Here is a 141,833-nt window from a genome sequence, read left to right as displayed (position 1 = left end):
AAGTTTATACACACCTATTCCTTGAACAAGCTTCTGAAACATCGCCTTTGGTAGTGATTTGGTGAAGAGGTCGGCCAAATTGTCTTGTGAACGGATTTGCGTGACTTCAAACTTCTAATGCTCTTGTTGTTGATGTGAGAAGAAGAACTTCGGCACAATGTGATTGGTGTTGTCTCATTTAATGTAACCTTCTTGAGATGTTCGATGCATGCATAGATCATCGTCAGGATGTCAATAATGGGGTAAAGATTGCAGGAGCTTCGAATATGGTGCACAACTGCTCTAAGCCAAAAGCATTCTTGAGTTGCTTCGTGTAAGGTGAGAATTTCAGCATGATTAGATGAAGTGACAACTAAAGTATGTTTAGTTGACCTCCCAAGAAATTGCAATACAAAGTTTATAACAATAAATAAATATTCCGAACCTTTTTTATTGTCATTTATACTTTTGTTTATTTTTTGTTTGAATTAAATTCAAATGTCGCCAATTAATGCATGAAAAAAGTAGTGTAAACTTTCCCTATGTGAAATAGCAAGAGTTAAAATGGTAACAAAAGTTACTTTAGCTTAGGAGACTGTGAATGGGGTTTAAAAAGTACAAAGAAAGGCCCAATGCATCCATAACCCACACAGCCTGTTCAAAGCTTCCAATACACATCAAAGGCCCGACTCATCCATGCAAGAGTTGTTGTTCACAAACAAGTCATCAATATATACACAAATAAATAATAATAATAATAATAATAAATCTTTTTCTATTTTCTTGGAACTATAAGTATTTCCCCATAGTCTCTCCGGATCTGAAAGGGGTGGATAATCGTGACTTGCCACTAGTTGTCATCCTTTTCACCAAAAAAAAGAAAAATAAAAAAAGAACCATAAGTATTTTATTTTAGAGGATATTTGTGCGAAGCCACGAAATTGATTAGTCATAAAATTTTATTACTAAACTCGTAATTTATAAGAGTCAAACTTTAAACTTCTAACTTATAGGTATAAAGAACCATTGTTACACTCCTAGTGACATACCATCAAGATGTTTTTCAAAACTAAAACTACGACAAATTAAAATTGTCAATTAAAAGTGTAAGAGGCTTGTAATTCAAGTGGTTAGAGAATTATCTTCGAGTCTCTTGTAATTCAAGTGATGTTTTCCAGCATTGCTTGTATTAGCAATTTAAAAAACTACCAATTGATGGTATATTTACTTGTATCGTATATTTATCGTTAAATAGTGTTACCCGATTCCGTTTGATGTTTATAACTCAAATTGCTATACAGAAGCCCAAACCAAAAGGCCCAATAAGAAGGAGGGCAAAAACGTCATTTCACAAGGGCGCCAAAAACAACGCAGCTCAACGATCTCTCCTCCAACCTCATTCGGCATTTACGAAGTTCCGCAACACTCAACGGTCAGCAACACCAACCATCCAACAAACCAGACACCTCGATTTCATCGAAACCCCCGGCACAAAAGCAGACAGACGCTCACATTTCATGTAAACGCTCCAACGAAACCTCGCTCTTCTGTCCCCAACACACCTCAGCGCAAGTCGGAGGTGAGTCTTCGAATCTTTCTATGAAATGGGTTCAGTGTTCATGCATCTCCACCGACTCCTGATCAGTTCAAACTTAGGATTCGATCACGTTGTTAGCATTTTAGGAGGGTTTAATCTGGGTTGACTGAATGTTTTGTATATGTTTTTGTTTCCAAATTTGTTGTTTTATTTGAGTTTGAGATGAATTTGTTGAGAAATTGGTTCAGATTGTGCTAGCGAAGTGAAAAGAACTAATCTTTATGTGATGTTGTTATTTTAATCTTACTTATCAATACCACTTAATTCAAGTATTTACCCAATAATTTCTGATAAAATGGTTTGCCAAGTTAGCTGTTCATCCCTGTTAAGATTTGATCATATAATTTGATTGTATTTTTTTGTATCAGAGGACACCGTTTACTGTTTCTTGTTTTGTTTTTATTTTTTACGAAGAAAAGATGTTTAATTACTGCCTGTGTTAGTAGTTAAGACTCGGCATCGGAGATATACTAATAGTTGCTGATAACATGTGTCAAGTGTGAACTTACTAATGTGTATGCTTCTTGATCTTGCAGAGTTTTGTGTCGGTTTCTGGTGATTTGTATCTGAAATGGCCACGACTGTAGCACCCGGATCACACATGGCAGCGGTGAAGCCTTGCATGTCGTCCTCTCAAGGAATTTATATGTCATGCCTTGCAAAGTTTGGTAAAAACAGCGAGTTGGGGGTTTGGAGAAGGCTTAAGAGTTCTTCTCACATCTCAGCAACACGGTCATTCTCCCAGAGCTTGAAATCAGGGCCTGTGAAATCCATAGAGGTTGTCACAAGAGCAATGTCAGGAGTAGCTGAGAACACTCCACTGCCAGGATTGCCTATTGATTTGAGAGGTCAAACATCTTTCTTCCAGAAATTGTGCTTGAGTACTCAAATTTGTAACTTGTTTAATGAGCTGCTGTGTTTTTCTTTGTTGTGACAAACTTGCATGCTAATGATGCACAATTAAAATCGAGCAAAAAAAGTTATTAGGGTAGAATATTTCTGATGAAGCTTCTCGAGAGGGTCTTTGTCATTTTCGTCAATGATAATTTAAATTATGATCCCAAAAACAGGGTGACAAAAGTTTTGGACAAAAAAGTAACTATCGAAGTATTAGCTTTCTAAGATAGATTACGTTTGATGATAAATGTTCACACAAGAAGAACATAGAATATACTGCATCTAACACTGTGACAGCTATTTGCAGGAAAGAGAGCATTCATAGCTGGTGTGGCTGATGACCATGGATATGGATGGGCAATATCAAAAGCTCTTGCTGCTGCGGGAGCTGAAATTCTAGTTGGTACATGGGTGCCGGTATGTAAATTTATACAACTGAATTCGCTAGTGATATTGGAGCCTTAACTTTTGACAAAACTATTTTTTTAACGAAGTTTTCTTTGGTATAGGCACTTAACATTTTTGAATCCAGTTTAAGGCGTGGAAAGTTTGATGAGTCACGCACGTAAGAACAGATTTTTCATTTCCTGCATTTCATGCAAATCTGTTGATGTTATCTATATTCTATCTTTGTCTAATTCAGGCTTTCCTTCTGTTTCTTTTTCCCCTTGCAGACTGCCAGATGGCTCTTTGATGGAAATTACCAAGGTTTACCCATTGGATGCAGTTTTTGACAGTCCCGAGGATGTTCCTGAAGATGTATGAATCTCCTGATTTTAGTTTCTGGAATATAAAATTTGAGCTAAATTATATTCGTAGTGATGCTCGTATCGTGTTTTCTGCAGATAAAAACCAATAAACGCTACTTGGGGTCCTCAAATTGGACTGTTAAGGTACCATTTTTGTTCACCAGATTACAGTGCAATTGAAGTTATTAAATTAATATTACCAGCTCGCAGATAATGACTATTCTTTCGGCCTTTAAGTGACACACAGAGCCAAAAGGAAGGGGGGGGGACCAGTCAGGGCCTTGACTCCTCCCTTTCCCTCCTAAAACATAAAAGCTTGGATATAAGTTTGGCCTATCTAGTGTAATTTCCCATAGCTTAAACCCGACAAAAAAATACTGAAAGTTATTATCATATAACCCTGGCATAAGGAGACAGAAACCTCCATACCCCTAGTAATGTGCCATGAGATTGGTCGCTCAGTATATGCGATCTTCAAGATGAAAAATAGATTGTGTTAGAGGTATGATGTTTCCAGATGTTTTTGGTCGCTGAACTTCATGGTCAATTAGATGCTTGAAATGTCTCAAGCTCATTTGCAAACATATAGGTTATGATTGAATTTGGTCGAGCTCAAATTCTTCTATATTATAGGTGTTGTTTCCAGATGTTGGGTTAAGAAATTGGCCCGGCCAGCTGGGTTGTCTGATTCTGTTTAAATGCTTTGCAGGAGGTGGTTGAATCTGTAAAGCAGGATTTTGGCAGCATTGACATCCTTGTCCACTCACTTGCCAATGGACCAGAGGTGAATCTCTTTTCAACTTTTGGTTTTGCAACGTGGTTTAAGATCTTCGTGTTACTTAGGAAGTCAATGTATCATGTACAGGTTACCAAACCTCTTTTGGAGACGTCAAGACATGGATATCTTGCAGCCATCTCTGCATCAAGTTACTCATATGTTTCTTTACTCAAGCATTTTGCTCCAATAATGAACCCAGGCACGGCTCTAACTTTAGTTATTTATTTTTCCTCCCCGCTTTCTCCCCTCTTCTTTTTTTAAGAATCCTGTGATGTTCTAGCGAATGTTTCTAGACAAAGAAAAGAATCTAAGGGTAAATGTTATCATGACAGGTGGTGCTTCACTCTCTCTAACATACATTGCTTCAGAAAGGATCATTCCAGGGTACTTGTCTTCTTGGATTACAACTACTCGTCAATACTTATTCTCAGAACAGATTTTTATTTTATGTATTCTACTTGCAGATATGGTGGAGGCATGAGTTCAGCGAAGGCTGCTCTAGAGAGTGACACACGTGTGAGTCTTTGGATTGTTTTGTTTTAAAAATATTTTCGGATTTAACATATCGAGATTTCTCCCAATTTTTTGTAATGAAACATATATGTATCGTATTTCCATGCTTGATTCAGGTGCTGGCCTTTGAAGCTGGAAGAAAGCACAACATTAGAGTCAACACAATATCTGCAGGTACGACAGTTATTTTCTGTTGACAGAATCTGTCTTCCACTCTTAATGGTAACATAACTTGACCACCTTGTGGTAAAAAATGTTACGCTCTGAAACTGAAACATCTATGTTACATGTATGCTTTTGACGATAAAGCTAATTAGTTACTTAGGAATTGAGAGCAGTTGTTAGGCCTTCGTTGTTAAAGTCAACCCTCAACAGTTGATGTATGGTGTTGATAAGCGATAATGGTATCTAAATGGAAGATGTTTCACGAAATAGCTAGTTGGGGCTCCAAACTTATCTAGACATCATACTTTTGTCAAACCCTATATGCTGCACAGTTCTATGTTCTCCCAATTTTCTTATTTGTGTTTTCTTTTTCTCCCTTACGCAGGACCATTAAGAAGTCGTGCGGCAAAGGCAATTGGATTCATTGATATGATGATTGATTACTCGTCGGAAAATGCACCCTTGCAGAAGGAATTATCTGCAGGTGAGTGATTATGTACACAACCAAATACGAGCACGAATTTCATATTTTCCATTCTTCATTAGACAAGATTTTACCTCGCCATCTTAAATAAAGTTTAAACCTTCGTGTAAACAGAGGAGGTGGGGAACGCTGCTGCCTTCCTAGCATCGCCATTGGCATCAGCCATCACCGGGACTGTCCTATACGTCGACAATGGCCTGAATGCGATGGGAGTTGGAGTCGACAGCCCAGTTTTTGAAAAGCTTGATATTCCAAAGGCCGCAAAGTAGCTCCTGTGCTAGCGCTATAGAGGTCAAAAATAACAAGGGTGTTTTCCTTCGAGAACTGAGGGTAGTAGGGTCTTTTTAGTTGGAATCCATTTTTGGTGTTGACATTGTTCTGCTGTATGCTGAATCAAAAATAACATTGTTGGTGTAATTGTTATTCAGAACCAAAATGAAGGGTGCAATGAAATTTCCACCATTCCTGATGGGATTTTATTATTTTTCATATTTTAAAGTTATTTTCAACTGTTTTTATTTAGCCAAAATGGTATATGAGATTGGCATAACTCCTTATTTTAGTCATTCCGATAAAAATTTATCAATACCCTTGTAAAATTGTCACATGAACGACCACATGACGATTTTTGTTAAATCAATCATTCCACTCATTAATATTGAAAGGTTTTTCATGGAAGGACAAAAATGATTTGTGTTGGACAAACTCAAAGACTACTTCTATCAATTTTTATTGTTTGACCAAAATAAAGAGTTATAACAATCGTAAAAATCAGTTTGACTGAAAAGCCTTTTAATAATCTAACAAAAATGAAGTTGTTACCAACACTAAAAAAACTATCATAATTATTCTTTCCTACCTAGTGAAATAAATAAGGGAGGGAGGAGTAGAATTTTTTTTTAGTGCTAATAACAATTTGTGAAATTGAGTAAGCATATACGATTTAGTCAAGTTGGCCAAAATATTGTGAATTTTCTTTTACATAATAGCGTAAACTAAAGGAAGTGAAAGAGAAAAGGACCAAAGAGATGATGGTGAAGTCCTAGTCCTAATGCATCTGCCTATACAAGCCGGTTTAAACTTATAGACCAACAATCCTATTTGTCAGCAAAATAAGTATACTTCATGATCTTCATCCCTTGATACAGCTTCACATCATTTTACGCTTCCCTTTTCGGATGGCATTGGCGCTTTCTTGAGCGTAATCGCGCACAGGCGAGTCTTCCACAATCGATTGATTAGTATCAGGCTCAGCCATGCCTTCCCCAACTGGCTGCTCCTGCATAACCAAGCCTCTGTTTCTGGAGAGCTTCCTAATTGGCGTTGTTTGAGATTCTTTGCATTGCAAATCGCCTTGATGATCACTTGATTTGTTTACTTCATAGGTCCTGTGTGGCATCAGCTGCTCGCCATCCCCAACAATCTCTTTCATGAACTGAGAATTTCGCAAATGCACCATTTTATTAGAGGAAAATCTTCCATTAAATCAGCTATAATAAAACATATAATCGATGAAGGCGTCAACTTTAACTACCTTCCAGTCCTGGAAATCAAATCGGAAGACAAAGTGTCTGTAAGTAACCTCCCCAGAAGCAATTTTTTCAGCAGAAGGAGCATTCCTTGGCACTGAAGTAACAAACACAAAACCAAATAAATGACCAAATAAGAAATGGAAGAGAATAAGCCACCAGACACATGAAGGTGAGCATTTGTAGAGGAACTTACAAACTAGATGATGGCCTTCCTCATTCAATTTTAGTTCCGCCCGCCCATCTTTAACTAGAAACGAGAGGGCAAATATATTTTCCACCGTCTGCGCAAAAGAATTCCCATTCAAGACTAGATTTTCAAACCTAACTCTTCTCTTCTTCCTCAAGATATTGAACATAGCTGACACATTTTTAACAGTCTCCGGTTGCTCTTCTTCAACAGCATCATGAAGCTGCACAAAGTTACAGTGAATTTTGGTAACCGCTCAAAGTTTCAGGAGGCTTCCAAGTAAGCACTTAATGATTAGAAGCAGTACACGATTAAATAGGGAAGAGAAAGGGGTGCAAATTATATGTTCTTGAAGAAATTACCAATGAGATAAACCACTCTTACCTCTTCAGGGGTATCATTTTCTGTAGGCTTCACGCGTTTTGCACGAACATAACTCTTCCGTTGCTTTACTTCAAGACTCATAGGTCCAATCCTGAAGGAAGAGCAAACTGTATAATTCCTCAGAGAGTTTGAAACAGAAGGAATCACATATAAAGAACATAAAAAATCAAATACTATTATTACATAGTGCAGCATTGGGGAGGTTTCTGGTAAACATGCGAGACTGCCCTTCCAATATCCTTCCATGAGACTGAGCTGCTTCCACTTTGACTTCGTTTCTCGAACTGTTTGAGAATACACTTGACGAAACCTGTAGTTGTGATTCCTTCCTTGTTATGTGCCTTGACGGAGCTCATCAAGTGGGTTGTAATGTCCAAAAGCGCTTCTGCGTCAGCAACTTGTTCTCTCGGATTTTGAACTGAAATTCGTAGCAAATCATTGATTAAGCCTAAATTAGATACAAATATTGTAATTTGATCGAGAAAATCTATGACAGAAAAGGGAATTTACCAAGCTCATGCAAGCTCTCCACTTCATTGATGATCAAATTGAACTTCTCCGAATCCACTTTCGTAATGTCCTCTCTTTTATCTTCATATCCGTATCAGTTACACAAGAAGGGGAAGCTAATTAGAACAAAAGAACTCAAATTTAAACCATAAGATTTCCCATAATTTCATTCCTTTGAACCCCAAAAACAATTACACTTCCTTTATGCAAGCCGACACGATTATTCATCCTTCGTAAAGTACTTAATTCTTGTTCTAACTCATATATGGAAACAATATAATGGGAGAAAAAAAAAATATGATGATCTTTCGTTAGGGAAATTCTTGAGCGTGACCGCCACATGATGTTATTAACCCGCATATTATAAAGCGGTGGACGACAAAGTTTATATTTTACGGACATAAGGTATAGTTTCAACAAACAGATACAACTCCTATAACTAAAGTAGATTGATAACACCACTTGGTGATGTGACACTCAGTCTCCACAAAAAAATCTCTTTTCTCAGCAACCAAACACAGAATAACAACAAATAATTCTATACGAGGGCAAAAAAATCACACAATACGATTAACTTTCTCAGCAACCAAACAGAGAATAACAAATTTTCAAAACTCAAAACTATACATAGTTGCAAACAAACCCCGAAATCATATATCAAACACATAATTAAGAAACAAAAAGTACAAGATTGATAAGTAGATACCGTGGATAATGCTCTTCACATTAAAATAGCGTGATCGGAGAGCTCTCCGGTCCGGCACCGCTTGCGGTCGTTCAATTTCATCTCTTCCACCGCTGCCGCTACTGACGAATTCACGCTTCACCATCTCTGCAAGGCAACTTTCTCTCCGAGCTTTCCCGGCAAAACTTACAAACCAAGAAAATTAATAGAAAAATATTTTGTCAGTAACTTTCCCGGTTAAATATAATTAGGGTTGTCGTTTACAGAAGCTTCGGGGCTCGAAATTATTTTTCGAGAATTTAAATTAAAAAAGTGAAAAATAAAACCCTAATATTCATAGGAATTTGAAGAGTTGGTTTCCCTCTTCATCTCTGTTTTACGCGGCCGTTGGATTCTACACCTCCCTTTTGATTGCTCCTCGCGAAGTGGACTCATGGTACAAGGGCACTGGTTAGTCAACACGATGGACGGTTGAGATGTCTCCGACTCTTTGGGTTGCTGTGTAAGCTTTGCTGTATCTTCTTTGGCAAGCTACATAAGGGCAACGTAAAAGGCTTTTTTTAATTTTTATTTTTTGAACAACTATATAAGCTATATTAAGTGAAATTGTGGACTGAGCCTTATAGTGGACTAATAATAATATGGTTTAAATTCGTTTTTAGTGAAAATTAAATATCAGATCTCTCACTTACAAGCAAAGAGGACTACCACTAGACCGTAGTTCTACATGGCAAGAACAACGTAATAGTTTGACAAGTGAATAAGACAAAAATAAAACAATGAAATAGCATTTACTTATGCATAGAAGGTCTGGGTTCGATTTTTCTCTTCCGCAATCAAAGTATAGCCTTTTTTCAAAGGCAATGCTACTAAATCGTAATGTCGTGTTTTTATTTCGATAGTTAAAATATATAATTGACTACTTTTAGGAATAATTAATACATTTTATCTCACCCTAAAAGGACATTCATTATAGAAAAACAAATGGACAAACATGTTTGCATCTAATGTGTTATCCTCGAATATAAGTTTTAAGACATGAGTCTTTGCATTAGAGAAGAAAACTAAAATGCATAATTCCACCACATTTTGGGGCTCCAAATATAAGAAATAAGAATATAGGTTTAGAATTTAAATTTTTTCATTTCTTAAAGTCTTTTAAAATCTTCTTTTAAAATCATAGTTAACTACACCATAATTTTAAAATCTTTTAAATCCTTACAAATTTTATGGTTTGTTTCGCAAGTGCTTTTAAATGATTGAAAACACTTTTAGAAACAAATGTTTTGGGTTTCAAAAGCATTTGAAGTACTTCCTATTAAAATGCATAATGCCACCACATTTTGGGCCTCCAAATATAAGAAATAAGAATATAGGTTTAGAATTTAAGTCTTTTCACTTCTCAAAGTCTTTTAAAATCTTGTTTTAAAATCCTAGTTGACTACATCATAATTTTAAAATCTTTTAAATCCTTACAAATTTTATGGCTTGTTTCGCAAGTGCTTTTAAATGATTAAAAACACTTTTAGAAACAAATGTTTTGGGTTTCAAAAGCACTTGAAGTACTTCCTGCTAAAAGCACAAGTGTGTGCTTCTTGCTAAAAGACCTCTCACTTATAAGTGAAGATGAATACTACTAAACCTCCATAATACCAAATTATGCCCCTCATTCGTACAATTTTTTTAAGAGGAAGTATGATATTCATTGATAGTAGTTGAAAACATACAAAGTTGAAGAAGGGTGCATAACATGGGCCTCAATAAAAACCTTATCAGGATCAAACCGGTCTAAAGAAAAAAGAGTGTCCCGCACCAATATAAACATAAATTAAATTTTATTTCCTACATGGACATCTAAAATGATATCTGGAAGGTCTTCAAAACCAAGCCACGTCAAGAACGGAGGTGAGGCTAAACCTTGCAAGACGGTGAGCCACTTTATTAGCCTCCCGTTTGCAAAAGTTAACCTTGCGCTGGGAAACATTGCACAATAAACGTCGGGTATCGTCAAGGATATGGCCAAATTGAGTGAAATTGGCGCTAGCATCCTTTTGAATACTCCCCACCACCATTAAGGCATCTCCTTCTAGTTGCAGCTGGGCATCCCCCCCACTTCTGCGCAAACTCTGCTGCTGCACGAGCAGCCAAGCTCTCGGCCAACAACGGTGAGCATACATCCTCAAATCGTTGCACTTTAGCAGCCACGAACTCCCCCCTCATGTCCCTTACCGCCACTCCGCAGCCACCCATTTGACGATACTCATCCCATGCCCCGTCAAAATTAATTTTCAGCCACCCTTGATCCGGTTTACACCACCTCTGAGGCTCTTTCACCTTGCAGCCATGTTCGCTACTCTTTCTTACAATTTTTTAAAAGACAGTTTAATTAAATAAATTACAACAATCAAAACAAAACACCCTCACGTTCAAAAGTAGTCGGACTTTATTTTTTGTAAAAAAAAAAATCCTTTTTTAAATTACAATTACGTGTGGTAAGCGGCTAGTACCTATCTTATAAGTTATATAACATAACTGGTTTAATTTGCAGTGTGCCAGTGTCCTTATTTTGCAGGTTACATGGTCTTAGTATTTTCTGGGTCTTGCAAAAGTTACGTGTCTATTTTCCAGACCCTGCAAAATTATGCTTCAACTTGACGTTCCAATGTTGCCTATCGCCTGACTTTCTGCTACGCATCTCCTTTTCATCGCTGGTAAAAAATATCCTTCCCTCTGAAAACTTGGCGGATTGGTGATTCCGCTCTCGATTGATTTATATGGAGCCCTCTGTTTATCGCTTATTAATTGTGTGTCCTTCTCCGTATATTTATTCCACATCGCTCTCATCATTCTAATCTTTTAACACTTCTAAATCTCGATTTTAACCTGCCGCCATGGAGCGTCAGGCTGGCTGCCACAGATGGACTAAGCCCCTGCCGGGCAAATTCAAAGTTAATGTGGACGGTGCCTGGGATGGATATTTTTCTGTTGGTGGGGCGGGCTTCGTTACCAGAGATTGCAATGGTAACTTTATTGGCGCTGCTTCGTTTGTTTTCCAGGAGGTTTTCTCTCCGGTGCAGATTGAAGCTCTAGCAGTTAGAGCAGGGCTTGAGATGGTGATAGGAAGGGGCTTACAAAATATAGTTTTTGAGAGTGATTCGCTTTAGATCATCTCCGCTTTGACTGCTTCCTCTATGGATTTGTCTACGCTTGGACCTATTATAGGGGATGCCAAATTTCTTTCATGAATGATCGCTGAAGTTTCTTTCACCCATGTTCGCCGACAAGCTAACTCCATTGCTCATAGAATTGCCAGGTTTGCTCTCCATTCAGGAGGCAATTGTATTTGCTTCGATAAATCTCCTTTTGTTTCTCCATTCCATGTACTTCTTAGCTTAATTTGGCTTTATCAATGAAATATGTTGCTTTTTATCTAAAAAAAACACACGATTTTACAGATCAGTTTCAAATTCAAATCTAATTGAAAAAATTTGCGTTTTGTCAAAAATAACTTGAGAATTTTTCCTTGTGGTTTTGAAACAATGCAATTAGTATTGCTAAATCATCTATACAGCCGTTTCAGTTCGGTACCCTAGCAGCCAGCAAGCATTCAGCAATCAATTCTGCGCCTAAACGTTACTCAGCTCAATTATTTCCAATATTTTTAAAATTCCAAAATTTAAATTTCAGGGCCTCCCAAATGTTTTTGTAAAATTTAAACTCCTTCCACGTGTCCCCAAACCAATCTCTTGCTCCGGCTACTAGCCTATATATACCCCTAGCATTTGTAAATATTACACCACTCAGATAACAAAATCCAGACACTCCCCAGTTTCGTAAATCATTCAAACTCGAGGGCTAATCCTAATGCATCCATCCAGATGACAACTCCCACTTGAAACTCCAAATCCAGCCAAAAACTCAGTTCACTGTCAAATCCAACGCAAAAGGGACTATAAATTTTTGCCCCCCTTTCATCCAAAATTCAGAATTAGGGTTTTTCTGCAACGACAGAAAAATGAAAGCGTCGGTCAAATTCCGGGAGGATCAGAAGCCGTTGCTGAGGGCCAAGGTGCCCCTCAGCATCCTGGGCCTGCCCTTCCAGTCCGGAATCGTTGCCGGTGAGTCCAAGGAGCTCACTCTCAACCTCGCCACCTTCTTCGAATCCGGGCCGTCCATCAAGATCGCGTATCGTCCCAACGACGCGTGGAACCCCTTCTCCCTCGTCGTCAAGACCGGGACGGGATCCTTCGGATCGCCGATTTCGAGCGCCATGCTGATGAGCGCCGAGTTCAATCTCCTTGACCGCGGGAGAAACCCTAGCTTCATGCTCCACTTTAAGCCCCAGTTCGGCGATTTCTCGATCAAGAAGACGCAGTCCTCGGTCTTCGAGAAGATCGTGGGTTCTGAGAAAGACGCCGTTGCGGCGGAGACGCCGGTAGTGGAGGCGGAGTTTTCGGGGAAGAAAATTACGGTTTTGCCATCGGAGGGTCCGGCGTCTGGACTTCTTGCCGGTTTGTTCACCGGGATGGAGGTGGCGGCGAGGACGTCGATGCCGGTGAGGAACCGGGCCGTGGTGAACTTGAGGTGGGGGGTTAAGGTTCCGGCGGAGATAAAGAGTGCTGGGGTGAATCCAACGGCGGGAATTGCGTTTCAGAAAATCCCGTACCTGGTGATGAACAAGATCGGGATCGAACACGTGGACGGTGGCGATTCGAAGGCCAAAACCACAAAGGCGGCGGCGGATAATGCGTTGACATTTCCGGGAAGTGCTGAGGTTGCGGAGGCTTGTTTTAGGGCGAAGCATCAGCTGGAGGCTCTGCGGACGGAGAACGGGTTGCTGAGAAAAGCCGTGGAGGATCTGCGCCACGAAATCGCCGGCGCCGCGAAGTCGATTTCGATTTCGAATGCGTTTCCTGAGAGTGAGATAAATGGGGGAAGTAGGAATTCGAGCGGGAAAGTGGATTGGCGATCAAACGGGAAGAATAAGTCGCCGGAGGGCGATGTGGCGGAGGAACTGAAGAAGGCCCTCAGTCACTGATCGGTGGTGCCACCTTGTCGACGCTGAATTTGTCAAAATTCAAAAATTGTGCTAGTCTTTGTAATTTTGATTTTGGGAGTTAGATATTTTGATTATGTACATTGATGAATAATAAGATATTTTGATTAATAGTTTGGTGATGAAGTTCCATGACCCAAGTTTGGCTTGGTTTGGGTTGCTTTACTTCTAAACCGAGAGGGGCATTGAACAATATTAATTTGTTCGGTCCAGTTAAGGTTCGGTCCATCAGTTTGGAGAAGAAAACAGATTCAATAAATAAATTTAAAAAACAAGTTATTATTAAGAAAGGAAAAAAATGTATTTTAATGAAACATTTTTAGAACGATTTACTTTTAACAAAAATAACATATTTACTTTAAAAAATCACTTCTGATACTATTTATTTACAATATTTTTTTAACTTTTTGATTCAAATTTAAAATTTTCAAATTCTTTTTATTAACTTTTTTAAGAAAAAAATCCCTCGGTTTTGGATTAGTTTGGTCCATCAATTTGGTTTGCGTAGACTGTCCATTCGGCGATGAAGTGCACATTGGGTCAATTGAAGTTTCCAGGCATATGGTGCCCAAAGCCCAATTACCAATAACCAGTTACACACGCAACATATCCATTTATTTGATTTTTTTTTTTTTGAAGAATTTTAGTGGTTCTACACTCTCAAAAACCACTACCTATCTGAAAATATGTGTAAGAAAGAAAATAGAGCGTACTAAAATAAGTTATTTGCAATTTTGTACATATTTTTCCTCTTAAGAAGAAAATTAAAAAAATTATTCGAAATTGAGATCGTTTTGTCATTTATATGTAAATACATAGATGGTTCATTATGAATATGTTATGAAGTAAGGTTCTAAAAAGTGTTAGGCGTTAGTCAGACGACGAACACGAGCCTATCCTAGGCGTCTAGACGTGGCCTAGAATGTTTTTTTTTGCAAAAAATAAATTTCAAATAAAATTTTAAAGCTTAGATTATAGAATTTTATGTTATTCGCAAAATATATAACATGTGCCTTGAAAAGTAAGTATTATTTTAAGCAAACGATATATTTACATAAGGAATAGGAGAGTGGAGCCACAATGGGTTAGTCATAATAATGGGATTCAAATTCATTTTTGACGAGAATCGAACCTAAAATCTTTCGTTTACAAGAAAAGAAAAATACAATTAGACTATAATCGTAATTGACAAACGTAAATATTATTTAAAATTAATATTATATTTGTCAAGATGAAAAAAGGTAAATTTACTTAAATGCTACAAAACTAGGAAACAAAATAGTAATTTTGGCCGACAAAAGCAAAGCCAGTAAGGTGCGAAGCGTATAAGGACTTATTTGAATGTATTTTTAAAATAACTGAAAGCGTTTTTAGAAAAAATATTTTTGGAAGAAACACTAGTTATGTGCTTCTTCAAATAAACACTTCAACTTTTTTTAGGATTTACTAGCATTTTTTCTAAGAATTGCTTCTATAAATATTTTCACCAAAAGTAAAAGCATATCCAAACAAGCTATAACATACTCAAGATAAGTGCCTATATCATGGAAAGAGATTCTCTCTGGATCTCTCCCTCAAAAGCCTAAGAATTAAGTAATTCGAACCTTTAAAATTTGATCAAATAGTTAAAAACAGTTAGTAAAAATTTTTAAAAATTATAATAATTTTTAACCGTTAGATTAAATTTTAAAAATCTAAATTATTTAATCCTTGACTTTGGAAGAGAGATCCAGAGGGGATCTCTTTTCCTATGTCACAATACAAACAAATAAAACAAGGGAATTAAAATCACACATTATCCATGGAATTTGCAGAGGCCAAAACCAGAAGAACCGAAACTTATTTAGAGACAATGGACTAACTAAATGATTTTCCTTATGGATAACAAGCCCCCTAATTTTCCCCAGAAACAAACACCGACATGGGGGACGTGGGAGGAGCTCCTCCTCGCCGGCGCCGTCCACCGCTTCGGCACCCAGAGCTGGAACTCCGTCGCCACCGAACTCCGGAAGCGCAGTTCCAACCTTCACCTCCTCACCCCGCACGCCTGCAAGCGCAAGTTCCACGACCTCCACCGCCGCTTTAACCACTCCGATAACATGTCCGCCGCCAGCGACGACGATAAATCCCCCATCCCCTGGCTCGACCAGTTGCGGCAGCGGCGGCTCGACGAACTTCGACGCGAACTGCAACGCTACGACCGCTCCATCGTGTAAAAATCTCAACCCGACGCGACGGCGTTTTGATTTTTTCAATTATCGGATCAAAATTAATTAATTTATTATTTTTTTGTGATTAAAATTAATCGTCTAGGTGTTTGCAATCGAAGGTGAAGAGGTTGAAAGAAGTGCGCGAACATAGTCTGTGGGAGACCGAAAAACCGGTAGAAAAATCGGATCTAGAGAAAACCGGAGAGGAAGAGATTAAACCGGATGACGTCTTGCCGGAGAAAAAAGATATCTCCGGCGATTTATTGGTGCACGACGGCCAGTCGTTTGACGAGTCGAACACGACAGATCGGAAACCCGAGGAACCCGGCACCGGATATGCCGGTACGGGTAATGGTTCGGATCCGAATAAACCGGTTGAACCAGCAGGTAAGGATATCGGGTCGGCCGAGAAGTCGAGTAATCCGGCGGTGGAGGATTCGTGCAACGGAAGTTCCGATTCGGTGGCGAAAGAACCGGCGGGTATGGAATCGGAGAAGGGGAACTCGGGCGAGTTGAGGGAATCGATGGCTGAGTCAAAGGGAGGGGAAGAAGGGACGAAGGAGAGTCGTCAAAGTAGCAGTGAAGTGAAGAGCTCGGTGAGATTGTCGAGAAAAGCGGGGAATGATCCGGAACCGGTCGGACCGGGTGAGCCAAGTGAACCGGAGCAGGAGGATCGATCTCCCGCCACGAAGAGGGTTCCAGTTGAATCTCAGCCGTTGGTGGATTTCCTCGCGATCCTTCGCTGTCATAAGTTTGCCTCTTTATTCGAGTGCCGGCTCCATTCCCAGGTTTGCTTATTTTTCCTTTAAAAATAAAAAATAAAAAATATTTTATCACCTTAAGTTTAGTTTAGGTTACATAACAAATTCGTACTTTATCATTTTAACATTATATTGTCATACATCAATTTACGTTTCATTGCAAGGTCAGATTTTTAATTATTTTTTTATTGATTGAACTATTTAGACCAACTCTAATGATGGACTAAAAGTCAAATTACTCTTTAAAATTTCATCCCTAACCCACTCCAACCCAAGAAGAAAATTTGGGCTAAATATTAAATGCTAAACCAAGACCAAATTCCTTCCCAAAACTTTGGCCCAGAAATCGAAGTGGACTCCACCCAATATTTATCAGAATTTAAATTTTTTTAGATTAAAATGTTCATAAAATTAATTTATGATAGTTCATATATTTATTTATTTTTTAAATTTAATTTAACAAAAAAAATAGTCTAAGTTTATTCGTTAATAATTCCGGACTAAAATTTTAAGCTAGAATGGTTGGAACAAGAAAACTATTTCTGGGTTAAAAGCTAAATTTTCCGAACTAAAATATTTAGTTTTTAGCCAAATCATTGGAGATGGTCTTAATGATGAAGTGACAGGCACGAAGCTCACTCTTCTTTCTAAATTTTAAAAAATATAAAAAATGACAAATACATTTTATAACCTTAACTTTGAATTACATAACAAATTCACAACTCATTTTTTGAACATGACAATGTCATATATTAACTTGCAAATTTGTTGTAATGACTTCTTGTCCGTCAATTTATCTATTAACTATTGACGGACAAAGAAACGAGATATGACACTATAACAAATTCGTAAGTTGATATATAACATTAAATATTAAAAAAAAGGTATGAATTTATTATGTCTCTTAAAATTGAGATGATAAGATGTAATTTGTTTTTTATTTATTTTTTGTATCACGTCATCATTTAACGATAAATTGATAGAAAATTTATCAGAGTTTCGACTTTGCAATGAACCGTAATTTGATGCAGCATTGCAATGTTGAAACAAAAATGATTTAAGTGGTAAAATGCCATACGTCCAAATAAATTCTAGTTTTGAATATTAAATCATCGAACGGCAACGTATTTGGGTCAACGTCACTATCCAAGGAGATGGCGACATGTCAACGCGGGTTTAATGGCTGTCACGTTTATTGTTCTTTTCCATATTTTGTGTTCAGTTATAAAAATTCTCATCTAGCTCTGCCTAGGCCCGTTTTAAGTGTTAGGTGGTTGGTCACAATCTTGATTACGTTTGAAAATGAAGGAATGGCACCAAGACCTATTGAGGCGCTTGCTTAAACCGCCTAGACACCCGCCTAGCCTGTCTATACCTGCTTAGGTCGCAACTCACTGAGACAGAGAATAGATAACTTTCAGTGTATTTCATTTTTTTTAATAAATTGTAAAAAACTTGTTACATACTTAAATGAACACACTTTATATCCTTGTTCCTCATGCTTTCATATGTTCTAATACTTCATAATACATATGTCATTCTACTTTGTGGTTTATGATGAAATTATGTATATTTTAAGTATAATTTGACACTTATTTACACATAATGTAATAGATTTACTTAAATTCGTCTAGTCTGTTTAGGTGCATGCCTAGTCGCCCATGCACTAGGCTCCAGCTTGTCGCTCGACTAGCACCTAGCGTATTTTAAAACCTTGATTTTGTGCGGTTATATTCTAGGTGATGGTGCATATTAGGAAGACTGAGAAGGATCCACTAGTAACCACAAGAAGTGGCCCAGTGATAAGGGCGTTGACTGCGGCTCTTCAATAAACAAAAAATGTGGGAAGTTTGGGTTTAATGCTCTAAATTGTTTCAATTGGTGAGTCTATTTGACTTGGTATGGGGATGGTAAATTTTTTCATAGCCTCCCCAAGTCTAGAGGGGATAACTATGGTCACTAATTGTCTCTCTTTTTTTTTTGAAAGAAAAAAAAAAAAAAATAGGGATCCACCCACCTGCTGCCTTTTTGGGTGTGCATGTGAAAAATGGGGTGGATGGGTCTTTACGTCCAACCCAAATTTGTCTAGTTGTTGTTCAAATTCCAATTATGCGTACCTGATTTCTGGTGGGAATCTCTTTTTTAAAGTCATTGCGTCAAGGGTTCACACTCTCTCATGTTCCAGTAGAATACTACTTCCCAAAAAAGAAGAAAAAAAAATTATGTCTACTCTCGATTTGATCTTCAACTATAGACAGAATAAAAAAAATAAAGGCAAAAATTGTAGTGTGATATAGGTGTACCACATCACGTCATGGTATCCACTTTTTTCATTTTCCTAATATAAGAATGATTCGAACTTCAAACATCTTCTAATCAAGTGGAGATAAATATAACAATGGCTGGGATGGATGTGTGCCTGAATTCACATTCCACTTTGTTCAGTTTTAGTTTAAAATAAACCAATCTCTTGTAATAAAGGGGCAATTGAAAAAGGGTGAAGCGGACCTGTCTGAACCAATGAGATAAGTTAAAAGATATTTTAAACTAGTCTAATTGACGGGGAAGAGATTCAAACTTGGGTGCTAGGGCCCTGGCCTACATTTTTTAGTCCGAGAATCAAATTCTTGTATTGCGACGACCTTATATTTCTCTGTGTAACAGCATCATCATATCTGTAATTCTTTGGGTACTTGGGCATATGAAATAACAATATCGCTTATGCTTCTCAAATGTTGCAGGATAACCCAATTTATACAAAAATGATCCGGCAACATGTAGATTTCGAAATGGTGCAAACCAGACTTGAAGGAGGTTGGTACTCGCATTGCAGCAGAATGTTATTCTTTCGAGATCTGTTGATTATTTACAACAATGCCATAGTCTTCTTTGGGAAAATGTCTCCAGAATACAAGGCTGCGTGTGAGCTTCGGTCCCTTGTGTCAAAGGAAATGGCTCGTCTGGCTCCTAAACAAGATGCACCATCCGAAGAAGAAATTCTGACACAACCAGCTCCACCTCTGAATCCCGATCCTGAAACTTCAGATTCGTTGCTAGCAAAATCAAAACTCTCACTTCCATTGAATGCTTGTTGCAAGCGCAGTTCCATTGCTGCAAGAGCATCCACATCTTCTTTGGGACCAGACACAAGAAAAAAGCAGGCCACTTGTGATGTCAAACCAGCTGTAAATTGGAAACAAAAAGAAGAGTCCTCGGATGAAATTGAGAAATTCCGTGTCACTAAGAAGAGAAGAAAAGAAGGACTTGGGAGCAGTACAAGAAACAACACGAGCAAAAATGTCAGGACCCGTAGTTATACTAACAACAACAGAAGTTCAGATGCCAATGAGAATTCAGAGTCCAAAGCTGAGACGGAAAAGAAGAGAGTGGTATCTAGCAATGAGAACTTAGAATCCAAAGCAGAGACGGAAAAGAAGAGAAACAATAACGCAAGTGGGAAAAAGCGAAGTGCCGCAAATTTCTTGATGAAGAGCTCCTCGTCCAAAACCGGATCATTGCTAGAGACATCAAAGAACCCTGAGAATAACAGCAAAGGGAGAAGAGCAGAGCAGAGGAAAAATGGAAATGGCAAAGGAAACACGCAGAAAGATCAAGGTTCGCGCAGAAGTTCTGGTGGGAGACAAGCGACAAAAGAGCAAGAAAGCCCATCGAAAAGGAGTGCGGGACGGCCCTCAAAGAGGGCGGCAGCAGCGGCACCAACAACAGCTGGTCCAACTAAACGAGCTAGAGGCCGAGGAAGCTGAAATGCACCTGTCATCAACCATATAAACTGGTCAAATTTTTAGATCCTTTTTGAAGCATCATCCTGGCAAACAAATCAGTTAAACAGCAAACGATATAGATCGAAATTGATATTTCTCAATGACATATGTTGATAATCGAATGCGTAAATTATGAGAATTGTTATTGGCATTCCAAGGAAGAATTTGCAAGCCAAGAAGTTGAGGATGGCCTTTTGGAGAGGTAGCTTAAGCAGATGACTCTCTGCCGAAAGGTCTAAATGTGACGTTTTAGGTTTGAGAACCGTTATCTTTTTTATGACAAGCAGTTTCAAATTTCAATGATGTAAGTGTGATGTAAAATTACTTCAAACATGCTCATGTGAGTTATCTATTCTTTCTTATGTGTAATAAATCATTTATTCTTTTTTACATGATGACATGTCACCATTTTATCATATAATTGTTACGATTGGAACATTTCATTTTCTTTTATCATAACCATCGGTTTATCCATCACATATCAATGATTTTTTTTAATTTTTAGAACAACTGATATTATCTACACTAAGAGGATGTGAGAGTGAGTTAAGTCTGGTAATGAGTTAGGAATAATGTGGTTCAAATTCTCTTTTGACGAGAACCAAATTTAAGATCTCTTACTTATAAGTTAAATGGAACAAGTGAAGTGAAATATCACTAGATTGGAGTAATATTAGCCCATATTTTCCTTTATTTCTTAACAAAAAAAAAATATTAAAAAAAGCCAGAGTCTAATGGAGGACCTGCTTCCTTTGAATTTCCTTTCCTCGAGGGGTACCCCTTTATTCCAGGTTTTCTTCTCAAAATGTCACACGCAATGATGCAAATTCAACACAAAAATCCTTGTTGTGGATATCATTTCCTTCAAAACAAAGTCATCCTCTTTCTCTCTCTCTCTCTCTCTCTCTCTCCTTCTCTCTCTCTCTCTCTCTCTCTCTAACATCATTTGCCAGTTACAATCACACTCTTTTCATGACAGAGGAGGGGAGGAGGAAATCCACATGATCTTCAAAAACCAACCCAAATAATCCCAAAACCAGATAGCCAACTTTCTGCTCAAATGGGGCTTCAAAGCCGTCGCCTTTGATATCAGATACGCCGGTAGATTCGCAGCAATGCCTTCAGGCTTCACGGTGTAGTTGCTGACTCAAAGGGTCCCTTCCAATTCATCTGCAGAATCGGATTTCGTTATCGTTGTTCTTCTGCGGGTGTGTTTTTTTTTTGTTTTTTTGTTTTTTTTTTTCTCTCTGTTAATATTTCTCTCCTGTTTTTCTTTGTCTTTGAGTTTGGTGGATGATCGGTTTGTTTACAAATTACAAGTGCAATTGGGGTGTGACAGATTCTCTTAATTATTCAGTTTATGACTGCATTTGGTGCTTTAGATTTCGAAATTATTGATCAAGTGTTGATTTTTAACTGGAGCTGCTTGAATTTTAGAGATGTTTATGATCTTGTTAAGGTTGCGATTAAGATGCTAATGAGGTAGATTATGGATTTTAATCATTTTCTGGTGATGGGTTTATCCTTGTAAGTCCCTGAGTCCCGAAAGAACAAGATCTATTGCGCTACCTTATAGGATATGTAGTATGCTGATGTATGTTGATTTATTTCAAAGACATTTACACAATAAGGAATGAGACACCAGTAATCCGCAACGTTTGGTTGAGTTATGTTATTTGGGATTGTTTTCATGGTAGAAGAATTTACACTAGGAGGATTGTTTCTGTTGTAGAGTGCATTCTGAGATCGATTTGATTCATAGAAACTTCATGTGATTAGTGTAAGAACATGTCTATTCGTCCAACGGATCAGTTTTGGGAATATGTAGACGAAGCCCAATCGTTGTGTTGATCGTTTTATTCTTTTGGTATGAAGTAAAAGATTCAAAAACATTGTGCGCACTGGACATTCTGTTGTTATACAGGACCTTTGATAGTTAGCTAAAACATTTTATTATAATCTGGTTGCACGTCGGAGACAAGTTTAGCTGCTTAATGCAGAACTGATTTGGTATTTCAACTTTCTGCTAGCTGCCTCTTCCATCTTGTACCTTTGGAATCCAGTCTGCTGGTGGTGTATGATTCGCTTTGGACATTTGTATTTCACTGTCATTACACTTTAGAATACTTTGTTTACGTAAGATATACATGGAACCGTACTTGGTTCACCGGCATTGCTTCCACGGTATTAGAGCAATCTTTTCTTTTATAATCGGTTTAGTCGACCTATTGTCTTTGTTATCTGAATTTTCCTTTGCTTTTGTGAGTAGAAGGGCCATGTTTGTATATGGATGAACTAATATCATTGTGGTCAACATGGCACAAGAACATCGTTCTTGCATCAAGATCCATATGCCGAGTATATGGAACTATGTTAAGCTTTGTAAGGGTATAGTTCCTACATTTGAATGTCGATGTAATCACGAAGTATGTTGCGTTTTGTATTTTCTTTTGATGTTCGTCGATGAATGAAAAACCTCAGCCTGGATTTCGACAGTAATTAGAGCCCATCCTTTCCTAAACGATGAACTGAAATCCTTCATTCTTTGATATTCGTTTGTGTAGGGTGCTCTCATCTCCGGCTCTACCGGCACCCAGGGCAGGATGGATGCACCAATTTCATGAGGGCAAGCCCCGGGTATCTACCTGGTGTAGTAAAGTCCACTAATCGAATTCATACAGCTCGAATTACTGCAATTCAGTCCAACATTCGCTTCGTGTTCAGGTATTTATCAATTTAATCATCACCATTTTAAGGTAAAACCAGATGGAATGTTTACTCTCAATGATCTGAGTTTAACCGCAGTAATGATATTTTTCCAGGAATACGAATTTGTTTGCGTTCTTCGCAGGATTTATGTAAGCGGTTTAAACGCGACGTGAGATCAACACTGTAAGCTATAAATCTCCAGCTTCATACAGGAATCAGGACAAGTTCATAACATGAAATAAGACGATGAAATCAACAAAATTGTACATTTCTAGATGTCATCTGCTATATGCAACTTTACATTTGAGCAACAATCTATCAGGTTCAGACTATTAACTGCTGAAACAAAGAGTCTTCTCAAACCGTATCTGGAACACTAAATCGAGATCTTTTTACATGTGGATGTGCCTAAAGTTACGCATGAAAAATCCTAAAATTCGATCAAACAGAAAGCCTATGCAGTCGACATCATCACCGCATGTGTTCCTGCTGCCTTCAAAGCCGACCAGCCAAAGATCATGCCATTGTGGACTCAAAGTCAGTACCGTGACGCTTTCAACAACGCTACTTGTTCCCGTTGCTATCCATCCATTGACCGACTGTGCAGAAATGTGTGCTCTCCATCTGCTTTGAAGAAAAAATACAAAGAAATAAGCAGAATTCAAACAGCTTAATCACAAATCATGGTCATAACGTTTGTTCATCTTCCCTTATTGCAAGTATGTATAAACAAATGTATTGGGGGGAGGGGGGTTGGGAACCGGCAGACAGAATTTGGATCTAGAGTGATGATCGTATAATTATTAGCGAGTAATCCATCCATCTTGAAGGATCCATTCCATTTACGAGTCTTCATTAATATAACAAGGTCTCAGTCATTTCGTACACACTATTATGTGATGGGTTATTTTCCTTTAAATCAACTAAAAGATAAATATGGACTAACAAAGGCACAAGTATTGCAAATACTGCTAAGGAGAAAGAATTCCAACGTGCTGATCCATAACGGAAACTCTATGGATGGTACAACAATTGGCTATTTAACTTATTTTGAGCTCAAAACAGGAGAAAAAGAAATGTAAAACCGAGTTATCAGGGATAATTATGTACACATATATCTATTACCACTTTCACCATCCGATGCATATGCCAGCCTTTGAATGGCGTCAACCAGGGCCTGTTCGTGATCCTGCATGCGATACATATAAATGGCAAATTGGAATGTTAACTTAGACTATGAGGAACGGGATAGAAAGGGTGAAGGATGCATATTAATCTCACTTTCAGCATTTTCCTTGCTTTTTCAAGCTCAAAAGGATCTGGCTCACTTGCATTGAAAACTCTCTCCACCTAGTAAAATTTTGAAGGAAAAAAAAAAGAGAAATGACTATAACGAACATAATTTCAGGTAGGGTAGGCTCAAGTTGATCATACATACCTCCTTTACCAGGGTATCAGTATTTAATAATTCCAAATCATCTGGCACCTTCCCTATACCATTTTGTGATGGAAGTTCTTTCTTTGATTGAGACTTTGTGGGTCCTCGCCTTCTTGTGGTCTGGCTAGTAGATTTCTTAGCCCTGCGTCCTGATGGGCCAGGATCTTCCCAACAGATATCCTCAGGAGAGATCTGTAATCAGTAACGAGTCAATGGAGTCCTTGTCCCCTTTTTAAAATAAAACATAAAATTCTTGATTTCTTGAGATAGAACTTGGTCGGTTACCAAAAACAAGATGGATGAATATGATTAAAACCAGCAATGTGAAAAATGTATATACGTCAAGAATAAATGGTCAATAAAAGCCAGTGATTTTAGTTATATTGGAGGGCTTTAATTATATAGGTTGTTATGTAATCAAGGACTAAGATGCTGGTATCTGCTTATTATTAATAAGGCTAGCAGAAGAAAAAAAAGCTCTAAATCTGTATCCCTTATGCTTTTCCTTGTGGATCCTACTTTTCGGTTAATGATTTGGTTCAACAAATAGCTACAGGAACATTAGCACGTTAATGTCGTAGTGGAATACATGCACACATCACATAGAACCTATAGACTTACCTCTTTGAGATCAACCCATTCCCATGTCTCATTTGGTGTATGTATGTCATAGACCAAAGCATGTCGACCCTGTAAACATGGGTTATTTGAATGTCAGCTAAAAGTGGCAAAACATGTCAAAACGGATGTATCTTTAACATTAAACTTATTCCGGCGTCATGTACCGATGACAACCACTTTGGTTCAATTATTCAAAATACCTTGTAAGAATGTTGGGTGTTATTTATTAGAAGAGGCAAAACAATCTTAAGAACTGACACTGACGAGGAGATTCAGACTAGAAGTCATCAACTTTTAATCAAAAAGAATGTCTATGCTATTCATTTTTAATTAAAGTCAACTGAACGTAGAATATACGAACAAGCCTCCCCCTAGTGGTATTACATGGTACAGTGTTCACTTATGCAATCTAAGAGAATTTCTAGCTTCCATCCTATCAAATCTGGTAAGAGCACAACCCTATCAAACATAAATTAAATAATAAAACAACAAACCGGAAGTTGCCACTAATAATACAAATTAACTCGGCAAAATTTCATCTATGCTTCTTTCACTCTGACACGTGCACGTTACCAGAAAACTTACATATTCAAAACAACTAATGTTGTAACAGGACTGAATCAGAAACACCTCACAGAGACTTCAAAACCTACCTCAGCCGGGTTGTAGTAAGTGATAACGGCTTCATAGAAGCTGTTGTCTTCAGGCCACCTTGTCCACACTTTCCTTCCAACTAATGAATCAGATGCTTCTGCAACAGCCGCTTCGACAAAGGGACCAGAAGAACTGCGGGTGAATTGTCTACTTCCAGCAGGTCCTGTTGAAGGGTATTTCATGGACTTCATTGAGGATAAACCAGGGAATGGCTGACCATGCTACGAACAACAAACAAAACAAAGGTCAACTAACAGTTTTTCTTCACACGACCATACTGAGTACTTTTTAAGTTTATAATTGCCTTTTCTCATGGCTCAAATGAGCTCCTTAAATTACTTTTAAACACAAAGGCTGCCAAAGAAGTGCTAAATTAAAGCAAGCAATGGGAGACAGAATGCTAGAGAAGTTACCGATTGTGATGTTTTTTGTTTCTTTCGGGACGCTGAAATAGTAGGACTAGGTAAAAGTTCATATGCATTCTGAGATGAAGTAAGCCTGGCAGCTTGATGACCACCTTTGTCTCTCCACACTCTGATATGTTCACCACCATGCGGCAATTAAAAAGTATAATACTAAATCCCCAGCCAATTTATGAGTCACTCTGTTACATATTTTTCAACTTTCAAGAGGCTTACCTTATCTTATCGATGATGTCCTCAGAATTAACCCTGGTCAGAAGCTCTCTGTGTTCATCATCTGATACTCTTAGTTCTTTCCTAAGTTCAGTAATCAAACCTTCCTTCTCCTGATATTCACACCCATGATAAATATTAAAGGCTGATTGACAGACAATATCAAGGATTCAAGATAACAAGCACACAGACATGCAACCATAAATACCCAAGTAATCGCATTTGACTGCGCTTTAAATGCCCGTAGGACCGCACAGTACGCTTCTTGCTCAAGGTGATGAATTTGGGCCTCCATGTCTGTATACATCCTAGAAAATGAGATAGAACCTACTGCAGATCTTTTATTTCCTGAGACTTAATCCCCTCGAGGAATTCTGTTTTGATGACATGGAGGAAGGTCATCATCATCAGTGCCTGCAGTTATTCCATATAAAGGTATACATGATAGTACAAGAATTGTGTCAACTGTAACTTTACCTCAGACGAAAGGATAACTATTACTGTTTAGATACAACTAACAGAGCAGAGCATTTAGATGAAAGTTTGCACCATATGCAGTTAGTGGTCTTCCAAAGCTATTGATTGCGAAGTATATTTACCCTGAATATAAGTAAAAAGAAAAATAGTGATAATTTAGAATCTGTATATTTATCAAATTAAGGATTACACATTCTGTTGAGAAAGTTAACAATTTGCAAAGAAAATCAGTGACTACTTGGGTTGAATCTGTTATGAAGTACAAACTCGAGAGGAACAAAATTGTCTAAAGGTCACAAGAATTCACCCTTAGTTGGCAACAAGCGGTCTCATCCAATGCTATTAATACAAAATTACAGCAGAACTGCTGGGAACTTGTTTGGTACATAGTTCTCGTACATTTACTTATATGATAAAGGCAACAAACAACTGTTTTAAGTAAATAAATGCAGTATGGGAATTTAAATAACACTCGCATCATTACGGTTTTTATTTTATCAATCTGTGAATCGTAAAATTCATTGAAAAAAAATTCATGCCTTATCCAATCTTTGGTTTCTTCCACTCTATCCAGTATCCGTAATGATCATTATAATAGGGCAAAAATGAAAAGAGCCGAAAATGCGAAATTAGAGAGTCACTTTAAGTTGGCAAACCCAAGTAATTTGTAACCCCTTTACAAACAGAGCAGAAAATGTTTCACAGTAATTTTTTCTTTTCTCTTTATTCACTATTAGCACAACAAGTAAGAAATCCAAACCCTTAGCATTTCAGGCATAGAGAGCAAAATAAACCTGTCAAATACCCTAATTCCATGCATTGCCAAAACCCAAATTCCCAAAAACAAAACCCACAGACGAACACCAAAAAATCACACAATTATAACCTCAATCTCCCTTATTCGAACAAAACCCAAGAACCCCCAAAACCCTAATTTGCAGAAAACCCACTCCGCAGGGATCGAACGAAACCCAATTATACAAATTAACCAAATTAAACACTATCCCACCACCCAAAATCCCTTAGGAACACGACCCAGATCCGAGAAAACGGTAAAGGTTCAAACTTTTCTCACCACTGCTTTAGGAGACATCATAGTCCATGTGCAAAAATGGGCAAGAATATAAGAACCCTAGAAGAAAAAAAAAAAAAGAAAAAAAAAAAGCAAAGTGCAGGGGCTAACGTTTGTGAAGAATGTCCGAAAGTCACGAGCTTTGCCCTTCGTGGACCCTTCTGGGACTTCGAAACAAAACCCAAGTCGTAGATCTTGAAATTTGAAATCAAGAGAGCGGGATGAGAGAGAGAGGGGGGTCGAGGAGGGAAGCGAATAGGGAGAGTTACATAAGCAGAAGAAAGAAAGAGAGCTTACAGTTTTTAATTCAAACTAGTGCTTTGTTGAGGAGAGTTTGTTGTTGTTAATGTTGTCGTTGCGGTTTTGAGTTGGTCGTATATATAGCAAAACTTTTGTGGGCTTTGTTTTGTATTTTACCGACAATCCTTACTTTTCGTGGCGGAACTCAATTTCGTATTTTCCATTACAGCCTTCAGGCCCAAAAGTTTTGTGGATCTCGTCGGGTGGGATGAACTCAATTCCTACTATTTTTTTAAAGTATTCGATTTTCAAGTTTTGATGATTTGGATGCATGGGTTTTGAAACTGATTCTAAAAAAATGCTGAAATTTTGAAAATATTCTTCTAGAAGTGCAAGAGTTTTGAAATTGACGTTTCAAAAATGCTAAAATTTTGAAGAGGATTTTGCAGAATTGTTGAAATTTTGAAACTAATTTTGTAAAAAATGTAGGAATTCTAAGGTTGATCTTGCACACGCACAAAAAGTTTTGAAATTGATCTAGTAGAAGTACATAAATTGTGAAATTGATCTTGCAGAAGCGTTGAAATTTATTAAACTAATCTTGCTGAGTGCATGAATTATGACACTAATTTTCATAAATTAGTTTTTTATAGATATAAAATTAATTTTGAAATTTTTATAAATAGTGCAGTTTTGGACAAATCTATTTGTTAGTAGGATCCTTGCTGGATCCTCTTTGCGAGGCATGGTTGAAATTTTTAAATTTTGGTTTGCTTGTTTATGGGTTAGGTTTATTGGGGTTTGGGTTTTTGTCTGTCCTTGATCAAACTAGTGGAGTTCTATGAAATGTATTTTGTGTTTTTGTCTCTATAGGTGAAGCTCTCTTTTGAAAGTTCATCTAAATAAAACATAAATAAATTGAAAATGGGACAGATTAGGACCATTAGGGACATGTTTAAAATGATTTTCGTTTTTCAAATACAGAAATAGACCTTCAAAAGGATCGAATCAACATTTTTTTTTCTTGTTAAAAAGAAGACCAGCTGGTGGTTTAGCCACGACAGTCCGCTTTTTTGGGACCGAAAAGACTCACAGAGGCTATCAAGATCCATTGTTTTTGAATAATAAGCGCATTCAAATTATTGGATCTATCATTGAATTTAATAGGCATCAGATTTAATGGTTTATGCCCAAATGCGCAAGAGTTTCTCCCATGTTCATTTTGATGCAATATTTAAGGTATACTTATCATCTTAATTTTTTTTAATTTAATTTAAGGATAAAGTTTATTGTTTCTCACTATTCTTTTATTTCTGTGACAACGCACTATAGAGTCCAATAAATATATATAACTTACGTAATCTAAAGAATTTAGGTTGATGAGACTATTCTCCAATATCTACTCATAAAGTTTTACTTCAGTTAGCTTTTACGGCTACTACTACTAACATATTCTAGATGCCAGTAGCGGAGGGAAGGTGGAGATGGGGTTAAGGATTCAGATTCTCTTCCGTCTTATCTCTCTCCTTGACTGCCCTGCTTTCATTTTGGTCGTTGAAAATTTTTAATTCCCTTTAGGAAACAAGAATTCTACCACCTGTTTAAAGCACAAAATGACGTTAGTTATATGTCGATTTTCTCTTTGATCCTGTATGGAGTTGCTGGTTTTCCTCTGAATTTTAATTTTAGCTGATTACCTTTGCACTTTTATATTTGGCCAATTTTCCTTTTATGTTGGATTTTGGTAATTTTCATCCAATTTTTCATTCATCTTGGTCACCTGCATGACACATGACAATTGTCTGAGGACAAAAAGGTTTTTATCCTAATGTGGAAAACATATTATTATTTTTTTGGCTTAAATGGTAAAATGGTCCTTGTGTTTTAGCCATGGATCAATTTAGTCCCTGTGTTTTCAATTTGGCCAATTTGATCATTGTGTTTATCTTTGTTAATCAATTAAGGACACTTTCATCTAATTTCTATAAAAAAATATAAATTATTATACAATTATTAATTTGATTTAAAATGTTTAAAAATGAAATAAAATTGAAAATTAAAAGAAAAATTATTCTCCTCCCAACTCTTTGACCTCCTCTCTAACATTACCCCCTCTCTTTTGTATGTCACAACCTTAACCATTTTTTAGATTGGAAGCTTTATCTCTTATATGTGTTATTTCTCATTGATTTGCATTTTTTTGTAAAGAAAAAGGGTAATTATATCTCATATAATTTTTCTTATGAATTTTTAAAAATAGATTGAATTAAATGTCCTTAATTGGCTAACAGTGCCAAACACGATGACTAAATAAGCTAAATCGAAAACTCATGGATTAAATTGGCCATATGGCTATAACACATGAACCATTTTGAAATTTGAGCCTATTTTTTGCTTTGTCTCTTCCGCTAGTCCACTCCATACACTAGTTATTTGAATTAGCCATAAAAATCTAACTACCAACTACAAAGTATTGGCTCTGCGCCTAAATTACCAAAACAAAATCGACGATTCTTGCGATGATCAGTTTTGCACTTCGGGTGCCTTAATAAAGTTAACAAAATACACAAAGATAAGCAACAGTCTTATACCTAGAGTGCCAAAATCAAAGAAACCTATCAATTCATGGTTCTGCAGCATAATCCTATTAAAAAACTACTTAATCTCAACACCAAAGCCCTTCATTAACAGCAAGCAAGAAAGCCCTCCAACACATCATAGTTAAACTCTCCATGATCTTGCATTTTTTAGCAACATGTCGGTATTGTGATGCCATTTCAGTAGTCTTCCTTGTGACTTGATTCACATAACCGCCCCGATTCACAAATTCAAATAAGAAAAGTACGTAATTACTCATCTCAACAAATTCATCACTAGAACTACATTCATATTTCAGCACACTCAAGCATAACTAACTATTCAAAATAAGTGATTGATTTTTTTTTCTTTCCAAATTCAGTCACAATAGCATGATAAAAAAAATCCCATACACATAATTAGCCCAATAAAGGACACATAGGAGCTCACTCAAATGCCAGCAAACCCAAAGCAACAAATATTAACCTAAATACCAGATTTTTTTTTTTAAGACTGATTCTTGTTATTACGTATAGTTTAGAATTTCTTTGTTGCCTAGTTCGAGATGGAGCAGCTCCAGAGTGGTGAGGCATACCAGTTTTCTACACCAAAATCATTTACACCCAATTATTAATTTCATACAAGTGCGAGTCAAACAATATATAAGTATTTTATACAAAGTCCAATTCACAGTTACCCTTGCATTTGAACTCGAACCTCTTGCTGTTGAGCTAGACCCTCTAGATGTTCTTGTACCAACTGTTTGTCCATGACCCTGCATTATTTATGTTTACTTAGCAACTATATATGATAGGTGGAAGAAATATAAGAAGACAGGATCGTTTTGTTTTTGGTTCACGGTCATCATTGTTATTGGTTTAAAGAAGTTTGGGGGTTGTTTTTGCTAACGTGGCATAATCTTTATCTTCGAATCGGTTTGGAAATATTTTGAACGACTATGGATGAAAGTAGGGCAATGGAAATGAAGAGAATAGGAGGAAAGAGAATCTGAATCTGGGGTTAATGGGATCACTTGGTCTCAATAATTCTATACTGCATGTAATTTTTATTACTGACCCAATTTCCAATAAGAACTTCAATCAGTTTGGTTCGATTTAGGGTTTTTGTCTTCATGCGTTGCTTTTCTTCTTTAATTTCCATATTTTTCACACACTATTTTGAAATTAGTGTGTTGTGTTGCTGAATCTAGATGGATGCGAACTACTACTTATTTCTCTAGCCTTTGACATGGATAAATTAGTTACACTTAATTACCCGTTACAATTATGGAAAGAGTCTCATGTTGTGATTTGTGAACATCAATGTATAGTTAAAAGGATAATTTGATTGTGTACATTTAGAAAACTAATCTAAATACATTATTGATAAAGATGTTATATTTTCAAATAAGAACTCATTGTAGACAATTATAATGAAATCTATATCTTTATAACAAGCTCATTGTGGTTAAGTCTTGACTCCGGCACTACTTTTTCTACTGTTGAATTCGATCCATCTATGTGTTTCTTACTTGACCTCTATTTTTCAACCTATGTAGAGAAGAACCGAGTTAATTGATTAGTCGAGAATAAATTAATTATGAAGAATCGTATGAAATCAAAAGAATTTCAAATCTTCCTGACAATCCAGCTAAGGAAAAGCTAGCTAGCCAAAAAAAAAGAAGAAAAAAAAAAAAAAAAAAAAAAAAAGAGACATGCATTTTTATAATTAGGCTTATAGGGTTGGCACTAGGCACTAGTCACTAGGCAGATGATATTCTTAGCCAAATCTAGGATTTCTTCAGGTTCTCACTAGAGGGAGTTGGTTTATATAAGAGAATTCAGCAATATGGCTTAATTAATTGCCCAGTACTTATAATGTTAATTAGTTAACAAGAACAAAAAGATCATGAAAGAAATCACAAACTACTGATTTTGTCACTGATTAATGATTGATTTGGAATCATTGTGTGGAATCATTGTGTTGAGTCACATGAGAGTCTAGTTTAATCTTTCTTGCTCTGCAACAATGTCAGAAAGTAGTCATAGTCAATTCACCATCACATGCTTAGCGGCTTCTAAGTTCCAACGAAATTTGGAGAAGTTTTTAATGACTATATGTTTAAGGGTGTGGCAATGTTAAGTTAGAAACATTAGTGCTACGTGTGTTTTAGTTATTATTAGATTAACAATATATTTAATGTTATGTGAGATTTTTAATCTCAGTTATTTATTTTTCGTGTACTATTCGATAATAAGTATTAAAAAATTGTCTATTTTAATGTATTTTTGAATTATCTGTAAGTTTATAACTATTAGAGGTCTCAAGTTCGAAATCTGTCTCTACTATGAAAAAAAATTCTTTAACTGAAAAAATTGTGGGGGGTCACACTAGCCACAAGTCCCATACTAACTAGAAATTAATATATTTACAGGAATCTTGACCGAAAATTCAAGGTCTAAAATATCCAGCTATATATGTCTCTCCCCTTCAACTTTGGGGTCATATGACCATGTGAGATGTACGTAATTCCATTTGCCTATCTTTAATTTAATCTGGCTCCGGCAGAAAGTGCCATCAACTAAGAGTTAACCCAAAAGACACTACCACCCATTTACATTAGCTCATTTTTCTTTCATCCATACGTTACCAAAGGAGAAAAAAAGGCAGAAAAGCTTTTACGTATTTAAGCCCCTTTATTTTTGGAGAGAGAGCTTTTAAGCTTTGAAAATTCGTAAACGCACTCTCAGTTTAATTTCTTTTTCTGGGCAAAAAATAGCTTTTACAATCATGGAGAGATTGTTTACTTGGTCAATGTAGCTTTCGGTCATACGCAGGCAATGGATTGTAGGCAGAAAGTTTAAATAAATTAAGCAAAAAGTTTTGGCAAACCACGTGAAGTAGGCATGTTGCATGCCCTTTTCATATAAACCTACTCCCACACGTTCACTACTTTTAACAAGTACCAGTGTATATATGTAGTTTCCACATCTCTACTTCACTTGAACAAATAACTCAATTATGAAGATCGCTTCTCTCTTTGCTTTGATACTCATTGAAATCTTGCTGTGCTCCTCTTTTTGTCTCTGCCATGAAGTACAGATCTTTCCCAGAAGAGAAAAAGAAACCCTATCAAGAAAGCTGCTGTTAATTCCAATGGCTTCTGTTTCTACAAGACCTACTGCTACTCTAAACAATTTGAGTAGCAGTGGAGCCATGAAAGAGACCAAGAAAGCTGTGGAGTCTAGTATGAGGAGGAAGCCACCAAGTGGCTCAAATCCCATCCAGAACAGGTAGCAAAGCATCAGATGCAAATCCAAACAGAGATCTCAAGATGTACAAGAAAAATGGAGAAGTCCATTTTTGTTTTGTTTCATATCATTTATATAATATGTTGAAATTAGTTTGTTAATTTCACGGTACTATTTTTGAAAAATTATGTTTTGTACTGTGTGGTTATGAAGTTTCATTTTAGTATTTAGCTAGCTAGGAGAATTAGAGCAAGAGAGGACAATGTAAGGACTTGTATTGTACATAAACACCTCAGTTAATTAATAGTTTTTGTGTTTGGAACTTACTTCAGGAAGATAATATCATTAAAGCCTAAAATTCAGTTTTTCTTTGCTTAATTGATTATCCATGATGAACTTTTATTGTGTGCTCGTTTCCTATTACATTTTACAGGAAAATAAAAGTTTCTTTATGTTCTAATATTGCAATTTTCCTCCATGATACGTATCATTGAGTGGTCCGAAAAATAAATGCTTAAATCTTGCATATAAGGATATGATGAATCTTTATTGCAATAGTTAGATCTTGAATAAAACCCGACTGAGTGGGACATAGTATTGTTGTTAAGTGCCTAATATTGACCCATAAACAGCAACAAGCATAAACAATAAGAAATTTACCTATTTATTGAATTATGACGCGTTTGAAATTCTACAAAAGTGAAGAGATCTCGAAAACCCTATAGAAAGCCAAAACCACAAATGCCCCTCCCCTCTCATGTTTTCCGATATTCGTCTTAGTGAAAGAAAAATCTTGTGTGACTCAGTCTGAATCATGCTCAGATGAAGGCACTTTGTCACTTCTTTGCTCATCTCACATATCAACCCTTCAATACTCTCCCTCTAGAACCATTTATTTCGACACGAATCCATTGAAATGGAGAGATGATGAACCACATGAACCCTTATTTTCTTGCGGCCCGTTTGAACTATTGAATTTTTGGGATTAAACGCGGTGTTGCCTTGTGGCTTGAAGGCAATGGCAATGCCAATCATTCATTTTGTTATAAGACAACCAGAAAGTGAAAAGTAGTGCACGTTGCATTGTCAACTAGCACAATGTTTTTGTGAGCTTGTGCTTGGTCCTTCTAGCCTTTTAGCTACATGCACGTCTTTACAACCCAAAAGTTTTATGTGCACACATGATGTATGGTAAACCATCCATCATCTTTCTAAAATACTTATTGTCTTTACTTAAAAAAAAAAAAAAAAAAAACACTTGTCGACCACTAGCTAGAAAGATGAAATGTCTATTACTAGATCCGTTTAGAACTTTTTTTTTCCTTTTGATACAACAATCATGCTAGGCCACATAATGAACCCATTACAGGATTATCAGAGAGATGAGCAAAATACATACTTCCAACGACACCGATACTATTCTTCACTTGATAATTATTATCTGCACAATCCGTCAGATGTGTGGTTTTATCACAAAAGACATCAATATTAGTTGAAGTGAGATTATGATATTTAAATGAATAACTACGTGACCCACCAATTATAGAAGTAGGATCTTTGGCAATTCTTTTCTTTCTTTCTCTTGCGGACGTGGGATTTCAACACCCACCATAATAAGATATCAAATTTAACACCAATATATTATGAGAAATTATGGAAGTTCTCTCAATTCAGCTCCTAATAAATCTCACTTATGCGAGTCCCTATTTTGGACTTTGGGGGCGTGGTTGATTTCGTTTATGATTTTACTTTTCTACTAATGTATTTGAGAGATTGTTGACAATATTCATGTATCAACGACATGGAGATAGCTTAGAGCCGACACAACTGCAGGTAACGGGTGACATTGCAGATTATTCCAGGATTTCATGTTGCATGGAAATTAATATTGATTATGGAGAGAGAGAGAGAGAGAGAGAGAGAGAGAGTTTTTAGGGCACATGTGTAAATTAGAAAAATTCTATCTACGTCCAATTCAGACACTCATGTTTTTTCGGACACCCTCTTTTTTTTCACCTTTTTTTAACACCTAAAATAACTTGTTAATTTCTCAATTTCTCAAGAATGTCGTTTTACTTAATCAAATTGTTTTCTCTGTACCCCCCATTTTCTGTATTTTACATTTCATCTCTTTTTTATCCTAAACTTAATCATTTAAAGACTTACATAAGATTTTATGATAGACTCCAATTTATTGCGCCATCATCAGTATGTATGGTGTGCGATTGGTTAGAAGAAATTTACTTCGAATGCAAACAAATTCATTACTCAATGGCATCAGATGCACCTCAATCAGGTCTTCAAGGAAAAGAATAAAAAACTCCAAACCAAAAATACTAACATGTTAATTTACAGTTCATGAGAAAAAGTGACCTGAAAACTCACATACCAGGAACTTTAAATTAACAAAACACATAAATTTTAAGGAGTTTTAACGAAACACTTCCGGTACTGTTCATTTTTAACGAAAATGACATTTTTGCTCTAAAAAGTCAATCCTGGTACTATTCACTTACAACACATTTTTGTCATTTTGATTAAAACTCAAAGTTTTCAAACCTTTTTAATTAGTTTTCCTTAAATTTTATACAAGTGCTTGTCATGGGTAATAAAGAACCTCTTATATATGTATGTATAACATGTGTTAAAAATTGTGTAAAAAAATGAATCACGGATCTCCATCTATTACTTAATGGGTGCAAGTGTTATTTAACCTTGAGCAAAATTCATGGGTGTCCACATATAAAAGCTGGGTGACAACTTTTCCGTCAATTGTGATTGATGCTAAATTAATGAATCACATATAGGCCCATTAGGGGAGAAGAAAATGATTTTTTTTTTAATTCAGGCCCATTAAGGGCAGCAAGAAAAAGAGGTTTTTGTTGTGGGCCATTAGAGTTTTGTTGTATATGTTAAGGAAGTGTTAGTTTTGCCAATTTATACTACGATCTAATGGTATTATTATTCACTTATAAGTGTGAGGTTTTAGGTTCAATTCTCGCCAAAGACGAATTTGAACTACATTATTATAGCTAGCCATTGGGAGGCTTAGCCCACTTCCTCACTCCCATAGTGTATGTAACAACATCGCAACCCCTCATACAAGGGTTTTCGGAGCATCTGACTAAAGATTACAAATCACAAGAGTTAAGTCTAAATGAACCAGCCACTCATAACTATGGTTTGGTGGTATTTTTCTTCACTTGAAAGTAAGAGGTTTTAGGTTCGAATCTCATGAATGGCAAATTCGATACCAAATTGGATTACCCATTGTGTGGCTTAGCCAAACTCCTCAATTATGTGATTTGTGGTTGGCAGCTTTTGTTTAACCTTTGTGGTACATTTGGTACTTGAGAAACCAAGCTCGGCATGAAAGAGTTAGAAGTTAGAAGTAATGTCGATTATGCTTTTAAGCTTATTGTTGATCAAACCCATTTTCTATCAGAATTGGGGTCTGGTGGTATGAATAATGAAGTTTGAGATTTGTCTGTGTTGAAGATGTTTGGTGCTACATGTAGGCCTCGTAGAGCTCACATTATTTTGGAGGTGTGGTGGCTTCCTCCTATCATGGTTGGTTATTTTGGAGGGGCGTTGGCATCCTTCTATCATGGTTGGGTAAAATATTGATGATGCTTGGAAGCAGAGTTCTGTCGTGTCGGTTATGGTGGTGAGTTTCGAGATTTCAAAGGCCAGTTCCTTGACGCTTTTTCCCAAATCCATTTCGGTCTTCTCATCTCACAATTAAAGGGAAGGGAATCAAGTAGCTGATACTCTTGCGAACCATCGATCCTCTTCTACTGATTTTTGTTTGGTGGGACTCTCCTTCTACTTTAATTTTACCGTATTTTCATCGAGATTATGTGGGTCTTCCAAGCTACCCCTTTCGATACATTTTCTTCCATTGTTTGTTATTTTATACTGGTTGTTGAGGTTGGTGTTTTCTTTCTCTCATAGTTTTCAATCCCCTTGTGGGTTTGTACGTTTTCTTTTGACATGAATGTTTACATCTTGCATTTTATATAAAATTGTTTGTTGACCAGATTTCGTTTAATTCTAAAACACGCATCTATTAAATATTTTATGTATGTAAATTATATAACATTCAAACTGACACAGATTTGTAGAAGATAACACTATGTATTCTATTTATATTGTTGGGACATATATATTATTTACAACTTGCTAGGGGAGACTAATTAATCATTTCTTTTGGACAAATATATTTAGATTACTGGTTTGAATCTTCTTGCTAGCCACAGATCTTCTACTCAAATAATATTAATTATTTGTGAGCAGACTGTGTATCTCGTTCACACTCTCAAAATATCTAAAGCATGCATGTATGGGACCTTACTCTCATTCACAAATGTTTTCTTCCAACAATATGATAGAATGTTGTGTTGTTAAATGGTCAATCAATTTTTTTTTTCTAACCGCGTCTAAATAATAACCAAAAATTAAATTTCAAACACAGGAAATGGTGTTTAAATTAATTTATCCCGTTCAAAGCCTAACTATATGGTTCATTAGGTTACACATGTTTTTTGTCTGTAATTTACTACTACTAGTTGAACACTATATACTCTAATTATACCTTAAAATCGAGCCATTTGTTAAGGATGCTTACTCTGTACAAATTTACATTAGAAAGGGGAGACAGACCTTTTTTATCACACCCTAATTAAAATTTTACTGTTGATCACTTGGACCGCATCAAAATAATTCTAGGAGATAAATGAATATACATGCAAACTGCAAGGAGACTTCCGAAGGTTTTTATATTGAATTCCATGACTGATATAAGAATGGATGGAAGCACACAACACAAGAACCAACTCATCTTTGATCTCTCATCTACAACTGTTCTTCAGTGCTCTGCCAGTTTATCAAAAGCAGTATAGAGATAAGCGAACAACGCATGTGATCTTGAGTCTCCCTTTGAATTAAGTTCCACATTTTCTTCGTACTCTTATCATGTATCTTAAATGTTTCTTTATTCATCATATTCTTGATGGGAATTTTTTTTTTTTTTTATTCTCATAAATCTAATTTGATGTACCTCAAATACATATTGTTGTAAAAATCATTTCATTTTCGTTTTAGGCCTCAATTTTCATTGGAACGACTATGCGATTTGTATATATATTATATTCTTAACCTCTTTTTATTCTCATAAATCTAATTTGATGTACCTCAAATGAATATTGTTGTAAAAATTAATCATTTCATTTTCATTTTAGGCCTCAATTTTCATTGGAACGACTTTGCAGTTTGTATATATATTCTTAACCTCTTTCTGTTGTTGATCATTATTAGAAAATAGAGTCTAAGTGACATATTTTCAAAATTCATGAAGTTCACATAATTTTCACACAAGTAGCATAACTAAAGCAAATTAATTCTTTTTAAATTTATTTTCTTACAACAGGAGTAGATCATACTACAGGGCATTTGTTAGATGACGAGGAAGACTTCCCAAACTTGATTCCAGGTTCTCTTTTGATTCTTTGTGTGTTGACTTCATTCTTATGTCTAAAACCCTAAACCCTAAACCCTAAATACAATGACTCTCAAATACGTGTAATCATCCGCAAACCACTACAAAAAATATGGGCACTGCACACAATAAATTATATGTGCCCTTTGAGGCCAAAGAGCACCAAGACATGTGCCCATAGACCAATAGCAACAGTGCAGCTACTAAGTTTGTATCTGTGCCCTCTATGGGCGTCACCATTGCTAAAAGGACACAATACACTGTTTGGTGCTCAAAGAGGCAGGCACAAATGGACCATTATTTGTGCCTGTTTCTGACAACTTTATCAGAAGACCTTTTCCAGCCATATTGACACTTATATTATAATTGTGCCAACAAGAATTAAATATTAAAAAAAAATCAAAATTGAAAAATTGAAACTGAATTGAGGTAATTATTATTATTTTTTTTTAATTTTCATAAAATGTAGAAAGCCTACAACACATTCTCAATCTCAGAAACATATATTGTAATGTTACATATTTCATCTCTAATGCAAAAGAACTTGAAAGCAGACATTTTTGGACAAATGCATCTTCCCCAGCAAGCCTTGCACCTCATCAGAAGCCAAAACAAATATAGTCGACTTCAAAACAAAATAAGTCCAAAATTACACCTAAAAAGGAGTTGGTTAAAATCAATACGTAAAAGTTCCAGATCTGCCATATCAAAGATTCACCTCTTTTTCCAACTTGGTGGATGGTGCAATCATCCTCCTGAAATCCAAATGAAAGTGAAAATGAAATTAAAAAAATAAAAAAAGAAAGGACCTATTTCTAGTCATGTTCAGGACCAAAACTTTCAATCGGCATTAAGAACTCAATAGCAGTGATGCATTGCTACTTTGTTATACCAAATTACAGCGAACAAAATATGCAACTAAATTAAGCAGCTAAACCATCATTACCAGCAAACCAGATGTACAAAACAATAAAAGTTTGGACAATCATTGTTATGACATTAATTTCTAAGAAAGATAGAAACTGCTAAGAACCTTATAGGCTCTACAACGCACAAGCTAATAAATAAGTATTTTCAAATCTAATTTTTAGCTTTAGTGAAGTCTTCCATGTTTCCATACGGAAAGATAAGATTCATGGAGCTGTTTAGTTTCTTACGACTGCACGTTCCCTCACTGTTCAGTCTCTCCTAAGAGCAACCTAAACACTTAACTACAACTAAAAACTTGCAACAAAGCCCTCAAGTGGGTACTTGTAGGCTGTACCAATGTAATATATAGTTCATCCCTCTAAAATCCTTCCCCACTATTAGTTGTGTATAAACAGTTAAGAAGCTATAACATAACAATAGCATATGTTCATTTCTAACAATAAAATCATCCAGTAAGAAACGTACTCCTTATTAGACATCGTAGTATTTTAGGGAGTGAAAACTCAAATCCGATCCTCACCTTTTATTATCAACATAATGTGATCATCAAGAAGTTAAATGAAGATAACAAATTAAATTTATGTTCATTTGCTAATAATGAAACAAGTAACAAACATACTTCATAAGTGACGTTTATTTGCCCTAATTGTCAAAACCACAGCTCTCCTGCAAGGCATCAAACAAGAAACCTCTTTTCCATGAAAGTGAAAATAGTTGGGAATAAAAAGGAAAAATTGACGGGCATGGTAACAATACAAGAAATCAATACAATGCAATGAGACAAATCCGACAAAATTCACACCGAATGCCACATGAATTTTAGTTATGGAGATTTTGAGAAAGACCGAAAATTCATCATAATGAAAATCTGCATATCAATGAGAGTGCACAACATTGTAACATTAGATTCAGAAAATGGTTTTGATTGGTTTTGATAGGAAGCATTGTAAGTTAATCCCAAACATTTAATTCATGCTTCCAAAATTAACAAATTCTACAATTGCAAGAGAAACCCTACTTAAATATCTTAAATGCCAAAACCAAAAACTGCCCTTATCTGCTGGAAGATAAGATCCTACCATCTTCTCTATATTCTCCACCACAGTTACATTCTCGTATCTGCATTACCAAACACATAAAAACAGGGCAATCAACTCTCCATCCAAGAAAACAATACAACATTGTTATGACATTATCTTTCCATTTGCTCCACAGACGAACTAATCTGGATGATATATGCAACATTTGGACCTCTCATTGCCAAAGTCATGACTAGTATTAAAAAATTAAAACCATCGATCTAATTCATTAAATTTGATCAACAAACAGAACACACAATTGTAGAACTACAAAAATTGATAGAACAAGATAGACAGGGAGGTACATGAAAATTGTGTACGATAGAAGCGAGTCTCCAAGTGAGTAAACTGTGACGTGCATACAGAAAATAAACAATAATAAATAACTCATATCTGAAAATATATAAACTCAAGCCGCAAAAAGAACACTAATTCAGATCTGGTGCGGCTTGAAAAAACCCAGATCTGGTACACATACAATCTCTTCTAACCAATTCCTCCATACAATTGTACCTACTTAAATTCCAGGCAAAAAGTTCAGATTTTCATATATAAAATCACCACCCTTCAAATAATTCACATAAAAATACACAAAAAACAAGCCAAGCTCTTAGAAATCGAAAGAAGGCTACGTTTAGGGTTAGAGTTTCTCGGGTTCTTACCTAAATCCAAGAATTTGAACCACTTTCTTACAGTTCAGCTTGAATTCAATCTCCCAAACAAAACCACTAACCAAATCTTCAACATGCCAAGTTAAAACCGAATTAGTCCTGAATCTCAAAGAATTTTTCATATCTAAAAGTTAAAATTGAAGAAACCCACTTACATGGATAGGAAGCTCACCATGAGAGGATCAGTTTTCTCTATTGGGTCGAGACCTAGTTTTGGCCGAAACTTGGCCGGCGAGTCCGGCTTGGTCGTTTTAGAGAGAGCAGAGAGGGAAGAGCCAGAACTAAAAATAAGGAAATATCAAAGAGATAAATATGAAGGATGTGTGTGGGTTAAGGGGAGAGGGAGAGAGAGAGAGAGAGAGAGAGAGTCGGATGGATGTGGGTGGGTTGAGGGGAGTACGATCTATGAAGGGTATGGTGGGTTAGGGGAAGAGAGAGATAGAGTTGGATGGATGAGGGTGGGCTAAGGGGGAGTGATAGTGGGGATAATTATGAAGGGTGTCAGTGGGTTTTGGGGTGGGGGGGGGGGGGTGGGACCACAAATTTTTGAAAAAAAATAATAAAGAACAAAGAATTGTGTCTTTAGAAGTAAACTATGGGCACAAATAATATATTAGAGTCCATTTTTTTCAATAAAGCTGTCAGATAATGTATTTGTGCCTATTTTTTTTTACAATAGGCACAATCAATGGTGCCCTCTATGAAATGGGAACTGTTTCAGTGTTTTGATGGTCAAATAGGCACAAAATTCTCAATTGTGTCCTTTATTTTGTACCCATAGCTCATTTTTCTTGTAGTGAACCCTCGAGTACTAGGTAACATGCATATACTCTCTAAAATATTTCAGGTGCACCAACTTTGTATTAGTAAATTTTAAATGTACTTATAAAAAAATGTGTAAACACTTGCTCCGAATTATACACATAGCAAGAGTACTTAACTCTTCAGTGGGTAAGGCATGCTTGCATGTGCGTGGTCCATAAGAAAGGAAACACACTATTTACAAGTACACACATATCTTATCCTAGGTAAGGGACTAAAATCCCCAAGAAGTTCCAGGCATTCACTTTTATGTAAAGGCTAAAAGGACCAATTCAATGGTCCTCCCAGAGTTTATTTTCTCTCTCTCTCTCTCTAGATCTTTTCAAATAAAGAACAACAAAGGGGGGGTTTTGGAATAAAGAAACAACGAATATATAGACTAAAGAGGCATCAATATTGATGCCTTATAAAAACGAATGTCTATGCCAAAAAAAAGCGCATCCAAGTTTGACTGTCTAATCTCACATGGCTTATATCTTCGTCTACTATTCCGTTAGTACGTAGTTAACAGTAATGCATGTCAACTAATTCATATTAATCTGTGATTCTCCAATGTAGTGTGCATCTCTCTCTCTCAGTATATAAGATAAGATTCAAACTGATTAGGTCATGTACCTATTAATTAATTATTTTATATAACTGATCAAGCAAGACAAACCTAAATAATGTTACACTCAATCCATGTGCCATGAACATATGTAGAACCTAACATATCACCGAAATTCAGATTCGTCATCAGGTTTTAAAATAATACGTGTGCCCTTCTGGAATTTGTTCAACCTAACTAATTTTTCGTTGTCTGATTCAAGGGCTTGATGAAAAAAACCAAGCGAAGTTATGACCCGGCCATTGGGTAACAATATCAGTGATTTGTTTTTAGTTTTCATATATTTTTAATGAAAATCTAGCTAAAATTTGAAAACTCTCAAAAGTTACTTTCATTTGAATGAAAATTGAAAACATTCAGCAAAACTAGCTTCCAACTTTCAGTATTTTTAAAAAAATTGAAAAGTGACAACAAAATAGTAACTAAATGGCCCTTAATTACTAAGTTTGACAACATTCTTTTGGTCCCCAATTTACTCTTTGGTGGGTGACTAGCTTTGGACAAAGAAAGGATCTAAGAATTACATAGGTAATTAACTTTCTAAGAATTGTAGCAAACATAGTCGACTGTATTGAACTATCAGACTATATGGAACCCAAAAACTAATTAAATGATTGTGTGAAGAGACCCATATGTATATTGATAGTGATTGGCTGGTATATGGTATCAATCTATGACGATTGCTATATTCTCGATATTTGATTGATAGTTTATAAATCTGAAAATATGACTTTAGCCCCTAAAACTTAATTTTCTCTACATAAAACCCGACATAAGTTTTTTTCTTGAATAAAACTCATTGATTAGATTCCACATCAGCAAATTAATTAATTGTGTTTGACTTCACACATTAAAAAAATTTTGGATGCCTAAAATGCCCATATTTGAATTTTTTTTTTAATTTTTTTATAAACCCTATTTGAATGTTTGATGTACATAATTAATGCCATGAGGATGGATGGTAAGGGAAAATTAATGATTTTACAAAAAAAAAAACAATAATGTTATAAATTCATTGCCTAATATATAATAACATAAAACATGTCTAATATATGTTATTATACATGCTTAATTAAGTCAATAAAATTATATTTTACATATTAATGTAAGTAAATGATTTCACACACACACATATATATGCCTGATATATCTAAAATTCATGCAAAATAACTTACCTACAAAAAAAACATTTGATTCAAATAGTGCACCTACTTAAAAAAAGAAAAATAATATACCCAGTATATGTAAAATACATGAAAAATAATTTACCTGGGTAATAACAAACCCATATATGCAAAATACATAAAAACTAATTTACCTTATAAATTCATTGTTTAATTTTTAAAAGAAACAATGTTTCTACTAGTTTTTTTTCCCCAAAAATAAGGTACCTATTATTTAATTTTTATGAAAATTGTGTACCTATTGTGTAATTTAAAAAAAAAAAATTACATATTGTTTATTTTTTTATGAAAATAATGTAACTATTGTTTAGTTTTTACAAGAAACAATGTATCTACTAGTTTATTTTTACCTTTATTTTTATTTTTTATTTTTAATTTTCACAAGTTAATGTATCTACTTTTTCAATAGAATGTATATTGAACTAATTAGATTTGGATTAGGCGATTTCACATAAAAGAAGAAAATAACTTTAAAAAAAAAAATTAAAAGCAAAAAAAACTTAAACCAATTGAATGTTGTTGACAAACAAAAGACAATAAATTAAAAATCTACCAAAAAACCTGTAATAGCCATATTAATGTTGGTGGCATAGTGTTGTAAATAAATTTAAATGTATGGACATCCTTTATCTTACATAGCACCAAATTCAAAATTTGAATTTTATTTAGATGTTTTAATATAGGTGGGTTTATGTCTAGAGTTCAACAGTTGTAAGGGGCTCTAAAGCACCCTTTATAAATATTACAAGTTGACACAATAACATGTATCACGTGTTGTAGATTGATACTTAATGGCAAACACCTTAATTTCCTTAGGTGTCTCTAGCCTTTTGGTCTTTCACGTGATTTGCTACCTACCTATTATCTTTTCATCCAACCAAATATTGGACTTTTTTAAACACTCCTGTTTATGCGAAATTATTTTCTAGATACATATGATGTGAATAAATAGTTCCTCTTTTGAATGACTAGAAATTTGTAAGTGTGTTTCGCTAAAGCGGGTTAAACTTAACGACTCTGATACAATGATCAATTGTCTAATCCAAAAACTTTCAACTCTATAACCTAAAAATTTATCTGGTTAGTGGAGATTGTTAGTATTAACAATTAGTTATTATAGGATAGTGTTATTCACACACTTAATTTTACTTCCCACACACCCTTGTTATTTTTTTTGCTATTGATCTTCTTCAATTCATTCGATCTGACAACTGGAAATTGAGAAGGATGTGTGAGAAGTAAAATAAGTGTGTGGAAAGCACAACTCTTAATATATTCATGAGAATCGTTGTCACTTTTACAAATGCATATATGTCAGTTAAGAAATGACTTAGAGAATCTCTAATGGTGTAGGCAAACATAACATGCACAAATATAGTATAATGGCTGACGTGCCAAGTTACCTACTCAATTACCTCACGGAAAAAATGTGTCACACTAATGGAATAGGCAAACCATGCAGGCAAAATTTTAGCCCCTAAAATTGATTTATTTTATTTTATTTTAATTTTTAATAAAACCCAACAAAGTTTTTTACTTGATTAAAATTCAATTACTAGGCTCCACATAAACAAATCTATTAATTATTTTTGACTTAAAGTATCTTATAATTTTTGGATGCCATAAATTACCCCGTTTACATTTTTGGCGTATATTAATATGTCATAAAATTCTTTAATGTTATATAAGTTCAACGCATAATAATAACAAGGAAAAATTACACACAAAGTACAATTTTAATACTTTATTTTATATTGAGACAATATTTTTTAAACATTTGAAAAAGATACAAAAGTTAATATATGTTGAATATGACAACATTCCTTTTTTTTTTTTTTTTTTTTTTGAGTTTAAGTTACAAAAATACCCTTTATAACGGTAAAGTCTTTTCGCACGTCTACCTCATCCGTCTTTTATTCCCTTTCTCTTCCATAGGCCCGATTTTTCCTTCTCTCTCCTTTCTCTACTCATCTGATACCCTACTTCTACGTTTTAGCACCAGAAAATATTTTCAACAAATTTATATTAGAATACCAAGAAAGAAGAAAAGAAAGAGCTTTGTTAGCATTGAGAAGAAGAACGCACAAGAAGAGTTATTGAAGCAAGTTGATTACTGGGTTATTAATGTTGGGAAACTACAAGGAAGGAAGAAAATTCCCTTCCCTTCCCTTCCCTTACTGTTGTTGCTGTTGAACAATTTTATCTCTCATTGCCCCTACTTCCTTCTTACATAGCCTTTTCGTTTTTCTTTCTCTTAAAAAAAATAATAAAATTCAAACAAAGGAAGGTGGTGGAACACCCCAGAGAGCAGGAAGCAACAACTCTAAGGACCTCCGGATTTTCCTTAGAGGTTGAATTGATTGAATTTTAAATTTGATGTGTAGGTTTTTCACATCTTCATTCTGTAATAGAGAAACTGTTATCTTTTATGTGGAATGAATGATATATGTATATACAAGTTGAAGTTATTTCCATCTTTATAAAGCACCTTAAGTAGTTAAAGAGTCTTAGTAGAAAAAAAAAAACTTTAACCACTTGCTCTAATAACAGGTAAAATGATACTAGTCACATGAGTTTATAGTTATTTTCAAGAAAAAGGACCCAATTTACCTTAGGTTTGATAGAATCACAACGGGAGGCAATAAACCCTCTCCTTGACATTTTCCCTCTCCAAATCATATGGTATTATGTTGTTATAAATTGATTCTACGAAAAAAAAAAAAAAGTATATACAAAACTGATTCTACATGTATTTGAAACTGATTCTGCAAAAATGATCAAAGATGGGTTGAATTGATTTTACAAAAATGGTTGATGAATGATTGAACTGATTCTGCAAAATTGTCGAATATGGGTTGAACGGATTCTGCAAAAATGGTTGATCACAGATTGAACTAATTCTGCAAAAATAGTCGAGGACTGATTGAACTGATTTTGCAAAAATAGTCGAAAGACGATTGAACCAATTCAAACATGATCGATGACGGGTTAAACGATTCGATAAAAATGGTCAATGACTGATTGAATTGATTATGTAAAAATGGTTGAGGACGGGTTGAGCTGATTCTAGTAATAAATGATACAAACTAATTCTACATATAGTTTCAAAACTGATTCTACAAGAATAATCAAGGATGGGTTGAGCTTGTGGTACATATTAATTTTGTTGGAGTTATGAAGGCTAGGTTCTATTAATAGCCCTAAAAGCCTTAAGGGTATGACTGGTATTTTAAAATATTATTTCCATATTTTTGGGTTGGGTTTTATTTTTTTTGTTCAAGGCTTTAGTTGTTTTTATCTTTTATTGACATGTTTAACTAGTGAAGTCCCTTAAAATATAGTGAAAGTTTTTGTCTCTATATGTAAAACTTCCAATATTCAAAAGGTAGGACCACGTATCATGTTTTTTACGTACATTATATATAAAATAGTTTACCACACATCGTTTAATTTTAAAACACGCTAAATATTTTTGTGTACATAAATTATATAACATCTATTTGACAAAAAAAAAAAAAATTATATAACATATAAACTGACACAGATTTGTTGAACATTTATAGCACTATGTGTTCTATATGTATAACACTAATTAATCATTTGTTTTGGACATATATATTGAGATTTCTTGTTTGAGTCTTCTTGCCAGCTACAAGATAAGATCTACTCAAATAATATTATTTACCAACTATCTCATTCACACTCTCAAAGTGATCTAGTGCATGCATGGGACCTATAATATTATTTACCAACTATCTCATTCACATTCTCAAAGTGATCTAATGCATGCATGGGACCTTACTCTCATCCACAAAGGTTTTTCTCCCAACAATACGATATATATGTTGTGTTGTTCAACCATCAATCTCCAATTTTTTTTTTTATCCCAACCACGTCTAAATTAATAACCAAAAATCAAATTTCAAATACCTGAAATTGTGTTTAAATTAATTTATCCTGTTTCAAAGCCTAATATATCGTTATTTAGGTTACATCACATGTTTTTTTGCCTGTTAATTACTAATACTAGTTGAACACTATTAACTTTAATTATACCTTAAAATCGAACCACTTGCAAGGGATGCATACTCTGTACATATTTACATTAGAAAGGGGAGACAAATCTTTTATATTTTGAAAACTAAAACTAACGGTATTAGTTTTCATTTTAATGAAAATATAAACATTCACCAAAATTAGTTTTTAATTGTTATAAAAAATGAAAACTGACAACAAAATGATAATTAAACGGCCCTAGGGTTTGATAACATCCTTTTGGTTCCCAATTTACTCTTTAGTGGGTGATTAGCTTTGGACAAACAAAGGATCTAAGAACATTAACATAGGTAATTAACTTTGTGACAATTGTAGCAAACATAGTTGACTGTGTATTGAACTATCAAGACTATAAGTAACCTAAAACCTAATTAAATGATTCTGTGAAGAGACCCATGCAGTGCATATTGGTAGTGATTGGTTGATATATGATATCAATCTATGAGAGCTGATATATTCTGGGTATTTGATTGACATTTTATAGATATTACAAAATGAAACAATAGCAACAAAATCTTAAGCAAATATATCGCAGCGTGTCGTATGTTGTAGATTGATACTTAATGGCAAGCATTCCATAATTAATTTCCTTAGGTGTCTCTAGCTTTTTTTGTCTTTCAAGTGATTTGCTACCCACTCATTAGGTTTTTTATTTAATTGAACCAAATATTGAGCTCTTCTTAACACTCTTGTTTATGTGAAATCATTTCCAGATACATGTATGTGAATAAATAGATATCTTTTGCATGATTTGAAATTTTGAAATATGCTTTATTAAGGCGAGCTGAACTTACTGACTCTGATACCATGATAACTTTCTAAGCCAAAAATTTCAACTCTACTACTTAAAACTTTATTTGGTTGGCGGAGATTATCAATACGTTACAATTACTATATTCATGAGAATCTTTATCACATTTACCAATGCATACATATCAGTTAAGAAATGACTTAGAAGCCAAATTTCATCTGCTTTTGAATGTTCGAAGGCGTGGTTTCAGGCGGCCGCGGAGCTCACAAATCACATGCTGTTGTGCAGTGCGCGGAAGGTTCTTGATCGTATATTGGTGCATTGGCTGTTGCATTAGTATTTAATTTCATTTCTTTTGGTATTTAATTAATTTCTTTTGTAAATTGTCATATGATTATTATTTATTTGTTGAAGGTTGCCATCTGCCTATGACCTCATTGACTCTATAGATGACTCTTGTCGTCATGTGCAAATGCTCGATGGTTGCATGAGATTATTAAGATTCCCCTTTTTGATGAAATAGGGAAAGATAGCTTGCAACCGATGGGAGTGTCTTGATGTAACTTTGTGCAATTCAACTTTAAAACACTTACAAGAATAAGAATTGATTCATATAGCAACGATCAGCGAAAGCTGAGTTAGTCACAATGACATTGGCAACTACTAGTTGCAGCAATTTATTACGAATTATCGTATATGTTGATACAGTGTGAAGTCAGAATTTAGTCACAAAAGAAGAGGAATTTCTTCTATTTACTTTATTTTTTTCACTCTCAACGCACCGATTAAAGTGAAAACGTTCTTGATTGAAGTTTCCATATTTTAGTGAATTTGCTGTCTTTGCACAAGTTTTTTGTTGGTTAAAATTTTGATTCTACGATAGTATGTATCACTTATTGGTATAAGTTTTATGCAAGATTTAATAGTTGCAGAGATTCATATTCCTATACAAAATCTAACTATTGCAAAAAATTCATATTTCTATTTACAAAATTTAACCATCAATTTTTCAAATCACATAAGTAGTACTGTACGCATCATGAAACAAAACTTTTGTCTTTTACTACAGGTTCTTACTAGAAAACTATTCTATATGAAAATATAATAAGACATGACACTGAATCAAAAGATGAAACAAGAAGTTGGGATCCAACAACCGCGCGCTTATGTCTGTTGACAGGGATGGGGAGAGAGAACAACAAAGACAGGAAACAGACAGGTAATTTAGCAGTGAGGCTGTTGACCCAGTCCAGTCTTAATTTCAAGAAAATCATAATTACTAAAATCACCAACTGATGTTATTTTTAAACAAATAAGCCTTATCTCCGTATTTATATATGTGCTTGTAAAGAGTGGGTAGAAATTTTGGTTAATTAGGGAGGAAATTAATTCAGATATCTGGAAAAGGGACAGTTAAATTTTTAATGAAGTGGGTAATTAGCATAAAAACAAAGATATCGGCAGGGCACGTATTTCTGTTTTGGTTCATGCTAGGTCTTTCACAAAAAGAGAACCATCTAAGCACATTTTCCCCCGGGATCTAGGATAAGCTGTCCCCAAATTTTAAACAAGATAAGGATACTAGAAGAAAGAAATAATTCAAAAGATTTGGGGACTTGGAGGTTTGTGTAAATAGCTTCGCATCTACAGAACCTTTTCACATAAAATTATACAAATTAGATACAGGAAGCCTTTCAAAATGACCCTTAATTAACTACTCTGGCCCTTTATTCAAAGAGATTTCCATTTTATGGCAGAAATGGAGACTAATTAATTGAGGACCTATTCTACATTGGACTATAATGAGCCAAATTGTCTATTTTTTAAGTTGCAATTTATAGATCATGTTTGCAAAATGTTAGTCAAATCCGAAATATTTGACGAATCTAATTGAGTTCAAAGGAATTAACGAACACTATGTTTTAAGAAACATTAAAATTTCATCATGACAATCAAATGTATAAATGCTTTCAGATTGAATTGATTTTTTTTTCTTTTCAAATATGATCTATGAATGAAGATTTAAAAAATAAACGGTTTGGATCGTTGAAGTTCGATGTAAATGTGCCCCTCAACTAGTCCTCTTTTTACTAAAAAATCGGAATCCTTTTGGATAAGGGCTCTGATTAACTACTTATGTTTGGTCATAAATGAAAATAAGGCTTGTTATGGGCCTATCTATTTCTATTTATGCAAAAGTCGCACATCTCCGCCCCACTAATTTCCAAGCTTAAAATTGGAGCTCGGACGACCATCTCATTTCACTCTAACTTGTTCGACAGCTTGGACAAGTTACTCTCGGAAGCACGTACAGCCATAGAGGCGACTAGAGCCTGAGAATATCTTGCCCCCTTAAATGCCTAAGCACGCGTCATTCAACATACTAATGTCATTGTGCTAACCACCTCAAGACATAACTGAAAGTCACTTATTAGGAATTACAGTCACTATCAGTGCCAAATGACCAATCTCCCCCTACTCTAGCTCGATATGATCGAGGTTGCTCCTTCTCCCCTGCCTATAAATAGAGTTAGAGGCCTTCAAGTTCGGGACCTTCATCAAATTCAATCTCTACGATTAAACAAACCTTGAGTGATCCCTTAATCAACCTAACTGCTTTCAACACAAACTCAATTGCTCTTCAGCAAAAACTCTTTTAGCTCTTAGATCATCTCCATTGGAGATGTCAAATTACATTTTATAGCTGAAGTGGCATAATAGCATTTGTAAAGTCTCATATTCCAATCGAGATGTCAAATTAAAATGGTTTTTGGAGAAAATGATCAAAAAGTGAAGAAAATAAAGAACTATGTGCGCCCAACATTAAATAAAAAGAAAATTTGACATTTCCTTCAAAACAGTCCGCGTAGGATTTTTGACATCTCATTTGGAGATGATTTTAAGCTACAATCTTAAAGCCTTCCTTCAAAGCAAATATTGTCTACGATCATTAAGATCCAAAACTTTTATAGCTTTTCTACCCCATTGTATGATTTAGTTGATGTGCAAACACTGCCTACAATTCCCAAACTTTTTACTAAGTCCAATCCGACACCAGTGTTCTCGATGGCCTCCTCTAGTATTATCTTGCCTTCAAGGCCTAAATATTGCTAGAGTTTTACTGCTTTTATTTACTTATTATTATATATATTTTCAATCAATTTACATTTCAAGTTATGTAGCTTGACCCATCGGCATAGACTTTGCTGTTGTGAACGTTTGTAATCTTGACTCCATCATGAAATGATTACATTCTCTTTCTCATTTTAGTTTATGTTTCGCTTTTATTTACTTAATTTTTAGGCAAGCATACACGAAGTTATATTGAATTTTAAGTCCTTGTTCGCTTGAGGCACATAAAAAAACTTAACTGAACCAACGTCCAACTTGGTGCACAATCATTTGATTAACAAGTCAGATTAATGCACAACTTTCACACGTGCAACACAAACACTATTTGTTGGCAGCCTCCAACAGTTGCGCGTCTATTCTCTCTTCCTATCGAGCCATCTCGTGGCACTCAAACCAAAAACAACACTTGAGAGAAATACGTGTTGAACCCAGTTCAGACTCCCTCTGAATTTTGACACCAACTTAGCTAGTAAAAAATAAAAGGACAAAAAGCATAGAATATTCATACATCATTAATTTTTGAGAATTATCAGATGGCTTCCCATGATTAGTAAGTCGATCGTGCAATTTGCGTAAAAAGAGCGCACGCACACACACGCTACAAAATAATGTGAAAAAAAGAAGAAGAAAGGATTTAATAAGCACACAATTCTATCGCTTTATACTTGCAAATTAAGTACTAATTAACAATTAACCACAATCAGGATCTTCAACTCTATCACCATTTCAAGAAAAGAATTGCACAAATACCTACAACCATCATGTACAATTCTCTATTTCCCACCCCACCATTATCAAAAGACATAAGCTAATCAAGTAACTAAATTTAAAGAAAAAAAAGAAGAGAAAAAGGAAAAAAAAAAGAAAAAACTCAATCCATCCTAACTACTACACTTTCCTCACTCCGAAGATGTTACATTGAGGAATGACAAAGGTAAAAAAAAAGCAATTCACACACCTTAACCACTTAACAATATCTCACATGCTTCTGGCAAGCATTTCTTGAAATCTCCTGTAGGACTCCTGCTTCTCCAATATGAACTGCTCATGGCTTTTAGCAATGAACAAATCAGCTAGCTTATCGATCTCATTAGCATCAGTCTGATCATCGGACATGGAATTATTATTATTATTATTATTATCACGGACCTTCTTCTCCTCAAGCCATTGGAGGTACCCAGAGAGCTGTGATTCAGCACCATGATTATCCTCACATTGCTGACCATCAGTTGAAAGTACTGAATTCCATGTAGAATCATAGTACAAATGTGTTGCTGTTAATCCATCGTAGACATGCGCAGGCACGGGCAACACATGCGTAGACCAGTTGTAGTGCAGTCTAAACGAGCCGAAGAATATCTTCTTGGTCTTGTTCTTGTTCTTGGTTTCTTTGGTAGGGTAGATGAGCTGCATGGGTTGGCTATTTCTGAGAACCTGAATGAGAATTGATAAGGCTTTGGACCTGGCTTTGTTGAGGCACCGAATTACGCGCCACATGCGTGAGAAAATGAGGGTGTGGACCAGGGTTTTGATCTTCATGGTAGAGCTTAAGGCAGAAGATGGTGGTGGTGGTAAGGTGGATAAAACTTGAAGAGGGTGGCGGGTTTTTAGATTGGAGGAGGGTCCAACTCTAACCTTTCATGTATGTGCAAAGTGTGTGCCTAAGTGGCTGTGGGGTTAATTGGCTGAAGGGCCTAATGGAAAGAGATTTATAAAGAATCTTCGTTCCATGTTTGCCCCTTGACCTTTTTGTTATTTAAAAGATGTGCCATTCAACTTTGTGACCTAGAAGATATGGCCTTTGAACCTTTAAGGATTTGCTAATTTTCAGAAGACCTCAAATTTGAAAGCTGGAAAAAAAGGTTCCAAACTTGGAGCCCTGCTGATATAAGTCGCGGTTAGATTGTTTGACATGGTGGCAACCTTAGTAATTTGACGTTATGTTGGGGTTGTTTGGGAAGAAGGTTTGGATAGGTAAAGTGACAACGTTGTGACGTTTATTGCTGGCGCTAGGATCCCATAGAGAATACATTTAAAAATGTAGTAAGCAGCTCGAGAACAACAATTGAGGCTCAAGCTTTGCAGAAATTACGAGCACAAGAAATATTATAATGTATTTGGCACTTTGAAAAAAAGTTAAACTTCTACCATAAATTCAATTGGTTATAATTCGGAGGAGCTCAATGTCCTTCTTGCCATTTGTATAAGATTCATTTTGAACATACAGTACTATAATTTCCAGCCTACGATTGATACAAGCAATTAAGTTCAAGTTGTGTGCCTGCGTGAAACACTTCAATATATTTAGTTAATATGAATAGAGGTTCTTTGTAGTGTTTCAGTAGAGCACTTTTAGTGTTTGAATAATTCATGAGCAATATTCTTGCAGTACATTTTATAGGAAAATGCTAGAAATAACATATTTTGTAAACCACATAATATGATCGCGATGGTTGAATTCCTTTTTTTTTTTTTTTAAGAATTTAAAAAAAGAACTCAACTATCAACCTCTACATTATGTGGTCTACAAAATATGGTTCAAGTAGATAATCTCTCTAGCATTCTTTTTTTACAAAATTGAGTTTAATAAATTCTTATGACTTTTGAAGTCGCTCATCCAAACAGAGTAAGAAACAAACCGCCTTAAGTACCACTCTTCATTATACTAAAAAATGACACTTCTCTGTTTGACCAATGGATTCCATACATTTGCAGCTCATAAAGAATATTGTTGAATTATGTATTCTTGCTTATTTTGTTGCATTATTGCTGATTATATTGCAACTTGTGATGACTTGTGAGAGATGTGAATAGTATATGGTAACTATATAACCATTCTGACTAAAAAAAAAAGGGAGATAAATATGATGCAAATAACATAATCCCTATGAAGAAAACAAATCACCATGAAATATAAGATCTATTATTCAAGATATTTAGCATATATTAGAGCAGATATTGCAATTTTCGGTTAAGCATATTTTTCGTGAACTGTATATGGTGGTTGATATGCTAGACAATCGAATTTTGTACAATACAGGCTCTAGAATAATCGATTTTTATCTTTTTATTTTTATTTTTAGATCAACAATAATGTCAAATCCACTTTAATATTACTATGATGGAAAAACAATGTTGTGAATTATAGATTTATTGAATAGAGAAATACAAACAAATAGCGGAAGGGCAAGAATCTTACCCCCTCATAGAAAAATAGAGCTCATTGAGCCACTACACTCTACGAGACCATACAATAAAATACATGTAGAAAAGAAATTGACAAGCAGAAGCTAAAGTCAATGAAGGAGAAAAACCATACCTTTTCGCTCCACACAAAGAAAACAAAACATCATGGAACAAACTAGCAAAACATAAAATTAGGTTGTGAAGAAAGGTTATGAATGTACGTAGAAGTTGCACAAGGAGGACAAGAATCCGAATATAAGCTTGCATAATGATCTATACTGAAATTAGTTAAACAATCAGTAACTACATTACCCTCTCGAAAAATATGAGTAACACAAATGTTATGGGAGAATAATCAATTTTATCATGATGTAACATAATTAATTTAACTCTGCCCTAATAAGTCGCAAAATATAAAACCAATCTTAATGTGGTGTTTGTTATAGGGTTTAGAAAGTAGCATGGACTTACTGTGCAGAGAAGAAAACATCTCATTAGGGGATGAAACTTTCTATATTATCTTGATCGACAAATGTTTTGTTTGAGACAAAGGAAGTGATAACAATAATACAGAGTTTTAAAGGAAAGAGATTCCTATTTTTATAAAAAAATGGAATTTAGTTGTGCGAGTCACACCACATCGAATTTTAATGATCCAAATTGTCTATTTTTCAAGTTAAACCTCACAGATCATTCTTGCAAAATATAAGCTAAATAAAAAATATTTGAGACATTTAATTGAATTCAAAGAAATTGACAAATACTATGTTCTAAGAAACATTGAAATTTCATCGTGACAATTAAATGAACAAATGGTTTCAGATAAAATTGAACTTTTGCATAGATGATCTATGAATCAAGACTTACAAAATAGACAGTTCAGATTGTTGAAGTTCGATGTGGAACGAGTCCTACTGTAACATCCCACATTGCCCAGGGGAGTGATCCTTAAATGTATATTCCCATTCCTACTTAGCACGAGGCCTTTTGGGAGCTCACTGGCTTTGGGTTCCGTAGGAACTCCGAAGTTAAGCGAGAAGAGGGCTAGAGCAATCCCATGATGGGTGACCCACTGGGAAGTTGCTCGTGAGTTCCCAAAAACAAAACCGTGAGGGTGTGGTCGGGGCCCAAAGCGGACAATATCGTGCTACGGTGGTGGAGCGGGCCCGGGAAGTCGTCCCGCTCGGGCGGGGATGTGACAATTTGGTATCAGAGCCTAACCATGGCCGCGTGTGTGCCGACGAGGACGTCGGGCCCCTAAGGGAGGTGGATTGTAACATCCCACACCGCCCAGAGGAGTGATCCTTAAATGTATATTCCCATTCCTACTTAGCACAAGGCATTTTGAGAGCTCACTGGCTTCGGGTTCCGTAGGAACTCCGAAGTTAAGCGAGAAGAGGGCTAGAGCAATCCCGTGATGGGTGACCCACTGGGAAGTTGCTCGTGAGTTCCCAAAAACAAAACCGTGAAGGTGTGGTCGGGGCCCAAAGCGGACAATATCGTGCTACGGTGGTAGAGCGGGCCCGGGAAGTCGTCCCGCCCGGGCCGGGATGTGACACCTACCACTAATCCCTATTTTTTTTTTCAAAAAATGAGGATCCCTTCCTTTAAAGGGTCTGAACAATAATAATCAGACATGGTCCCCTAATCCTAGGGTTTAAAAAAAAATTGGTCATCCACCGTTCAATCTAAATCCAATGTAGGTGGTCATCTAATTTTTGGTTATACATTTTTCTTTACCTTTGTATTAAGATCGAATGTGGTGGGAGAAGGGAGAGCAGGTGACTGCATTTTTCTTGGACCTGAAGTCTAGGAAAACAATGCTGTAATAATATAGAGGATTTCTTGTGGTTTTGGATGCATGTAATTAAACATTGACTTTGCACATAAGAGACAAAAAAAAGATGATGCATGGCAATCAAATATGAGAAATTGCCAACATGTTCAAGTAAAGAACCTTGGGCTGAACAATTGTCATTTTTGTCAAGAGCAGATTTAATTAGTTCCTAATAATCTCTTGGTCAGATCTCGTGTCATACTATCTTAATGATGCTCAATTTTCAGTAAGTTGCAGTGAAATGATACATCTTAAGTCACTTGCAATTCTTAAATGGAATTCAAATGAGACACTGACACTGACCGGCTTTGCTGGTCATGAGAAAGACAACTTTCTACAATTTCTTTGAAATTGCAGGGTTTTGAATCTGGTCTTCGTGTTTGGTAGTGACCCATAATATTTTTGCAAGAAATAATAATTATTTTATTTCATGTTAATCCTAAGGTATATATGGCGTGGAAGCTAACCATGGTATTTAACCACTTGAACAAAGACAAATTTCTACAGTTTCTTTGAAATTGCAGGGTTTTGAATCTGGTATTCGTGTTTGGTAGTGACCCATAATATTTTTGCAAGAAATAATAATTATTTTATTTCATGTTAATCCTAAGGTATATATGGCGTGGAAGCTAACCATGGTATTTAACCACTTGAACAATTTTCCAAATTACAATTAGTCTTTGGATTGCATCAGTTAATATTAAGTCTGTTATCTTCTTTTGGATTGATTGATCCCCGTAATCTGTATATTCTATTATTTTCTGGGTAGGTAAAAAGTTCATGCCAAACATTATCATGTAAAACAGTTGGTTCCAGCTTCAGATATCTTCCCCCTTTCTAATGTGGGAATTAATATTTAATAATTCTGATTTTGCATGACAATAGTTACACGTTGGACTTGAGAATGCAATGACTTCAAGTTTGCCATTGTCATTACCTTTAATTACATAGTGCAGGGAACACATGGATTAGAAATATCGGTATATTGATTCACAATAAATTAATAATAATTAGATATAATTACAAAAACATACAAAAGTTGTTTCAAATATGATCATATTATAGCAAGAAAACATATGAAAGTTTGTTTGATAACCATTTCTTTTGTCAATTAACTTTTTCGTCTTTTGATTTTATTCTCTCTGCATCATTAGACATTATTTCTATATTGCTCCCACCATCCTACATCCAAAATTTTCATCTCTCTTATTCACATGTATCTTCTTCAATTTGCCTAATAAATAAATAAATAAAGTAAAAATTTAAAACAAAGATAAACTGACCTTTAAATATGACCTGAATGAACACATAACATATTTCTATGTAAATACACAGCTCATGCTAATAGAACACAAATTTAAGGAAGAAAGCACGAAACTTTTCAGATGGTATAAGATTTGTATGTGAGAGTTTGACATTAACCTTTTCATTGGATTAAAGGCATAAGAATACCAACCGATCATGTCCAATAGTGAATACTATATATGCTCTAAAAGCAGGATTAAATAATTCAATCAGTTGTTGGTTATAAATCAAATCCTTCCAATGAATCACGAAGAAGTACATGGTAAGATTGTTGTGTGTTTCTCATGACAATAGCAGGTGCATTGAGAATCTGTGGAACATCAACAAAAGAGAAGGGAAAAAGCAGAGGAAGTAGTTGCAGTAATGGAGGAAATGTTAGGCCCCCTAACGACTTTAGTCTGTACCAAAAGATACATTCAGTCACATTGAAGATTGGTATGCATCACCTTTCCTTTAATATATTCCCTCAGAATCACTTGTCACCATCAAAGAAAGTCCAATGCAATTCAACATTTCAACTTTATATGTTCTGAGCAATTTCTAAGTTCTTTTTCATTTGGTTTATCTTATCTGTTTTTAGTACATATATAAAAAAAACAACTCTTTCATCAGACTCTACTTCACTTGGTACAATTTATAAAGATGATCCACAATCAACATCTAGCTAGGTCTAGGGTTAGATATTATACTTGATAAACAATTAATTTGTTTCAATTTTCACTGCTAATTAGGTCTATTACCCCAGAATTCTTCTGGAGATCCACGAAAGTCCAAAAGGAGCAAAATGAAAAGTAAACTATTAATCATTTGCATTTTAAAAACAAAACCTGTCAATCCCTTTCACCTTCAATCAATACGTACAATCTAAGTTGTCTGATAAATTAAAGTTTGGAGAAATATATGGTATAAGATTGTTGTTTGTTTGTTTGTTTGTTTGTAATTTGGAGAAATACTTCACTAACATGCATAGATTTTTTTCTTTTTTCTGCAGGAGGTGGTCCAATGAGCTTGGTGACAACTTGAGCTTTTGAATGTTTTGGTATTCCTAATTGCTTTTTTTTTTTTTTAAGAGTTAACTCATTTCAAATGATACAGTATTTACAGTTTTTTTTATGTTTTATTCTACCCTAAATTATTCTAAAACACGCACATTGGGGAGTGATTATTCGAACTTGAGTGCAAAAAGGGAGCATATTGTTATAACCAACGTAGCTAATCCTAGATATGCATTGCTTTCATCCCCCTCCTAGATTCCTTAAATTCTTGAATCTTGATCACCTGATAATTAAGTTGGATAAGAATCAAGTTTCCCCATTGGTTCAAATAAATTCACACTCATTCTTCAAATCCAGTTACTGAAGGACAAATTTAGAGGAATTACGTTTTTTGACTTTGGACATAAAAATCATAATAGTAATTAAGCACGCAATAATAGAACAAATCAAATGAGTTTGTTCTGAGATCACTCACAGCAATAACTTGCATACCAAGACAAGATCTTGGGGTAAAGAGCCTGGATCCTCAAACAGCTTTCCTTCTCCGATATTCGAAATTCGGCACACACGTAAGTAGCTGTATGATGATCAAAAGGCACTTATACTAGTCTCCCATGCAATACATTAGGAAATTTAGCCGCAGACGGTAAGTTTTCAAATCAATGTGCCAATGACTTCACCTTCAACAATGATTTGCACATGGGAAGGTTAAAGGCAAAGCTTGCATGATACCATCAAAATCCCACATCATTTTCAGCCATTGATTTGATTGGTTCATGCACACATGAATGTGTTATTAGTGTGGTCAGGTATGTGCATCAGCAACTCACCACATTATTTTTGCCTTGGAGAAGCAGCTAAAACATTTCAAATTTCAAGCAATAATTGATTAGTCGTCACAGATGTAGCGACTTTTTATTCAATTGGTCATTACTGAAGCTTAAAGGCATATATGTAATTTCGAACCAAAAGCAAAAGATTATGACAAATTTCTACTTTAAACTTCAACCATGCCCTCACCAATTCCGAACGGGGATACAATGAACAAACCATGCATTACTGAAGTTTATTGAATCAAATCCAGTTGTGGCTCTTATAACAAACAAACGTGTTCATGCCTTACTATGCTTATCTTCAGCTCCAAGAAATTAAACCGAAGCAGGAATCTTCAGTTAGAAGGCCAAACTCGTTATTATGAAAATCTATAATTATGAAAAAGGAATTAAATCTGTTAGAGGTTTTCTAAAACTCAAAGGTTTACACGAAATCCCATTTATCATATAAGTTATATTCAAATGCTTAAGAAACATTTAAGATAACCCTGTTGAGAGTGAATCCCAAGTCGAGGAAATGAGGGACCTTCCATGTGCTTATAAGAGAATGGATTACTCCATATTACTAATTGATTTTATAATAGAACTCCAACTTTCTTCAAAACACCAACCCTAAAATTGTGATTGCTCATGGCTGTTCAAAAGAGTTTTCCAAGTTCTGGTAATTAATGTTTCATAATAAAAAACCTCAAAAGCTATAAATATCAAACATTGGATCATCCCAACTCAAGAGTGCTAAAAGCCCAAATTTTGTAACCCCAAAATCAAATTTTATTTCTTCCCAATTAAATTTACAACCCAACTACGTTAATTGTCGAACAATTGTTTAGACTCAATATTTTTTTTTTTATACTTAAACAATTAAAATTTTGGACTAAGCATTCGTGTGTTTAGTTCGTAAGCTCCCATGGCCAAAATAATGTCTATGTAACCATCAAATGAATTCTCTTTAAAAAAAAAAAAAAATCATAATCTACCACCCATATGCATGTTACTACCAGTCTTTGAGTCTTAGGGGAGATGCATGATTTGTTAAAGCCCATAATGCTCTATGAAATTCCTCCAAATTGATTAAAATCCCATTTTAAAATTCTTTAATATCAAACCGTTATTGAATATACCTGTCCTTTATAGACTTCTTTCAATTTATGATTTAATACCTCTGAATATTCATAAATTCATTTAAAATTCGGATTTAACACCCTTAATTTTTAACCTTTTTAAAATCATTTAAAATCTTATTTGAGTATAATTGTCAGTTTACTGATCAAATTTTCAATTGTAAAATTAGAAATCTAAGTCACTCAATACTATGGTCTGGTGGTATTCATCTTCACTTGTAAGTGAGAGGTCTTAGGTTCGAATCTCGTAGATGGTGAATTCGATACCAAATTAGGTTGTCATTGTGTGTTTAGCCAAACTCCCCCCTCCCATTAGTGTAAAATATATTGTTGTACCAAAAAAATAAAAATAAATTAGAAATCCAAATGTTTGTGGTGCATTCAAAAGTTAACTACCTTGGTCATATCTGAATTTTCGATGAAGCTGTTTTAAGGTGGGGTGAGGTAGGAACACATCTATTTAAGTTGAGGGTTGGAATGAGATTGGGCTTAGGGTTGTTCACTTAATTGAGATTACTCAAACCTTAAACAAGGCTTAGCCTCTGAGAGAAGTGTAATTCTAGGTCCAACCCAACCAGCCATACTTAACTGGATCAAACGAATTTCATTTTCTGCTGAAAATGGAGTGACTTTTTCCATTCAGGCTTAACGCAAATGGATTTGAGGCTTCACTATTTCTCTAAGGGAATAATGGCAAAAGAATTTTTTATGAATTCGAATATATACTTATAGAGCACCTTGGATGGATGGTATTTTATAAACGGCATTTCCATGCTTCATGGAAGAACAATTCCTTAAAAAGAAAGGTTGATAATCACCTTTGTAGGTTCTTCGTTGATTTGTAAATGTGCGTTGAATGTTATATTAACAAACACTATTATATGATGGAATTGATGGAATATTTTAATAGAAATACATATATACGACGGAATTGTCTTTGATAAAAATTAAATTTAAAAAAAAAATGGAATTGTTTGCTTTCTAGTTTGCCAATTTGCAGCCATACCTTAAGAAATATAGCTGAACGTAAATTTAATATATACATAGGGACGGATCCATGTCGTCACATTTTTTACACACGTTTTTGTGGGGCTCAATTCGTAATGTATTTTTAACGATCCGAACTATTTATTTTTTAAGTCTTCCTTTAAAGATCATATCTACTAAAAATCACCCAAATAAATCGATTAGGAGTGAATTTGTACATATACACAAATTGTGTAAAATCCCTATTTGACAACCAAAAGCAAAACCGTACAATCTGCAGTAGTACAAATTATGTCACAAATGGAAGACGCAACAAACTATATTAGCACACATATTGATCATCGTTGAATAGCGAGGCCACATAAAGTCATCGTTAAAAGACGAGACCACATAACTCATTGCTCACAAGCAAAGGCCACATACAATCACCAGAAAAGCACGACCACAACTGTGGAGCCAAAAATAATCCAAAAAATTATGGAGGTGACACATAGACTTTTGGGTAAAAAGACAAGATTATCCTTGAGACACATCGAGATTCCTCTCATCACTCCTCATCAATCCCTTATTGATTTTATTCAAAAGGTAACTCCCAAAACTTCCTATTTAAATTAGGAATAATTGCCATGTTAATTGCAATATATTATTTCACATAATATCTTGCAATTATTCTCCAATTACCACCAGATATGGCCGGCCACATACCACCCAAAGAGTCGGACACCCTCCTATAAATAACTCACTTATCCTACTAAAATGCTAAGCCATTTATTACTCATAAACTCCTAAATACATTCTTTTCAGAATTCTAATTTTGGCATCGAAGATTTTTCGGCCACAGCCCCCAATTCATCATGGGCTCGTGGGGCTTTTGACCATAATCAAAGATGCTATTATTTTGCAAGTGCATTTTTCGTCAAAAGAAGAGACTGCAGAAATTTGCATCCACAACACCATTCTCTAAGCAAGATAAAAAAAAAACTACATTAATCTGAGAACGGAATCGCCGGTTGGCTAATCACTGTGGATGACACTCTATCCAACACCATCCTACAACAACATTGCTCTAATGACATCCACAGCTTCCACGGGTCAAGGTAAAGCTGCCAGTTCTAGGCAGTGGAAATGGAAGAACTTGGCGCATAAGGCAGCAGAGTTGTCAGATCTAGGCATATCAGTCGGAGCAGCCACAAAATTGGTGGAGGAAAATATTACCACCATGGATTCAAGTTCACGGAGATGGATCTGACCCACCAACAACTATGAATTCCAACGACAACCACAAATCTAACCTTAAATCAAGAGAAAGACCTTGAGATGAGGCATGGCTCAAGTCTAGTAGAAGGCACCAAAGCCAAGGGATAGGTTGCTCACAAAAATGGTGGGAGAGAAGCCATGAAAGGATGTGAGGATAAATGGGTGCAGCCATGCAAGCCGAGAGAGGGGCGGCGGCGGCGTAGAGGGGGTGTGTTGTGGGAAGAAAAGAACGAGAAGGACGTGGTGGGGGAGGGAAGGGGAGGAAGCCGGACCATAAGGGAGAGGGAGAGGAGAAGGCTACTGGTTTAAAAATCGGAATCGTATTTAGTTTAGGTCTTCTTCAAGTTAGTTCAACAAAAAATCATCCAAATCAAAATTGTTTGGTCTCTAAATTGTGAAAATAAAAATAAAATAAAATAAAATTGAAACAAAAATGTAGATAATAAAAAAGTTAAACTATTTAATAACCTTTTCATATTTTACTAGTAAAATGATTACACTCAAAAATATGAAATGTCATCGTTAGTTCTTAGCAAAATGGAATCTATGATGGGCTTACTTTCTTGTGAAAGAATGTTCGGTAATCCCACTTACTACTTTCTAGTATTGTCAAAATCGCACTTTATTACACTTACCTTCTTCTCATTTTCATATTTAAATTTTTTATTTTTCTACCACTTTGATATTTTCGTTAGCCTAACCGTTAACTAATGATGTGGTAGGATCATGTCCCTCTAATTTTCACTTTACTACTCTCAAATATTATGAAATTCGTACTATACTACGCTTAGTTTTTTTGTCTTTCATACATAATGTTACATTTTACTCCTATTTCATACTTCTGTTAGCTTGAGCATTGAGGGCTCCGTTAAAGTGTAACGTGACGCTTGACTAGACGATAACTGTGTAAAAATGTGGTACTGTGTGCCAAGTGTCATGTCATACTTTGATTGGACGATGATTGTGCAGAAACGTAGTATTGTGGGCTCTGCAAGTTGTACAAATGATTCAAGCAGAGATTTTGAAATAAGTTCCTGCCAAATTAAAAAATTTCAAAAACTTAAGCAGCATGTGCTGCTACGTGGAAAAAATCCTTATTCCCATAAAAAAATTTGACATTTTAAATCTTTTTATTTTGCCAATATTTTTTTTTTAATTTTTTTAATTGTTTCATATGTCCACATGGAGCCACCATGCTCACACATTCACAGAGCTTCTCATGCCTAGGCTAACAGAAATATGAATTTGGGAGCAAAATATCATTTTAGGTATGAAAGAGATGAAAAAAACTAAGGGTAACAAAATACGACTTTCACAATACTTGAGAATAGTAAAGTGAGAATTAGTGAGCCAAAATTCTACCACGTCGTTAATTAATAACTAGGCTAATGGAGTATCAAAGTGGCAGAAAAATTAAAATTTTAAGTATGAAAATAGGAAAAAAAAAAGGGATAAAAAAAAGTATATATTCTAAATGTTTTACCTTTGAATCTCCAATATGCCTATATGGGCAAAGGAAATTGTCCAAAACATATATCGCTATAGCCTGTAGCTGTAGGAACATTCCCTTTTTTCTTCTTTCGCGATAGCCCGTAGCTGTAGGAACATTCCTTTTTTATTTTTTTTTCTTCCTAACGGATGAGCCATAGGGATTCTTTTGACGAAAATTGATATTTTACATATTTTCATCAGGATAATACTTGCATCTTATTTTACAAATAATGTATCTTCACTGTATAAATTTTATAATCATAACTTTTTATTCTTTTAATTTCATTTTAAGATCATCTTTACCAAAAATCATTTGATTTGTATCGTTTAATCATATAGTTAAATTCCTAGTTTGTGGTTTTCCAAGCTGTATTAACAATCCAAACTTTCGATTTGATCGAGGTAACCTTCAATGTTGAAATATTCTAAATTGATTGTATCTCTGAGAAAATAAGAGTTTAAATATCTCAACCCTACTCTAACTAATACTGAAGCCTTTTGTGATAAAACCCCACACCTATTGTACTGTGCATGTGGTAATTACCAAGTTGGGGACAATGTCGGTGTTGTTGGAAGTGGGCCTTTGGCCCTTCTTTCTGTAATTTCGACATGGTATCAGAGTTAAGGAGCAAGCTCGTAATATACTGTTACGTGATGGGTAGGTCCCCTCGGCCCTGCACCATGATGGTGGGTCCTTTGGCCAGTGTGTAGGGTGAGTCTCCTTGGCTCCACGTGGTTGTCGATATTTGAATCTTTCACGTGTAACTCGCTAATTGGGTCCCACATGAGGGGGCATGTTTAAATATCTCACATGGGCCGTATTTATGAGAAAATAAGAGTTGAAATATTCTAACTCCATTTCAATTAATATCGAGGTATTTTATAATAAAATCACATGCCTGTTGTACTGTGCAGGTTGTAATTATCAAATTATGAACAATATTAATGTTATTGGAATGGACATTTGGCCCGCCTTTCTATTAATTTCGACATCAATTGCACCAAACTTATCCCGCCCTTTCCAAATTCAGTTAAGACGATTGGGCGTATAACATCGAGCCTTAGAGCTTGCCAGGGTTGCGTTCTTTTGTGTAATGGATGCATGAGACAGCAGTATACTGTGCATTTGGAAAAAAACAACTACATGAGACAGTTTCGTGAGTTGTATGTGTCTAATGTACGATGATAAATGAGATAGCCTCATAAAATATTTTTAGGATCGTCAAGTACAAAAAGTTTTCAGCACGTATAGATTCACAGAGGAACGTAGAGGAATGTGCAAGTTAGCAACCAGTGAAGCCATTGGGAGGTCGTCCCTTCAGATTTTGAAGAGTCACTTTGTACATTGCTAATGCATCCAACTGTCTTAAGAAGGAATTGAGTGTTTGTTTTTTATTCAACTCAAACACTATGCATTACTGTCCTTTTATTATAACAAATACGCGTTACCTTCTTGGTTGGTGTACTTATCTTTTATTTGTTTTCTCTTTAATATAGTTTAATGGTTATCTAGTTGTAATTTCTTGTTAATTAATCAAACATTTGACTCTTTAATCTTTTCTTTTTGCAGGCCTAATGGGACGCGAAGAATCGTGAGCCAGCTGCTGCATTTATTGTATTCAGCTTGTTCAATAGAAAGCCTACACAGACACAGATTGTTTAAGAATTTCTTCTTCTATTTTTTTTTTGGTAAAAAAATTGTTAAGAAATAAACATTTTAATCCATGTCACTTAGAAAAACATTTCAAATCTGGTTATGCTTTTTTAAGTGCATCGTACCTAGTAATTTTATTGTTCCTTCAACCAAAAAGAACTGACGTATTGTTGTTAAGTACTTCCCAGGTAAACGTTTTTTATTTTCTTTTAAGACTAAATTATAGGAATGGTTTATGAATTATATCACGAGTTTAGTTTTGATCTCTGAACAGTAATAATAATTGCTTAAATTTCTCGAAATATGTCAATTGCACTAATAGTCCATTTCGTTAATTCTGTCTGTTTTACTATTAAATTGACGGGTAAAGTAGACATTGCAAAAAAATAAATATGAAAAAAGCAGAAAGTATACATATCGTTTAAAATAAAGTTTTAAGTTTATCTATAATTATTTTTCTCTGGGATAGTGAATTTCATTCTTTATATTTACATTACATATTAAGGGGATATTTCACAATAAACTATTCATTCTTATGATTATGAAGTGAGGTTTCAATTGAGATTTTAAATGATTTCAAAAGAGTTATGAATCGTTTGAATTATATTAAGCTCATTTTCAAAGATCATCCTACATAAAAAAGAATGTGAAAATGGGAACCGATTAAACATGAAGCTATTCATAACCAAAGGAATGAACACATTATTTCAAATATAAAATTGAAATTATCACCGTAATCAAATGACTAATCTATTTTTATTTAGCTTTTTTTTTTTTAGGAAAACTAATAAAGGGCTTGAAAACTTTGAGTTTTAACGAAAATGACAAAATAGTGTAAAAATGTGATTTTTAGCAACAGTACTGGAAGCTTTTCGTTAAAGTTTCTTTTTTTTTTTTGCATTATATTTTTGAAGACAAACCTATATAATGGAAATGGATGAATTGTATCGTAAAATCAAATTGTAGAGTGGATTCAACAATATGGTTTGAACATTTCTTTTCATATTGGTGAAAAAATATCTTAATTGTACAATTCTTTACTCTTCCAGATCCACTTTTATCTCACATCATCAAATGTTTTTTTTCTTTTTTTTTTTGGAGAGACATACATCAGCTGATCATCATCTTTGTTTTTGTTAACAGCAGTTCAACCTAAAAATAAAACTTAATGTTTGTCCATAAATTTATTGGTGATCACGGCATTGTCATACCTAGTCATTTAACGTATAAAATATTTTGATGGCATGCAACATTCGATGATCACACCTAGTCATCTAACTAGCTCCTGATCTACAGCTATCACTGACCCATAAACTAAATAAAATGTCTCAAAGGCAACAGGGCAGGATTTTGTCTCAAGTCTCGAATGTTATTCAAGCATATTCCCATGAACTTCTACTAGATTCGCTAGGGACGCTCTTTATATCCACCACTAAGGATAACCATTTCGGGTTTTTTTTTTTTTTTTTTTTTTTTTTTCGGGTTTTCATCTTGAGAGAGGTTATTGACATTGTAAAGTTGTTATTTTATACCCTAAAGTTTCTACATTTAAAAATAAAAATACACTTACTAAAAGTGCAAAATGACTTTTTGAGGGTGCCAATAACATCTCCCCTGATTTTTTTTTTTTGTGTTATTATTATTAATAGAGGAAAAATAGTGGAAGAAGAATGATGTAAGCCTGTAGAAGAAATATACAAGGAAAGACACAAAGTAAATCCAAAAAATTATTAAGTTGTTTTCATTTTTCCTTATTATTCCTTTTGTTGTCTCCCGTCACCATTCCTTTCCCTCACAAACTTTCCTCTTATTTCAAACATAAAAAATAAAAATAAAAAATGAAATAGTTATTAAACGATTCTAAATTAAAATCGAAATTGGACGGAAGGGAATAATTATCCCAAGATTGGCATGAGTACCTATATTTATAGATATAGATCCTGCACCTTCAGAAAGTGCTTCCGCTTTCCACTAACCTTGAATTCTGTTCTGATTAAGACAGAGAACAAGGTTCTAGGTTCTCAACACTCAAGTGGGTTTGGTCTATTTCTAGCTAGTTTGCCAAACATTTGGAGTTCGGCCGCCTATATTATACATATAGGTTCACACTCACTCGAATTAAGTTGAGTGCTGTCTCTCTAAGAAATTAATTCGTAAAAACTCTAGGTGCTCTGGAGTATATTTTGAGAATTTATTGTTGAATTTTAGTTTTTTGGATTTTTAACTAAAAATTTAATTTGAAGCATCCGATATTCCGAAGCATCACAAGAAACTGCAAAAATTAGATAGTTGATCACTTTTCTTTTAAGCAAATTATAAAATGCTTTTTAAGTTTTGACTGATCGAGCAGGGGCAGATTAATGTGCGCCTCAGAGTCATTTGTCATAATCAATATGCTTAACCACTCGGCGAGGAATCCTGCTTTCCGACTTGTAACAATATCAATAATCATCACTAATACGCATTTGATTCTCCTTAAGTGTGTTTCTGTCGACGATAATGACACATGCAATTGTACAGAAATATTTCAAAAATTCTGTCAACAATAAAAAATCACTCATCTTGATGGTGAAAGAGGCCAGTCGGAGAGTCCTAAGCATAAATCGATTGGCAAAATTTATGACCTTGTCAATATGCACGTTTACTACAATGGATATCTTGCTTGCATCTGTTGAAAATTTTGACTGCAAGTGAGAAATTCTATTTTCAATTAATAGAGTATTGAGAGGGAGAAGTCAAACCTTAAAATCTCGTGTTATGGTTAAATGCTTTGAACTACTTGTATTCTAGTTATAAATTCCTTACAAATGAGAAATTTCTTACAATTATAGATGAGAGATTAAATAATATGAGAGAGAGATATATAATTGTTAATTGGTCATTTTTCCATATATATGTAACTTTGATATAAATTCAATTTTGTAAGTCATTCTTGAGTTTAGTCCAATTTGTTGGATTAGGTACACTTATTAATTATCCACACCATCTTATTTCTATTAAATTGTGGCCAATATTATTCTTTACTTATATGATTATATTAGCCATTTCCGGCTCTAGTCGGGGTAGGTAGTTAGTATTGAGATATGTAATTGCGTTCAAATCAGGCTACATGCTGACCAAAAAGGAAGAGGAATTCTTGTAGAAGGGACTCGACTAGAAGGAAGAGGGAATCGACAGAAGGGAGAGAGATCTTTTTCTAGTTAGACTTCTATTAGTGCAATGAAAGAACCATCCCTTCCTATTTGTTTGTCCTGTCAAATATCCTAAAACCCCTTAACGATTAGACTTTTAGTCTTTTAGCCAACTCACTTAACAATCTCTCTTTGAGATGACACGCACAAAAAGTCCCATGTTTTTCTTAGTTGGACCATTTTTTGAGAGAGAGCAAATGAATCTTATCCCCTATATCGAACACTAAATCTTGTCTATTGGTAGAAAGATCTTCATCAAATAACTTATTTTAGGAATTTCTCATATCCAAGACAACTTACCAAGTTAAGAGCACACTCACGAATGAGCAGGTCAACATGCCAATCAGTTCTTCAGGGGAGATCCTACTCTGCTAATGCTATAATCCAATCTAGGCGAATGGATGTACTAAAGGTACGCCCACCACTTCACTTTCACCTAGGCCCGGGCCAAGTCAGTGGGGGGACCTTGTTGGGCTCCCCTCCTCCCCCTCCCCACCCCAAAAATAAAAAAACTTAGTTATTTCACAGCATTCCAATCAATACCAGTAAAAGGATCCCTAATCGAATAAAAAATTGTAGAGTTAGGGAGACTTCCTCACTTAGCTCGTGAAACAATAGCGAAGCTTAAGTGGTGATGCAAGTGCATGGTGAGCGTAGTAGCCCCCTCGGGCATGTTCCTTGTATAACCAAGAGAAAAGATAGTGAGAGCATGTATTATTAGCTTCTGAAGGACACTAAAAAGTAGAAGTAGTATGGATTTTGAAATGGTAGTCATAAACTTCTTCCAATAATTTTGTTTTCCTCTTCATTTTCCATGTTAAGGGCTTAGAAGAAGGCTCATGTTGGAAAGCAAGCATGTGCAAGAACCAATCAGGATACAAATTTGGAAGAGAGAGAGAGAAGCATGTCAATCCCAATCCTTGAAGCTTGCAAAAAAGAACAAGCGAAGGCAAAATATTTTAGGGTTTAAAATCCGTTCTACGATTCAGGTAGCTCGATTAATTGTCCTCATGGTCCCACCCAATAGGCCGAAAAATGTTGCAATAAATTGCCTTCTTGTAGCATTCAGAAGCTTAATCTTATGGGCACAGTGTGTCTTCTTGGATATAGAAGCTGTAGTAAATAATTAAATTCCTTTTCTTCTACCTCTATGACAAATTAATTGTCTTAACTAATGCCCCATCGCTACCGACACGTTGCTTCCCACCCGAACAACCGTAGCAGCTTCCTACCACCATATGGTGTAGGTACTAAACCACTAAAACAACCTTAGCAGCTGCTTACCACCATCGCTACCGAAACGTCGCTTCCCACCCGTCTGAAACCAATGCCCCCAACAAAACTTTTAAAATCAAGCCATACGACGAGTACGACGAGCACGACATAGATTGCCATTGCACATCGAAAGAAGCCAGCGGGAATAAACTCATTAGCAACATTGCCATCAAAGGCAAATAGAAGAAAGGAAATGGTGTGAACACTCGAATTGGAGGTCTACACACCTTCCAAAGCAGGAGGTTTTGGAGGAAAAGGACAAACGGCCAAAGGGCAGGGGAAAACAGAGGTTAAGGTATAAGTAAAGAAAAAGAAAGAAAAAAAAAAAAGAGAAAGGAGGAGAAAATGACTGCAAACCGATCTTAGCCATGGCTAGGGCCGGTGGCTACGAGAAAAAGTAAGCGAAGGAAAGTCACTCACAATCCGATGAGAAAAACTCTCACACCGAACAGGAGAGAAAGTTGACCGATAACTTTAATAGTTTAGTCAATAAAATTGATATCTTTTGATAAATTATAAAAAATCTAATTTACTTTTACTGCAAACCAACATTGATTTTTTTTTTTGTAATTATAATTTGTCATTTTATTCATGCAGGGGGTTAAGAACACGTATTGGGAATCTTTATTGTAAAAAAAGTTTATTGTACTTCTAGCTTTAGATTAATATACCGGTTACATAAAGTTTTCAAGTAATTTATGAAGTAAATTGTAGCAATGACCCCTCAACTTTAATCAAATTGGAGCAATGATTCCTCAACTAAAAATTCATTACTATTGATCCCTCGACTCATCAACATGTGTAACTATAGTCATTTTCATCAACTTTGTAAGAATTTTGTCAAAATAAATTATGTGGGAATGACCATTACTACAATTGAGATCCCTCAATTTATCAAAATGTGTATCTATGGTTATTTTCATCAACTTCGTTAGAATTTTTTCAAAATGAGTTATGTTGGAAGGACTATTGCTACAATTGGGGTTAAAATTGATGGACCATTAAAAGTTAAGGGATCATTTCTCCAGTTGGATTAAAGTTGAGGGACCAATGGTAAATGAATTTTTAGTTGAGAGACCATAGATGCATGTTTTGATGAGTTGAGGGACCAATGGTAATGAATTTTTAGTTGAGGGATCATTGCTCCAATTGAGTTAAAATTAATTGACCATTGTTACAGTTTACTCTAATTTATGGGATCCTAATTTTTTTTTTTTTTAACATACGATATTATTTACACTAGTCACTTAGTACTACGGTGTAGTGATATTCTTCTTTGCTTGTAAGTGGGAGGTCTTAGGTTTAATTCTCGCCAAAAGCGAATTTGAACCACATTATTGCAAGCCTACTGTGAGGCTTAGACCATCGTCCCATTTAGTGTAAATAATATCCTTTTCTTTTTAACAAACGTATTATCTACACTAAGAGGGTGGAGAAGAGGGTTAAGCCTCATAATAGGTTACCAATAACATGGTTCAAGTTTGCCTTTGGCGAGAATTAAACCTATACCTGTCACTTATAAATAAAAAGAAATACCAGAAGACCATAGTACTAAGTGATTTCTGAGATCATAATATTAGATACCCACAATTACATGATGCATTTTCCCTTGGAATCATTTTAGCTTGACCAGAACATTGGATTATTAACTTACATTTCTTTTGAGATAAAATATGGGCACATTTTATTTAATTTCGTCTTTCAGGGGTGGCTGAAAAGTGATTTTCAATTTTCATTCGTATCCATGGCAAGAACAATAACCATAGATTTGATTTGTGAATTTATGCCAGTATCTCATATAGTTAAGAGCAGACAGAGATGCCGTCTTAAAATTATTCTCCAATTCCAAATCTTAACGACAAAATAGTAACATATACATTGGGAATCATTACCTTTGTCTTCCAAGACCCTTTATCCAGTTGGTTTTTTTTGAGGTTTTCTGTTTTATTCTTCTGGTGATTGATTGAGACACAGCAAGCATGATAATTTGACGTGTCCAAAAGAAAAAAAATGATAATTGTAAGCTCCCCCCTATTAGGACATATAGTTTATCCACACATTTATTTATGATGGGAAGAGTTTTTTTTTTTTCCTGAATGTTTTCCTACCTTGATTATATCAATTAGCATTGGTCGTACCTATCCTTTTTAGAATAATTCAAAGGACTCAAATTCTACTGTGTGTGTATATATTTATATTCAAATCTTACACTTGAAGCCTTGTGGAATAAATGTTGTTATTTGTATTCCATAAATCTGCATTTAACATTGCTCTTTTTTTTTTCCTGAAAAAAATTGTATTTTGATAGGGTTTCTGATGTTGGGCAAGAACACTGAGCACAAGTAGTAGTATTTCTAGTTCTTGTTCTTGCAAACGGTGTTTCGAAATCCAGAGATTTCAGTTTCTTTTCTTTTGTAAATGAATGGGAAGAAGATTGATTGCCAAGAAAGAAATCAACAAAGCCATGAATTAATCGGTGAGTGCGGTTTTGAACTTGGTAATCAGTCTTGTCAAATTTTTGGTCAGCAGCAACAGCAGGCTTGGAACAATATGGGAATTTGGGTTCAGCAACCCACCATGGATCATGAAGTGTCACTGCTTCAAAATCTTGGGCCTCCTAAAACTCCCAGCAGCATTATCAGCCGCTTCGAATCGCCGGTTTCAGCTTTCTACGCAACTGAACTCTATATGGGGGGGTTTCCACAGTATGACTTTCAAGCTGGTCAGAATCCTCAGTTCCCTTCAGGCCAATCTAATAATGAAAGCTATAGCTCCATGAATTCATCTGAGCAAGATCCGAATTTCGACATCAGAAACACCCTGCAATCAATTGTGAAATCTCAACCCAGCAGCTATCAATACCATAAATCCTCAGAGAAGTGTAATCGAATCCCAGCAAGCGATTTGTCAGGCAGTAAGCTGTTTGCACATCAATCAAATAAGTTGCATGGAGATCATAATACTACTACAGTTAGAAGACCCTCCTTTTCCCTTCCTTCTAAAGAAAATCAGGATCAAGTAGTATGTATATTCTATCTAAGAAATTCATCTTTTTTTGTTGTTTCTTTTTTGTGCATTGATTTTTCAAATGCCCCACCACGCCATCAAGATATGAATACGGGCTAGTTTCTTGTTCACAGGGTTATTGTAATTCGTTCACTACTTCTCCGGTTACACAACTGAGCGTCTTTTCTGGGCAAGGAAAGCAGCCTCCAAGAATTTCCTCCAGACAAGTTTCCGATTGTTATGGCAATTCTCCTTCATCCAGCCCTGTACTCTCAAGTAAAACACGAATTCGTTGGAATCAAGATCTTCATGAGAAGTTCGTTGAGTGTGTAAATCGTCTTGGGGGTGCTGACAGTAAGTAACATGTCTAATTTACTATGTAAAAACAGTTGATGTCTGTATGTTGACTTATCTGTTGGTTTTGTAGAAGCAACACCAAAGGCAATTTTGAAGATGATGGGTTTGGACGGATTAACCATCTTTCATGTCAAAAGTCATCTGCAGGTATAAAGGAATCCATTAGAAAAATTACTTCTCCTTGGCTTTTTTCCTTTCCAAAAGCATGATTTGTTTTCCTCCCTCTCCTTTTTATTCTTCTTGTAGAAATATCGAATTGCGAAATACCTACCAGACCCAGCAGAAGGTAAATATTGAATCGTTAATATCATACACTCGTTCCTTGTGAATAAGTCTTTTCCTTCATGTTACAAACTACAAGTGTCTATAAAATTTAATGGTCAATTGGCTTAGCTTGTTTTACCAATAGTTCTGATCTGAGTACTTTTCTTGTGTTACAGGAAAATCTGAGAAAAGAACTACTTTGAATGTTGAACCCCAGCTCAATGTGAAAACGTAACCTATCTTATTACCCTGATTGTTGTTTTGGTTTTTAGTTTACCGTTACGATTCTAAATGAACATGTTTTCCTGTTTACTGCTTTGTCCACCAGCCTCTTACAAACCTATGATGTGAATATTTATCGCAGTTGCTTGCAAATTAAAGAGGCACTCCAACTGCAATTAGATGTCCAGCGACGTCTTCACGAACAATTGGAGGTACATTCATGCGATCCAATTTAGTGATGTCTCAAGTTATATATACGATTGTCAAATAGTTTTCTTAGTAGTATATCATATTAATACTCCAATTTTCATTACAAAATTTATTCAACTATTTCTATATGCAGACTCAACGAAAGTTACAGTTACGAATTGAAGAACAAGGGAAGCGGCTCAGGAAGATGTTTGATCTGCAACAACAAACAAGTAGTAACCCGTTGAAGGCTCAGAACTCGGATGTCACATGCCATGAAGCTTCCCCAGCAAATAGTCTCGACGATACTGATCAGCTTTCAACTCCTGAAGGTTCTAGTTTTCCCTCCAAGATAAGTTAGCCCTGAAAAGATAATTAGTCTGTCATTCTTCACACAACGGAACTCATACGGTTTCTTCGTCCTCAAAAAGTTCAGTCCTTTAGCAGAATCAAGAACTTTAAATAATACTACTGGTAAAGTAAGAAGGAAAGCAAAAATTGGAAGATGATAGTGAAGACTACAATCAATTGACTGGCAGTCATACATTCATCATATGCCATTTTGAGGATATGATCCTATAGAACGACTCTTTTTTATTGTTTCATAAAGTTTGTGTGGCAGTACTGTAACAATGTCTTAGTGTGAAAATTTTTATTTTATTTTATTTTATTTTATTATTTTTATTTTTATTTTTTATTATTATTTTTTTTTGTGTGTGTGGAATCGATGGGGACATATTTAGACACAGCGTCCGTCAAGCTTTTGGTCCAATGGAAGAGTCAACAGGATAATGTTTTACCAGTTCCGTTATCCTCCCGCTCCTCCTAATAATAATAATAGTTTTGTAATTTGGTAAAGACTCAATAAGATTATTGCATGCTATTTTATTAAACGAAAACTAATGAAAAAAGTTTGAAAATTTTGAGTCTTAACGATAAGGACAAAATAAAGGGTAAAGTGAATAGTACTAAGTTTAACTTTTTAGTGTAAAAATGTGATTTTTCATTAAAATGAACAGTACCACGAGCTTTTCGTTAAAACTCTCATTTATTAATCCTGCTTCAACTACGTTCGTGAAATTTGCAATCTATACTTTTCCTTTTCGCACTTCACCGGCAGTTCCAAGAAACAAAACACAAATTTATAATGTTTTGTAGTGTCGGGGTAATGGATACTAACTATTGCAAATTTGATGGAATTATATTTCTCTCTTTTCCATCGTCATATCTGGAGTTCCCAAGGTTGCATGTGTAGTTTGGGAAATAGACAAAGCCATATTACATTTTAATCCTTGTAGTTTACTGCAATTTTCACTTTCGTCCTAGTAGTTTTCTTATTACATTTTCTTCCTTGTAGTCATTTTTCTTTTACTTTAGTCTAATCCGTCAACAAAGTTGGTAACTCTACCCATGTTTGTGCACGTCTACTCATTGAATCTCCAAATTAGAAATTGTTTTTTGCCTCATTTGAAATGTTTGAGTAATGATGCTAACAAAATAATGAAAGGACAAAATATAACAAAAGGCTTTTTAGCCAAAATGGTCTCTGAGATTTGCATTATACCTTACTTTGGTCCCTAAGATTGAAAATCAATAGAAATGGTCCCTGAGATTGTCTACCATCCATTATTTTGGTCATTCCATTAAAAATTCCGTTAAGTGTCCCGGAACTCTTGGCCTGAAGTTTGGGCAATTTTTAAAGCTTCGTAATTCAATCGTTTCTTAACCAAATTTGACCCATATATATCAAAATGAAGACAGGAAAGTGTAGAACAAGATTATTCCTATTTGAAGGATCAATGGTTGACGGAGATGGCTAGAAAATAGCCTGAAAAGTGACTGGTCCAAGGAGAATACTGAAAAACTCACTGGAAACTGGGTAAATTTTAAACGTTCTTAAGAAATTGGGTGATTCAAAAACAAAAATCATACTTCTCGATGAGATGAAAAGAATGGTACCTTTTTGAAGACTAAATCTCCGTCGTTTGGTCAGAAAACGGCTCGAAAGTGGCTGTCTTGGTCTCAAGTTAGCCACTTCCGATCCATTTTTCGGCCAAACCATGAAGAATTAACCAAGGAAAAACGTACCATTTTCTTCGTCTCATTGAGAAGTATGATTTTAGTTTTTGAATCACTTGATTTCGTTAAGTATTGAAGAAGTTATGAACATTTAAAGTTTACCCAGTTTTCAGCGAGTTTTCAAGTTTTCCTGTGGACTAGTCACCTTTTAGGCTATTTTCCGGCTATCTTTGGCAACCATTGGGTTACAAATAGATATAATCTTGTTCTACACTTTCCTATCTTCATTTTGATAAATTATGGATCGAATTTGGTTAAAAAACGATTGCGTTACGAAGCTTTGAAAATTGTCCAAACTTCAGGCTAAGAGCTCCTCGACATTAACAGAATTTTTAACGGAATGACCAAAATAATGAATGGTGGACAATCTTAGAGACCATTTCTATTGATTTTCAATCTCAGGGACCAAAGTGATATGTTATGCAAATCTCAGGAAGATAACAACTTTTCATTTAAAGGGAGTATTAAATATTTCTTTTTGGTGGGATTGATTTCAAAAGACTCGAAAAGAAGAAGGAAAAAAATATTATTCAATCTTAACATAGATGAACAAAGTTATTGTCAGTGACTGTATGAGTTTCCATTTGAATATGATTTGTATCTCTTAAGAACAGAAAACATTATTATTAAAGAAAAAAAAGTGAAGAAAAAATTACTTGATGATCCGGTATGCCGAGAAAAGATAGAGGAATATATTGAAGAAAATGAATCGTTATACCTATTGAAAGTCCTACTTTGATTGGTGTAAATGTTCTGAAAGCAGAAGCTTTACAAGTTGTTGCAATTGGGAACCCAAAAGAAGATGAATTACAAACGACCAAGGAAGAGGCATCTCAAATAAAAGAGAAGTCGAGGTCAAGTTTTTCTTAAGTGGTAGAGAATATGAGAAAAGAGAATAATGATGAGAAAGAAATTTTGCAAGCGATTTCCTATGAGCTCCAAAAGGTTGAAGACCCACTTATGAGCAACAAAATTCAAAGTATCGATTCTTTTGAAACCTCTATTGACATGGTTGTAGGTGACAAAGCCAATTTGAAAAATTTACAATCAACCAAGGTGAAGTTAAAAGACAAAGTTGACCGTTCAGGCGAGTTTGTAATGCAAAAAGAAAATTATGCCGTTTGAACTGTGAGTATCAAGATGCTAGTACTAAACTCATTTAAGGTATATAGTTCATGATCATTCAGTCAAGGTATAATGTGTTGGAGTATGCCTGAAAAGAAATTAATGTGGCAACGTGTAACTAGTTATTTGTGGCAACCCAATGTCGGATTATCAACAATAAAAGGTAAGTGATAACATCCATCAATCGAGCACATGATCCAATAACGGATAAGGAAGGTTCGTTATTGAATGGGACGAGTCCAAGGAATAACCTAAGTAGTAGGGACATGATTGCAAAGTCGTTTCAATCATGAGATACGTATCCTACAGATTTTAAGTCCTAAATTATCTTCCTGGCCATAGGATAATCAAAAGGACTATCGTACATTCGCAAAGACTGGTTTATGTTGTATTCAGTAGTACGTCTCAGACTATGCATGTAGTGACATGCAATTGACATAAAGGTGCTCTTCTATGAAATCGAGTTCATTGAACAATGACTAACTATAGAAGTGTATGAATAGAAGATTACCTACTTATCAGTCGTACAACACTTCTAAGTTATGGATGTAAATAGTTCTTAAACCTGAGGCATCACTGGTTATCTTATGTTATGAATGTGATCTTTAATCTGGCATCAAAACTCTCAAACAATGGTGGAGCACTATAATGTGAGGTTCGAGATCATGTGCATCAATATGGAGATACATGAATGCACAATAAGGAATCTGTGACCTTCTAGGTAATCATGAAGGTTTATATTCCAGAAGCCCCTTGACAATCTATCTCTAGAAGTCTTTAGTCAAAGCAACATATAAGAGATACATCATGGCGATCATATTCATGCTTAATTAGAGTTTGAAAAATGTTCCATGATCTAAAATATATGAGCAGAATATAGTAGACAAAGGTACCGAATTGCATTGCAACCATAACTAAGGTTCTCAATGAATTGCATTGCAACCATAACTAAGGTTCTCAATATATGTTGTATGAATTCAAACATATTCTGATTAATTTGGATAGTTGAAAGTCATTACTAGATGTTACTATTCGGTTTGTGGATAATCCTACAAGGTTGAATTAGAATGGTTTCTAATTATGTAAACTTAAAATTAATTTGATTAATCGAATTATCCACTGCCAGCTTTAGTTAGAACCAACAAGGTCACACACAATAGAATGATATCGAAGGATAAAATTGGTGAATGTTGATTTTGATATAAATGGTTTATATTAAATGTTTAATTTTTTATTAATTAGTTTGGGCCTTCTATTTATTGTTGGTTAATGAACTAAAATAAAATAAGAAAGCCTAGTATTAAAGGAAAAATCGAATTAATTAAACAAATAAAATAAGGAGTGAAACGGTGTCACATCCGGCCCGGGCCCCCACTATATTCCGGGCTCGACTCCACCGTAGCATGATACTGTCTGCTTTGGGCCCCGACCACTCCCTCATGGTTTTGTTTTTGGGAACTCACACAAGAACTTCTCAGTGGGCCACCCATCCTGGGATTGTTCTCGCGTGAACTCGCTTAACTTCGGAGTTCCATTGGAACCCGAAGCCAATGAGTTCCCAAAAGGCCTCATGCTAGGTAAAGATGGGAATATACATATAAGGTTTACAGGATTCACTCCCCTGGACGATGTGGGATGCTACAATCCACCCCCCTTAAGGGCCTGATGTCCTCGTCAGCACATGACAGCCAGCACGTCTTGATTTCGGTCTGGGTGTGTCAACCTGGCCCAAGTCCAATTGCAAAGGGGGTGTGCGGCAAGCCCAAATGAAATGTCTCCTATGGCATGGGGCACACATGTGAAAAAGAAGGATTAAATTATAATTGTATTGGCTTATGGAATTGTTCTATATATAAGCCTAAAGGGTCTTTAGACCTAAGGGGTGGGTTTTACATATTGCGAAATCAAATTCAGAGGGAAGGGAATTAGGTTTTTTTCAATTTAGAGAAATTGAAAAACAAAACACCACACAAACACTTATTGGAAGAGAAGAACCTAACGGTTCGTCGTCTTCTTGCTTCACCAGAGTTTTGGAGATGGGTGCAAAGCATGCATGGTCCGTGTGTGTGTGTGTGTGTGTGTAAAGACAAAAGAAAGAGAAATAGAAAATAAGATGTTGCCCCATGTATATGGTTAATCACCTATTCGATTAATCATTTTGCTAAATTATTTGAAGACATGCTTCAAAGAAACTAAGATTTTGGTTACAAACATATATCATATTGGATATAAAACTAAAAGTAATGAAGCCTTTGTATACATATAACTACCAAGCATTGTTTCTTGAAAGCATGTGCGGATTGACGATGCCATGTTAATATTCCAATACTTGTACATACAAGTGTCGACAATTGTCAAATTAGGATTCGGACTAACATGTTATAATCTTTGTGGACAAATGCCACTACTGTATTGAGTATGACACGTAAATTTACAACAAATTATTAGTCGAATATTTGTATTTAGCTACTTTGTTGGGTTAGGTCATTATTCGCTTTAGTCCATTTTGTTGGGTTAGGTTCCTACATTGATCATTCACATTAGCTTATTTTTATTATCCTTTTATTTAATTGTGATAAATGTTCTCTCTTATTTAGAGAACTATTTTTTAGTTATTTTCATATATTCTACCTCCATCACATGTTGAATGTATTCAATCAACTTATGGTATAGGTATTATGTTTAATGACATGTAAATTTTCTTTTAACTATTTTTCCAAAAAGTGGTTAGATTTTCATATTTAAATATTCAAAATAAAAATGTGAATAAAGATGCATAAATCAAGAAGTTTAATTAAAATAGAAAAGTAGGACACTGGACAAAGGGCCAGTTTGGGATTGCTGTGTTTTTTTAATAAATTACTTCTCATGTGCTTTAAGAATAATCAGCTACAAAATAAAGTAGTTGAATGTTTGATAAACTGTATTTTTAAAAGTGTTGTGAGTATAAAAAACAGTGTAAAAGCAATGTCTAGGAGGATAAATAATGTAATTGTTTAAAATTAATGATCTTATATGATTTAAAAAGTATTCTAAAGGCTCAACTCCGCTTTTTATTAAAGTGGTTTTTAAAAGCAACCTATAGGCTGCTTTAAAAGCTGATGTCTGGAGACCATTGCTTTTAAAATAAGCAGTATATTTTATTTTTACCAAATATTTTTTTACTGTTTAACTTTAAAATGAAGCAGTTTTGAGTGAAAAAAAGAAATACCAAACTGAGCCTAAATCCAATAACACTCGAATTTTTGAGCCTACATCAAAGTACCCCCTTTTTTTATTAGATAAAACTATTACTCAGTTTACAAGAAAAATATATGAACTATTCTGGCTTTAGATTAATACAATCTTACATGAACCTTTCTGGTAATTTCAAGGATCTTAATTTCTAATTTTTCTTTAATAGTTTGGAATACTAAGTTTTTCGAAAAATGAACAATGAAAAACATGATGATTCTAAACTTTGTTATTGCGACAATACCAAAGTTGAAAAACATCATGATTCTAAATTCTTCTTATTCGCACATTTGTTTATAATGGGAAAAGTTGTTATTTTCTCAATTTTTTTCAACTTTGGTTATATCAATAGGCATTGGTCGTATCTATATATTCTCTTAAGAATAATCAAATGGACTACAATACAACTATGTATATTTATATTCAAATCTTACACTTGGAGTCTTGTGGAATAAACGGTGGTTTTGTATTCTGAAAAAAATTGGATATTTATAGGGTTTTCTGTTGTTGGGCAAGAACATGAAGTACAAGGACTCCGATTTCTACTTGTTATTTTTATTAAGGTGTTTGAATCTTCTGATTTCAACTTCTTTCCTTTGAAAATGAATGAGCAGAAGATTGATTGCCAAGAAAGAATTCAACAAAGCCATGACTATATCAGTGAATTTGTTTCCACTACTTATGGTTATTCCCCTTCAGGTAGACATGTACTCTCGAGTAAAACACGAATTCGATGGACTCAAGATCTTCACCAAAAATTCGTTGAGTGTGTGAATTGTCTTGGGGGTGCTTACAGTAAGTAACTTGGTATGGTCTTGTGTAATTTACTATGAAATGACAATTGATGTATAAATGTTGAATTATCTGTTGATTCATTGTAGAAGCACCACCCAAGTCAATACTAAAGTTGATGAATGTAGATGGATTAACCATCTTTCATGTCAAAAGTCATTTGCAGGTATTAAGCAATTCCTAATATCTTTTATTTCTTGTTCTTATTTTAAGCTCTCCAAAAGTGTGATTCATCTTTCTCTTTTCCTTTTGATTCATCTTGTAGAAATTCCGAAATGCAGCATTCCCACACGGCTCTGCAAAAGGTAAATATCAGATCGTTAAAATTTAGGTTTAGTGTTTGTTTTACCATTAGTTAGGGTTTAGGTTGTTTTACCATTAGTTATGATCTATGTGACACTTTTTGTATATTGCAGGAAAATCTGAGAAAAGAACTACTTCGAATGTTGAATCCCAACTCGATGTTGAAACGTAATGCTAAACCTGATTGTTATTTTGTTCTTCAATTCACGTTGTTATGTTCACTAGCTTCTTATAAACCTGTACATGATGTGAACTGTTTTGATAGTGGCTTGCATATCAAAAAGGCAATCCAACTTGAATTAGATGTCCAACAACATCTTCACGAACAGTTAGAGGTACATTCATGTGATCTTTTTTTGTGTCTTCTCAAATTATATATATATATATATATGTATGTATGTATGTATGTATGTATGTATGTATGATTCTGAAATCAAATTGTTAATTGTATAACAATCTAACATTTTAATCTTCGTAAAAAATTTATTTAATTAACTTTTTCTGTATGTAGATTCAACGAAATTTACAATTGCGAATTGAAGAACAAGGGAAACAACTCAAGAATATAAGTGAGCTGCAAATTGACCTGCAACTCAAGAACTCGGACACCACCTTCTACGAAGGTGCCCCATTAAGTAGTCTTGATGACGAGTTTATTGGTTTGTCTATTAATACATAATTGGGAATAAGCTAAGTCTTCAGACGTGAATGGATTCTATTGTGATATTATTTATAGCACATGTGTGATTATGTAAATCACTAGTAAATTGTATTTAAGATACTAGAAGATCCTATCCCTTTATGATTGTATACTTGCAAGAAAAGTGCAAGACAAGGAATCATATCCTGTTTATTATAAATAAAGGCACAAGGCATAAGAGATAACATACAAAATTCCTTAAACCCTTCTCCATCTCCCTCTCCCGTGCCATCTCTCATTTCGTAAAATAGGCCACAACAGATTCATGTATCTTACTTAATATTTTAGTCTGTTCATACTTAGTATTTTAGTCTTTAAATAAAGTTTGTGTGACAATAATATTGCAACAATGACTTATTTGTACTGTAATTTTTTTTTTTTGGTGTGAAATCGATTAAGACTATTTGACACAAATTCGAGCTTTTGATGCGATAAAAGACTCATTAAGATGATTCAACTTTTATGAGACTGACACTTGCGATCTTGTGCACACATTACACATTGCCATCTTTTTAATCCCTTTCAATCAAATTCACTTCCTTGCAAATTAGACTATCTTTGTATAAAAATAAAAAAAATTAAGCAGTGACCAACTAATTATAGTAATGCATCATATGTTTACAATCACAACTAGTTCTCAAACCACTTGAAGTGCTGCTCATAATATTATAAGAGCTCATGCCGCAAGCAGAAATGAGAGAGAAGCAAACGAAATTGGCAGTTCTTACAACTTTCATAGGATGAGGAATAATGTTGTTATGTTGCTATTTACATGCTAAGTAAACATACATTTGCTTGAAGCTTTAAATTATGTCCAGATTCCACATCACTTCAGGTCGGATTTTTCCCTTTGATCAGTAGTACGTTACGTTTTTACTCTACCTTTATAGATTTAGAAAATAATAATTGAATAAATGAAGAAAATAATCTTTTTTTTAATTAATAAATATTCATTTATCGATATACTAAAAATATCTTAAATTTTTTTTAGTGGTGCCATGCCCACCCATTGTTTTATTTACCCATCACTTGAATGCGATTTTTTTTTTTTTTGGATAAATTTAATCTCATGCAAAATGACCTGCAAGATCTATACAAAACAAGATCCTAAAAATTAGTAAGTGATATAAGAGAATTCTTAACGTCACTAGCCAGTACTCACTCAACCATTTTTGTTGGCAAAGCGACCAAAGAACACTCAATGACACCAAGAAATATCCAATCGCCCAAGTAAACTGCAATCGTGCACCAGATTCCTCCTTCCCACTATTCCAGACTTGAACTTTTCGAGCAAATCTCCTTGATTTCGACGACACAGTCATCACAGAGCAACCGGGGGAAGGAGACCTCGTGAGGACAAAGACGAGGCACCGTCTATGTGCGATTGTTCTTGGTAAAAATCATTATGCAGGCACGAGAGAAGAGGGGAAGGCAATAGAGAGAGAGTAGAAAGAGAATTTGAATCCCCCTCATCCGGAACTTAGGAGAAAAGAGGGTGTTTGTCATCGCCGTGCAAGGTACACTACAAGAAAACTGAGCTTTGGGTACAAAACAAAGGGTACCATTGAGAATTTTATGTCAGTTTAACCACCAAAAAGCTTAAATAGTTCCTATTCCATAGAGGGCACCATTTATGGTGCCCAATGTTAAAAAAAGATGACACAAAACACTAATGGCCACGGAAACCGTGCCGAGTAGGGTCAGATGACATCTTTTATTATTGAAGATAGGCACAAAAACATTTTGTGTCTATAAAAATTATTTGTCAGAAGCATTGTATGTGTTTTATCCTTTGTATTTACCTCCTCTAGCACACCAAGAATTAAAATTTATAAAATTGTGGTAAATAATGGTATGGAGCTGTTTATTACTATGCAATATTTTAGCCTCAAAATAAGTTAGTAATAATGCTGTTCAAATTCGTTTTTCGCGAGAGCCGAACCTTAGATCTCTCACTTACAAGTAAAGAATAATACCACTACATTATAGTACTAAGTGGCATGTTTTAGATTTACAATGAATCATTTCCAGCTGCAATGAATGTTTGTTAGATTCGTATATTTTTGAACTGCTTTTTAGATTGTTATCTTCTTACAAATTTGTGTTTTTTTATACTTGTGATATGGTTTTTGGTTTCATAGTAAGTGTTTATTTTTTTTTACGGTATTAAAAGCCTTCGTGCAAAAGTTACACTACAAATGAGTTAAGAATTATTACGGTATTTTTTTTACAAATGATAATAAGTGTTTAAGCCTTCATGCAGTGACACATAACCAACAATTGTGCCCTTAGGGTACGTGCAAAAGTTACACTACAAATGAGTTAAGAATTATAAATTCCTTTATATGACACAAATGTTAGAAATTGTGTCTAGTAAATATTAATAAATAATAAATCACTCTATAGCAAAATAATATGTTGGCACAATTATGGATTTGTGCCTGTATTCTAATATAAAACATCCACACTCCTTCACTAATTTGTGTATAGAAAATAGAAGGTTGCTTCATACACTTGTGTTTTTTTAAATTTCATCAAGTTCTACATCATTGATAGGCGACGTTGCGGAGTTAGAATTGGAGATGTTTGTTAGATTCTTATCTTTTTCAACTGTTTTATAGATTGTTATCTTCCTGTAGTTTTGTTTTGGCTACTTGATGATATGGTTTTGGCTTTATCGTAAGTGTTTATTTTCTTATTGTATAAAAAGTCCTTCATGCAGTGACACAAAACCAACAATTGTGCCCTTAGGGTCATCATTCTCCATACAAGTGTTAGTGGGTCTTTAGGCAAATGAGTTAAAAATTATAAATTCTTTTTTATGACACGACTGTTATAAATTGTGTCCAATAAATATTAATAAATAATAACAAAATAATATGTTGGCACAATTATGGATTTGTGCTTGTATTCTAGTATAAAACGTTCATACTCCTTAACTAAGTTGTCTATGGAAAATAGAAGGTTGCTTCATACACTTGCGTTTCTTTTGAATCTAATCAAGTTGTACATCATTGAGAATGGTGGACAGGCGACGTCGTGGAGTTAGAATAAGAACTGAACCTCCAACATCACATTCGTCTATTGCTTCAAACATTACAACAGCAAATTCCACAACCAATCATCCAGCTCAATGTCCACGAAGAGTGTACTAGTTATGTTGTTATTGTTGAAGAACCACACACTTATCAAGCACAAAGTCGTCCTACAAGCCTGTCTCTCCCACATATGAACTCACGAAATATGCAGAATGTTACCATTGAGATTTTAAGCAATGGGGATGAAGACAAATGATCTATTTTGTATTATGTTATATTTCACTGGTGTGTGAAAATATAATTATCTTATGCTATGCTGAACTCCACTTCGATCCTTTTATCAACTTATGTCGTATTCCAATATAATAATGTTTTCTTTCTAATTAGCCCTTGTAGATTTACTCCTAGTATATATTTTTTTGGGTTATAATTATGTTTCTCGTCCGCTTCATACCGCAGAATTCAGTGAATTCACAGCGGGAGACATTACCGGTAAACTAAGAGATAGAAGAAATGAAAAAAGAAAATAAAAAAGGAAAAAAAATGCTTGCTTTCATACTTCCCCAACGCCCATTACTAGTAAACTAAAAGAAAAAAGAAACGAGAAACCAAAAGGAAAAAAAAAAAAAAAAAACTTGCTTTCATACTTCCCCAACGTAAGGCTTCATACTTCTGCTTCACCAAATCACACACCTGGGCAAAGGAATCATAACTATAAACACAAAAATATCTTTATCCAAATCCTCGTTTTCCTCCAAATCGCACATCTGGTGTGCCTTTCTTCAGGTAATTTCTGAACGGCCGGTGCCGGAATCGCATTGAACTCTTCGTTTTCCTCCAAATCGCACATCTGGTGTGGTGTTCTTCAAGTTATTTCTGAACGGCCGGTGCCTAAATCGTACTCAAGTCCTCGTTTTCCTCCAATTTGCCCAGCTGGTGTGGCTTTTTTCAGGTATTTGATTTTTATATATGTTTTTTTTTTTGTGTTCTTATTTGGTGGCTCGCTTGGATAATCGAAAACCATGCGAGACAGATTGAATCATTTTCTGGTACTCAATTGTTTTTTGTGTTCTTAATTGTTTCTACGATTTACTGGTACTTAATTGTTTGGTGGATTTTTCTGTGGGGTCTGATATATAATAGGAATGAAACAAGAAGTAATTGAAAAATATGGGAGAGAGATTGAACCGTTTTGTTTCTACGATTTGGTTGGTACTCAATTTGTTTGGTGAAATTTTATTTATGGTCTTGAGGTAACGTCAGGGACAATGTTTAGGCCTGCGACCCTTCCCTTAGGCTGCTTATTGATTGGAAGTTCACAAAAGAAACTGTTTTGAAGCTCCCTTCCCTTAGGCTGCTTATTGATTGGAAGTTCACAAAAGAAACTGTTTTGAAGCTAACAGACTTGCATGTTAAGAGGGGTGTAATGCATAAGTGTAAGTCATGAATGTCAGCTTATCATCTTTCCAATGTTGTATTAACTGTAATGGAGCCAGCATGAAAAAAGTAAATTAGTCACCAATATGTGCTCTTTTTTTTTCACAGAACTGTGTAATTAGGAAATCTGAGATTGTAACAGAGAAACATGGAGTTTTTAGTTGCCCTTCCTACTAGATTTCTTTCGTAATTTATGTATACTCTGAATCAATTTGTTTGGTGCAATGAATACTTTGTAGTCTGATATATATATTATGAATAAAAGAACAAGTATAAGTCTTTGGCATCATATATTTGTAGGATTTCAATAGCATGATCAATTAATTCCAAGCACTCCAGCTGTTCCTCTTTCTCTTCCTTTGCTGTAACCGACGAAAGCTTAGCACCAACTTATTCTCAGTCTTGGGCCTCTTCAGTTTACTCACTACGGTATGTCAATGGCTTCTTTCCTGGTCTTTGGGAGACAAAGGCATGACTAATATTTGTATTAGCTGCACTGGAAAGAATGGGGTTGTCATTCTCATTTTCTTATAAATAGTCACATGACTAATGGGAGGATAAGGGCAAAGCTCTTATGAATGCAATTCCTCTGTCTTTTATCATCTTGCATAAAATTCAAACGATAGAAATGCACTACATAATCCAATTGCACATGTAACAACTCTCAATATGCCACCAAATAAATGATTTAATAATTAGAGCAAGAGATCAATGACAATCAAAACATTCTCCAAATTCACTTGACTAGCAATTATAGAATTTTAATACAATTTTTTCCATCTCATTAATCTAGCCACAAAACACAACGAACATGCAATTCCTTTCATTTAAATCAAACATATCACAAGAAAACGTCGTTGTCGGGGTAAAATAGGTAGAATAATTTTACGCTTATCATAGCAAACTTCAAATGGAGTTCATTCAAATGAAACAATATTCTATTCAAAGTAGCCGTTAATGAATAAGGCACTTTAATGTAGACCACATCTGCTTTTAGTTGGTTTGTGATATTTGGGATATTAAGTTGGATCTTTATGAAAGTTTTTGTTTCATTGTCTCAATTCACTAATCTTATTGTGTAATCAAATGTCTTATAATTTCATACATGGTTGTAGGTAAAGATGAACAAAGAATGGGTGCATCTGAATAGGACGACCAATGAATACTTGATTGGCAAGCGTGCATTCATCAGTAATGTTTTAGATGTTGCTGCCCTTCAAGGAAAAATTAAATGCCCCTGTCGGCGCTGTTGCAATATGTTTTATCATGATCCATTTGAGGTCGATCAACACCTCTACGTCGAGGGTGTGGATCCCCATTACATAGATACACCTTGGGTTGAACATGGTGAATAAGTGTATACGTCTGATAATATATCAAGTCCAACTACTGAAGCTTATAATGAAAGAAGCCCTGAAAATTTCATGGCAACGATGCTTCACGATGTTTTCGGTAACCACGTGCATATGGATGAGTCAGATCATGTTGGTGAATCTTCTTTTGCTTGTGACGAAACAATTGATGTGCACCAATTTGACAACATTCTACGAGAAGCAGACGGAGAATTATATCCAGGTAGTAGGAAGAAAAAGTTGGATTTTCTGGTGAAATTATATCAGTCAAAATTGTTATATGGAATGAGTGATGCTGCATTTGGTTCAGTGCTGGCAATAATAAGAAAGCATTTTCCTATGTGCGAGACTCTTCCTCCAAATTTGTACTATACAAAGAAGATTATCCGGGCTTTGGGTTTGGATTACCAGAACATAGATGCGTGTCGAAATAATTGCATGCTATTCTGGAAAGAGCATGTAAATGACATCGTTTGTGCAAAGTGTGGCGCTAGTAGATATAAGCAAAGGAAGGCAAATTCAGGAACGATCGAATGTACTAAGGTACCAAAAAAGGTTTTACGCTACTTTCCCATAGGTCCTAGACTACAACGGTTGTACATGTCTCGTTACACAGCTGAGTCAATGATATAGCATTCAGAGATTAGAACTGACGATGGTGTTTTGAGGCACCCTGCTGATTCTTTGGCTTGGAAGCATTTGGATAATACATATCCGGATTTTGCAAGGGAGTGTCGCAATGTCCGTCTTGGGCTTGCAAGCGACGGATTCAATCCGTTTGGAATGCATGGCAAACCCCACAGCACATGGCCTGTTTTAGTTGTAGTTTATAATCTTCCACCTTGGATGTGCATGAAACAACCTTATATCATGATGTCTCTTCTAATTCCAGGGAAAAAAAGTCCCGGTGATGCAATTGATGTTTTCCTGCAGCCGTTCATTGATGACTTGCGGCATTTGTGGACGACAGGTTTGCAAACATATGATACTCACCGTCAAGAAACCTTCATCATACGTGCTGCCTTGTTGTGGACTATCAATGACTTTCCTGCTTATGCCATGCTCTCAGGGTGGAGCACTAGTGGTGAGAAAGTTTGTCCGACTTGCGGTGATGACACTAATTCTTTACGGCTTAAGCATGGGAAAAAGTTTGCATTCATGGGACATAGACGATGGCTCCCGATGTCACACAGGTACCGAAGACATAAAAAAACTTTTAATGGATCTCAAGAATTTCGAAACCCCCCTAAACCAAGAACTGCCATAGATTGTTTATTGGAAGTGACGGGATTGACCTTTAGATTTGGCAAGGGTGCAAAGGCAAGTGGTCGTAAGCGGGGGTGGAATGATGATGGACACGTTGTCGGTCAGTGGACAAAAAAGACTATATTCTTTGATTTGCCTTACTGGAAGGATCTTCTACTGCGGCATAACTTGGATGTCATGCATATAGAGAGAAATGTAGCTGAAAATGTTATTGGCACTCTTTTGGAAATTGAAGGGAAGAATAAAGATGGTATTAGGGTAAGGGTTGATCTCGTAGAGTTGGGCATTAGGCATGATCTCCATCCACGGGCAGATGGTGGCCGTACAAAGCTGCCCGCGACAGAATACAATATGAAACCTGAGGAGAAAAGAATGTTGTGCCAGGTTTTGGAATCAATTAGGGTACCAGACAACTACTCTTCTAATATTAGCAACTATGTTAATATTCAAGAAAAGAAGTTTATTGGCTTGAAAAGCCACGATTATCATATGCTCCTGCAGGTATTCCTCTCTATTGCAATACGAAAAATGTTACCGAAATCGGTTGTTATAGTGTTGTTAGAGTTGAGCAGATTTTTTCGCCACCTTTGTTCAAAAACTGGAACTGAAGAATTATTCAATGGCTTGTCAAAAAGCATTGCCTTAACTCTATGCCATCTGGAGAAGTTATTTCCGCCATCATTCTTTACCGTTATGGTACACTTGATAATTCACCTTGCGGATGAAGCTACTGTTGCTGGTCCAGTCCCATACCGATGGATGTACCCCATTGAAAGGTGTCAGTTTCGTAAAACATCTACTCAGTTTAGTTTCTAAATTTAGTATTTGTTTTTCATCATTACCTTTTGCTTAAAGATTTTTTTTTTTTAACAATCAGGTATCTACATCTTCTAAAATCGTATGTGCGCAACAAGAGTCAGCCAGAAGGATGTATTGCAGTGGCTGTTAATTTAGATGAGTGTATCATTCTACTCCATGTACATGGATGACTCTGTTATTACCCGTCGCAATAGGATGGACGTAACTATGATGTTCAGCAATGTGATACACGACAAGGACTTCCTCTATTTAGTAGCCAAGGCAAACCAGCAAGCGCTATTGACACTGTTCTGCTAGAACGTCCGAGGTTTGAAATGGCTCATCGGTATGTCCTAGTAAATTGTCCTCAAATGGCAGAATACTCAAGGTACAGTTATAACAATGACATTACCTTAGTATATGTTTGATGGACTAGCTTGGATCCTGAATTGATTTATGTGTTGGTCTTGTAGGAGACATATGTCACATGTAATTTCTACTCGTGGCAGAAGAACTACTATATATGATGCAGAAAGAAAGGCTTTAGATAGTTTCCCTCAATGGTGTCGGGATAATGTACCTTATATATATTCCTATTAAGTTTCAGTATTAAATGTAGCACTCATAATGGTGTAATTCTGTAACTGCGTTTTAATTCAACGTAGGTACATATCATAGGGGCAAATGATGAGGGAGTTATTAAAGACGATATATGTGCATTGGCTGTTGGACCGATGCAGTGGGTAAACCGTTATACCGCATACATCATGAATGGAAATCGATTTAAGGTTGCTTCTGCTGATCGACATGCACAAACCCAAAACAGTGGTGTTTTTTTAGCATCTGAAGTTAGTAGTTTTGCTACTACGGTCGATAGGAATCCAAGGTATGGAGATGTGGATTATTATGGTGTTGTGACAGATATCATTGGGTTAGATTATCACAATGGTTGGAAGGTTATACTGTTTGATTGTGATTGGTTTGAGGTCAAGAGCAAAAGGTTTCGTACTAAGAAGGATGAGTTTGGGTTCACTTTGGTTAATTGTGAACATCATTTACCATCGGATGACTCATTCATACTGGGGTCACAAGCAACGCAAGTGTTTTATGTTCAAGATCCTATTGACACTGAGTGGTTTGTTGCTACAAAGACAAAGCCACGAGACGTTTACAACATGCTCGATACAGATGTAGAAGACCCCAACACAGCTCAAGATATAGAAAATACATTAGGGGATGATGATATAGTGCAAACAAGGCTAGATGTTGCAGAAATTGTTATTGCAGAACGATTATCAGACTTGTAATGATCAAGAACTTATATCTACTATGTAGCTTGTTCATGTATGAAAGATTAAATAGTGCAGGGAAATAACATGAAGACCACGCACAAGTTTTTGGTAGAATTTTTTGGCTGATCTTCATTCATCTCGGTATATTGTATTTATATAGTTTTACAGAGGGTTTACAAGCTTTGACAATTTGCATAAGGACAAATTCTACAAATCAATATTTACATAAAATCAGGGAGCTTAATAAGGCAAATGAATATGATCACGAAATCATCTATTGCACAGATGATGCCTGATGAGCATGATTGTCTCCATCTTGTCTATCAATGTATCCAATCATCTATTGGACATGAATATGTAAATACTATCTAATTAAACTATATATATGGTAGAGAATGCAACTAATCTGTGATGCAAGTAGGCAATGCAATAAATTTGTGATGCCTGTGGTTAATTTACAAACAAGAAAACAAATGATACATATGCAATTAATCTCTAATATAGGTAGAGTGTTATAATATATATATATATATGTTTATATAAACAAAAACAAAAAAAAAAAACTCTATGGTATAGGTAGATAAACACAATTAATCTTCGATACAACTTCAAAAAAAAAAAAAAACAATGGAAAGGAGAAAGAAACCCAAAAAATAAAAAATAAAAAATAAAAAAGAGGAAGAACCCAAAACACAAGATTGAGTAATGCAAAATAACACATCAAGATAAAGATATTGACAGGGAGAAACAAGATAAGAGAACTGAAACAAGAAAAGAGAAATGAACGGTTTGGGTAACGAGAAGAAAAACGGAGATTTAAATCCCTAATCCTATAATTCAGGATAAGATTAACATTAATCACAAATGAAAAAATAAACAGCAATTACTTAATTAATCAATTTAAGGGTAAATTTGGCAATCTAATACAAATAAGCTTATGTGGATAATTAATCACTGGACCTTACCCGAAAAATAAAACAAATTAAGTTGGACTATAACTAATAATGACTTATTGAACTTATATTAAGTTTCCCCTTCTCCCAATTGGATTCTCCCTCTATTTTTTAAAATTGGACTTCTCCCTCTATTATATTAAGTTCCCACCACCAAATTCAAAAACTTGGTTTGCCACAATCTGATTTAAACCCACCTCATCCCAAAATTGTGCCCACTCACTCTTAAAATATTAATTAAAAAATAGTAGCTATATTAAAGGGTTAGAAACTGGAAAGCTTCCATTCCACCATTTCTCATTCCGTCTCACCTTTACTCTCCCAAAATTATAATGATGCTCATTCCAGCTCCTCCATCCAGTCGAACCCACTCATCCATGGAGTCTATCCACCTCAAGGCTACTCCTCTGTCCAGTTCAAAGGCGCTCCTCTGTCCTCTGGCAACACACACCGACACACAAGAGGCCCAAGATACAGGTAAGGTTTCTGAATTTCAATTTTTCAATGGGTTTCTATTCTTTAGGGTTTAAGGTCAAGTAGGTTGTTTATTTTGTCGAATATGGTTTATGGTTTGAGGACAGTGGGTTTGGGATTAAGAATCTAGGATGGGTGCAGATTTTTGGGATTGCAGGTCTCATTGAAATTATGAGGGATTCCCCTACCGGTACCATCCCAGTTTTCTTTCAAATAAGTATCCCTTATAGGGAACATATAGAATAGTGTGCAAGTACATCCATCATCCCTGGATCGATCATACTCCTATTACTACGTGACCCTGTGTTTTGTTTTTGTTTTTGTTTTTTTTTTTAATTTTTACCATCCATAACGTCGGCAAGTTAAATAACTAATTACTAAGGGATAAAGAAATCGATGGGGTCAAACCTCCATCATGGTGCATAAGCATGATTGCTTTACACCACTACAATAAAACTGGATCTGCTCTACGTGACTATTAAGTGTTCAGATTCCACGGTACTCATATTCATGCCTCTTTTGGTATTTGATGTTGTGGTTCATTGAATGAATGCACAACATAAACTATAACTCTTCTAAGACACTACACATTGTGATCCAGCCGTCAATCTTAGGTCTTTCTTTGATGATCACCTCGACAAAGATCACTCAACTCAAAAGTCACATGATGGTTACAGTACATGGTGGCATCATATAGTGTGTTCATCTTTTTTCTTCTATCAATAATTGTATGTCTTAATGAAAAGATGTTGTCACTTTTATTTAAGGATAATTTATGCATGATGATAAAATGTAAATAATTTGAATCGTTATAGAACTTGTTGATGTTACCTGTATGTTCATTGGTGTAAAAAAATAGTTCTTGTTGGTGTAAATGAATAGTTCTTGTTGATTACACTTCATTTGCAATTTGCAATGTAGATGGCTAATATGATGCTTGATGATGATGCATTTTTGGCATCTATGGGAACTCAACCACACTTCCAATTTGGTGTAGTCACCGAAAATGAATCATTTGCAACCAACCAACCCCATGAGACATGTAGTCGGCATACGCAATCAAGTGGCTCTACTTCTTTGTCACCCACAACTTGAAAGAGGAATAAGGGAGTTAACAAAATACGGTGAGGCAGAGGGAGGTGCGAAAAACTAAACTTTAACAGATTTGGTCAAGCTATTTCTCCTCATGACAATGTGGCCAGAGTTGGGCGCTACATAGCAATGTTGGGTCGTGATGGTGGAATGATCCCAATTGATTCGCGTGATTGGCGCCAAATAGAATCTTCGAAACTTGATCGAGTGTGGTCATTAGTCCAGGTATTGATGCTAATTTGTAAAATTTGACTTGTTGGATGCTTACAATCTTGTGTCACAACTTCATTATTGTTTATGTAGGCCACTATAGACTGGAGAAATCCAAGAGCTGCTTGCAAGGAGGAGAAAGTCAGGGCTATAGTGGAAACGAAATTGCATGATCGTTTCAGGACATGGAGGGCAAAACTCCGTAAGTTGTATTATGTTCCCTTTGAGAACTCCGAGCAGAGGAAGCATTGCAATGATTATAGGGTAATCCAGACACAATGGCAAGCCTTGGTAGCTTATTAGGATAAAATTGAAAATAAGGTATGTAAAACTTTTCAACACTATAGTTACTATACTTCATTAAATCGTAGTTGAAACAAAATATAAGGTTCGATAAAATGAGTATTTTCCTTTATGGTGTCCTTTATTTGTTGTGATCCAGCGGAGATGTGCAACGAATGCCAAGAATCGAAAGATGTTAAAGACGAGTCACACAACTGGGACAACAACTTTTGCTCAAATATGGAATGATTATGTGAGTGGATTCTTGTACTATATATTATAATTTGATGTTGCCATGAATACTTGTTTTACATGGTACTAAAGATAGTCACTATATCTTATGATTGATAAAGATGAACATAAAGTTACAAGAATAATGCTACAGATAGTGAACATATCTCATGATTAACTCATAATCTTAGTCTTGTTTTCGTTCCTGTTATAAGTACATGGTTAAAACTTGACTTAGTTTTTGTGATTTGTTCCTCATTTTGTATCATAGGTTAGTTTAGGGATCGTAACAGGATTGATATGCATGCATATTTAATGTACTAGATCAATACAAACTGGATTGATATGCATGCATATCAATGATAACTAGATTGATATGCATATCAATACAAAAGCATTAAGTAGTCATCATGTCCCAATCCTATCAATGATAACTGGATTGATATGCATGCATATTTAATGTACTAGATCAATACAAACATCCAAATGTCTCAAAAACTATATCTCACATTTAATTTTAGTTCAAATGAGTATACATTTGACATAAACTAAAGTATTTTTTTTCTTCCAATTTTTCAGGAACAACGGTTTATTACCCTTATTGATGTTTGTGTTTATATATAGTGCACTATAGTTTTAGTCATTGTAACTGTGATTGTTTAATGATTGTGGTTTTTTTTGGGATTTTATTTGTGTCTTAGGCTGAAGAACATGATGGAAATGAACCTGATCGTGTGACTTTTTTCAAAATGACACACACAAGAGGACTTAAGCAACTCCCAATTGATGATGAATCTGCTAGAATGATGGTAATTTGTACATTTTCACTTGACCAAATTTATTTCTAGCAACCTTTAATGAAATTTTATGCATTTACGAATGATTAAGGCTTTTTCAAACAGTTGGCGTTTGAAAATCTGGAAGCGGAGGTTCGTGAGCGTGGTGATGAGGTAACAACAGAAGTTCGTAATAAGATTTATGCAGAAGTGCTGGGCCCGGAGAAGCGAAATCAAGTGCGAGGCTTTGGCCTTGGAGTTGGTTGGGCAGATGTACCAGGAATTGTTACTGAACAACGAGGTATTTCTAGGGAAGTGAAGTATCTTCGGGAAGTTTATGAAGCTCGGAAACAAGCCACTGCTGCTGCGGAAGAAAAAATGACTCAATGCATGAGGCAAATGAGAAAGCGGAAAAAATGAAAAGAGAGCAAGAAGAAAGCATACAAAGGCTTAGGGCCGAACAAGAGGAGAATTTGAGGTTAGCAAAGGTGCAAATGGCTGAGCAATTGAAAGCCATGTTGGCACATGTAGGGATCAACATTGGTTCATTTGGAGTGGGTGCTTTACAAAGTACTTTAACTCAGCAGCAAAGGTGTGGAAGCTCACACGCTCAGATTTCAACGCGTTTCGAAGGTGGAAATGACAAGAATGTGCAGTGTAGACCTCCAATTTCTAGTGCTATGATGCATGAGGACTGCCAAAGTGAGAATACTAGTTAGTTGTCATCAAGCAGCCTTGTAGATGTGTATTTTGTTTATATATTGCTGGTTTAACCATTAGTACGTTTGACTTAGGGATACAAGCTTGGATATGTTATATTTTGTTGTATATAGAGAATCCCGGTTATGTCCAGCATAGGATAACATGTATTTTTGGTTTAACATTTGGATGGGTTGTATTGTTAGGTTGCATGAATCGGTCTTAGCCGAGAACATGGGTTATGTAATATATTAACTTCACTATTTTAGTGCTAATGTTGATTTATGTTTAGTTTGTAATGGATGATTTGTAAGTTTCTAAATTTAGGTGGAAATTAGGTTCTATGAGCACCTGATGATTTCCATGTTTAAATAAAAATATCCAATTATGCCACAAATTTTTAATTGTGCTGGAGTTTTAGTGTATTTATTAAAATATAATAGTGGCACAATTTTAAAGTTGTGCCCTTGCTTTAACATTTATACAACAATCTAAGCCTTTAAAATAGCAATTGTGCCCATCTTACACCATACATTCAGTAGCCTTTATTAGAGGTGAGACACAATAAGGGTTGTATTTGTGCTTAGCTTTGGGCACAAAACATCATATTGTGTGCTATAAGTAATGGTGACGCCCATAGAGGGCACATATACAAACTTAGTTGCTGCACTATTGCTATTGGTCTATGAGCACAAATGTTGGTGCTTTTTGGCCTCAAAAGGCACATATAATTTTTTGTGTGCAGTGCTCATTTTTTTTGTAGTGGTAGCAGATACAGATGCTAGGTTTTTTGAGATTACCTTCAGGTTTTTGTTTTATTTTATTTGTTTTGTATCAAAGACAAAATGCATCAAGGTTATTTTAGGAATTAGGTGCGTGAGAAAAAAGCATTTTTATTTTTTAACTTTTAGTTGTGAGTGAGAATATAAGATGGTGTGCGGAAATAAGACTATAGGTTAACATTAGCAGCACTCTTTTTTTTTTAGAACAAAAATATATTTTACATTAAACGGAGGGGAAGTTCGGTTAAGCCACATGATGGAGCAGCTTAATTTAGTATCGAATTTGCCATTCACAAGATTCGAACCTAAAACCTCTTTATTACAAGTAAAGAAGAATACTACCAGATAGGGCTAGGCACGGGCCGGGTCGGACCTGGTGGAAAATAAAACGAGGCAGGTCGAGCCAGAGAACAGAAAAATGAAAGTTGAAACCGGACCTAACCCAGCCCGTTTAAAACGGGCTGGTTCCTAGGGGTCCCCAGGTCATTCCTGCCAGTTATGCTTCTCTTGACCTGCAACAAACAACGAACAAATGAAGCTATGAAGCTTCATGAAATTTCAAGTTTCCAGCGCCCTACCTGTATGTTTCAGCTCAAATTCTTACAAGTAACACCAAATCGTATATCCAATTAGCTACGAAATTAGCAAGAACTCAAGAAAAAAAACATACATAATAATGCAATCTTCAACCCAAATAAATAAAAAAAAAATCAATTTTGATCTAAGCGAGCTTCATACAACAGCAGGTATTACACACTAAAAATTTCAAGATGGGTCGTCATGTGGTGGTTAAAGTTGAGAGGAGCTAAGAAGGGAGCTCAACTATCTAGAATTCAGTCAGTCCGAGAGTCGGTCAGTCTGGTGGAGAGAGATCGAGAGGGAGGAGAGTCTCCGAGTTTAAGAATCGATGAAGACGATCTGGAAGAGAGAGATCAAGAGGGAAGAGAGTCCCTGAGTTTAAGAATCAATGAAGACGATTTGGGAGAGAAGGATCGAGAGGAAGGAAAGTCTCTGAGTTTAAGAATCGACGAAGACGATCGAGATTCAACGAAGACAATCTGAGGAGAAACGGAGAAACCGAGAAAGGAATTTGTAGAGAGACCCCTGTGAATGTTAGAGAAGAATTGAATGCATGTGCAAATGGTAGACCCCTGTGAATGTTAAAGAAGAATTGAATGCATGTGCAAATGGTCCGTGGCGTGGGCCCATGTAATCAGAAATTGGACTCGTCCCGCCACACCATTTATTTAGATCCACCCCGCTCCGTTTCGTGTATCAAATATAAGGCCCTGCCCTGAATCCGTCTTGCAACCGTCCTGAACCGCCCTGATCTGCGGGTCCAGCCCGTTTACCCAGCCCTTCCAAGTTACAGCACTCATCTTTTTATTCCGTAATTATATTGTTTTTTAGAACCAAACGTCTAATTTTACAAGTACAAACCGCAGGCGCTCCTGGCGGCTCCGTTGCCGCGATACACAGAGAGAGAAAAGAAGCAAAGTAAAAATGGAGGACGTAAAGAAGAGAAAGCTCGAAGATGCTTCGGGCAACGATGACGATATCTCAAGAAATTCGGAGGACCACCTTCGCTCCTTGCTCGAACCTCTTGCCAAACCCCAGCTCGTCGATCTCCTCGCTAAACTGTGCGTTAGGCATTTTAATTTTTGAATTGTCTGAATTGGGTTTTCATTAATTTCTGTGAATTTTCCAAATTTTACCCCTTTCCTGTTGATTTTGAATAATGGGTTCTTGAATTTGAATCTTGAACTCCATATTGCATGTGAGAATGCTTTGTATGGTGTACAATGGGTGTTCCCTGAGGGAATTGTGTGGCTGTGATTGACTCTCTGCATGTGGTGTTTGATTGCATGTTATATAGAGGTTCCCAATATCCTTCAATTGCAGAAGAAATTAAGGGTGTTGCTAGTGCAGATCCTGTTCATAGAAAGCTTTTCGTTCGTGGGTTGGCCTGGAACACCTCGTCCGAAACCTTGCGTGCTGTGAGTGCATTGCCTGTTGTGTTTCGCATGTCATGTTTGTCTCATAATGGCATATGGTATTGACTTAGAGATACCCAATTCGTAAAACGATTATAAATGTATAATGAGCACAAACCGTTGTTGCATTGTGCTGAACATTCATTGAAAGGCCATGTTTGTTGTTGATCAGGCATTTAGTGAGCATGGAGAGATTGAGGAAGGGGCTGTCATCTATGAAAAAGCAAGTGGGAAATCGCGTGGCTATGGTTTTATTACTTACAAGCACATGGAGTCTACTCAGTGTGCGCTCAGAGCACCTAGCAAGTTGATTGATGTAAGCATGTAACACATTGGAAGTCTAATTTCGTTTCTTCATTGAGTTTTTCTGTCCGTGAATAGTGAATATAAAGTGGAGTCTTGATCAGTTCAGTAGGCACGTTGACCGCATATTCTCATGGTGCGTATGGTAGACACACATAAGACCAAAGTAGAGACATAAGGGTAAAATGGTTTTAAAGTCTTTCGGTCTATTTTTTTAACCCTTGAACTTGATTTTCTTTCTTTTGAAACTGGAGGATAATTTTTTAGAATAAGGAATGGAATTACTTCGAATGCTTTGAATTATAGAATCCGGCTGCGGTAGCTGGTACTTGTGCAGTTGAGTACTTGTCAAACATTATTATGTTTTTTTTTTTTCTGATTTAAAGATAATTAGTGTTAAAATAAACAAAAACAGTGTTATTGCAATTCTTTGGTGGTTGGAATAAAATGTCTTTTGTTGTTGTTTGTAGGCATTTATTAGAGGATATTGGCTTAGTATGTTTTTTACGGTTCAAATTTAAGCAGTTTTTTGCTGTATAAATTTTACGGTTAGGTGGTCTTTTGTTGTTACTTGTAGGCATTTGTTTAGTAGGAAGTATTGATTTGATAGAATTTTTAAATCTTAAACATATAAGGTTATTTAAATAAATACTAATTACAAAAACTGTAATTACATATATGTTTTTAAGTAAATAAAGAGTATTATACACCAATAACAAACAAGAGATGTCTCCTAGCCATCTTTAAATGGGAGAGCTTTCTATAAAACAAAAGGAAAAATAAACTGGAAAACGTCGTAGTTTCAGAAAAACAAAGGTACAAGTGTTCTAACACATCAAGTTATACATATATAAGAGTGTGTATAAGGACACATACCATATGTTTAGTTGTTTAACGGAACCTAACAGTGAATATGATAAAGTTTAGTTTGTGTAAGTATTAAACGGGTTGATTACTAACTAACAACAATTTTTGGTTGGCCTGTTGCTATGCGTCCGTACATTTTTTAGCCCTGCTTTGCTGTCTTATTTGTTTAGTCTAGCTTGCATCTTCTAGCTAAAGTGGACTACTTGTCCCCTGTTTATTTTGTTTTTTCCAATGAAATTTTGTTTCCTATAAAAGTAGAAATAAAATTAGGCATTGCCTATATTACTCTGTGTCAACAACTAGAAGCAACGCATTTTACTTCAGATTGGTACTTCTTAAGTTACGTTTATCTAGCCATCACTTACCCTTCAAGGAACAATCTGAAGTTAGATATATGAGATAAGCATTACATTGACCTTTTTTTCGTTTCCAGGAAAAATACACAAGTTATCATACCCTGTTACTACTTTTTAATTTTTATTAGTTCTGGTTTCATCTTGTTTGATGATCACTTTTGTGAGCTTGAGCATTGCTAAAAGAAATTTGTTGGGGGTGGGCCAAGGCTAAGTTGAGAACTGAGTGGGATGTGAGTTGAGAACTGAATGATGGGATGGGTGATGGCCCTAATTGGGGCTAAGCGCCGCTCATTTGGATATGTAAAATATATGTAAATTTAGTTTTTAACATGTAATTTATCGTTATTTAAAGAAAGACTTGACTGGCTATAGTCTACTAGGCCTAGCTGGTCCAACTAATAGTTCTCCTTCTTGTTGTACCATAAGGGTTTTGTTTTCACTTCTATATTCTTTCAGCTAAAATGTCTTCTTTTTTTTTCTTTTAGGGTCGCCTTGCTGTTTGTAATCTAGCAGCTGAAGGGTTAAGTGGGACACCTGCTACACTTGATCTTACCCAGAGGAAACTCTACATTGGGGGCTTGTCTCCAAATGTCACAAGTGAGATGCTTCTCCACTTTTTTGGCAGGCATGGTGATATAGAAGAAGGTTCAGTTGCATATGATAAAGATTCAAATGAGTCACGGTATAATTAAATTTCTTTTCATATTATGTTAAAAAAATTGCGTATTTTGTCCTTGTCCTTGCCACAATATGCTGCAAACTGTGCAATGTTATTGTGTTTTTCTTTTCTTTGTAGTGGGTTTGGCTTTGTTACATACAGGACGGTGGAGGCTGCAAAGAAGGCCATAGATGATCCACAAAAGACCCTTGGGGTTAGTGATGATAAGCCTTATGCGTATTGATAGCATTTACTTCTGTTTCCTAAAAGCATGACCCTTTGATTATAGAGGTCCTGAATCAGCTTATGCCCATAATAGTTTTCTTTTGTTGGACTTGCAATATATCTTATGGTGAAAATAGTTTTCTTTGATTATAACGGTCCTGAATTTAAATTTTGAATGTGCTTTCTTTTCTTAACATGGTGTTTATCTTTTTTCTCTTATGGGTTACACCAAATCCAGTATGGTACCCGTCACTCTTTAAGAACCATTTTAGATTGTGTTACCTGTAGTGCCCCTATCATGAGGGGAAATTGTCGGAATAGTTGTGGAAGTAACAACCACATTGTGTAGGGTTGGGGTTCCAGCTCGAACACATACCTTTATAGTTTCATCGGAATGAACCTCTAAATACCCTTTGGAGTTTGAGTGTTTCTTTATGAGTTCTAAACTAATGGTAACCTACTCGAATATGTGAAGAAAATGGGAAGGAAATGGATGTTAGTTGGTAGGAGCAGATTGGACACTCCTGTAGTTCAATTCTTCTCGATTGGACACTGATGGTGTTTTAATTGTAATGTGTTGCCTATAAGTTTATTGGTTCCTATGCTTCGCATACCTTATTCGGGTTTTTTAATTTATTGTTTTCATCTTTAATATGAAACCTGATTTATCAGATTCAGTTGACATAGCTTTGTTTAATACTTTCAATGTATTTTCTATCGTGGTTATATTAGAAAGTTTTGAGATCGTGCCACTCATAAGATTTCTAGTCGCTCGCAATCAAATTCCTATAAGCACGGGGAAGCAATCTTCTAAAGTATTGTGTGGTGGTTGCAGGGGAGAAATATCATTGTGAAGCTTGCAGATTCACACAAGGGCAGAACAGTACAGACACAGCTACCCCCAGCAATGGTTCCGATGGCCTTACCTCTAGCGCCGCCCGGATATCCCCAGCCTGTAAAAGCACATGCTGGCACCACCCCTGTCGGTTACGGCTATCCTCAAACTATAGCGGCATACCCCGATTCTTCTTACCCAATTCCTCCCCAACCACCATACCCGGCACAGTCACAAATTCCCTACCCATATTACATTGGCAAACAATGATTTACGACAATTTTCAGAAGATGGTAATATTCAGGTCCGCTTTCGTTTCATTTCCGATAATACAAATACCGCAGTTGTGGTTGCATTTCTCATTCGTGGGACATCATTGGTTTGCAGGCATCTGATCTAGCCTTGCACTTCAGGAAATTGTGCGGCGAGAATGCGTTTCGGGAATCGACGGCATAGAAGCTATGGTTCTGGAATGGTGGTGTCTTACTAGAAATGTTGCTTCTTGTAATGTATAGTTGAAAACCTTACATTTTTCAACTAGAATTGTTGCTTCTTGCATAGTTTTTTTACATGTGTTGGAGTTTAAATTTAAACAATGAAATTTAATCGTAATGGAAATTGAAATTTTCAGAAGTTAAATAAAGGGAAGATATTTCTATTTCAAAATTGGAGTTTTTAAATTCTCTCTCATTGTTTTTCACTTTCTCAACGAGTAAACATCGATGCAACCTTTAAACCAATCTATGAAAGTCCGAGGTATTGAATCAGGATTTTAAGAAGTTTATATATAAGTCATGGGTCGATAGAAAACCGGGTGTGTACAATCATGACTTTAAGGGGGCGTTTGTTGCGTCGGATTATCTCGGACTGGATTAGCTTCAAGGACTAAGCTGGACTGGCTTAGACTAGACTAAACTGGACTAACTTAGTGAAGCGTTTGGTGCAGTATTGGACTAAGAAGCTGGATAATAACAAATTCTAATATTATATTATTTAATATATAAATTATTAATATTTTATTATGATCTTATCTTTTTCTTCATCTTTTCCTATCATTTCCGTCCCACTCTTTTCCTCTTCTCTCATCGTCCCACCCTCTCCCTCCTTTTTTCCTCTTAGACCTCTCAATTCATGTCTATTTCTCATTCCTGGTCAAACTCCTTATTGATTCCAGTCTCTATTTCTCTGTCCTCCCTCCCTATCTAGCTATGCGTTGTTCGAATGGGACCTCACGGCTCCAATTTTCCCGACGAGTTGCAGGTTTCCCGATGTGTTTTCCGGCCAACCCTCGTTAAATTGGATGAAGTTAGCACCGCCAAAAAATTCATCACCATCCCTTGACCGAGATCTTAGCTTTGAATACCCGAATTTGTCATGGATTTGAAGAAGCCCAAACAGGGCGAGACTTCCAGGCCATTTTCCAGCCACATTCGACCACATTTTGGCCTCGATTCAGGTAAAATCGTAATCTTATCACTCCCAGCTTCAATTTGGTATATTTTATATGAAAGTTGGTTGTGAAATGGATTTGAAAGAGAGTCGGAAAGTTAATGATTGATCTAGGTGACCAGAGATGACGAGGAGTCTGTCGGGAGTGGTCGTTGAGCATGACAAGGATGATAAAGAGAGGATAGTCTTAGTTAGTCCCATGGTTATTGGGGGGTCTCGCTAAGACCTCTTAGTGAAGGGTTTTGTCCATGCTAGTCCCCTTTAGTCTCATTAATGTTAGTCCCAGAATGGAACAAACACAGTATTGGACTAATACCTAGTCCAGTCCAGTCCAGTCCAACTTAGTGAGGGCAAACAAACGCCCCCTAAAAGAGTTTATAAATTTTTATGTATATTTAATTAGGGTTTTGATTTTATAGGATTTTGTCAGATTTTGAGGACTTGCATAGTATTTGTCTTTGAAAATTTGAAAGAATTCACCTAAATTAATACAGAGTCTACAAATTATAAATATATCGATTGTATAAAAACAAAAAAACAAAAATACTTTTTATTCAAAATGGTTATTAAGATTGACATAACTTTTTACGTTAGTTCTTGATAATGAAAAACGATAGAAGTGGTCCTTGAGTTTCTTTTGTAAATCATTTTGGTCATTCCGTGAAAAATCTTTTAATATCCTCGTTAAATTGTCACATAAACGACTACGTAACCACGTTTTTAAAGGTATTTTGTCAAACCAACCTCTTCACTTAACGAGAATAATGGAAATTTTTTTACAGAATGACCAAAATAATTTAGATGAACAAACTCAGAAACCTTTTTTTTTAATCAAATTTTATTGTCAGGACCAAAATGAAGAGTTATGTCAATCTCAGAAACCATTACGATTAAAAAGTGAAAAATAAATATAAATGTGTCACCAAATGGATCGTACAACTCACAAGATAGGGATCAAATTGTTATTGATTTTAAATTACATGGGTAGAAGGTGTAATTAATCTCAAACTCAACACCTTCTCATACGGGGTTTTCCTTGTTCTGCATTTGGATGACAACCAAAGTTCAAAAACCCTTCCCGGCGGCGATTCAAACAGAACTGAATTGGGATTACAGTTTGAATGAAGCCACTCATCAGCTTCAGTGCAGAAAACTCTGCAGCCGAAGCTCCCAAGGTAACCCTTTCGTTCCGAAAGACTTGATATTTCCATTTCATTCAGCAGAAAGTCTTGGCATTTGAGCTTCTGTAGTAATCACTAGGCTTGGAATCTCATCAAACTGGTGATGACCCATTTGAAAAAATTCAGAACAGCATCCGTTCTCAAATGGGTTTCTTCCAATTTTGATGAAAACCACCTTAGATCAACAACCCCACTTCACCCAATTGGGTATTACTTTTTCCTCAATGTTCAAAACCCTAGGTTTTACAGCACCAAAAGGGCTCCTCGTGTGACTGAAAGTCGCGAAAACCTGGATAAAGCTTTGATTGGCAATGGAAAACAGTTAAAAGAAGCGCAAGCTGCATTGCTGGATTACTTGTATTGTACTAGAAGCTTACAGTTTGGGGATGCTGAGAATATGAGTAAAAACTCCCCACATTTTCTCAGGAAGCTTCTTAACTGCGTTGATAATGAAACGGAAGTTGGTCCTTCAATTGCCCGGTTCTTGCGTTACCACCCTATCAATGAGTTTGAACCTTTCTTTGAGAGCCTGGGCTTGAATCCTTCCGAGTATGTTTCTTATCTTCCGCGGAATTTGATGTTCTTGACTGATGATGGTTTGTTGCTACATAATTACACGGTTCTGTGGCGTTATGGAATTGCACGCAATAAGATCGGAAAGATATATAGAGAAGCAGCAGAAGTCTTTCGATATGATTTTGAGGTTTTGGAATCAAAACTTCAGGCTTATGAAGAACTAGGTATCAGCCAATCTGCTTTGATTAAGTTCATTGTTGCTAGTCCTTATCTTTTAATTGGGAATGTGAATGCGGCATTTGTTGAGGTATTGGAAAGATTGAAGAGTTCTGGATTTGAAACCAGTTGGATTGTGGAGAATTTATTGGAAGAACATTCTTATAACTGGAGTCGGATGCTTGAAGTTCTACATTTGTTTAGTGAGATGGGCTGCAGCAATGAGCAATTGGGTCAACTAATTGGTGGGCACGCAGATATTTTATTTGAGGCTTCAGGGGAAACAACATTTTCATTAATTGGGTTCTTACTGAAATTTGGATCCACAATGAGCGAGATATATTCAGTGTTTCTACGGTTTCCAGAAATTCAAGTTATGAAATATTTCTTGAATTTGAGAAAATGCATTTTGGTCTTTAATGAGATTGAGATGGAGGCTGCAGATATTGGGAAGATTATCCGTTCTCATCCCCTGTTACTGGGTTCATGTTCTATGAAAAGAACTAACAGCTTACTTGCTTACTTGAAAGTCGGAAAGAAGCGCCTGTCGAGGTACATACAGGAGAATCCAGAAGAATTAAAAAATTGGGTTTTGGGTAGAAGAGTTGTGCCACTTCCAAATGTCAGAGGGGACAACGCTCAGAAGACTCAGTTCTTGTTAGACATAGGCTTTGTAGAGAACTCAGACAAAATGAAGAACGCACTAAAGGTATTTCGAGGAAAAGGAACGGAGCTCAAAGAAAGATTCGATTGCATTGTCAATGCTGGTTTGACAAGTGAGGATGTCTGTGAAATGATTAAGGTATCCCCGCAAATACTTAACCAGAGAAAGGATGTGTTAGAAATGAAGATTGATTTTCTTGTAAATCATTTGGGTTATCCTGTGTCATCTTTGGTGGACTTTCCGTCTTTTCTTGCCTACAGAATTAAAAGGGTCAATCTTAGGGTATCGATGTACAATTGGCTCAAGGGTCAAGGAACAGCAGACTCTAAGCGTGCCTTGGGCACCATTATTGCAATGTCAGATGCTAAGTTTTTAAGGCTATATGTAAATCCTCATCCTACTGGTCCGAAAGTTTGGGAAGATTTCAAGAGTAAAATTTATTCCTCATAATAAAAAAGTCTTTTCTTCTACTATTAAGGTTCCGGAATCTACATTGCTTCGCGATCCCAACTCAGCGCTAAGGTACTAACATACTAATTCCTTTTTCCTTTACGTGTGAGATTTTTATTGAGCATTAACAGTACTCAGGTTATATGCTTTTTTGTATTAGTCATCCGTGTTTTAAGTGTAATGCGAAATGTTTTAAAGTTGCATCGGACCAAAACCAATTTGGAAAGGGTAGAGTTCCAACGATTTTATGTATATCTAAGGCAAGGTCGTGGATAAATTGTTATTGGGGTGCAATGTTAAACCCGTAGTAGGTTACAGAAAACTGATTGGCAGTAAGTGTATATGTTCGGCATTTTATACATGTTCTGTTTAGATGACATATGAGAATATTAAATCGAATCCATCATGTCTGCACTTTGCAGTGATGTAATGGTTTATAATATCATCTTCAGTATAATGGTATTCTTCTTTTCGATTTGGTTAAGTTTTGAGTATCAATTTATCTCCGAAGAAGAAGAAGACGACGAAGATGACTGATACCTCCTCACTGCTTTCGTCGTCTTCTTTTTCGATATTAATTGAATCCATCATGTCTGCACTTTGCGGCAACGAAATGGTTTATAATATCATCTATAGCATAATGGTATTCGTCTTTTTGTTTTGGTTAAGTTTTGAGTATCAAGTTTCTCCGAAGAAGAAGAAGAAGACGACGATGAAGACTGATACATCACTGCTTTCATACTCTTGTTGTAACAGAGGATGGAGGACGTACTCCCCTACATTATATAATATGTACAGCCAAATTGTTTTTTTAGCTTTGCAGAGATGACGCCTGGGCAGGCGGTGCCGCGTCTCTTTTCTTGTAAACCCCTGCAAGGCTTGTCTTGTTTATGCTTGCTGTTTACCTTGTGTTGGCTTCTGTTTGTTTGGCTTCTTAGCCCTGGCTCTGTTGTACCAGTTTTCCAAAAAAAAAAAAAAACAAAAAAATACTGCTATGGAACAATTGAATTAAAGAAGACCAAGTCACAACAAACAATTAAACAATTATGCATACATAATCATGATTTAAACAAAATAAATAAACTAATAATATGGCCTAGTGCTATAATTCTTTATTTGTAAACAAAAGATCTCATATTCAACTTACATAAACGGCGAGAAAAATTGGTCTTTTCCAAGAAATGACGTCGAGACAATTTTTTGACTTTCCTTCTCTATAATCTTGTGTTTGATAAATAGAGTATTTTTGTTAAATTCTTAAGCCCAAAATTTTGGATTCTCAAGATCCAAATAGATGTCATTTTTTTTGTACAATACAAAGCGATGATCTACCCTAGCTTGCACTAAAGAGGATGGAGTTTGAACTCGGGGCTCAATGTGTTGATGATAAAAACTTTAATCATCAAGATAATTCATCACTTGCCAAATTGATGTCATACACAAGCATAAGATCAACACCAAAAGACTAACAGATGATCATGTTCCCTAAACCACCAAAGTAATCCATCACTTGCCAAATCAATGCATACACAAGCATAAGATCAACACCAAAAGACTAACAGATGATCATGTTCCTTAAATGCTGAAAATCATGAAAGTTCAACAATAAAATGACATTATTTTCTTACCCAAAAACACCTGAATTATGGCGCTAGACCATTTGATGAGAAAAACTTATGCAAGTTTGAAAAGAAGAGATCCAAAAAGTTCTTCTTCCTTACTTATATGATACTGTTTTCATACAGTAGACATTTAACCGTTGATGCATTGTGAGTCTCACATGCATCAACGGTCAGAAATTTATACAATTCAGCGTAACATATCTTTTATCACAAGTTACACACTCTCATACATTAAAAACTTAAAAGAATAATTATTAATGACTAAAATGTGTGTCAAGAAAAATAATATATATATTTTTTTATCATCATATGGTATAACAAAAGAAAACTCTCAAGCAAATGTGCTTATGCAAGTGTGACCATAAAAGAGATGGCAACTCTGAGCACCCCACTCATCTCTCTGCCACGTCACCCAAACCCTTCGTCCCCCACAACGGTCAATAACGACCTTCGCTCCTCAAGCCTAGGGCTGGAAAAAAATCCCAAAAATCCCAAACCAAACCGAAAAAATCCCGATCCCAAACCAAAAAAATCCCAAACCAAAATTCCCGAAATTTTCGGTATGTAATCCCGAACCAAACCGAAATTTTCGGTATGGGATTCGGTATTCCATCTCCATTTTTTCGGTATTCCCATACCGAATTGAAATAAATATTATATATATATAATTTTTTTTATTATAAGAGAATTATTTCAACCGTTCATTGTTTTAGATTTAATCTGTATATATATATATATATATATATATATATATATATATACAATTACCAACAAGAAGGGAGCAACCACAAACATCAACAAGATCAAGGGGACGAAGGGGCCGAAGAGGCCAACAATATTTATAGACTTTAAGCTTTGCTTTTTAGCTTTTGGTTTGTAACTTAATTATTGAAACTTTGGCTCATAACTAATTTTTTTGATTTTGGGTTTGTTACTTTATTTATAAACCTTGGCTTGTAACTACTATTTTTGCTTTTGAGTTTGTTACTTTATTTATTACTTTATAATATGTCAAATTTTAGCCCAAAAACATAATATGTCAAATTTTAGTCCAAAAGCCCAAAAACATTTCGGGATTCCCGATTTGTCCCGAAATCCCGAAATTATTTCGGGATTCCCGAAAATTGGGATTCCCGAAAATTTGGTTTGGGATTGGGATTGAATTTGGGATTCCCAAAAATTTCGGTTTGGAAATCGGGACAATGGTTTCGGTATGGGATCCCATACCGAACCACCCCTACTCAAGCCACACAGCAGTTATACCACAAATTGAGCAATGCACCAACATAGCTCAGCTGAAGCAAGTCCATGCCCAGATGCTCCGTACAGGCCTATTCTTTGACCCCTACTCGACCAGCAAGCTCATCAGCGCCTGCTCTCTCTCCTCGTTCTCGAGCATCGACTATGCTCGCCAAGTGTTCGATCAAATTCCCCACCCAAATCTCTACACTTGGAACACCCTCATTCGGGCTTACGCATCGAGCGCAGACCCGGTTGAGAGCATTTTCGTATTTCTGGACATGCTTTATGGGTGTTCGGAGTGTCCTAGTAAGTATACTTACCCTTTTGTGATTAAGGCGGCTTCGGAGCTACGAGCTTTGCTTACCGGAAGAGCTGTTCATGGAATGGCGATAAAGTCATCGCTTGGTTTGGATATTTACATTCTTAATTCGCTTGTGCATTTTTATGGAACTTGCGGGGATTTGGATTTGGCGCGTAGGGTTTTTGTGAAGACTCCAAAGAAAGATGTTGTGTCTTGGAATTCTGTCATCACGGTTTTTGCGCAGGGGAATTGTCCTGAGGAGGCGTTGGAGTTGTTTAAGGAAATGGAGGAAGAGAATGTGGAGCCCAATGATGTGACAATGGTTGGCGTGTTGTCGGCTTGTGGGCAGAAGGTGGATTTGGAGTTTGGGAGGTGGGTTTGTTTGTATATTGCAAGGAATGGAATTACTGAGAACTTGACTTTGAATAATGCTGTGCTTGATATGTATGTGAAATGTGGGAGCGTTGAAGAGGCAAAAATATTGTTTGATAGGATGCCGGAGAAGGATATTGTCTCATGGACTACTATGCTTGATGGGTATGCTCAGTCGGGGAATTATGATAAGGCTTGGCGGATTTTTGATGCGATGCCTAGTCAAGATATTGCTGCGTGGAATGTACTCATCTCTTCTTATGAACAAAGTGATAAGCCGAAGGAGGCTTTGGCTGTTTTCAATGAGTTGCAGAAAAGCAAGAGTCCGATACCTGATGGAGTCACTCTAGTTAATACTCTAGCAGCCTGTTCTCAACTGGGAGCGATTGATCTTGGTGGGCGGATACATGTTTACATGAAGAAGCAGGGAATTAAGATGAATTGTCACCTCACAACATCACTTATTGACATGTATGCAATGTGTGGAGATCTAGATAAGGCACTTGAGGTATTTAATTCGGTTGAGAGGAGAGATGTGTTCGTTTGGAGTGCCATGATTTCTGGTTTTGCGATGCATGGGCAAGGGAGGGATGCACTGGATATTTTCTCAAAAATGCTAGAAGCTAAGGTGAACCCAAATGCTGTGACATTTACCAACCTCTTATGCGCTTGTAGCCACGCAGGTTTGGTGGACGAGGGTAGAATGTTTTTCTATCAAATGGAGCCAGCTTACGGTGTTGTGCCTGGAGTAAAGCACTATGCCTGCATGGTCGATATTCTTGGTCGTTCAGGCAATCTGGAGGAAGCTGTAGAACTGATAGAGAAAATGAAAATACCTCCTACTGCTTCTGTATGCGGTGCTCTTCTTGGGGCCTGTGGACGTAATGGGAGTTTTGAGCTTGCTGAAAAGGCTTGTAGCCATATGCTTGAGCTGGATCCCAGAAACCATGGACATTATGTTCTCTTATCAAATATATATGCTAAAACAGGGAAATGGGAAGAAGTGTCCGGGTTAAGGAAGCTTGTGCAAGATTTGGGAATAAAGAAAGAACGAGGCTGTAGCTCAATCGAAGCCAACGGTAGTGTTCATGAATTTCTTGTTGGTGATAACTTTCACCCTATGTGCAAAGAAATCTATTCAAAGTTGGATGAGATAGCAGGGAGATTGAAGTTGGTGGGGTATGTGCCAAACAAATCACATCTACTACATTTTTTGGAGGAAGAAGACATGAAGGATCATGCCCTAATCCTTCACAGTGAGAAATTAGCAATCGCCTTTGGGCTTATTAGCTTGAGTCCTTCTCAACCAATTCAGGTTGTGAAGAATCTTTGTGTTTGTGGAGACTGCCACACAGTTGCTAAGCTCATATCGAAGCTTTATGGTAGGGTGATATTGCTGAGAGATCGATATCGTTTTCATCATTTCAAAGATGGGCACTGCTCATGTAATGACTACTGGTGAAAATGTAAGGTTTTTGCTAAACGCTAAACCCCATAACCCCACAAAACGATCTAAATCGTTTATTCTGTGGCTCTATTATTTGCATAGACCTAGCAACATATTGTAATTCGTATAATCACAGAGCCATCATATAAGTAGAAGTGTCATTTTGTTGACCAGACCCTCCGCTCTATTGTACTTAAACAATTTCCCCCTTGTTTGCTTATTAACTTATTATTTTTCAACCATTGAAGATTTCAAACAATAGTGTTATAGCAAAACATAAGAATAGATATCAAACTGGTTAGCTATGACTGCATCACTTGGGCATTGCAAATTTTACCTTGACATTCATTGTGGAAGGATAAACGTCATAAACTATCCTCATTGCTCTGAAAACTTATCTCCTCATTTCGACATCTGTCTAGCTTGGGTTTCAGTGTTGCTTGTGGTTGTGGCAATTTTCCCAGAGTCTCTTTGATTAGGTTTTGCTGCAGGAGGATAACTTTTTGAGATACTGAAACTTTGAATGACTTTCAGCTATTATCCGGTAAAATTACTTTCCAACTATTTCCTTTCTATTATTGAAACTGGTGGCCTTTAATTGCCAAAATAAATTGAAGAGTTCGTAATAAAACTGATATTAAACTTTTGAAAGGTGAATACTTCTTCAGATTCCTTGTGTGCATTGCTCATTGTGTTTTGTATGTCATGCTTGTCTCACAATCGCATACCAAGTTGATTCAAGAAACCCACTTCGTCAAACAAGTATATGGTGCCAAAATAGAGTTAATTTCTTGATATTTTCATCTCCCAATCGGAGGATTTATATAGGAATACAAGCAATGATGATCAGGTATGAAACCAGTACAAGAAGTCATAAAAAACTGCTATGAAACTACTGCCTATATCTAAATTTACTGCTTACAACTACTCTATTAATTACAATGGATTTCATGTCTGATTTCCTAATTCTTTAGTCAACAATGGATGCTTCAGTTAACACTTTAGTCAACAATGGCTGCTTCGGTTAACACTCCCCCTCAAGTTGGTGCATAAATATCTCGAATGCCCAACTTGCTGAGTGAAAGATGGAAAATCCTACTTGACACTGCCTTTGTTAAAATATCTGCTAGCTGGTCATCACTCTTCACGTAAGGCAAGTTAATGGTACCATCAATCAACCTTTCCTTAATAAAGTGCCTATCCACTTCAACATGTTTGGTACGATCATGTTGAACTGGATTATGAGCAATGCTAATGGCGACTTTGTTATCACAATAAAGATTTGATGGCTTTGTAGAATTGAAACCCAATTCTCTCAACAAAATCTTGAGCCATAACAATTCTTGCACGCTGTGTGCCATACCTCTAAATTCAGCTTCAGCACTGGATCTAGCCACTACATGTTGCTTCTTACTGCGCCAAGTAACTAGATTTCCTCCAACAAATGTAAAGTATCCAGAAGTCGATCTGCGATCAATTACTGACCCAGCCCAATCTGCATCAGTGTATCCTTTAACTTCTTGATGTCCATGATTGGAAAACATCAAGCCTTTTCCAGGAGCATACTTCAAATACCTGAGAATGCGTTGTACAGCATCCATGTGGGCTTCACTTGGCCTATGCATAAATTGACTCACCACACTTACAGCATAGGCTATGTCAGGTCGTGTATGAGACAAATAAATCAACCTCCCAACTAATCTTTGGTATCTTTCCTTGTTAGCCGAAACTTGATCAGGATAGTCTCCTAATCTATGGTTTTGCTCAATTGGTGTGTCTGCAGGTTTACAAGCTAACATCCCAGTCTCAGTTAATAAGTCTATAACATATTTCTTTTGAGAAAGAAAAATGCCATGCTTTGATCTTGCAACTTCAATACCCAAGAAATATTTCAAAGTACCCAAGTCCTTCATTTCAAATTCCTTGGCTAGATACATTTGAAGTTTTTGAATTTCCTCGACGTCATCACCTGTAACCACCATATCATCCACATAAACAATTAAGGTTGTAAGTTTACCTTTATCATGCTTAAGAAATAAGGTATGGTCAGCCTGAGTTTGCTTGAACCCATAATTTCTCATCGATTGAGCGAACCTGCCAAACCATGCCCTTGGTGATTGCTTCAATCCATACAAGGACTTTCTCAACCTGCATACTTTGCCAATATCGCAAGTGGTAGTGAATCCAGGAGGAAGATCCATGTATACCTCTTCATCCAAGTCTCCATGTAAAAATGCGTTTTTTACATCAAACTGTCGTAGAGGCCACCATAGATTTGCTGCCAATGACATAAGAACCCTAATAGTGTTGATCTTTGCTACCGGCGCAAATGTCTCTTGATAATCAATGCCATAGGTTTGAGTATAACCTTTGGCTACCAATCTGGCCTTGTACCTCTCCACTGAACCATCAGCTTTATGCTTTACTGTGAACACCCATCTACACCCAATAGGTTTCTTGCCTTCAGGAAGTTTAACCAGTTCCCAAGTGGAGTTTTTTCGCAGAGCTTCCATCTCTTCAATCATAGCTTTTTTCCATTTTGGATTTTTAAGAGCATCCTGTAACTTATTAGGAATTGAGACTGATGACAATTCGTTTGCAAAAGCTATATAAGAGTCTGACAAGCGATGAGATGAAACAAAATTAGATATAGGATATTGAATACCCTTTGTAGAAGAATGACCATAACGAACAGGGGGTATCCCTCGATTTTCTCGAATAGGATAACGAGAACCAGACTCATGATGTGGTTCATTTGGATCAGCACTTAATGAAATCTCATGATTGGACTCATCAAATATAGTAGGCTGAAGAGAAGGAGAATGAGTGGTTACCTCAGGATAATTCGTATGAGTAGCAGCTGATTGGTCAGAGAGTTGGTCAATGAGGGGATTTATCTGTGGGTGGTCTATCTCATCAGCAACTTTTTCTTTTTCTTTTCCTTTATCTCCCCTTTTTCTTGTCCTCTCATATACCTTCAATATTTTTCCACTCTTTGCCTCATCATTAGGCAAATTTGGACCATCACCGGCATCAGACAAGTGTTCATCCGAAAAATGCATACCACCAATGTCAAGTGGCAACTGCTCTTCCTCCTTACTCCTCATCTCCCCCTGAAGAGAAGTGGTCGAATCTCCCTCTGAAAAATAAGCTCTTGTTCCTGAAAGGTAACATCCATAGAGACAAAAAATTTCCCATTGGGAGGATAGTAACATCGATACCCTTTCTGAGTAGCAGAATAGCCAATAAACATACATTTGATGGCTCGAGGATCCAACTTATCACGATTTTGCATGTGGACATGAACATAGCAGACACAACCAAACACTTTTGGAGGAATATGAAGGAGTGAAGGAAGAGAATGATACTGGGAAAGGGTTTGGATAGGTGTTTGAAATTGGAGAACACGTGATGGCATGTGATTGATAAGAAAAACAGCTGTGTGAATGGCATCACCCCAAAAACGTTTAGGAACATGCATAGCAAAACATAAAGATCAAGCCACATCCAAGAGGTGACGATTTTTACGTTCTGCTATACCGTTCTGTTGAGGAGTATATGGACAAGATGTTTGATGAATGATACCTTCTTGTTGAAAAAATGTTCCAAGTCCATAATTCAAATACTCTTTCCCATTGTCAGATCGAACAAATTGAATTTTAGCATTAAATTGGGTTTGAATCATTTGATGAAAGATTGGAAAAACAGACATAACCTCACTCTTACTTTTTAGTAAGTATACCCAAGAAACTCGAGTGTAGTCATCAATGAAAGAGACAAAGTATTTAGCACCAGTATAAGTAGGAATATGAAATGGTCCCCAAACATCAGAATGAATAAGAGAGAAAGGAACATCACTTTTATTGGAGCTTAAAGGAAATGAGACACGATGATTTTAGAAAAGATGCAAGTTTCACAATGGAAATTAGAAACCTTGACTTTAGAAAATAAAGAAGGGAATAGATATTGCAGGTACTGAAAGGAAGGATGTCCCAATCTTTTGTGCCATAACCAAATTTTTTCAGAAGCTTCAAATTGTTTAGCTTCCACTTGACAACTGTAACTTGTCTTCTCACAATCTGGTGGTAAGTCCAAGTAGTATAGACCTCCCCTCTCTCTACCATGACCAATCAACGCTTTCGTTCGAATATCCTGAAACCAACAATGAGTAGGAGAAAAGATGGCAAGACAGTTTAGTTGATTTGTAAGTTTACCAATGGAAAGCAAATTGTGAGAAAGATTAGGAACATGTAAAACAGATGAGAGAGATAGGCATGGTGTTAATGAGATGGAGCCTGCTCCAAGCACTGGAGTGGAAATACCATTAGCAACTTTAACGGTATTTAAAGGTGGAGTAGTGTGAGAAGCAAACCATGAAGAGTTATTGGTCATATGGTCAGAAGCCCCCGAATCAATGATCCAAGGTTTATTTGGAACACCAAATGTGGTGTTCAAGGCAAAACCAAAGTTACCTGCGTCGACTAAGGAAGTGGAAGCAGTAGTAGGAGAAACTGAGTGAGCGGATTGATCTACTCGAGGCACGGAAGGCGTTGGTGTAGACAGGTGTGCTTGTGATCCAACAATGCTCTTCTTTTGATTTTCTTTCTTTTGAACCCACTAATTAGGATATCTATGCAACTTAAAACAAGTGTCTCTAGTATGCTTATCCTTGTCACAATAAGTACACTTCCTTGTATCAGTAACTTTAGATCCACCTGATCGAGAATTCGAGACTCCACGGGGAAATCGAGACGGAGCAGCTACCATGGCTGATCCTTCCACTTGTGGGCCAACCAACATAATGGTTTGCCTACTTGCTTCAGCATTCACAAGAGCATAAGCAGCACGAACAGATGGCAAAGGTGTTTGAGTCAAAACTTGACTGCGAACATGATCTAAATGAGGATCAAGGCCAGCCAGAAAATCATACAATCTTTCTTCTGAAATTTTTGTCTCTCGAGCAGCGACATCATCAGCACATTTCAATTTTCCAAGACGTAAGAAATCTATTTCTTGCCATGTTTGCTGAAGTTTACCATAATATGCAGATAAAGGCTCACCATTCTGGCGAGTCGCCAGTGCTTGACGGCGAAGTTCATATAATTTTGATGCATCTTTTTCAATTGAGTAAGTTTGGGTAACAGCATCCCAAACATCTTTTGCAGTAGAGAGCCGGAGAAAAATGGCCCGCAAATCTCTAGTCATGGAGTTGAGAAGCCAAGATTGAACCATGGCATTCTCTTCCTCCCATATAGCATACGATGCATCGGCTTCTGCTGGTGCCTTCTTTTTTCCACTGACATAAGACCATTTGCCTCTGCCAGTGATGTAGATGCGGACACTTTGGGACCACGAGGAATAGTTGGACCCATCCAACTTGTCTGGGGTGATATGCAGAGACATATCATTTTGTGTAACAGCAGCTGAAACAATGGTCTTGGAGTCACCCATTACTACTGCAACGAATTCTCTTTATTGAAACAATAGAGAGTCAGTCTCACTGAGAGAGATGCAGGAACAAATGCAAGGAGGAAGAGGCAATGGCACGGGTTTGTTGAGTGATTCCAACGGGTATGGGGTAGTATTTAAATTTTTTTTGTTTTTTGGAAAGTTTTATGGGTTCGTGGAGATATTGCAAATGGACAGAAGATGGGTAGAGATGCAGCGGAATGTATATGGTTAACAAGCTCAATATGGGTAGTGATGTTGGCAGATATGGCCAAAGAGAGATTGGATTCGTACGAAAGTATAAGGCCTGCTATTCTGCAGGTCTTATAGGGTAGATGGCAGTAGTGCCAGTAGGTTAATCAGAATAGAAACTCCTTTTTTGGATCAAAATGACTCTGATACCATGCCAAAATAGAGTTAATTTCTTGATATTTTCATCTCCCAATCGGAGGATTTATATAGGAATACAAGCAATGATGATCAGGTATGAAACCAGTACAAGAAGTCATAAAAAACTGCTATGAAACTACTGCCTATATCTAAATTTACTGCTTACAACTACTCTATTAATTACAATGGATTTCATGTCTGATTTTCTAATTCTTTAGTCAACAATGGCTGCTTCAGTTAACACTTTAGTCAACAATGGCTGCTTCAGTTAACATATGGCCACGAAGCCTTGTTGTATTGCACTCAGCGTTCATTGTGTGCATTCCTCATTTTGCAGTGATATTACCAGAGTCGTTTTAGTTAGGTTTTTCTGCATCAGGTTAACTATAGAAGTAACGTGCAAGTTTGAATGATTTTGATCTGTTATCAGTTTACAACTCATTTTATTATTGAAACTCTTGGCCTTTAACTGCCCTCGTGAAACTGACATGAAACTGATGACAAGGTGAAACAGGAACCTGCATAAGTGGCTTGTGTCATGCTTGATATAACTTGCCAGGATATGATGGTTTGATTGATGGTCTCTGCATAAAACCAAGAACCCATTCTATTTATAAAGTATGGATGAAGGATAATCGTAACTAGGATTTCTTTTATAATGATAATCATGATTATGTTAGATACACTGATGTTGTGTTTGGATTGATTGGTGTCTTATCTAAAATTGTTTAGCAACAGTTTACGGATGTCAGCATCCTATGCTATTGAAGTTCAGATAATATGATTATTGAAAGCGTGTATTTTGTTTCCATTTTACGAAGATCTCCTAAACTTAATCAAAATTACAATATTGCTAAGTTCCGAGAACTTGAAGGCAAATCTATGGAATACAGGTGCAGTCTTTCAGGGTTTGAATGACAAATTGAAACCCTAGTGCTTTGGTATGAAGCTGGAGGAGTTCTTGTTCCTGCACAGCTCGAAATCCTTGTACAGCGGACAACATTCATGTAAGTTTGTGACAAAACAAGCTCTCCGGAAAAGTCCAGTTGTTGGTTTGTTGCTTATCAGCATCTCTGGTTCTGTGACTGAAAATACATACCAGGACCGCTCGAGGAATTCGAATCCAATGTGTTATTAATTCTCTTTTCTTTTTATTATGTAATGAATTCCATGATCTCTTATGAATAAAATAAAACCGTTCGAGATCTTGACTCGAGAAAAAAAGAAGGAAAATAAAATTTGTTTTTAAACTTGGTGCATTGGTTTGGAAGATGTGGATCATATGTGGGATGGGGTTTGTAGTTTTGGAATATGAAAATTGTTGTACTTCTCAGAATCAATGGTAGCAGTCCACCCGTTAGGACAGAAGGATTTTTCAAATGACGGTAATCCCAGCCTGCTGGCCTCCGCCATTGTTTTCCGTTGCAAGGAGAATCCTGCCGATGACACAAAGCCCGTAGTGGGCCTCCTCGGCACGGGCTGTAGCCACCGCAAGCACAACCACAACTGCCAACAACTTCCACATTGTTGCTTCGGTTGTGGGTCTCATGGGGCATGGGACAAGTTTATATTGGACTGATATTGATTACCTACTTTCCACATTTTTATTTTTTATTTTTGTCAAACGATAGATTTTGTAATTAGATGTTAGATTAAACACTAACGGGGTTTTAACCCACACTGTCATGTAAGGGCTCAACGCATTTTCACCACTGTGGTAAAGGGCAACTTGCCCACATAATTAATTCACACATATTTAATTCACAAAAAAACCATACAAATGCTATTCAGATCTCTTCTCACGTTATGATGTGGATTATTAAAAAGATATGGTTTGCTACGTTTTAGTTAATTCGATTAATTAATTGCATAATCTAAACCATGACCAAGAGGAAAGGTTTCGAACCCAAGATGTAGTGCAATAACATGGGAGGTCCTATCTACCTAGACAATTTTCCACTTGCAATATACTTGTATTCATAAGTAAAGACGCCTGTGACTAAATATTTACAGTAGGATATTTGTCGGTAGACGGTAGTAATAACAATAGAAGAATTTATGTTTTTGTTAAAATGAAAAAAGGGATTAGCTAGTGGTTTCGACACAGTAGTCCATCCTTTCGAAGACCGAGAAAACTTATAGAGGCATTTCAGTCTTCCCCTGATCACCGTAATAGAATTTATGTTGATGGTAACAAATTCGTTAGTTTCTGCCATTAGTTATTATATACGTACAATTACCTCTGTAATTAAACTTTTGTGATTTTCTTTCTCATCGTAATATTTTTTATATATATAGAAATTATTTTTTTTTAGTCATCATTAAGTTACTAACATGTGACGCACACTTAGAATGACAATAATCCTATATTGGGGTGTTTATAAGAATGAAAATGCTAGAGAGATCACATTTTGTAGATCACATCTAAACTATTGCACTAATAAAGGTGAGACCTACTTTAATTGGGGACCCCACTTCTATTAGAGAGATGACTTCGATTGAACAACAAAATGTGGATTCTCTAGCATCATCCTTATAAGAAAGAGAAGCAATTTTCACACATACACTTTTTCGCTTTTTGCACACCCCACCTTTGTAGCCACCAAATTAAATAAACTAGACAAAATCTATGTTTAAAATTAAAAAAGATGTATCTTATAAATAAAGCCAACAACCCAATGAACAATATTTTTTTGGGTCACAAGCTTCACTAAAAAAAATCTTATATATAAAGCCAACAGCCCAATGAACAGTATTTTTTGGATAGAAATGCCTCTCAAACAAAAAACTTCAAAAGCAATCCAAAATAATGCAGGGGTATTTTCGTCATATAAACAATGTTTTTTTAAATAATTAATTCTTTTTGTACAATATTTTTGGTACAGTTTTTTTTTAATCTTTATTTTATATTATTTTTTGTATAATTAGTACTCCGCAATAGGCTAGTAATAATGTAATTTGATCAATTATTTATTAAATATTATTTTCTCTATTTTTAAACATGTTCAAAACATCTTAAGAGGCACGTAATGCCGGTTATAAAAAAAAGTATTTCGCACGAGCATAATAATGTGATTCAATTAGTTGTCAAATGATTGTTTTTTTTTCTTTTTTTCGAACAAATGATATTATCTACACTAAGGAGAGGGTGTGACATCTCACATCGCCCAGGGAAGTGATCCTTATATGTATATTCACATCCCTACCTAACACAAGGCCTTTTGGGAGCTCACTGGCTTCGGGTTCTATCGGAACTCCGAAGTTAAGCAAGAAGGGGGTTAGAGCAATCCCATGATGGGTGACCCACTAGGAAGTTGCTCGTGAGTTCCCAAAAACAAAACCGTGAGGGAATGGTAAGCCCAAAGTGAACAATATCGTGCTATGGTGGTGGAGCGGGCTAAGGGAAGTGGTCCCGCCCGGGCCGGGATGTGACAATTTGGTATCAGAGCCTAACCCTGGTCGTGGTGTGCCGACGAGGACGTCGGGCCCCTAAGGAGGGTGGATTATGACATCCCACATCGCCTAGGGGAGTGATCCTTAAATGTATATTTCCATCTCTACCTAACACGAGACCTTTTGGGAGCTCATTGGCTTCGGGTTCAGTATGAACTCCGAAGTTAAGTAAGAAGGAGGCTTGAGCAATCTCATGATGGGTGACCCACTAGGAAGTTGCTCGTGAGTTCCCAAAAACAAAACCGTGAGGGAATGGTAAGCCCAAAGCGGACAATATCGTGCTACGATGGTGGAGCGGGCCCTAGAAATGATCCGTCCCAGGCGGGGATGTGACAATTTGGTATCAGTGCCTAACCCTGGCCGTGGTGTGCCGACAAGGACGTCGGGCCCCTAAAGGGGGTGGATTGTGACATCTCACATCGCCCAGGAAAGTGATCCTTATATGTATATTCTCATCCCTACCTAACACGAGGCCTTTTGGGAGCTCACTGGCTTCGGGTTCTATCGAAACTCCGAAGTTAAGCGAGAAGGGGGCTAGAGCAATCCCATGATGGGTGACCCATTGGGAAGTTGCTCGTGAGTTCCCAAAAACAAAACTGTGAGGGAATGGTAAGCCCAAAGCGGACAATATCATGCTACGGTGGTGGAGCGAGCTCGGGAAGTGATCCGCCCCAGGCCGGGATGTGACAGAGGGGGGTGAGCTTAGCCTCACAATGGGCTGGCAATATTATAATTCAAACAGTTGTTTATTAAATATTATTTTCTCTATTTTGAATACGTTCAAAACATCTTAAGAAACGCGTAGTGCCGGTGATAAAAAATGTTGTTCACATGTGCATAATAATGTGATTCAATTAGTTGTCAAATGATTTTTTTTTCTTCGAACAAACGATATTATCTACACTAAGTGGAAGAGGGTGGGCTTAGCCTCACAATGGGCTAGCAATAATATGATTCAATTAGTTGTTTATTAAATATTATTTTCTCTATTTTTAGTACTGATTTGGTACTGAGATGTTTTTATAAAAAATGGGTTTAAAAAAAATGGAACTTTAACGAAAAGTTATTGGTATTGTTCACTTTAACGAAAAACCACATTTTTACACTAAAAAAATCCCGGTACTATTCACTTTACCCTTTATTTTGTCCTTATCGTTAAAACTCAAAGTTTTCAAGCCCTTTTCATTAGTTTTCCTTAAATAAAATAAAATAAAATAAAAAAACTAAGCTAAAAAAGGTGTTTGGTAAACACTTAAAAACAACTTATTTTCACAGTTTTGGGTGAAAAAAGGCTGAAAACGTGAAGCAGCAAAAATGAGATTATTCTCACAGCACAGCAAAAACAGTTTTTTTTATTTTATTTTATTTTTTTTTCAAAGCACAACAATACCAAACCAACCCTTAAACACGTTCAAAATATCTTAAGAGGAGAATAGTGCTGGTTATAAAAAACAGGTTTTTCGCACGAGCAAAATAATATGATTCGATTAGTTGTCAAATGATTGTTTTTTTTTTTTTGAACAAATGATATTATCTACACTAAGGAGAAGGGGGTGGGCTTAGTCTCACATTGGGTTAACAATATTGTAATTCAATAAGTTGTTTATTAAATATTATTTTCTCTATTTTTAAACACATCCAAAACATCTTAAGAGCCACGTACCGCCGGTGATAAAAAAGGTCTTTCACCGCGCACAATAATGTGATTCAATCAATTGTATTCTTTTTAAACACTTAAAAGGCACGCAATACCAATTATGAAAAATAAAATAAAATAAATAAAAAAAAAGCCTTTCGACGTGCATAATAATGTGATTCAATTAGTTGTCAAATGGTCGTTTTTTTATTTTTTATTTTGAACAAACGATGTTTTCTATACTAAAGGGGAGGGGGTGGGCTTAACCTCACAATGGTTTAGCAATAATATAATTCAATCAATTGTTCATTAAATACTATTTTTTGTATTCTTAATATAAATTCAATAGAATGTAGATGGAAATTGAAAGACCGATTTTATTATGTGGATTCAGCTGCTTTGATTGGTTTATGAGCGGTTTCTTCTAGTATGGTCGAATATTATTCATTTTTTTTCAAATATTTGACTTTTTTTTGTCATAAAAAAAATTATTGAAGCAATTCAGCATATAAATACATTTAAAACATTTAAGTCAAGTATAACATGTTGTGGTTCAAAAAATATCTTCAGCACTCGCTCTAGTAAGACATAAAATTGTGTATAAAAATCACCATAAAGAAATTTATCCGCCTTTTGAGTGGGTTTAAAAGGTAATTGGGCCCCCAGTTTTAAAAACAAAAGTGCACCCACTATGATTTGGCCCAAAACTTCGTAGAGGTAACGGGAGAGGGTAGGGAAGCAGCTGAGATTTGGTTCTCAGACAGCCGAAAAAAAAACCCCCAAAATATTTCCTTCGAGTGGGCACGTTCAGTTCTAAAACCCTACTGACCCCTGACCCCGCAACAAAAAAGTGCTAAAACCCTTCGGGCAGAGTCAGAGAACAACTCAATCGGCATCGGTACCAGAAGCTCCTGCAAAATCTCGCCGAGTATTGGTCCCATGCTTGATGTTCGTCAAAAGCCCAAGGTAATACTTCGTACAGAGACTCCATATTTATTTGTGTTAACCTGAAAATCTGGGCGTTTTAGGCACATATAGTAATTACTAGGTTGGAATCTCTTCAAATTTGTCATGACCCATTTGCAGAAACTCAGATTAGCATCTGTTCGCAAATGGGTTTCGTTGAATTGTTGCGAAAACCGTGTTAGATCACCTCTAATCCCATTTCAGCCAATTGGGTATTTCTGCAATGCCCCAACCTTTAGAACGTACAGTACCAATGGAGCTTCTGCAAATGAGAATTCCAAAAGTTCGGATAAAACTTCGAGTGGTAAGGGAGGAAATGCTGTTCGAATTTCTTATTCCATTCGAAAAGAAGCGGAAGCTGCATTGTTGGATTATTTGCATGGTACTAGAGGGTTGCAGTTCACGGATGCAGAGAATATGAGTAAAAACTCGCCTCGCTTTCTCGACAAGCTTCTGAGACAGGTTGATATTGAAAAAGAAATTCTTGCAAAGAAGAATAATCAGAAAGATATTGGGCGGGCAATTGCGCGGTTCTTGCGGTACCATCCTATTAACGAATTTGAGCCTTTCTTTGAGAGTTTGGGTTTGAATCCTTCTGAGTATTCTCCGCTTCTTCCACGCAGTTTGACGTTTTTGACTGATGATAAGTTATTAGTGCACAATTATACTGTACTATGTGATTATGGAATTGCACGCAGTAAGATAGGAAAGATTTACAAGGAATGGACAGAAGTCTTTCAATATGACTTTGAGGTTTTAACATCGAAACTTAAAGCTTATCAAGAACTAGGTCTTAGCCAATCTACTTTTGGTAAGTTTATAGTTGCTACTCCTTGTCTTTTAATTGGGGATGTAAATGTTGAATTTGTTAAGGTTTTGGAAAAATTGCAGAGTTTTGGATTTAAAACCATTTGGATTGAAGGTAATTTGTCAGCAGATAGTTCTCATAATTGGAGCCGGATGCTTGAAGTTCTTAGTTTGTTTAGTGAGATGGGTTGCAGTACCGAACGGTTGGGTCAATTGATTGGTCAGCACCCAGATATTTTGTTTGATGGTTCTGGTGAAAAAACGCTTTCACTAATTGGGTTCTTACTGAAATTTGGATCCACAAAAAGCCAGCTGTGTTCAATATTTCTGCAATTTCCACAGATTCCAGTTGTGAAATTTGTTTCAAATTTAAGACAATGCATTTTGTTCCTGAATGAGATTGACATGAATGTTGCAGAGATTGGGAAGATTGTCCATTCCCACCCCCTGCTTCTCGGTTCTTGTTCTTTGAAAAAAACCGTCAGTTTACTCTCAAACTTGAACGCTGGGAAGAAAAGATTGTGTACATGCATCCAGAAGAACCCACAAGTATTGAAGAATTGGGTTTTGGGTAAAAGAGTTGAGCGAATTCCAGACTCGGGAGACGACCTTAGATCAAAGATACAAAAGATTAAGTTTTTGTTGGATGCAGGATTTGTAGACAACTCAGACAATATTAAAGAAGCACTGAAAGCATTTCGCGGCAAGGGAATGGAGCTTCAGGAAAGATTTGATTGTATTGTTAAAGCTGGTTTAAGTCCAGAGGATGTCTGTACAATGATTAAAATAAGCCCTCAAATTCTTAACCAGACAAAGGATATCATTGAAGAGAAGATTGATTTTCTTGTAAATCAATTGGTTTACCCCATTTCGACTTTGGTGACCTTCCCAAGATATCTTTCCTATAAGATTGAAAGGGTCCAGCTTAGGACATTGATGTACAATTGGCTCAAGGATCATGGAACAGCTGATCCTCGGCTTAACCTTAGCACTATTATTTCTTGCTCAGATAAATGTTTTGTTAGTTCTTATGTAAATCGTCATCCTAGTGGTCCTCAAGTGTGGGAGGATTTGAAGAATGAAATTTATTCCAAGAATTAAGCTATTTATTGCCTCTACTGTTATGGTTCTTTCTGTATTGTTGGTTTCCTTAAGTTGATACTAACAAACCTCTTTCTGTTTTCTTTTACTTGGGGGGAATTTTTGTTAGTGTTAACAGGCAAGATGGCACATATGGGTAAATATAAGCAAAGATTCTTTAGCACCGGATTAGCGTAACTTGTAAGTTTATGTGCATGTGTGCAGGTACTTCTGGACTTGAGTAATTGTTCATGTTCTGCATAGATGCTAAATTAGTTTATTAAGTGATATAATAATTTTCCCTATAATCTATTATTTTTCTATTCATCGCCTTTTTCTCGTGATGTGAAAATTTCTCTTGATCTTGTTGGTTATGAATTCATTAGTGTGTCTCCACTCTACCTTTACACAACCATTTGCATTTCCAAGTCCGTAGTAGTCCAGTTTAAAATGGCTTATCGTCGTGAGCCTGAAAGCTTCTCAGTTTGACTCCTGTTATCAGACTTTAAGCTGTATCTGCCTCAACCGAGGTTTTACTGTTCTAATCAAATTTGAAATTCTTGTGTGTGCGTTTCAGAAAAGGGATGAAAGGTAAACTATGGTGGCTCATGCTTGTTGAAACTTACTGGGCCATATGAAGAGTTATGCATTCACCTGTTTCTTCTGATTTTGTTTAAGTTTGGAAGTACATATCGCTTCACTTGATGGGATAAGGCTTTGTTGTTGTTGTTGTTTGAAGTACATATCGCACTCATGAGGGTGTACAAGATTTTGGAACTGGCGTGCTGGTAGTTCAGTTACTGCTCAACAGATTTTGTTCATGTCTTAAAGCATATTAAAGCATTCATAAACATTTTCACTGTTTCAGTTCGAGAAATCGGAGTTATCTTGTTGAATGACTAAGAGCAATTAAAACCAGCGTCGGGCGTGCAGGTAACTCTGTCTTTGATCCCAAGCTTGACGCACCGCGAAGTTCTATGAAATAGTTGCAGATCAAACATTGCTTGATCCTACATTTTGGAATTTTTAGTATGCCTTCGAGAAGTTGAAGGGTGCTTTAGTTTTTCGTTCACTTTTTGCTCATCTAGTTCTTAAGAAATTAGGGCTCGTTTAGAAGGGCTTTTAAATGACTACAAACGTTTTTGATGAAAAGTTTTTGAAATCAATTCGAATAGATCCTTCAAAAGCACAGTAAGTACTTCCTACAAGAAACACATATTTGGTGTTTCTTTTACAAAGCACTTTTGGAATCCAAAATCAATTTCATCAAAAGCGTTTGCAGTCATTTTAAAAGTACTTTCAAATAAGTCATTAATATCTTGTTTAGGTGCTTTTGTTTTGGTACTAAAGCAATAAACCTTTGGTAACGAAAATGGTTCTATATATTTACTAATTTTTATATTTATAAAAGATAGCGCGAATTAGTGACTCTAATATTAGATTGGAACAAATAAATAGAGAAAAAAAGATGTAACACATCAAATTTAATTTACATCTCGTACTGGACATGCTCTAAAGAGATCATGTTAATGTTAATTTATCTAATACCTGTAAATAAATTACTTGAGAATTAATTAGTACTCACCAAGAGAATATTGACTATTTCATAGGAAATTTATGCTATTACTAAACACATCGATATTCTATTCACTTGCAGTTTCCTTTACGAGATGTAAATTTGCGCTACAACTAAAAACATTAACGTTGATTTTCAACATTGATGCTTTGGAAATTTGTGCTAGTACTCATCAAGAGAATGTTGACTATTTCATTGAAAATTTGTACAGCATGGCATGCGTGTTGATTTTCAACATTAACTGTTTCTCGTCGTATTAAAAAATATAAATTTGCTTAAGAAAGGGAGAAAAGTGCAAAGTGATACCCAACTGGATTCGACTGTGACCTAAGCAGTAAGCATCAGTACCGGATACATAAAACCTGCTGAATATTTAATGACACTTGGACTAGGAAGAGCACGACAAAAAAGCACTCGCTACTTTCTCACCAGTTTCTCCTCTCCCCTTTCTCTATTCAACTTCTTTCCCTCTGCCTCCTTCCTCCCTTTAAAAGCTCTCAAAATCTTATTGCTTTTGATTAATCCCTTCAGCATCCAATATTTCTGCTAACCTTTCTCTCTAATCACATCGTTTTCTGATCTGGGTATTCTTTACTTGTTTCTTCGGATCGAAGTTTTCAATTTTAATTGGATATTTCTGCTAACTTCATCACTGTTGGAAAACCTTTCATACAAAAAACAAGCCTGTTTTGGTTGATGGGTTTTTGTTAGTTTCTTGATTGGTGTAATCAGATTCTGAGAAATGGATTTTTGTGAATGAGATGCAGAAAGTGGATATTTTCTTTCAGGTAAGCTCTTCCTTCTTCTATCTTCTCCATGTTGCAAATATATATATATATATATATATATATTTTTTTTTTTTTGATTTTCTCATATGAATGCTTTTGCGTTGTTATGTGAAAATAAATGGTAGTGAAAAGAAAATAAATTGCTTTTGATATCGTGGATTTCTAATAGTTTGAGACCTGAAAATTTTGAAAGTGAAAATTTTGAAGATGGGTGGAATTAGTTCATCATAATCTGAAACTGAAAGCATAAGTCTTAAGGTTCAAATCTATGGATCCTTTCTTGCATATTTTTTTCTGCAGCCAAAGTTGGGATTAGGATTTGGATTGTTATACTTAAGATTGAAGCCAGAATGTTTGATTTGCCATTGGTTTTTGATCCAAAAGGGATTGGTCTTCCTTGTTGATCTGCAGTTACTAGTAAATAAGTTGTTCGGGTTGAATTTCACAACGGGTTTAGCTGTTTTGTGATACATACCTACCGTTTCCTGGTGTTTCCGTATGTTTCCCCTTCGATTTCTCTATGCTAAGATGATTAAACTGAGTCAGTACAGTCGCTCGATGTTGGAACCTGTTGGCTGGATCAAGATACATTTTTGGCTTTGGATATTTGAAATTATCGAGATCAAGGATTTGATCCTGCATTTTCCTTTCTTCTTAATTGAATTCAAGAGAAACCAAAGAGAGTGCTAGGAATTAAGCGGTCGCTGATTTGCATGGTCGACTTGAAGTTTCTGATTTTGTTTGTAGTTCCTTATGATGTTAGTAAAGGTTTGGGAAATGTCCTGTCCCTTAAAGGTGTCAGTTTTGACTCAATTTTTTTTATCTAAACTGGTTCATTATTAACTTTATCATTGGCGGATTTCCTTCAGTCGTCTTCTGCTTGTGGATGGCTTATGTTTGCATTCTGTCAAACAAACTTTGCAGGTTGATAGGTGGAGTTCATTCAGCTACACAGTGTAGTTTTTGCTTCTAAGATCATCGGTTTGCATTTGCAGAAATTCCTTAGTTTGGAAATTTCATCACAAGGGTTTTTGGCTATGGGTAGAGGGAGAGGAAAAGCAAAGAAACAAAATGTTATTGCTGCTCGTGAGGATACTGGAAGTGGTGAAGAGGAAAGGATTCTACCAAGCAGGAGAAGAGGAAGGCCACAAAAGACATTGAAGGACGATATTGTAGAAGGAGAAGAGGCTCTGAAGACAGAAGATGGCGAGGATGCAAAAAGTCATGTTTCGAGCAAAGACATGAAAGGCCAATCTGCCATAGAGAATGGAAGGAAAAGGAAGAGGTCAGCTCAGGTCAAAGAAACTGTAAAATCAGTCAAAGAGGATAAAATGATTGAAACAAAATCAAGTCTCGATGACCCGAAAAAGTCTGTTGGATTCCGACAAAATGGGAGTAGGCGAAAAAATAAGCCTCACCGAGCTGCTGAAGCTGGTGTTGAGTGCCAGTGAGTTCAGTTCTGCTGTTGTGATGGTTGCCCACCTTCTTTGCTCACCTCCTTGTTGGTTCACATATCATTCCTTATACTGCCTTCGTTATATGTTTTTCTGAGTTCCTTCTTTGCTAGCAGATGATTTTGATTGTGAGATTCCGATAACAATGTTTGTTTGTTCCATGCTTTTTGCTTCTGTTACTGGCCAGAGACATGCTTTATGTTAGCTGTAAAAAGAATATCTCTGACCAACTTCATTTTTTGAAATTAGATGAAATGCATTTGTTTTTCTGCGTATACTCCTTTTTTAGCAGATGTTCAATGTTGACACTTGTTGCAATTGATAGCTGAGGATACTCAAATACTGAACAAAGGAAAATCAGGTGAGTTTAAGGGTTTAACAGATTTTATTTTAATTTTATTAAGTCTATGTTATTATATGTTCCCGTTAAGTCATGGATGTCGTTCCCTTGAAGCTTGATAACATTGTCATAGCTATGTGAATATATGTTGTTGTCCATTTTACTTATCGCAGAAAAAAATTGCTGGTTACTTAGTTTGTTTTCTTCCGGCGTGCTCATATTCCCAAACACTCACGCGCACACACACGTATACACATTCTGGTATGCTGGCAAACAACGAAAAACAACATTTTCAAAATAGAAGGGTTCTATGCTTCTCCTCTCTGGTTCCTATTTTCGGAATATATTGGTTGAGATGCCAACAAGCCAAGTTAGCCAACTGAACACGTGCCTCTGATTGATAAGAAGCAAAATTACTTCGCATACACAAGATTTAAATCTAGAACTTGGAAGCATTTTGTTACTTCTTCCCAACTTTTGGCGTACCACGGACATCTGCTCGAAGTCTACGTTGGTTGTTGAACGGCCTAGAGACCAATGAAAGATGAATTGGCCTTCAGGTAGGAGTCAGTAGTCTAAACCAGTATCATGGATGACAATTATAAGTTCGCAGATGAGGATGAAAGTTTGGCAGTGTTGTATCACTCCATTTTTCATGTCAATTGTTTCCTAGACCAAATGCATTTCTCATTACTTTTGAGATGGAGTTTCTTCTGTGTAATACTAATCGATAGGGCCTCATTGGTAAGTGCAACAAGATCTTGTACATTGGAACCCATGGTTGGACCCGAATCATGGAATCTTCTTTACCTCGTCCTCGGCCTCGACTTCGTCCATGGATGTTGACGCCTCCATGTCGGGAATTCCTTTGGCCACAACCACCTTTTGGTTTTTAAAGATTTCGATTTGACGCCAAAGCTTGCTCTAGTTGTTTGTTTTGTTGCAGTTTGTTATATTGTTCTGTATGTCTGATCTCATCGTCAAGTCCATTCCAATGGCTCAATAAATTGAACAATATGTAATGGATAAGTTCCGGAATGGACTTGACGGGAATGACAAAAGTATCTCCAAGATTCCCATTAGGAACAAATTTTACTACCTCAACAATGTTTTGACCGAGTGCCAGATGCTAGCGAGAAAACATGGTTTCAAGTTTCAACTCTCCAGAGGAGATACCATAAACAGAATCAGGAGGGAGTTAAACAAGATCAAGAGGGAGCTCAAGGTGATAACAGATAAAAAGAGATCATCCCATGGAAATTTCGCTCCACAACCTAATAATGGCCAAGCAAGCTCACAGGACAGAGAGCTTTTGAGGTGGACTACTCGTCCAGTACATGCTTCCAATGTTCATGGATTTGATGATGATGTGATTTCAATGAAAAAGTTGCTTGTTTTTTCCATGCTTTTTGCTTCTGTAACTGGCCAGAGACATGCTTTCTGTTAGCTGCAATGTATTAAAAGGCGAAGGCCTCCCATGGATAGCCCCGCCTAGGAGTGAGGCGTGAGGTGAAATGGGTGTGCGAATATATATTACATATATAATTATATTTTAGGGGTATGCTATCCACACACCCGTTTTTACTTCTCACACTCTTGTTGATTTCTGTCCCTTGATTTTCTTCAATTCATCTGATTCGATGGCCGAAAATTAAAAGGGTGTATGAGAAGTAAAATGGGTGTGCGAATATCACACTCCATATTTTATAGATATAATACTTCGTAAAACAAATATAATTATAACTAAATCATGGATAATATCATCTTCTTCATTACTAAGTCTAGTTGTACTTAGAAACTATGTCATAAAGTCTTGAAATGTTGTAATTATTTATTTTATAGTAAGCAATTATAGAGAAATTTAAGAGAAATAAGGGTGAGTGACCACAATTAAAGGGAATTTCAAGGAAAATAAAGGCCGAATGTCACAATTATAGGGAAATTCAAAAGGAAATAAAGGTTGTTTAGAGAAATTCATAAAGGCTAAGCGGAGAAATTATATTGGAATTTAAAAGGAAGTAAAAGCTTAGTGGAGCAATTATTATGAGGAATTCAAAGGAAAATAAAGGAAGAGTTAGAGTTGGAGTTAGACTTTGTCATTTGGAGAGAGAAACTCTCTCTTCCTTCTTAGTTTAAACTAGAACAGCCTACTGTATTTTAGAAAAAGACATGAATTTTGAAGGGAAAAACATCGAAGTTGAACGCCTGGGAGCGTCTCAGCCTCCTAGGCGAGTACCGAGGCCGCCCTACGCCCGCCTCCACAAAACAGAGGCAAAAATCCAGCCGTCCAGCCTTCAAGGCCGCTTAGGCACACCCCAAGGCTAGTTTTTTAGGACAAAATAGCACTATTTAGTGACTAGGAGCGGAGAGCCCGTTGCGCGTCTATATCAAAACGTCCCAAAAGAATATCTCTGACCAACTTCATTTTTTGAAATTAGATGAAATGCCTTCATATCTCTGCGTGTATTCCTTTTTTGCCTGAAAAGGAAAATAAAAATGGGCATATGTATGTGATGAATGTGAACATAAGCTACTCAAAATAACGAAAAATGGAAACTTATAGCTGGAGATAGACCTGTAGACCCGAAGTCTTGAATAAAGATATGTCCTTTGTGATGGATTACAAGTCTTGAATGGATTTGTTGCACATTCCTTGAACATGTGAACTAGAGATGCGACCCTTGTGATGGTTTTCCATGAACTCTCTAACAGCAAATGAATAACATCGTACTCTGACTTCTTATGAACATGTTAACGGATGTTCAATGTTGACACTTGTCGCAATTGATAGCTGCTGAACAAAGGAAAATCAGATGAGTTTAAGGGTTAACAGATTTTATTTTGATTTTCTTATGTCTGTAATTATATGTTCCCGTTAAGTCATGGATGTCTTTCCCTTGAAGCTTGATAACAGTCATCTCTATGTGAATATATTGTTTGTTTTCTTCCGGCATGCTTTATGGTCCTTGATGAAGTGTACTCGTATTCACAAACACGCTCGCGCACGCATGCTTATACACATTCTGATGTTGGCAAATATATTGGTTGGGGTGCCCAAATGAAATTGTTATCCACATTCCCTTTCAAATTTCAATGCATCTAAAGAAAAACCCAAACCCTGATGTACAAGTTCCCAATTTTTTTCTTTTCTTGCCAGTTATCGTTACAATTTTGAGTAAATAAAAGAGGGTTGCAGAGGTTATTCAATGGCTCAAGAAATTGAACATTATCTAATGGATAAGTTCCGGAATGGACTTGATGGGAAAGACAAAAGTCTCTCCAAGATTCCCCGGTACAATCAATTTCAAGAAATAAAGACTTTGCTTGAAGAAATTTTCAGCTCAGACTTGCCTGTAGAATCATCCACCAGGGACAAACTTTACTACCTCAACAATTTTTTAAACTGAGTGCCAGATGCTCGAGAAAACACGATTTCAACTCCCCTCAGGAGCTACTGACCATAAACAGAATCAGGAGGGAGTTAAGAAAGATCAAGAGGGAGCTCAAGGTTATAACACAGAAAAGAGATCATCCTAAGCAAGATCAAGAGGGAGCTCAAGGTTACAACACATAAAAGAGATCATCCCATGGAAATTTTGCTCCACAACCTAATAATGGCCAAGCAAGCTCACAGGACAGAGAGCTTTTGAGGTGGACTACTCGTTCAGTGGATGCTTCCAAGGTTTATGGATTTGATGAGGATGTGATTTCAATGAAAAAGTTGCTTTTCCAGCAAGGAAGTGATGACCGGTTCAGGGAAGTAGGCTTTGTTGGTGGGGACGGTATAGGAAAAACAACACTTTTCCAGCTCTTATTTGACAAACAAGAAGTGAAAAACACATTCCTCCCAACATGTGTTTCTTTTATTGTTGATCTGCATTGTTTTTCTTATAAAACTTCGATGAAACAATGATATTGTTAAATGAGTTTGTGAAATTTGGAGTATGTAATAACTAGTTATAAGAATATAGCTAACGGTTCTGGAACAACGAACTTTGTATGCTTTTTGTAGATCCCCTGTTGTAATAAGTCAAGGTGGCAACAAATAGGGGCACATTCGATGTCGTTAAAATGAGCCCAGGTTGCATTGTTCGTGTCGTCTAGATTCAGGTATGCAAGTTTCGAGAGACGACACTGTTGAGCCACTAAAGCCTGTCAAATATATTGTTTGTTTTCTTGTGAAAACGGTATAGGAAAAACAACACTTTTCCATCTCTATGTGAATATATTGTTTGTTTTCTGGCAACCATTTTCACAAGGAAAAAAAAATTCGACTCTACAGAAAGCATAGCACATGGATCAAATGGTCTAGTTATCTAAAGTTATCAGATTGTAAGTAGTATAGGTCTACATACTACTGCTAGTAAGATCCTTCGACATAAGGGACCACATTTCGGGTACTAAATTTTTTGAATTTCCAGATTGACATCAGGAATTATTTTCTCTATGATCTATGGCTAACTAAAGATCGACATCTGCTAGAACTTATGACAGTTTCATGGGTAAGAAAACCTTGGAGTAGAAATGAAATTTAATTCGAAACCGGAATGAATAAATTCAATAAGCGAAATGGCATTTTCTTATTCTTCTTCGGAGACTAGAGAATTACAGTTTCCTTTTCAGTGAATACTTATGTTACACTCCGCGCATTCAAACACCAAACCTTCACAAGGTTCTCCACACAACTGACAATCAAGAATGCTCTCTCGCTTATCGAAAGGAATGGCACTCTTTCTCTTATCAACAAGAGGAACAGGGTGTGGATGAGCATTATGCTTGTAACTGCTCCCTAACTTGACTTGCGGATACCTCCCCAGAAGGCAATGAGGATGGATATCAAAGCCGCAATCTGTAGAGTAGTAGAACCAATGTGTAGGATCTCGTTCTCCTTCACATATTTCGCAATAATAGTCACCTAGTTCGTTTGGAACCGGATGATAGGTGAGGTTGAGAGTAAGATTGAGGTATTTGTACCTTGCAGTAGGAGGTAGTTTAACACATGCAACACAACAATGGAAGTTACACTTGATACAACTGAAGCGTACGTCCGTACGAGAAATACCACAACCCTTGCAATCTTCTTTGTTCGGATGAAAGTTGAAGAAGAGCGGGTGCCTATGAGCGTCATGCTTAAGAGGGTTTGAAACAGAAATCCATTGGAGGTCAAGGTATAAGTCGCATTTGTTACAATAGTAAGAGAAGCCTTGGCTAAAGCTTCGGCACATATGACACTTAAAGACTGTCAAATGAAGGAGCTGCCGAGAGGAGTGTGATCTGGTGTCGATGAAGTGGGTGAAGCCTTGTTCTAGGTAAATGAGCACAGGTTTGGTGTAGATAGAAACGGCATTGTTCTTCTTCGGCGCAACAACTATAAAAGGCACCGGTGCTCATGGTGATGGGTTGCATGCAACCGTCACAAGTAATTGTACCATCAAGATCTCTAACTGCATAGCTGAGGACTAAAAAATGTTGATCATGACTAAAATGCTTGATCTGTTGTGCTGCCGCTGATTCTCTTTGGTCATCCACCGTGTTCCACTGCTCTTGACCAGGTATAAGATCACCATCGTCGTCGGCATTGTCATCATCAAAGGTGTCGGTTAGTTCCTCGAAGGCACATAGAGTGTCAGCAACGTAACCACACCGACGACAGTAATAAACAGCGCGGCAACTATCAGTGTTTGTATAGCAGGTTTTACAAAACTGGTCCCTCGGGTAGGCATCCTCTCAAGGTACCAAATAAGCGTGAGGCGGTGTTCGTGAGCACTGATCCTAATGCGGTGTGGTAACGTATGAGCACATGCTTTGTCGACCAAGAGGTGACAGACGGTACAAAGATACGAGACATGATCCCATGTTCCGCCGCAGATATCACAATCGAATGGAATTTTCTTCCGGAGGACAGTGAACTGATGCACGTGTCGGCGATCCTCAAGAATGAGGCGCCAATTCGAGGCACATTTGACGTCGAGGTTGGGCTCGCAATCAGAACAAGTGTAGGCTATTCGGCAAGGCTGGTCGCAGGAGTCACAAGTGTAAACTGTGAAAGGATCTTTGTAACATTGCAGCTTAAGGGGGTGTTTGCGGTGGATAGGGTGGCGGATCTCACGGGGTAGCTCCGCACATGTTTTGTGGAGGTTGTGTTGTCGTGACGAATAAGGAATGTAGGGATATTTTGGGTATGAGGTTATGTAATTGATATCCTAGTATATATAGGATACTTACTTTATAGTTTGTAGGAGATTTGTATAAGCTTTTATATATATATATATATATATATATATATATATATATATATATATATATATATATATATATATATATATATATTCCTCTATGTGAGAAGAATAATATTCAGATCAATATTCATGAAAACCCTAGAATTCTATCATGGTATCAAGAGCAGGTTAGGCCTGCCTTCGACAGCCAACAAACTCACAGTAAACTCTCTCACAGTCTGAGCTCTAGATTGTGTTAGAAACAAGAAAATCGAATTACAGCCTTTGTAAACATCAAGGCTACGAGAAACCTAATCAAACCTATCCAAGAGACTTGTTACGATGGCTGGAGATCAGAAGGCAGAGTTGATTCCCGTGCACACCTTGTCCAACCCAGGGCTCGGCAAGCTAGGGTATCCAACTGGGACGGCACCGAGTGGAGGAGGCCAAGTTGGGCCCAATGTCCAACAAGACAAACCTGATAGGAGTAGGGGGTATTGTAGCTGTTGCAGCTGGCCAGCGTAGGCCCAGTTTGTCCCACCTTGTCACGGCAGAAGCCCAGTCAGAGAGGCAGCCCTTGGAGATAGCATCCAAGAGTGATGAAACCGGTCCATTACTGTCTCTCATCAATCAGATTTCAATGAATGAAAACTCGGAAGACTCAAGTAAAATTGGTATTGTTTTAATATCGTCCACCAAAAAAGGTAATGGGTGGATAATTGACTCTGGAGCTACAAATCATATGACTTACGATGCATCAATATTTTATCACATAACTCTACCATCTAAAGATAATGTCATCACAGCCAATGGTGATGTTGCTCATGTAACAAGAGCCGGTTCTATTTTCCTTACTCCATCTTTGTCCATTCACAACGCACTACTTGTTCCGTCGTTGTCCAATCATTTACTATCTGTTGGTCAAGTTACTGAGCAATTAGATTGTGTTGTGTCAATGTTTCCCACTTTCTGCCTACTTCAGGATATCCAGACTCGGGCGATCATTGGGCGTGATACTAAGAGGAGAGGATTACACTACGCGGATGATGTGTCGGAAAGCAAAGTGAATCAAGTGCGCAGTAGTCAACCAAACAAGAATAAGACAATCTGGTTATGACATTGTCGATTGGGGTATACATCTTTTGGTTATTTGAAAAAATTACTTTTGTCTTTATTTTGTGGCATTTCAGACTCTGATTTTCAGTGTAATGATTGCATTCTGGCGAAGAGCCATCGTGCTTCTTATTATTTGAGTTCCAATACAAGAACAGTGTCGTTTGAGTTAGTCCATTCTGATGTGTGGAGGATTTCTCCGGTTACTATTATTCACAACGTCCGTTGGTTTAGTATTTTTGTAGATGATTGCACTAGAATGACTTGGCTTTACACTATGAAACATAAAAGTGAGGATGGGAAAAAATTTCAACAATTTTATCACATGGTTGAAAAGCAATACTCTTTTTCCTTTAAGGTTCTCCACTCAGATAATGGTGGCGAATATCTTAGTACAAAACTCTCTCAATTTTTCCAGGAGCGTAGCATTCTTCATGAGACTACTTGCCCGCAACCCCATAACAAAATGGGGTTACTGAACGCAAAAATAGACATATTTTGGAAATCACTTGAGCACTTCTCATTTGTGCTCATGCCTCTCGCCTATATTGGGCGGATGCCGTCAGATATTCTGTTTATCTAATGAACCGAATGCCCACCAAAGTACACAATTTTCGAACTCCTATAGAGGTTTGTTAACCATGTGACATTACTATCTTCTTTTCAATTGTCACCACATATTTTTGGGCGTGTGGCCTATGTACATCTCCACAAGAATCAACGCAGTAAATTGGATCCATGTGCAGTTCAATATATTTTTTTGGGATTTAATGGTCAGCAAAAAGGGTACCGATGTTACCACCCACCAACCAAACATACATGTCACCATGGATGTGACGTTTTCAGAGCATGAGATGTTCTTTGTCACTGATCAAACCAACTATAACCTTCAGGGGGAGACAAGTACGCAAGAAGATTACAGTTGGATTGATCTTCCAACTGGGCAGAAAGATGGCTACTATGTAACCCAGTAGTGCGACACCTGCCAGCATGATATCTACCATGGTGATAGCATCTGCCAGCTGGGCCGACAGTTGCCATCAGTTCCAATTGAGGAGCTTGAGCCCAATCTGGGCTCGACCAATTTTGAAACCCGTGAAGCAACACATCAGCTCCGGTCCAGAAACAGGCTTGAAGGCATGACAGAAAGAGAACAGGTTGGTGCACAACCCAATGCACGGCCTAATGCACGAGATCATGGTAGTAGTGAGCTGCGACCATTGCTTCAAAATCTGGATGACCAAGGCACTTCCAGTAATAACCCTCATCTTGTTGTACCCGTCCATGTGCCTGAGGATATTCATGAGGTAAGTTTATCCCAACCTAATGAAGCTCTTAATTTGACTAATATTGAAAGTACATATACGTTGCCATCTAGACAAAATCGCGGGAAACCACCTGACAGGTATTCACTTGATGGAAAAGTCAGATATGCTATTGCAAAGTATGTCTCTACGCATTGATTGTCCTTTACATACCAAGCCATGGTAAATACAATGAATGGAAATTGAAATGGAGGCTCTACAGAAAAATTAGACTTAAAGCATGGAGTCACTACCATAAGGGAAAAGACCAATGGGATGCAAATGGGTATTCACCATAAAACACAATGCAGACGGAACCATTGACAGACAAGGCAAGGTTGGTTGCTAAGGGGTATACATAGACTTTTGGAGTAGAGTATCAAGAAACATTTGCCCCAGTAGCAAAGATGAACATTATTCGAGTTCTTTTGTCTTTAGCTGCTAACTTTGATTGGCCATTAAAACAATTTGATGTAAAAAAATGCCTTTCTACATGGAGACCTGGAAGAAGAAGTTTACATGAAGCTTCCACCCGGGTTTGAAGTACCGAACAGAACAGGTAAAGTGTGAAGGTTGTGAAAAGCTCTTTATGGACTCAAGCAGTCACCGAGGGCGTGGTTTGGAAGATTCACTGATGCAGTGAAGAAATATGGTTACCAACAAGGGAATGCGGATCACACTTTGTTTATCAAACGCAGGGAAGGAAAAGTCACCTTGTTAATAATTTATGTGGACGATATGGTGGTTACTAATGATGATACTAAAGAGATGAAAAGATTATAGGAGTATCTCTCTTCGAAGTTTGAGATGAAAGACTTAGGAGGCTTGAAGTACTTTTTGGGAATTGAAGTTGCTCGTTCCTGTGAGGGTATTTACTTGTCACAGCGGAAGTATGTTCTGGATCTTTTGTTTGAGACAGGGATGTTGACATGTAAACCAGCAGAAACACCTATAGTTCATATTCATCATCTAGCAATTTATCCTAACCAAGTTTCGGCAAACAGGGAAAGATACTACAGGCTAGTGGGAAGGTTAATCTACTTGTCTCTCACGAGACCAGATATTGCATATGTTGTAAGTGTGGTAAGTCAATTCATGCACTCTCGTAGTGATGATCACATGGTTGCAGTAATGCGAATTTTGAGTTATTTGAAAGGTGCACCTGGAAAAATGGTTGATTTTCAGGAAACATAGGCATCTAGAGGTAAAAGGGTGCACATATGCTAATTGGGCTGAGAATATTACTGATAAACGCTCTACATCAGGATAGTTTACATTTGTTGCAGGTAATCTTGTAATGTGGATGAGCAAGAAACAAAATGTGGTTGCTAGGTCCACTGCAGAGGCCGAATACCGTGGTATGACACATGGAATTTGTGAATTGTTGTGGCTAAGGATCCTTTTAACCGAGATTGGGTTCAAGCCACATGGAGCTATGCTGCTTTATTGTGATAATCAAGCTGTGAGAGAAATAGCTAATAATCCAGTTCAGCATGATTGCACAAAACATGTTAAGGTGGATAGACATTTTATTAAAGAGAAGTTAGATGTCAAGTTGATTGATATTCCATATATGAAATTTGAAGATCAGTTGGCTGATGAACTCATGTCGTGTCGTCAAAAGTGTTTCAGGACTCACTTGACAAGTTGAGCCTAGGTGATATCTACGTACCAACTTGAGGGGGAGTGTTGTTGTGAGGAATAAGGAATGTAGGGATATTTTGGGTATATACAACAATATTCATGAAAACCCTAGAATTCTATCAGGTTGTAGGGGAAATAAGGATCGACACATTAGTTGCAAG

General features: G+C 36.1%; 14 protein-coding genes, 2 long non-coding RNA genes and 1 pseudogene across 25 annotated transcripts; 11 read left to right on the top strand and 6 right to left on the bottom strand.

The window, feature by feature from the left end:
- Window positions 1-1,374: 1,374 nt before the first annotated feature.
- On the top strand, window positions 1,375-5,631 carry LOC103959004 (enoyl-[acyl-carrier-protein] reductase [NADH] 1, chloroplastic-like). The gene is made up of 13 exons (XM_009371345.3): window positions 1,375-1,558; window positions 2,113-2,424; window positions 2,781-2,890; window positions 2,983-3,038; window positions 3,148-3,232; window positions 3,319-3,366; window positions 3,932-4,006; window positions 4,088-4,199; window positions 4,333-4,384; window positions 4,465-4,516; window positions 4,630-4,687; window positions 5,064-5,162; window positions 5,277-5,631. Exons 2-13 carry the CDS (start codon window positions 2,148-2,150, stop codon window positions 5,429-5,431), a joined length of 1,179 nt encoding a protein of 392 aa, XP_009369620.2. The 5' UTR covers window positions 1,375-1,558; window positions 2,113-2,147; the 3' UTR covers window positions 5,432-5,631.
- Window positions 5,632-6,114: 483 nt separating this feature from the next.
- On the bottom strand, window positions 6,115-8,933 carry LOC103959014 (non-structural maintenance of chromosomes element 4 homolog A-like). Its single transcript, XM_009371352.3, has 7 exons — window positions 8,482-8,933; window positions 7,776-7,856; window positions 7,449-7,683; window positions 7,266-7,356; window positions 6,888-7,104; window positions 6,697-6,788; window positions 6,115-6,597 (listed from the first exon to the last, which is right to left on the bottom strand). Exons 1-7 carry the CDS (start codon window positions 8,603-8,605, stop codon window positions 6,313-6,315), a joined length of 1,125 nt encoding a protein of 374 aa, XP_009369627.2. The 5' UTR covers window positions 8,606-8,933; the 3' UTR covers window positions 6,115-6,312.
- A 3,542-nt stretch (window positions 8,934-12,475) lies between these two features.
- Window positions 12,476-13,498, top strand: LOC103959022. The gene has a single exon (XM_048570497.1). It carries the CDS (start codon window positions 12,476-12,478, stop codon window positions 13,496-13,498), a length of 1,023 nt encoding a protein of 340 aa, XP_048426454.1.
- A 1,802-nt stretch (window positions 13,499-15,300) lies between these two features.
- On the top strand, window positions 15,301-20,659 carry LOC103959030. Its single transcript, XM_009371366.3, has 3 exons — window positions 15,301-15,728; window positions 15,830-16,514; window positions 19,229-20,659. The coding sequence occupies exons 1-3, from the start codon at window positions 15,382-15,384 to the stop codon at window positions 20,249-20,251; spliced, it is 2,055 nt and encodes a 684-aa protein (XP_009369641.2). The 5' UTR covers window positions 15,301-15,381; the 3' UTR covers window positions 20,252-20,659.
- A 2,548-nt stretch (window positions 20,660-23,207) lies between these two features.
- LOC103959038 (protein EMSY-LIKE 1) lies at window positions 23,208-28,273 on the bottom strand. 5 transcript variants are annotated; one of them, XM_009371391.3, is made up of 11 exons: window positions 28,173-28,273; window positions 26,804-26,926; window positions 26,535-26,700; window positions 26,330-26,439; window positions 26,105-26,225; window positions 25,691-25,912; window positions 25,038-25,106; window positions 24,417-24,608; window positions 24,260-24,328; window positions 24,104-24,167; window positions 23,208-23,605 (listed from the first exon to the last, which is right to left on the bottom strand). In XM_009371391.3, the coding sequence occupies exons 3-11, from the start codon at window positions 26,631-26,633 to the stop codon at window positions 23,559-23,561; spliced, it is 993 nt and encodes a 330-aa protein (XP_009369666.1). In that variant the 5' UTR covers window positions 26,634-26,700; window positions 26,804-26,926; window positions 28,173-28,273; the 3' UTR covers window positions 23,208-23,558. The 5 variants fall into 5 exon arrangements, with proteins under 5 accessions (XP_009369666.1, XP_009369653.1, XP_009369679.1 ...); XM_009371378.3 differs by having other exon boundaries at window positions 27,987-28,231; XM_009371404.3 differs by having other exon boundaries at window positions 23,208-23,602; window positions 27,987-28,231.
- Window positions 28,274-39,864: 11,591 nt separating this feature from the next.
- On the bottom strand, window positions 39,865-42,625 carry LOC125468018. 2 transcript variants are annotated; one of them, XR_007253202.1, is made up of 4 exons: window positions 42,276-42,625; window positions 42,112-42,187; window positions 40,990-41,036; window positions 39,865-40,195 (listed from the first exon to the last, which is right to left on the bottom strand). It is a non-coding gene; the product is annotated as an uncharacterized LOC125468018 (long non-coding RNA). The 2 variants fall into 2 exon arrangements; XR_007253201.1 differs by having other exon boundaries at window positions 42,293-42,625.
- Window positions 42,626-52,792: 10,167 nt separating this feature from the next.
- On the bottom strand, window positions 52,793-54,354 carry LOC103959514. The gene has a single exon (XM_018650477.2). The coding sequence runs from the start codon at window positions 54,209-54,211 to the stop codon at window positions 53,651-53,653; it is 561 nt and encodes a 186-aa protein (XP_018505993.2). The 5' UTR covers window positions 54,212-54,354; the 3' UTR covers window positions 52,793-53,650.
- A 19,521-nt stretch (window positions 54,355-73,875) lies between these two features.
- LOC103959090 (myb family transcription factor PHL5) lies at window positions 73,876-76,691 on the top strand. Of its 3 annotated transcripts, XM_048570571.1 has the most exons (8): window positions 73,876-73,988; window positions 74,113-74,825; window positions 74,945-75,164; window positions 75,238-75,314; window positions 75,414-75,453; window positions 75,608-75,662; window positions 75,760-75,865; window positions 75,997-76,691. In XM_048570571.1, the coding sequence occupies exons 2-8, from the start codon at window positions 74,223-74,225 to the stop codon at window positions 76,201-76,203; spliced, it is 1,308 nt and encodes a 435-aa protein (XP_048426528.1). In that variant the 5' UTR covers window positions 73,876-73,988; window positions 74,113-74,222; the 3' UTR covers window positions 76,204-76,691. The 3 variants fall into 3 exon arrangements, with proteins under 3 accessions (XP_048426528.1, XP_048426527.1, XP_009369711.2); XM_048570570.1 differs by lacking the exon at window positions 73,876-73,988 and having other exon boundaries at window positions 74,016-74,825; XM_009371436.3 differs by lacking the exon at window positions 73,876-73,988 and having other exon boundaries at window positions 74,020-74,825; window positions 75,796-75,865.
- Window positions 76,692-82,882: 6,191 nt separating this feature from the next.
- On the top strand, window positions 82,883-84,054 carry LOC103959523 (myb family transcription factor PHL5-like). The gene is made up of 6 exons (XM_009371880.2): window positions 82,883-82,979; window positions 83,162-83,238; window positions 83,338-83,377; window positions 83,489-83,543; window positions 83,641-83,710; window positions 83,887-84,054. Exons 1-6 carry the CDS (start codon window positions 82,883-82,885, stop codon window positions 84,052-84,054), a joined length of 507 nt encoding a protein of 168 aa, XP_009370155.2.
- Window positions 84,055-89,983: 5,929 nt separating this feature from the next.
- On the top strand, window positions 89,984-93,273 carry LOC125470830. Its single transcript, XM_048570496.1, has 6 exons — window positions 89,984-90,445; window positions 90,536-91,944; window positions 92,046-92,112; window positions 92,182-92,312; window positions 92,440-92,542; window positions 92,632-93,273. Exons 1-6 carry the CDS (start codon window positions 89,984-89,986, stop codon window positions 93,271-93,273), a joined length of 2,814 nt encoding a protein of 937 aa, XP_048426453.1.
- Window positions 93,274-100,164: 6,891 nt separating this feature from the next.
- On the top strand, window positions 100,165-104,661 carry LOC103959109 (UBP1-associated protein 2A). 2 transcript variants are annotated; one of them, XM_009371455.3, is made up of 7 exons: window positions 100,165-100,397; window positions 100,634-100,754; window positions 100,924-101,067; window positions 102,763-102,959; window positions 103,074-103,149; window positions 103,996-104,288; window positions 104,383-104,661. In XM_009371455.3, the coding sequence occupies exons 1-6, from the start codon at window positions 100,261-100,263 to the stop codon at window positions 104,263-104,265; spliced, it is 945 nt and encodes a 314-aa protein (XP_009369730.2). In that variant the 5' UTR covers window positions 100,165-100,260; the 3' UTR covers window positions 104,266-104,288; window positions 104,383-104,661. The 2 variants fall into 2 exon arrangements, with proteins under 2 accessions (XP_009369730.2, XP_009369737.2); XM_009371462.3 differs by having other exon boundaries at window positions 103,996-104,299.
- Window positions 104,662-106,446: 1,785 nt separating this feature from the next.
- Window positions 106,447-108,491, top strand: LOC103959136 (transcription termination factor MTEF18, mitochondrial-like). Its single transcript, XM_048570597.1, has one exon. The coding sequence runs from the start codon at window positions 106,729-106,731 to the stop codon at window positions 108,469-108,471; it is 1,743 nt and encodes a 580-aa protein (XP_048426554.1). The 5' UTR covers window positions 106,447-106,728; the 3' UTR covers window positions 108,472-108,491.
- A 1,863-nt stretch (window positions 108,492-110,354) lies between these two features.
- LOC103963204 (pentatricopeptide repeat-containing protein At2g29760, chloroplastic) lies at window positions 110,355-113,694 on the top strand. The gene is made up of 2 exons (XM_048570614.1): window positions 110,355-110,554; window positions 111,351-113,694. Exons 1-2 carry the CDS (start codon window positions 110,464-110,466, stop codon window positions 113,468-113,470), a joined length of 2,211 nt encoding a protein of 736 aa, XP_048426571.1. The 5' UTR covers window positions 110,355-110,463; the 3' UTR covers window positions 113,471-113,694.
- A 3,784-nt stretch (window positions 113,695-117,478) lies between these two features.
- LOC125470875 lies at window positions 117,479-117,976 on the bottom strand. Its single transcript, XR_007253254.1, has 2 exons — window positions 117,928-117,976; window positions 117,479-117,607 (listed from the first exon to the last, which is right to left on the bottom strand). It is a non-coding gene; the product is annotated as an uncharacterized LOC125470875 (long non-coding RNA).
- Window positions 117,977-125,123: 7,147 nt separating this feature from the next.
- On the top strand, window positions 125,124-127,273 carry LOC108868070 (transcription termination factor MTEF18, mitochondrial-like). The gene has a single exon (XM_018650353.2). It carries the CDS (start codon window positions 125,454-125,456, stop codon window positions 127,254-127,256), a length of 1,803 nt encoding a protein of 600 aa, XP_018505869.2. The 5' UTR covers window positions 125,124-125,453; the 3' UTR covers window positions 127,257-127,273.
- A 1,921-nt stretch (window positions 127,274-129,194) lies between these two features.
- Window positions 129,195-131,328, top strand: LOC103959145. 2 transcript variants are annotated; one of them, XM_048570544.1, is made up of 2 exons: window positions 129,195-129,599; window positions 130,595-131,328. In XM_048570544.1, exons 1-2 carry the CDS (start codon window positions 129,573-129,575, stop codon window positions 131,048-131,050), a joined length of 483 nt encoding a protein of 160 aa, XP_048426501.1. In that variant the 5' UTR covers window positions 129,195-129,572; the 3' UTR covers window positions 131,051-131,328. The 2 variants fall into 2 exon arrangements, with proteins under 2 accessions (XP_048426501.1, XP_009369774.2); XM_009371499.3 differs by having other exon boundaries at window positions 129,197-129,599; window positions 130,524-131,328.
- Window positions 131,329-136,012: 4,684 nt separating this feature from the next.
- LOC103959541 lies at window positions 136,013-137,906 on the bottom strand (annotated as a pseudogene).
- Between the last annotated feature and the right edge of the window lie 3,927 nt (window positions 137,907-141,833).

Source organism: the organism of the source record quoted next, unplaced genomic scaffold (genome assembly GCF_019419815.1).
Source record: "Pyrus x bretschneideri cultivar Hongxiangsu unplaced genomic scaffold, Pyrus_bretschneideri_v1 Contig53, whole genome shotgun sequence".
Classification (NCBI taxonomy): Eukaryota; Viridiplantae; Streptophyta; class Magnoliopsida; order Rosales; family Rosaceae; genus Pyrus; species Pyrus x bretschneideri.
This window is presented reverse-complemented; position numbering and strand designations above follow the sequence as displayed.

Coding starts and splice junctions, on each gene's coding strand:
- LOC103959022 (XM_048570497.1), top strand. CDS start 12,476: ATGAAAGCGTCGGTCAAATTCCGGGAGGATCAGAAGCCGTTGCTGAGG.
- LOC103959145 (XM_048570544.1), top strand. CDS start 129,573: ATGCAGAAAGTGGATATTTTCTTTCAG. Junction 129,600..130,594: donor AAGTGGATATTTTCTTTCAG/GTAAGCTCTTCC, acceptor TTGCATTTGCAG/AAATTCCTTAGTTTGGAAAT.
- LOC103959523 (XM_009371880.2), top strand. CDS start 82,883: ATGAATGAGCAGAAGATTGATTGCCAAGAAAGAATTCAACAAAGCCAT. Junction 83,239..83,337: donor ATGTCAAAAGTCATTTGCAG/GTATTAAGCAAT, acceptor TTCATCTTGTAG/AAATTCCGAAATGCAGCATT. Junction 83,544..83,640: donor TCCCAACTCGATGTTGAAAC/GTAATGCTAAAC, acceptor CTGTTTTGATAG/TGGCTTGCATATCAAAAAGG.
- LOC103959014 (XM_009371352.3), bottom strand. CDS start 8,605: ATGGTGAAGCGTGAATTCGTCAGTAGCGGCAGCGGTGGAAGAGATGAA. Junction 7,105..7,265: donor AAAATGATACCCCTGAAGAG/GTAAGAGTGGTT, acceptor AACTTTGTGCAG/CTTCATGATGCTGTTGAAGA. Junction 6,598..6,696: donor TTGATTTCCAGGACTGGAAG/GTAGTTAAAGTT, acceptor CGAAATTCTCAG/TTCATGAAAGAGATTGTTGG.
- LOC103959136 (XM_048570597.1), top strand. CDS start 106,729: ATGACCCATTTGAAAAAATTCAGAACAGCATCCGTTCTCAAATGGGTT.
- LOC125470830 (XM_048570496.1), top strand. CDS start 89,984: ATGCTTCACGATGTTTTCGGTAACCACGTGCATATGGATGAGTCAGAT. Junction 90,446..90,535: donor GAACGATCGAATGTACTAAG/GTACCAAAAAAG, acceptor TCAATGATATAG/CATTCAGAGATTAGAACTGA. Junction 92,113..92,181: donor AAGGATGTATTGCAGTGGCT/GTTAATTTAGAT, acceptor CCGTCGCAATAG/GATGGACGTAACTATGATGT.
- LOC103959030 (XM_009371366.3), top strand. CDS start 15,382: ATGATTTTCCTTATGGATAACAAGCCCCCTAATTTTCCCCAGAAACAA. Junction 15,729..15,829: donor CGCTACGACCGCTCCATCGT/GTAAAAATCTCA, acceptor TTAATCGTCTAG/GTGTTTGCAATCGAAGGTGA. Junction 16,515..19,228: donor AGTGCCGGCTCCATTCCCAG/GTTTGCTTATTT, acceptor CAAATGTTGCAG/GATAACCCAATTTATACAAA.
- LOC103959109 (XM_009371455.3), top strand. CDS start 100,261: ATGGAGGACGTAAAGAAGAGAAAGCTCGAAGATGCTTCGGGCAACGAT. Junction 102,960..103,073: donor AAAGATTCAAATGAGTCACG/GTATAATTAAAT, acceptor TTTTCTTTGTAG/TGGGTTTGGCTTTGTTACAT. Junction 103,150..103,995: donor ATCCACAAAAGACCCTTGGG/GTTAGTGATGAT, acceptor TGGTGGTTGCAG/GGGAGAAATATCATTGTGAA.
- LOC103959038 (XM_009371391.3), bottom strand. CDS start 26,633: ATGTATACAGACATGGAGGCCCAAATTCATCACCTTGAGCAAGAAGCG. Junction 24,329..24,416: donor CTGATACCCTGGTAAAGGAG/GTATGTATGATC, acceptor AAATTTTACTAG/GTGGAGAGAGTTTTCAATGC. Junction 24,168..24,259: donor AAGCAAGGAAAATGCTGAAA/GTGAGATTAATA, acceptor TATCGCATGCAG/GATCACGAACAGGCCCTGGT.
- LOC103963204 (XM_048570614.1), top strand. CDS start 110,464: ATGGCAACTCTGAGCACCCCACTCATCTCTCTGCCACGTCACCCAAAC. Junction 110,555..111,350: donor TAACGACCTTCGCTCCTCAA/GCCTAGGGCTGG, acceptor GCCACACAGCAG/TTATACCACAAATTGAGCAA.
- LOC103959090 (XM_048570571.1), top strand. CDS start 74,223: ATGAATGGGAAGAAGATTGATTGCCAAGAAAGAAATCAACAAAGCCAT. Junction 75,315..75,413: donor ATGTCAAAAGTCATCTGCAG/GTATAAAGGAAT, acceptor TTCTTCTTGTAG/AAATATCGAATTGCGAAATA. Junction 75,454..75,607: donor CCTACCAGACCCAGCAGAAG/GTAAATATTGAA, acceptor CTTGTGTTACAG/GAAAATCTGAGAAAAGAACT.
- LOC103959514 (XM_018650477.2), bottom strand. CDS start 54,211: ATGAAGATCAAAACCCTGGTCCACACCCTCATTTTCTCACGCATGTGG.
- LOC108868070 (XM_018650353.2), top strand. CDS start 125,454: ATGACCCATTTGCAGAAACTCAGATTAGCATCTGTTCGCAAATGGGTT.
- LOC103959004 (XM_009371345.3), top strand. CDS start 2,148: ATGGCCACGACTGTAGCACCCGGATCACACATGGCAGCGGTGAAGCCT. Junction 2,425..2,780: donor ATTGCCTATTGATTTGAGAG/GTCAAACATCTT, acceptor AGCTATTTGCAG/GAAAGAGAGCATTCATAGCT. Junction 3,039..3,147: donor AAGTTTGATGAGTCACGCAC/GTAAGAACAGAT, acceptor TTCCCCTTGCAG/ACTGCCAGATGGCTCTTTGA.